The following is a 144,179-nucleotide window of genomic DNA, read 5'->3' as shown; positions in this document are numbered from 1 at the left end:
CAAAACCTGTGAATGCTCCTAAGGCAAATACTCATAAATGGCAATGTGGTCCCAGTGAGGAAAGAAGTTAGATCGAGGATGCACTTAAGGCAGGTTGTAAACTCTGAGTTAAGTGCAGGCCAAGTCCCTTATGCTTCCATAACATATCAACGCTCTTCAGGCAAAAACTCATAAATGGCAAAGTTTTCGCAGTGAGGAATGAAGTTAGAACAAGGAGAGACGCTAGGCCGGTTGAATACTCTGAGATAAGTGGAAGACTACGCCCTTATGCTTCCTAAACTGAAAAACTCTACTAAGGCGAATCCTCATAAATGGCAAAGTTTTCCTATTTCAGAAAATAATTGAGAAGAAGGACGGACTCTAGGCTGCTTGGACAGAGGCTATGCAGGTTGAATACTCTGAGATAACTGCACGCCTAGGCACTTATGCTTCCAAAACGTAAAACGCTATTAAGTTGAATACTCATAATAGGCAATGTTTTCCCAGTTCAGAAAAGATGGGAGAAGAAGGACGTACTCTAGACTGCTTGGATACTCTGAGTTAAGTGCATGCCAAGTCCCTTGTGCTTCCAAAACCTATAAACGCGACTAAGGCAAATACTCATAAATGGCAATGCTGTCCCAGTTGAGGAAAGAAGTTAGAACGAGGACGGACGTAAGGCAGGTTGGATACTCTGAGTTACAGGCAGGCCAAGTCCCTTCTACTTCCAAAACGTATAAACGCTCTTCAGGCAAACACTCATAAATGACACTGTGATCCCAGGGAGGAAAGAAATTAGAACTCGGACAGAGGCTAGGCAGGTTGAATAATCTGAGATAACTGCACGCCTAGGCACTTATGGCTCCAAAACGTAAAACGCTATTAAGTTGAATACTCATAGTAGGCAATGTTTTCCCAGTTCAGAAAAGAAGTGAAAAGAAGGACGTACTCTAGGCTGCTTGGATACTCTGAGTTAAGGGCAACCCAGTCCCTTATGCTTCCAAAACTTATAAACGCGACTAAGGCAAATACTCACAAATGGCAATGCTGTCCCAGTGGAGGAAAGAAGTTAGAACGAGGACGGACTTAAGGCACGTTGGATACTCTGAGTTACAGGCAAGCCAAGGCCCTTCTGCTTCCAAAACGTATAAACGCTCTTCAGGCAAACACTCATACATGGCACTGTTTTCCCAGAGTGGAAAGAAGATAGAACTAGGAGAGACGCGAGGCAGGTTGAAGACTCTGAGATAACTCTACACCTAGGTCCTTATGCTTCCAAAACGTAAAACGCTACTAAGGCGAATACTCATAAATGGCCCTGTTTTCCCAGTTCAGAAAAGAAGTGAGAAGAAGGACGAACTCTAGGCTGCTTGGATACTCTGAGTTATGTGTATGCCAAGTCCCATATGCTTCCAAAACCTGGGAACGCTACTAAGGCGAATACTCATAAATAGCAATGTTGTCCCAGTGGAGGAAAGAAGTTAGATCGAGGACACACTTAAGGTAGGTTGGAGACTCTGAGTTAAGTGAAGGCCAAGTCGCTTATGCTTCCAAAACATATCAACGCTCTTCAGGCAAACACTCATAAATGGCATTGTTTTCGCAGTGAGGAATGAAGTTAGATAAAGGAGAGACGCTAGGCCGGTTGAATACTCTCAGATATGTGGAAACCTAGGCCCTTATGCTTCCTAAACTGAAAAACGCTACTAAGGCGAATCCTCATAAGTGGGAGAGTTTTCCTATTTCAGAAAAAAATTGAGAAGAAGGACGGACTCTAGGCTGCTTGGACACTCTGAGTTAAGTGCCCGTCAAGTCCCTTATGCTTCCCAAACGTATAAACGCTACTAAGGCCAATACTCATAAATGGCAGTGTTGTCCCAGTGGAGGAAAGAAGTTAGAACCAGGACGGACGTAAGGCAGGTTGGATACTCTGAGTTACAGGCAGGCCAAGTCCCTTCTACTTCCAAAACGTATAAACGCTCTTCAGGCAAACACTCATAAATGACACTGTGATCCCAGGGAGGAAAGAAATTAGAACTCGGACAGAGGCTAGGCAGGTTGAATACTCTGAGATGACTGCACGCCTAGGCACTTATGCTTCCAAAACGTAAAACGCTATTAAGTTGAATACTCATAATAGGCAATGTTTTCCCAGTTCAGAAAGATGGGAGAAGAAGGACGTACTCTAGACTGCTTGGATACTCTGAGTTAAGTGCATGCCAAGTCCCTTGTGCTTCCAAAACCTATAAACGCGACTAAGGCAAATACTCATAAATGGCAATGCTGTCCCAGTTGAGGAAAGAAGTTAGAACGAGGACGGACGTAAGGCAGGTTGGATACTCTGAGTTACAGGCAGGCCAAGTCCCTTCTACTTCCAAAACGTATAAACGCTCTTCAGGCAAACACTCATAAATGACACTGTGATCCCAGGGAGGAAAGAAATTAGAACTCGGACAGAGGCTAGGCAGGTTGAATAATCTGAGATAACTTCACGCCAAGCACTTATGGCTCCAAAACGTAAAACGCTATTAAGTTGAATACTCATAGTAGGCAATGTTTTCCCAGTTCAGAAAAGAAGTGAAAAGAAGGACGTACTCTAGGCTGCTTGGATACTCTGAGTTAAGAGCAACCCAGTCCCTTATGCTTCCAAAACTTATAAACGCGACTAAGGCAAATACTCATAAATGGCAATGCTGTCCCAGTGGAGGAAAGAAGTTAGAATGAGGACGGACTTAAGGCACGTTGGATACTCTGAGTTACACGCAAGCCAATGCCCTTCTGCTTCCAAAACGTATAAACACTCTTCAGGCAAACACTCATCCATGGCACTGTTTTCCCAGAGTGGAAAGAAGATAGAACTAGGACAGACGCGAGGCAAGTTGAAGACTCTGAGATAACTCTACACCTAGGTCCTTATGCTTCCAAAACGTAAAACGCTACTAAGGCGAATACTCATAAATGGCCCTGTTTTCCCAGTTCAGAAAAGAAGTGAGAAGAAGGACGAACTCTAGGCTGCTTGGATACTCTGAGTTATGTGTATGCCAAGTCCCATATGCTTCCAAAACCTGGGAACGCTTCTAAGGCGAATACTCATAAATAGCAATGTTGTCCCAGTGGAGGAAAGAAGTTAGATCGAGGACACACTTAAGGTAAGTTGGAGACTCTGAGTTAAGTGCAGGCCAAGTCCCTTATGCTTCCAAAACATATCAACGCTCTTCAGGCAAACACTCATAAATGGCATTGTTTTCGCAGTGAGGAATGAAGTTAGAACAAGGAGAGACGCTAGGCCGGTTGAATACTCTCAGATATGTGGAAGCCTAGGTCCTTAGGCTTCCTAAACTGAAAAACGCTACTAAGGCGAATCCTCATAAGAGGGAGAGTTTTCCTATTTCAGAAAATAATTGAGAAGCAGAACGGACTCTAGGCTGCTTGGACACTCTGAGTTAAGTGCACGTCAGTCCCTTATACTTCCCAAACGTATAAACGCTTCTAAGGCCAATACTCATAAATGGCCATGTTGTCTCAGTTGAGGAAAGAAGTTAGAACTAGGACGGACTTAAGGAAGGTTGGATACTCTGAGTTACAGGCAGGCCAAGTCCCTTATGCTTCCAAAACCTGTGAATGCTCCTAAGGCAAATACTCATAAATGGCAATGTGGTCCCAGTGAGGAAAGAAGTTAGATCGAGGATGCACTTAAGGCAGGTTGTAAACTCTGAGTTAAGTGCAGGCCAAGTCCCTTATGCTTCCATAACATATCAACGCTCTTCAGGCAAAAACTCATAAATGGCAAAGTTTTCGCAGTGAGGAATGAAGTTAGAACAAGGAGAGACGCTAGGCCGGTTGAATACTCTGAGATAAGTGGAAGACTACGCCCTTATGCTTCCTAAACTGAAAAACTCTACTAAGGCGAATCCTCATAAATGGCAAAGTTTTCCTATTTCAGAAAATAATTGAGAAGAAGGACGGACTCTAGGCTGCTTGGACAGAGGCTATGCAGGTTGAATACTCTGAGATAACTGCACGCCTAGGCACTTATGCTTCCAAAACGTAAAACGCTATTAAGTTGAATACTCATAATAGGCAATGTTTTCCCAGTTCAGAAAAGATGGGAGAAGAAGGACGTACTCTAGACTGCTTGGATACTCTGAGTTAAGTGCATGCCAAGTCCCTTGTGCTTCCAAAACCTATAAACGCGACTAAGGCAAATACTCATAAATGGCAATGCTGTCCCAGTTGAGGAAAGAAGTTAGAACGAGGACGGACGTAAGGCAGGTTGGATACTCTGAGTTACAGGCAGGCCAAGTCCCTTCTACTTCCAAAACGTATAAACGCTCTTCAGGCAAACACTCATAAATGACACTGTGATCCCAGGGAGGAAAGAAATTAGAACTCGGACAGAGGCTAGGCAGGTTGAATAATCTGAGATAACTGCACGCCTAGGCACTTATGGCTCCAAAACGTAAAACGCTATTAAGTTGAATACTCATAGTAGGCAATGTTTTCCCAGTTCAGAAAAGAAGTGAAAAGAAGGACGTACTCTAGGCTGCTTGGATACTCTGAGTTAAGGGCAACCCAGTCCCTTATGCTTCCAAAACTTATAAACGCGACTAAGGCAAATACTCACAAATGGCAATGCTGTCCCAGTGGAGGAAAGAAGTTAGAACGAGGACGGACTTAAGGCACGTTGGATACTCTGAGTTACAGGCAAGCCAAGGCCCTTCTGCTTCCAAAACGTATAAACGCTCTTCAGGCAAACACTCATCCATGGCACTGTTTTCCCAGAGTGGAAAGAAGATAGAACTAGGACAGACGCGAGGCAAGTTGAAGACTCTGAGATAACTCTACACCTAGGTCCTTATGCTTCCAAAACGTAAAACGCTACTAAGGCGAATACTCATAAATGGCCCTGTTTTCCCAGTTCAGAAAAGAAGTGAGAAGAAGGACGAACTCTAGGCTGCTTGGATACTCTGAGTTATGTGTATGCCAAGTCCCATATGCTTCCAAAACCTGGGAACGCTACTAAGGCGAATACTCATAAAGAGCAATGTTGTCCCAGTGGAGGAAAGAAGTTAGATCGAGGACACACTTAAGGTAGGTTGGAGACTCTGAGTTAAGTGCAGGCCAAGTCCCTTATGCTTCCAAAACGTGTAAATGCGACTAAGGCAAATACTCATAAAGGGCAATGTTGTCCCATTGGAGGAAAGAAGTTAGAACGAGGACGGACTTAAGGCAGGTTGGATTCTCTGAGTTACAGGCAAGCCAAGGCCCTTCTGCTTCCAAAACGTGTAAACGCTCTTCAGGCAAACACTCATCCATGGCACTGTTTTCCCAGAGTGGAAAGAAGATAGAACTAGGACAGACGCGAGGCAAGTTGAAGACTCTGAGATAACTCTACATCTAGGTCCTTATGCTTCCAAAACGTAAAACGCTACTAAGGCGAATACTCATAAATGGCCCTGTTTTCCCAGTTCAGAAAAGAAGGGAGAAGAAGGATGAACTCTAGGCTGCTTGGATACTCTGAGTTATGTGTATGCCAAGTCCCATATGCTTCCAAAACCTGGGAACGCTACTAAGGCGAATACTCATAAATAGCAATGTTGTCCCAGTGGAGGAAAGAAGTTAGATCGAGGATGCACTTAAGGCAGGTTGGAGACTCTGAGTTAAGTGCAGGCCGAGTCCCTTATGCTTCCAAAACATATCAACGCTCTTCAGGCAAACACTCATAAATGGCATTGTTTTCGCAGTGAGGAATGAAGTTAGAACAAGGAAAGACACTAGGCCGGTTGAATACTCTCAGATATGTGGAAGCCTAGGCCCGTATGCTTCCTAAACTGAAAAACGCTACTAAGGCGAATCCTCATAAGAGGGAGAGTTTTCCTATTTCAGAAAATAATTGAGAAGAAGAACGGACTCTAGGCTGCTTGGACACTCTGAGTTAAGTGCACGTCAGTCCCTTATGCTTCCCAAACGTATAAACGCTACTATGGCCAAAACTCATAAATGGCCATGTTGTCTCAGTGGAGGAAAGAACTTAGAACGAGGACGGACTTAAGGAAGGTTGGATACTCTGAGTTACAGGCAGGCCAAACCCTTCTACTTCCAAAACGTATAAACGCTCTTCAGGCAAACACTCATAAATGACACTGTGATCCCAGGGAGGAAAGAAATTAGAACTCGGACAGAGGCTAGGCAGGTTGAATACTCTGAGATAACTGCACGCCTAGGCACTTATGCTTCCAAAACGTAAAACGCTATTAAGTTGAATACTCATAATAGGCAATGTTTTCCCAGTTCAGAAAAGATGGGAGGAGAAGGACGTACTCTAGACTGCTTGGATACTCTGAGTTAAGTGCATGCCAAGTCCCTTGTGCTTCCAAAACCTATAAACGCGACTAAGGCAAATACTCATAAATGGCAATGCTGTCCCAGTTGAGGAAAGAAGTTAGAACGAGGACGGACGTAAGGCAGGTTGGATACTCTGAGTTACAGGCAGGCCAAGTCCCTTCTACTTCCAAAACGTATAAACGCTCTTCAGGCAAACACTCATAAATGACACTGTGATCCCAGGGAGGAAAGAAATTAGAACTCGGACAGAGGCTAGGCAGGTTGAATAATCTGAGATAACTGCACGCCTAGGCACTTATGGCTCCAAAACGTAAAACGCTATTAAGTTGAATACTCATAGTAGGCAATGTTTTCCCAGTTCAGAAAAGAAGTGAAAAGAAGGACGTACTCTAGGCTGCTTGGATACTCTGAGTTAAGAGCAACCCAGTCCCTTATGCTTCCAAAACTTATAAACGCGACTAAGGCAAATACTCATAAATGGCAATGCTGTCCCAGTGGAGGAAAGAAGTTAGAATGAGGACGGACTTAAGGCACGTTGGATACTCTGAGTTACACGCAAGCCAATGCCCTTCTGCTTCCAAAACGTATAAACACTCTTCAGGCAAACACTCATCCATGGCACTGTTTTCCCAGAGTGGAAAGAAGATAGAACTAGGAGAGACGCGAGGCAAGTTGAAGACTCTGAGATAACTCTACACCTAGGTCCTTATGCTTCCAAAACGTAAAACGCTACTAAGGCGAATACTCATAAATGGCCCTGTTTTCCCAGTTCAGAAAAGAAGTGAGAAGAAGGACGAACTCTAGGCTGCTTGGATACTCTGAGATATGTGTATGCCAAGTCCCATATGCTTCCAAAACCTGGGAACGCTTCTAAGGCGAATACTCATAAATAGCAATGTTGTCCCAGTGGAGGAAAGAAGTTAGATCGAGGACACACTTAAGGTAAGTTGGAGACTCTGAGTTAAGTGCAGGCCAAGTCCCTTATGCTTCCAAAACATATCAACGCTCTTCAGGCAAACACTCATAAATGGCATTGTTTTCGCAGTGAGGAATGAAGTTAGAACAAGGAGAGACGCTAGGCCGGTTGAATACTCTCAGATATGTGGAAGCCTAGGTCCTTAGGCTTCCTAAACTGAAAAACGCTACTAAGGCGAATCCTCATAAGAGGGAGAGTTTTCCTATTTCAGAAAATAATTGAGAAGCAGAACGGACTCTAGGCTGCTTGGACACTCTGAGTTAAGTGCACGTCAGTCCCTTATACTTCCCAAACGTATAAACGCTTCTAAGGCCAATACACATAAATGGCCATGTTGTCTCAGTTGAGGAAAGAAGTTAGAACTAGGACGGACTTAAGGAAGGTTGGATACTCTGAGTTACAGGCAGGCCAAGTCCCTTATGCTTCCAAAACCTGTGAATGCTCCTAAGGCAAATACTCATAAATGGCAATGTGGTCCCAGTGGAGGAAAGAAGTTAGATCGAGGATGCACTTAAGGCAGGTTGTAAACTCTGAGTTAAGTGCAGGCCAAGTCCCTTATGCTTCCATAACATATCAACGCTCTTCAGGCAAAAACTCATAAATGGCAAAGTTTTCGCAGTGAGGAATGAAGTTAGAACAAGGAGAGACGCTAGGCCGGTTGAATACTCTGAGATAAGTGGAAGACTACGCCCTTATGCTTCCTAAACTGAAAAACTCTACTAAGGCGAATCCTCATAAATGGCAAAGTTTTCCTATTTCAGAAAATAATTGAGAAGAAGGACGGACTCTAGGCTGCTTGGACAGAGGCTATGCAGGTTGAATACTCTGAGATAACTGCACGCCTAGGCACTTATGCTTCCAAAACGTAAAACGCTATTAAGTTGAATACTCATAATAGGCAATGTTTTCCCAGTTCAGAAAAGATGGGAGAAGAAGGACGTACTCTAGACTGCTTGGATACTCTGAGTTAAGTGCATGCCAAGTCCCTTGTGCTTCCAAAACCTATAAACGCGACTAAGGCAAATACTCATAAATGGCAATGCTGTCCCAGTTGAGGAAAGAAGTTAGAACGAGGACGGACGTAAGGCAGGTTGGATACTCTGAGTTACAGGCAGGCCAAGTCCCTTCTACTTCCAAAACGTATAAACGCTCTTCAGGCAAACACTCATAAATGACACTGTGATCCCAGGGAGGAAAGAAATTAGAACTCGGACAGAGGCTAGGCAGGTTGAATAATCTGAGATAACTGCACGCCTAGGCACTTATGGCTCCAAAACGTAAAACGCTATTAAGTTGAATACTCATAGTAGGCAATGTTTTCCCAGTTCAGAAAAGAAGTGAAAAGAAGGACGTACTCTAGGCTGCTTGGATACTCTGAGTTAAGGGCAACCCAGTCCCTTATGCTTCCAAAACTTATAAACGCGACTAAGGCAAATACTCACAAATGGCAATGCTGTCCCAGTGGAGGAAAGAAGTTAGAACGAGGACGGACTTAAGGCAGGTTGAATACTCTGAGTTACAGGCAAGCCAAGGCCCTTCTACTTCCAAAACGTATAAACGCTCTTCAGGCAAGCACTCATCCATGGCACTGTTTTCCCAGAGTGGAAAGAAGAGAGAACTAGGACAGACGCGAGGCAGGTTGAAGACTCTGAGATAACTCTACACCTAGGTCCTTATGCTTCCAAAACGTAAAACGCTACTAAGGCGAATACTCATAAATGGCCCTGTTTTCCCAGTTCAGAAAAGAAGTGAGAAGAAGGACGAACTCTAGGCTGCTTGGTTACTCTGAGTTATGTGTATGCCAAGTCCCATATGCTTCCAAAACCTGGGAACGCTACTAAGGCGAATACTCATAAATACCAATGTTGTCCCAGTGGAGGAAAGAAGTTAGATCGAGGACACACTTAAGGTAGGTTGGAGACTCTGAGTTAAGTGCAGGCCAAGTCCCTTATGCTTCCAAAACGTGTAAATGCGACTAAGGCAAATACTCATAAAGGGCAATGTTGTCCCATTGGAGGAAAGAAGTTACAACGAGGACGGACTTAAGGCAGGTTGGATACTCTGAGTTACAGGCAAGCCAAGGCCCTTCAGCTTCCAAAATGTATAAACGCTCTTCAGGCAAACACTCATCCATGGCACTGTTTTCCCAGAGTGGAAAGAAGATAGAACTAGGACCGACGCGAGGCAAGTTGAAGACTCTGAGATAACTCTACACCTAGGTCCTTATGCTTCCAAAACGTAAAACGCTACTAAGGCGAATACTCATAAATGGCCCTGTTTTCCCAGTTCAGAAAAGAAGTGAGAAGAAGGACGAACTCTAGGCTGCTTGGATACTCTGAGTTATGTGTATGCCAAGTCCCATATGCTTCCAAAACCTGGGAACGCTACTAAGGCGAATACTCATAAATAGCAATGTTGTCCCAGTGGAGGAAAGAAGTTAGATCGAGGACACACTTAAGGTAGGTTGGAGACTCTGAGTTAAGTGCAGGCCAAGTCCCTTATGCTTCCAAAACATATCAACGCTCTTCAGGCAAACACTCATAAATGGCATTGTTTTCGCACTGAGGAATGAAGTTAGAACAAGGAGAGACGCTAGGCCGGTTGAATACTCTCAGATATGTGGAAGCCTAGGCCCTTATGCTTCCTAAACTGAAAAACGCTACTAAGGCGAATTCTCATAAGTGGGAGAGTTTTCCTATTTCAGAAAATGGTTGAGAAGAAGGACGGACTCTAGGCTGCTTGGACACTCTGAGTTAAGTGCACGTCAGTCCCTTATGCTTCCCAAACGTATAAACGCTTCTAAGGCCAATACTCATAAATGGCCATGTTGTCTCAGTTGAGGAAAGAAGTTAGAACGAGGACGGACTTAAGGATTGTTGCATACTCTGAGTTACAGGCAGGCCAAGTCCCTTATGCTTCCAAAACCTGTGAATGCTCCTAAGGCAAATACTCATAAATGGCAATGTGGTCCCAGTGGAGGAAAGAAGTTAGATCGAGGATGCACTTAAGGCAGGTTGTAAACTCTGAGTTAAGTGCAGGCCAAGTCCCTTATGCTTCCAAAACATATCAACGCTCTTCAGGCAAACACTCATAAATGGCAAAGTTTTCGCAGTGAGGAATGAAGTTAGAACAAGGAGAGACGCTAGGCCGGTTGAATACTCTGAGATAAGTGGAAGACTACGCCCTTATGCTTCCTAAACTGAAAAACTCTACTAAGGCGAATCCTCATAAATGGCAAAGTTTTCCTATTTCAGAAAATAATTGAGAAGAAGGACGGACTCTAGGCTGCTTGGACACTCTGAGTTAAGTGCCCGTCAAGTCCCTTATGCTTCCCAAACGTATAAACGCTACTAAGGCCAATACTCATAAATGGCAGTGTTGTCCCAGTGGAGGAAAGAAGTTAGAACGAGGACGGACGTAAGGCAGGTTGGATAGTCTGAGTTACAGGCAGGCCAAGTCCCTTCTACTTCCAAAACGTATAAACGCTCTTCAGGCAAACACTCATAAATGACACTGTGATCCCAGGGAGGAAAGAAATTAGAACTCGGACAGAGGCTAGGCAGGTTGAATACTCTGAGATAACTGCACGCCTAGGCACTTATGCTTCCAAAACGTAAAACGCTATTAAGTTGAATACTCATAATAGGCAATGTTTTCCCAGTTCAGAAAAGATGGGAGAAGAAGGACGTACTCTAGACTGCTTGGATACTCTGAGTTAAGTGCATGCCAAGTCCCTTGTGCTTCCAAAACCTATAAACGCGACTAAGGCAAATACTCATAAATGGCAATGCTGTCCCAGTTGAGGAAAGAAGTTAGAACGAGGACGGACGTAAGGCAGGTTGGATACTCTGAGTTACAGGCAGGCCAAGTCCCTTCTACTTCCAAAACGTATAAACGCTCTTCAGGCAAACACTCATAAATGACACTGTGATCCCAGGGAGGAAAGAAATTAGAACTCGGACAGAGGCTAGGCAGGTTGAATAATCTGAGATAACTGCACGCCTAGGCACTTATGGCTCCAAAACGTAAAACGCTATTAAGTTGAATACTCATAGTAGGCAATGTTTTCCCAGTTCAGAAAAGAAGTGAAAAGAAGGACGTACTCTAGGCTGCTTGGATACTCTGAGTTAAGAGCAACCCAGTCCCTTATGCTTCCAAAACTTATAAACGCGACTAAGGCAAATACTCATAAATGGCAATGCTGTCCCAGTGGAGGAAAGAAGTTAGAATGAGGACGGACTTAAGGCACGTTGGATACTCTGAGTTACAGGCAAGCCAAGGCCCTTCTGCTTCCAAAACGTATAAACGCTCTTCAGGCAAGCACTCATCCATGGCACTGTTTTCCCAGAGTGGAAAGAAGAGAGAACTAGGACAGACGCGAGGCAGGTTGAAGACTCTGAGATAACTCTACACCTAGGTCCTTATGCTTCCAAAACGTAAAACGCTACTAAGGCGAATACTCATAAATGGCCCTGTTTTCCCAGTTCAGAAAAGAAGTGAGAAGAAGGACGAACTCTAGGCTGCTTGGTTACTCTGAGTTATGTGTATGCCAAGTCCCATATGCTTCCAAAACCTGGGAACGCTACTAAGGCGAATACTCATAAATACCAATGTTGTCCCAGTGGAGGAAAGAAGTTAGATCGAGGACACACTTAAGGTAGGTTGGAGACTCTGAGTTAAGTGCAGGCCAAGTCCCTTATGCTTCCAAAACGTGTAAATGCGACTAAGGCAAATACTCATAAAGGGCAATGTTGTCCCATTGGAGGAAAGAAGTTACAACGAGGACGGACTTAAGGCAGGTTGGATACTCTGAGTTACAGGCAAGCCAAGGCCCTTCAGCTTCCAAAATGTATAAACGCTCTTCAGGCAAACACTCATCCATGGCACTGTTTTCCCAGAGTGGAAAGAAGATAGAACTAGGACCGACGCGAGGCAAGTTGAAGACTCTGAGATAACTCTACACCTAGGTCCTTATGCTTCCAAAACGTAAAACGCTACTAAGGCGAATACTCATAAATGGCCCTGTTTTCCCAGTTCAGAAAAGAAGTGAGAAGAAGGACGAACTCTAGGCTGCTTGGATACTCTGAGTTATGTGTATGCCAAGTCCCATATGCTTCCAAAACCTGGGAACGCTACTAAGGCGAATACTCATAAATAGCAATGTTGTCCCAGTGGAGGAAAGAAGTTAGATCGAGGACACACTTAAGGTAGGTTGGAGACTCTGAGTTAAGTGCAGGCCAAGTCCCTTATGCTTCCAAAACATATCAACGCTCTTCAGGCAAACACTCATAAATGGCATTGTTTTCGCACTGAGGAATGAAGTTAGAACAAGGAGAGACGCTAGGCCGGTTGAATACTCTCAGATATGTGGAAGCCTAGGCCCTTATGCTTCCTAAACTGAAAAACGCTACTAAGGCGAATTCTCATAAGTGGGAGAGTTTTCCTATTTCAGAAAATGGTTGAGAAGAAGGACGGACTCTAGGCTGCTTGGACACTCTGAGTTAAGTGCACGTCAGTCCCTTATGCTTCCCAAACGTATAAACGCTTCTAAGGCCAATACTCATAAATGGCCATGTTGTCTCAGTTGAGGAAAGAAGTTAGAACGAGGACGGACTTAAGGATTGTTGCATACTCTGAGTTACAGGCAGGCCAAGTCCCTTATGCTTCCAAAACCTGTGAATGCTCCTAAGGCAAATACTCATAAATGGCAATGTGGTCCCAGTGGAGGAAAGAAGTTAGATCGAGGATGCACTTAAGGCAGGTTGTAAACTCTGAGTTAAGTGCAGGCCAAGTCCCTTATGCTTCCAAAACATATCAACGCTCTTCAGGCAAACACTCATAAATGGCAAAGTTTTCGCAGTGAGGAATGAAGTTAGAACAAGGAGAGACGCTAGGCCGGTTGAATACTCTGAGATAAGTGGAAGACTACGCCCTTATGCTTCCTAAACTGAAAAACTCTACTAAGGCGAATCCTCATAAATGGCAAAGTTTTCCTATTTCAGAAAATAATTGAGAAGAAGGACGGACTCTAGGCTGCTTGGACACTCTGAGTTAAGTGCCCGTCAAGTCCCTTATGCTTCCCAAACGTATAAACGCTACTAAGGCCAATACTCATAAATGGCAGTGTTGTCCCAGTGGAGGAAAGAAGTTAGAACGAGGACGGACGTAAGGCAGGTTGGATAGTCTGAGTTACAGGCAGGCCAAGTCCCTTCTACTTCCAAAACGTATAAACGCTCTTCAGGCAAACACTCATAAATGACACTGTGATCCCAGGGAGGAAAGAAATTAGAACTCGGACAGAGGCTAGGCAGGTTGAATACTCTGAGATAACTGCACGCCTAGGCACTTATGCTTCCAAAACGTAAAACGCTATTAAGTTGAATACTCATAATAGGCAATGTTTTCCCAGTTCAGAAAAGATGGGAGAAGAAGGACGTACTCTAGACTGCTTGGATACTCTGAGTTAAGTGCATGCCAAGTCCCTTGTGCTTCCAAAACCTATAAACGCGACTAAGGCAAATACTCATAAATGGCAATGCTGTCCCAGTTGAGGAAAGAAGTTAGAACGAGGACGGACGTAAGGCAGGTTGGATACTCTGAGTTACAGGCAGGCCAAGTCCCTTCTACTTCCAAAACGTATAAACGCTCTTCAGGCAAACACTCATAAATGACACTGTGATCCCAGGGAGGAAAGAAATTAGAACTCGGACAGAGGCTAGGCAGGTTGAATAATCTGAGATAACTGCACGCCTAGGCACTTATGGCTCCAAAACGTAAAACGCTATTAAGTTGAATACTCATAGTAGGCAATGTTTTCCCAGTTCAGAAAAGAAGTGAAAAGAAGGACGTACTCTAGGCTGCTTGGATACTCTGAGTTAAGGGCAACCCAGTCCCTTATGCTTCCAAAACTTATAAACGCGACTAAGGCAAATACTCACAAATGGCAATGCTGTCCCAGTGGAGGAAAGAAGTTAGAACGAGGACGGACTTAAGGCAGGTTGAATACTCTGAGTTACAGGCAAGCCAAGGCCCTTCTACTTCCAAAACGTATAAACGCTCTTCAGGCAAGCACTCATCCATGGCACTGTTTTCCCAGAGTGGAAAGAAGAGAGAACTAGGACAGACGCGAGGCAGGTTGAAGACTCTGAGATAACTCTACACCTAGGTCCTTATGCTTCCAAAACGTAAAACGCTACTAAGGCGAATACTCATAAATGGCCCTGTTTTCCCAGTTCAGAAAAGAAGTGAGAAGAAGGACGAACTCTAGGCTGCTTGGTTACTCTGAGTTATGTGTATGCCAAGTCCCATATGCTTCCAAAACCTGGGAACGCTACTAAGGCGAATACTCATAAATACCAATGTTGTCCCAGTGGAGGAAAGAAGTTAGATCGAGGACACACTTAAGGTAGGTTGGAGACTCTGAGTTAAGTGCAGGCCAAGTCCCTTATGCTTCCAAAACGTGTAAATGCGACTAAGGCAAATACTCATAAAGGGCAATGTTGTCCCATTGGAGGAAAGAAGTTACAACGAGGACGGACTTAAGGCAGGTTGGATACTCTGAGTTACAGGCAAGCCAAGGCCCTTCAGCTTCCAAAATGTATAAACGCTCTTCAGGCAAACACTCATCCATGGCACTGTTTTCCCAGAGTGGAAAGAAGATAGAACTAGGACAGACGCGAGGCAAGTTGAAGACTCTGAGATAACTCTACACCTAGGTCCTTATGCTTCCAAAACGTAAAACGCTACTAAGGCGAATACTCATAAATGGCCCTGTTTTCCCAGTTCAGAAAAGAAGTGAGAAGAAGGACGAACTCTAGGCTGCTTGGATACTCTGAGTTATGTGTATGCCAAGTCCCATATGCTTCCAAAACCTGGGAACGCTACTAAGGCGAATACTCATAAATAGCAATGTTGTCCCAGTGGAGGAAAGAAGTTAGATCGAGGACACACTTAAGGTAGGTTGGAGACTCTGAGTTAAGTGCAGGCCAAGTCCCTTATGCTTCCAAAACATATCAACGCTCTTCAGGCAAACACTCATAAATGGCATTGTTTTCGCACTGAGGAATGAAGTTAGAACAAGGAGAGACGCTAGGCCGGTTGAATACTCTCAGATATGTGGAAGCCTAGGCCCTTATGCTTCCTAAACTGAAAAACGCTACTAAGGCGAATTCTCATAAGTGGGAGAGTTTTCCTATTTCAGAAAATGGTTGAGAAGAAGGACGGACTCTAGGCTGCTTGGACACTCTGAGTTAAGTGCACGTCAGTCCCTTATGCTTCCCAAACGTATAAACGCTTCTAAGGCCAATACTCATAAATGGCCATGTTGTCTCAGTTGAGGAAAGAAGTTAGAACGAGGACGGACTTAAGGATTGTTGCATACTCTAAGTTACAGGCAGGCCAAGTCCCTTATGCTTCCAAAACCTGTGAATGCTCCTAAGGCAAATACTCATAAATGGCAATGTGGTCCCAGTGGAGGAAAGAAGTTAGATCGAGGATGCACTTAAGGCAGGTTGTAAACTCTGAGTTAAGTGCAGGCCAAGTCCCTTATGCTTCCAAAACATATCAACGCTCTTCAGGCAAACACTCATAAATGGCAAAGTTTTCGCAGTGAGGAATGAAGTTAGAACAAGGAGAGACGCTAGGCCGGTTGAATACTCTGAGATAAGTGGAAGACTACGCCCTTATGCTTCCTAAACTGAAAAACTCTACTAAGGCGAATCCTCATAAATGGCAAAGTTTTCCTATTTCAGAAAATAATTGAGAAGAAGGACGGACTCTAGGCTGCTTGGACACTCTGAGTTAAGTGCCCGTCAAGTCCCTTATGCTTCCCAAACGTATAAACGCTACTAAGGCCAATACTCATAAATGGCAGTGTTGTCCCAGTGGAGGAAAGAAGTTAGAACGAGGACGGACGTAAGGCAGGTTGGATAGTCTGAGTTACAGGCAGGCCAAGTCCCTTCTACTTCCAAAACGTATAAACGCTCTTCAGGCAAACACTCATAAATGACACTGTGATCCCAGGGAGGAAAGAAATTAGAACTCGGACAGAGGCTAGGCAGGTTGAATACTCTGAGATAACTGCACGCCTAGGCACTTATGGCTCCAAAACGTAAAACGCTATTAAGTTGAATACTCATAATAGGCAATGTTTTCCCAGTTCAGAAAAGAAGTGAAAAGAAGGACGTACTCTAGGCTGCTTGGATACTCTGAGTTAAGGGCAACCCAGTCCCTTATGCTTCCAAAACTTATAAACGCGACTAAGGCAAATACTCATAAATGGCAATGCTGTCCCAGTGGAGGAAAGAAGTTAGAACGAGGACGGACTTAAGGCAGGTTGGATACTCTGAGTTACAGGCAAGCCAAGGCCCTTCTACTTCCAAAACGTATAAACGCTCTTCAGGCAAGCACTCATCCATGGCACTGTTTTCCCAGAGTGGAAAGAAGAGAGAACTAGGACAGACGCGAGGCAGGTTGAAGACTCTGAGATAACTCTACACCTAGGTCCTTATGCTTCCAAAACGTAAAACGCTACTAAGGCGAATACTCATAAATGGCCCTGTTTTCCCAGTTCAGAAAAGAAGTGAGAAGAAGGACGAACTCTAGGCTGCTTGGTTACTCTGAGTTATGTGTATGCCAAGTCCCATATGCTTCCAAAACCTGGGAACGCTACTAAGGCGAATACTCATAAATAGCAATGTTGTCCCAGTGGAGGAAAGAAGTTAGATCGAGGACACACTTAAGGTAGGTTGGAGACTCTGAGTTAAGTGCAGGCCAAGTCGCTTATGCTTCCAAAACATATCAACGCTCTTCAGGCAAACACTCATAAATGGCATTGTTTTCGCAGTGAGGAATGAAGTTAGATAAAGGAGAGACGCTAGGCCGGTTGAATACTCTCAGATATGTGGAAACCTAGGCCCTTATGCTTCTTAAACTGAAAAACGCTACTAAGGCGAATCCTCATAAGTGGGAGAGTTTTCCTATTTCAGAAAAAAATTGAGAAGAAGGACGGACTCTAGGCTGCTTGGACACTCTGAGTTAAGTGCCCGTCAAGTCCCTTATGCTTCCCAAACGTATAAACGCTACTAAGGCCAATACTCATAAATGGCAGTGTTGTCCCAGTGGAGGAAAGAAGTTAGAACCAGGACGGACGTAAGGCAGGTTGGATACTCTGAGTTACAGGCAGGCCAAGGCCCTTCTACTTCCAAAACGTATAAACGCTCTTCAGGCAAACACTCATAAATGACACTGTGATCCCAGGGAGGAAAGAAATTAGAACTCGGACAGAGGCTAGGCCGGTTGAATACTCTGAGATGACTGCACGCCTAGGCACTTATGCTTCCAAAACGTAAAACGCTATTAAGTTGAATACTCATAATAGGCAATGTTTTCCCAGTTCAGAAAAGATGGGAGAAGAAGGACGTACTCTAGACTGCTTGGATACTCTGAGTTAAGTGCATGCCAAGTCCCTTGTGCTTCCAAAACCTATAAACGCGACTAAGGCAAATACTCATAAATGGCAATGCTGTCCCAGTTGAGGAAAGAAGTTAGAACGAGGACGGACGTAAGGCAGGTTGGATACTCTGAGTTACAGGCAGGCCAAGTCCCTTCTACTTCCAAAACGTATAAACGCTCTTCAGGCAAACACTCATAAATGACACTGTGATCCCAGGGAGGAAAGAAATTAGAACTCGGACAGAGGCTAGGCAGGTTGAATAATCTGAGATAACTGCACGCCGAGGCACTTATGGCTCCAAAACGTAAAACGCTATTAAGTTGAATACTCATAGTAGGCAATGTTTTCCCAGTTCAGAAAAGAAGTGAAAAGAAGGACGTACTCTAGGCTGCTTGGATACTCTGAGTTAAGGGCAACCCAGTCCCTTATGCTTCCAAAACTTATAAACGCGACTAAGGCAAATACTCATAAGTGGCAATGCTGTCCCAGTGGAGGAAAGAAGTTAGAACGAGGACGGACTTAAGGCAGGTTAGATACTCTGAGTTACAGGCAAGCCAAGGCCCTTCTGCTTCCAAAACGTATAAACGCTCTTCAGGCAAACACTCATACATGGCACTGTTTTCCCAGAGTGGAAAGAAGATAGAACTAGGACAGACGCGAGGCAGGTTGAAGACTCTGAGATAACTATACACCTAGGTCCTTATGCTTCCAAAACGTAAAACGCTACTAAGGCGAATACTCATAAATGGCCCTGTTTTCCCAGTTCAGAAAAGAAGTGAGAAGAAGGACGAATTCTAGGCTGCTTGGATACTCTGAGTTATGTGTATGCCAAGTCCCATATGCTTCCAAAACCTGGGAACGCTACTAAGGCGAATACTCATAAATAGCAATGTTGTCCCAGTGGAGGAAAGAAGTTAGATCGAGGAAACACTTAAGGTAGGTTGGAGACTGTGAGTTAAGTGCAGGCCAAGTCCCTTAGGCTTCCAAAACATATCAACGCTCTACAGGCAAACACTCATAAATGGCATTGTTTTCGCAGTGAGGAATGAAGTTAGAACAAGGAGAGATGCTAGGCCGGTTGAATACTCTGAGATAAGTGGAAGCCTAGGCCCTTATGCTTCCAAAACGTAAAAATGCTACTAAGGCGTATACTCATAAATGGCAATGTTGTCCCAGTGGAGGAAAGAAGTTAGATCAACGATGCACTTAAGGTAGGTGGAAACTCTGAGTTAAGTGCAGGCCAAGTCCCTTATGCTTCCAAAACGTGTAAATGCGCCTAAGGCAAATACTCATAAAGGGCAATGTTGTCCCATTGGAGGAAAGAAGTTAGAACGAGGACGGACTTAAGGCAGGTTGGATACTCTGAGTTACAGGCAAGCCAAGGCCCTTCTGCTTCCAAAACGTATAAACGCTCTTCAGGCAAACACTCATCCATGGCACTGTTTTCCCAGAGTGGAAAGAAGATAGAACTAGGACAGACGCGAGGCAAGTTGAAGACTCTGAGATAACTCTACACCTAGGTCCTTATGCTTCCAAAACGTAAAAGGCTACTAAGGCGAATACTCATAAATGGCCCTGTTTTCCCAGTTCAGAAAAGAAGTGAGAAGAAGGACGAACTCTAGGCTGCTTGGATACTCTGAGTTATGTGTATTTCAAGTCCCATATGCTTCCAAAACCTGGGAACGCTACTAAGGCGAATACTCATAAATAGCAATGTTGTCCCAGTGGAGGAAAGAAGTTAGATCGAGGACACACTTAAGGTAGGTTGGAGACTCTGAGTTAAGTGCAGGCCAAGTCCCTTATGCTTCCAAAACATATCAACGCTCTTCAGGCAAACACTCATAAATGGCATTGTTTTCGCAGTGAGGAATGAAGTTAGAACAAGGAGAGACGCTAGGCCGGTTGAATACTCTCAGATATGTGGAAGCCTAGGCCCTTATGCTTCCTAAACTGAAAAACGCTACTAAGGCGAATCCTCATATGTGGGAGAGTTTTCCTATTTCAGAAAATGTTTGAGAAGAAGGACGGACTCTAGGCTGCTTGGACACTCTGAGTTAAGTGCACGTCAGTCCCTTATGCTTCCCAAACGTATAAACGCTTCTAAGGCAAATACTCATAAATGGCCATGTTGTCTCAGTTGAGGAAAGAAGTTAGAACGAGGACGGACTTAAGGATTGTTGGATACTCTGAGTTACAGGCAGGCCAAGTCCCTTATGCTTCCAAAACCTGTGAATGCTCCTAAGGCAAATACTCATAAATGGCAATGTGGTCCCAGTGGAGGAAAGAAGTTAGATCGAGGATGCACTTAAGGCAGGTTGTAAACTCTGAGTTAAGTGCAGGCCAAGTCCCTTATGCTTCCAAAACATATCAACGCTCTTCAGGCAAACACTCATAAATGGCAAAGTTTTCGCTGTGAGGAATGAAGTTAGAACAAGGAGAGACGCTAGGCCGGTTGAATACTCTGAGATAAGTGGAAGGCTACGCCCTTATGCTTCCTAAACTGAAAAACGCTACTAAGGCGAATCCTCATAAATGGCAAAGTTTTCCTATTTCAGAAAATAATTGAGAAGAAGGACGGACTCTAGGCTGCTTGGACACTCTGAGTTAAGTGCCCGTCAAGTCCCTTATGCTTCCCAAACGTATAAACGCTACTAAGGCCAATACTCATAAATGGCAGTGTTGTCCCAATGGAGGAAAGAAGTTAGAACGAGGACGGACGTAAGGCAGGTTGGATAGTCTGAGTTACAGGGAGGCCAAGTCCCTTCTACTTCCAAAACGTATAAACGCTCTTCAGGCAAACACTCATAAATGACACTGTGATCCCAGGGAGGAAAGAAATTAGAACTCGGACAGAGGCTAGGCAGGTTGAATACTCTGAGATAACTGCACGCCTAGGCACTTATGCTTCCAAAACGTAAAACGCTATTAAGTTGAATACTCATAATAGGCAATGTTTTCCCAGTTCAGAAAAGATGGGAGGAGAAGGACGTACTCTAGACTGCTTGGATACTCTGAGTGAAGTGCATGCCAAGTCCCTTGTGCTTCCAAAACCTATAAACGCGACTAAGGCAAATACTCATAAATGGCAATGCTGTCCCAGTTGAGGAAAGAAGTTAGAACGAGGACGGACGTAAGGCAGGTTGGATACTCTGAGTTACAGGCAGGCCAAGTCCCTTCTACTTCCAAAACGTATAAACGCTCTTCAGGCAAACACTCATAAATGACACTGTGATCCCAGGGAGGAAAGAAATTAGAACTCGGACAGAGGCTAGGCAGGTTGAATAATCTGAGATAACTGCACGCCTAGGCACTTATGGCTCCAAAACGTAAAACGCTATTAAGTTGAATACTCATAGTAGGCAATGTTTTCCCAGTTCAGAAAAGAAGTGAAAAGAAGGACGTACTCTAGGCTGCTTGGATACTCTGAGTTAAGGGCAACCCAGTCCCTTATGCTTTCAAAACTTATAAACGCGACTAAGGCAAATACTCATAAATGGCAATGCTGTCCCAGTGGAGGAAAGAAGTTAGAATGAGGACGGACTTAAGGCAGGTTGGATACTCTGAGTTACAGGCAAGCCAAGGCCCTTCTGCTTCCAAAACGTATAAACGCTCTTCAGGCAAACACTCATCCATGGCACTGTTTTCCCAGAGTGGAAAGAAGATAGAACTAGGACAGACGCGAGGCAAGTTGAAGACTCTGAGATAACTCCACACCTAGGTCCTTATGCTTCCAAAACGTAAAACGCTACTAAGGCGAATACTCATAAATGTCCCTGTTTTCCCAGTTCAGAAAAGAAGAGAGAAGAAGGACGAACTCTAGGCTGCTTGGATACTCTGAGTTATGTGTATGCCAAGTCCCATATGCTTCCAAAACCTGGGAACGCTTCTAAGGCGAATACTCATAAATAGCAATGTTGTCCCAGTGGAGGAAAGAAGTTAGATCGAGGACACACTTAAGGTAGGTTGGAGACTCTGAGTTAAGTGCAGGCCAAGTCCCTTATGCTTCCATAACATATCAACGCTCTACAGGCAAACACTCATAAATGGCATTGTTTTCGCAGTGAGGAATGAAGTTAGAACAAGGAGAGACGCTAGGCCGGTTGAATACTCTGAGATAAGTGGAAGACTACTCCCTTATGCTTCCTAAACTGAAAAACGCTACTAAGGCGAATCCTCATAAATGGCAAAGTTTTCCTATTTCAGAAAATAATTGAGAAGGACGGACTCTAGGCTGCTTGGACACTCTGAGTTAAGTGCCCGTCCAGTCCCTTATGCTTCCCAAACGTATAAACGCTACTAAGGCCAATACTCATAAATGGCAGTGTTGTCCCAGTGGAGGAAAGAAGTTAGAACGAGGACGGACGTAAGGCAGGTTGGATACTCTGAGTTACAGGCAGGCCAAGTCCCTTCTACTTCCAAAACGTATAAACGCTCTTCAGGCAAACACTCATAAATGACACTGTGATCCCAGGGAGGAAAGAAATTAGAACTCGGACAGAGCCTATGCAGGTTGAATACTCTGAGATAACTGCACGCCTAGGCACTTATGCTTCCAAAACGTAAAACGCTATTAAGTAGAATACTCATAATAGGCAATGTTTTCCCAGTTCAGAAAAGATGGGAGAAGAAGGACGTACTCAAGACTGCTTGGATACTCTGAGTTAAGTGCATGCCAAGTCCCTTGTGCTTCCAAAACCTATAAACGAGACGAAGGCAAATACTCATAAATGGCAATGCTGTCCCAGTTGAGGAAAGAAGTTAGAACGAGGACGGACGTAAGGCAGGTTGGATACTCTGAGTTACAGGCAGGCCAAGTCCCTTCTACTTCCAAAACGTATAAACGCTCTTCAGGCAAACACTCATAAATGACACTGTGATCCCAGGGAGGAAAGAAATTAGAACTCGGACAGAGGCTAGGCAGGTTGAATAATCTGAGATAACTGCACGCCTAGGCACTTATGGCTCCAAAACGTAAAACGCTATTAAGTTGAATACTCATAGTAGGCAATGTTTTCCCAGTTCAGAAAAGAAGTGAAAAGAAGGACGTACTCTAGGCTGCTTGGATACTCTGAGTTAAGGGCAACCCAGTCCCTTATGCTTCCAAAACTTATAAACGCGACTAAGGCAAATACTCATAAATGGCAATGCTGTCCCAGTGGAGGAAAGAAGTTAGAACGAGGACGGACTTATGGCAGGTTGGATACTCGAAGTTACAGGCAAGCTAAGGCCCTTCTGCTTCCAAAACGTATAAACGCTCTTCAGGCAAACACTCATACATGGCACTGTTTTCCCAGAGTGGAAAGAAGATAGAACTAGGACAGACGCGAGGCAGGTTGAAGACTCTGAGATAACTCTACACCTAGGTCCTTATGCTTCCAAAACGTAAAACGCTACTAAGGCGAATACTCATAAATGGCCCTGTTTTCCCAGTTCAGAAAAGAAGTGAGAAGAAGGACGAACTCTAGGCTGCTTGGATACTCTGAGTTATGTGTATGCCAAGTCCCATATGCTTCCAAAACCTGGGAACGCTACTAAGGCGAATACTCATAAATAGCAATGTTGTCCCAGTGGAGGAAAGAAGTTAGATCGAGGACACACTTAAGGTAGGTTGGAGACTGTGAGTTAAGTGCAGGCCAAGTCCCTTATGCTTCCAAAACATATCAACGCTCTTCAGGCAAACACTCATAAATGGCATTGTTTTCGCAGTGAGGAATGAAGTTAGAACAAGGAGAGACGCTAGGCCGGTTGTATACTCTGAGATAAGTGGAAGACTACGTCCTTATGCTTCCTAAACTGAAAAACTCTACTAAGGCGAATCCTCATAAATGGCAAAGTTTTCCTATTTCAGAAAATAATTGAGAAGAAGGACGGACTCTAGGCTGCTTGGATACTCTGAGTTAAGTGCCCGTCAAGTCCCTTATGCTTCCCAAACGTATAAACGCTACTAAGGCCAATACTCATAAATGGCAGTGTTGTCCCAGTGGAGGAAAGAAGTTAGAACGAGGACGGACGTAAGGCAGGTTGGATACTCTGAGTTACAGGCAGGCCAAGTCCCTTCTACTTCCAAAACGTATAAACGCTCTTCAGGCAAACACTCATAAATGACACTGTGATCCCAGGGAGGAAAGAAATTAGAACTCGGACAGAGGCTAGGCAGGTTGAATACTCTGAGATAACTGCACGCCTAGGCACTTATGCTTCCAAAACGTAAAACGCTATTAAGTTGAATACTCATAATAGGCAATGTTTTCCCAGTTCAGAAAAGATGGGAGAAGAAGGACGTACTCTAGACTGCTTGGATACTCTGAGTTAAGTGCATGCCAAGTCCCTTGTGCTTCCAAAACCTATAAACGCGACTAAGGCAAATACTCATAAATGGCAATGCTGTCCCAGTTGAGGAAAGAAGTTAGAACGAGGACGGACGTAAGGCAGGTTGGATACTCTGAGTTACAGGCAGGCCAAGTCCCTTCTACTTCCAAAACGTATAAACGCTCTTCAGGCAAACACTCATAAATGACACTGTGATCCCAGGGAGGAAAGAAATTAGAACTCGGACAGAGGCTAGGCAGGTTGAATAATCTGAGATAACTGCACGCCTAGGCACTTATGGCTCCAAAACGTAAAACGCTATTAAGTTGAATACTCATAGTAGGCAATGTTTTCCCAGTTCAGAAAAGAAGTGAAAAGAAGGACGTACTCTAGGCTGCTTGGATACTCTGAGTTAAGGGCAACCCAGTCCCTTATGCTTCCAAAACTTATAAACGCGACTAAGGCAAATACTCATAAATGGCAATGCTGTCCCAGTGGAGGAAAGAAGTTAGAATGAGGACGGACTTAAGGCAGGTTGGATACTCTGAGTTACAGGGAAGCCAAGGCCCTTCTGCTTCCAAAACGTATAAACGCTCTTCAGGCAAACACTCATCCATGGCACTGTTTTCCCAGAGTGGAAAGAAGATAGAACTAGGACAGACGCGAGGCAAGTTGAAGACTCTGAGATAACTCTACACCTAGGTCCTTATGCTTCCAAAACGTAAAACGCTACTAAGGCGAATACTCATAAATGGCCCTGTTTTCCCAGTTCAGAAAAGAAGTGAGAAGAAGGACGAACTCTAGGCTGCTTGGATACTCTGAGTTATGTGTATGCCAAGTCCCATATGCTTCCAAAACCTGGGAACGCTACTAAGGCGAATACTCATAAATAGCAATGTTGTCCCAGTGGAGGAAAGAAGTTAGATCGAGGACACACTTAAGGTAAGTTGGAGACTCTGAGTTAAGTGCAGGCCAAGTCCCTTATGTTTCCAAAACATATCAACGCTCTTCAGGCAAACACTCATAAATGGCATTGTTTTCGCAGTGAGGAATGAAGTTAGAACAAGGAGAGACGGTAGGCCAGTTGAATACTCTCAGATATGTGGAAGCCTAGGTCCTTAGGCTTCCCAAACTGAAAAACGCTACTAAGGCGAATCCTCATAAGAGGGAGAGTTTTCCTATTTCAGAAAATAATTGAGAAGAAGAACGGACTCTAGGCTGCTTGGACACTCTGAGTTAAGTGCACGTCAGTCCCTTATACTTCGCAAACGTATAAACGCTTCTAAGGCCAATACTCATAAATGGCCATGTTGTCTCAGTTGAGGAAAGAAGTTAGAACTAGGACGGACTTAAGGAAGGTTGGATACTCTGAGTTACAGGCAGGCCAAGTCCCTTATGCTTCCAAAACCTGTGAATGCTCCTAAGGCAAATACTCATAAATGGCAATGTGGTCCCAGTGGAGGAAAGAAGTTAGATCGAGGATGCACTTAAGGCAGGTTGTAAACTCTGAGTTAAGTGCAGGCCAAGTCCCTTATGCTTCCATAACATATCAACGCTCTTCAGGCAAAAACTCATAAATGGCAAAGTTTTCGCAGTGAGGAATGAAGTTAGAACAAGGAGAGACGCTAGGCCGGTTGAATACTCTGAGATAAGTGGAAGACTACGCCCTTATGCTTCCTAAACTGAAAAACGCTACTAAGGCGAATCCTCATAAATGGCAAAGTTTTCCTATTTCAGAAAATAATTGAGAAGAAGGACGGACTCCAGGTTGCTTGGACACTCTGAGTTAAGTGCCCCTCAAGTCCCTTATGCTTCCCAAACGTATAAACGCTACTAAGGCCAATACTCATAAATGGCAGTGTTGTCCCAGTGGAGGAAAGAAGTTAGAACGAGGACGGACGTAAGGCAGGTTGGATAGTCTGAGTTACAGGCAGGCCAAGTCCCTTCTACTTCCAAAACGTATAAACGCTCTTCAGGCAAACACTCATAAATGACACTGTTATCCCAAGGAGGAAAGAAATTTGAAGTCGGACAGAGGCTAGGCAGGTTGAATACTCTGAGATAACTGCACGCCTAGGCACTTATGCTTCCAAAACGTAAAACGCTATTAAGTTGAATACTCATAATAGGCAATGTTTTCCCAGTTCAGAAAAGATGGGAGGAGAAGGACGTACTCTAGACTGCTTGGATACTCTGAGTTAAGTGCATGCCAAGTCCCTTGTGCTTCCAAAACCTATAAACGCGACTAAGGCAAATACTCATAAATGGCAATGCTGTCCCAGTGGAGGAAAGAAGTTAGAACGAGGACAGACGTAAGGCAGGTTGGATACTCTGAGTTACAGGCAGGCCAAGTCCCTTCTACTTCCAAAACGTATAAACGCTCTTCAGGCAAACACTCATAAATGACACTGTGATCCCAGGGAGGAAAGAAATTAGGACTCGGACACAGCCTAGGCAGGTTAAATAATCTGAGATAACTGCACGCCTAGGCACTTATGCTTCCAAAACGTAAAACGCTATTAAGTTGAATAATCATAGTAGGCAATGTTTTCCCAGTTCAGAAAAGAAGGGAAAAGAAGGACGTACTCTAGGCTGCTTGGATACTCTGAGTTAAGGGCAACCCAGTCCCTTATGCTTCGAAAACTTATAAACGCGACTAAGGCAAATACTCATAAATGGCAATGCTGTCCCAGTGGAGGAAAGAAGTTAGAACGAGGACGGACTTAAGGCAGGTTGGATACTCTGAGTTACAGGCAAGCCAAGGCCCTTCTGCTTCCAAAACGTATAAACGCTCTTCAGGCAAACACTCATACATGGCACTGTTTTCCCAGAGTGGAAAGAAGATAGAACTAGGACAGACGCGAGGCAGGTTGAAGACTCTGAGATAACTCTACACCTAGGTCCTTATGCTTCCAAAACGTAAAACCCTACTAAGGCGAATACTCATAAATGGCCCTGTTTTCCCAGTTCAGAAAAGAAGTGAGAAGAAGGACGAACTCTAGGCTGCTTGGATACTCTGAGTTATGTGTATGCCAAGGCCCATATGCTTCCAAAACCTGGGAACGCTACTAAGGCGAATACTCATAAATAGCAATGTTGTCCCAGTGGAGGAAAGAAGTTAGATCGAGGACACACTTAAGGTAGGTTGGAGACTCTGAGTTAAGTGCAGGCCAAGTCCCTTATGCTTCCAAAACATATCAACGCTCTTCAGGCAAACACTCATAAATGGCATTGTTTTCGCAGTGAGGAATGAAGTTAGAACAAGGACAGACGCTAGGCCGGTTGAATACTCTCAGATATGTGGAAGCCTAGGCCCTTATGCTTCCTAAACTGAAAAACGCTACTAAGGCGAATCCTCATAAGAGGGAGAGTTTTCCTATTTCAGAAAATAATTGAGAAGAAGAACGGACTCTAGGCTGCTTGGACACTCTGAGTTAAGTGCACGTCAGTCCCTTATGCTTCCCAAACGTATAAACGCTTCTAAGGCCAATACTCATAAATGGCCATGTTGTCTCAGTTGAGGAAAGAACTTAGAACTAGGACGGACTTAAGGAAGGTTGGATACTCTGAGTTACAGGCAGGCCAAGTCCCTTATGCTTCCAAAACCTGTGAATGCTCCTAAGGCAAATACTCATAAATGGCAATGTGGTCCCAGTGGAGGAAAGAAGTTAGATCGAGGACGCACTTAAGGCAGGTTGTAAACTCTGAGTTAAGTGCAGGCCAAGTCCCTTATGCTTCCAAAACATATCAACGCTCTTCAGGCAAACACTCATAAATGGCAAAGTTTTCGCAGTGAGGAATGAAGTTAGAACAAGGAGAGACGCTAGGCCGGTTGAATACTCTGAGATAAGTGGAAGACTAGGCCCTTATGCTTCCAAAACGTAAAAACGCTACTAAGGCGATTACTCATAAATGGCAATGTTGTCCCAGTGGAGGAAAGAAGTTAGACCGAGGATGCACTTAAGGTAGGTGGAAACTCTGAGTTAAGTGCAGGCCAAGTCCCTTATGCTTCCAAAACGTATATACGCTCTTCAGGCAAACACTCATACATGGCACTGTTTTCCCAGAGTGGAAAGAAGATAGAACTAGGACAGACGCGAGGCAAGTTGAAGACTCTGAGATAACTCTACACCTAGGTCCTTACGCTTCCAAAACGTAAAACGCTACTAAGGCGAATACTCATAAATGGCCCTGTTTTCCCAGTTCAGAAAAGAAGTGAGAAGAAGGACGAACTCTAGGCTGCTTGGATACTCTGAGTTATGTGTATGCCAAGTCCCATATGCTTCCAAAACCTGGGAACGCTACTAAGGCGAATACTCATAAAGAGCAATGTTGTCCCAGTGGAGGAAAGAAGTTAGATCGAGGACACACTTAAGGTAGGTTGGAGACTCTGAGTTAAGTGCAGGCCAAGTCCCTTATGCTTCCAAAACATATCAACGCTCTTCAGGCAAACACTCATAAATGGCATTGTTTTCGAAGTGAGGAATGAAGTTAGAACAAGGAGAGATGCTAGGCCGGTTGAATACTCTCAGATATGTGGAAGCCTAGGCCCTTATGCTTCCTAAACTGAAAAACGCTACTAGGCGAATCCTCATAAGTGGGAGAGTTTTCCTATTTCAGAAAATAATTGAGAAGAAGGACGGACTCTAGGCTGCTTGGACACTCTGAGTTAAGTGCACGTCAGTCCCTTATGCTTCCCAAACGTATAAACGCTACTAAGGCCAATACTCATAAATGGCAGTGTTGTCCCAGTGGAGGAAAGAAGTTAGAACGAGGACGGACGTAAGGCAGGTTGGATACTCTGAGTTACAGGCAGGCCAAGTCCCTTCTACTTCCAAAACGTATAAACGCTCTTCAGGCAAACACTCATAAATGACACTGTTATCCCAGGGAGGAAAGAAATTAGAACTCGGACACAGCCTAGGCAGGTTGAATAATCTGAGATAACTGCACGCCTAGGCACTTATGGCTCCAAAACGTAAAACGCTATTAAGTTGAATACTCCTAGTAGGCAATGTTTTCCCAGTACAGAAAAGAAGTGAAAAGAAGGACGTACTCTAGGCTGCTTGGATACTCTGAGTTAAGGGCAACCCAGTCCCTTATGATTCGAAAACTTATAAACGCGACTAAGGCAAATACTCATAAATGGCAATGCTGTCCCAGTGGAGGAAAGAAGTTAGAACGAGGACGGACTTAAGGCAGGTTGGATACTCTGAGTTACAGGCAAGCCAAGGCCCTTCTGCTTCCAAAACTTATAAACGCTCTTCAGGCAAACACTCATCCATGGCACTGTTTTCCCAGAGTGGAAAGAAGACAGAACTAGGACAGAAGCGAGGCAGGTTGAAGACTCTGAGATAACTCTACACCTAGGTCCTTATGCTTCCAAAACGTAAAACGCTACTAAGGCGAATACTCATAAATGGCCCTGTTTTCCCAGTTCAGAAAAGAAGTGAGAAGAAGGACGAACTCTAGGCTGCTTGGATACTCTGAGTTATGTGTATGCCAAGTCCCATATGCTTCCAAAACCTGGGAACGCTACTAAGGCGAATACTCATAAATAGCAATGTTGTCCCAGTGGAGGAAAGAAGTTAGATCGAGGACACACTTAAGGTAGGTTGGAGACTCTGAGTTAAGTGCAGGCCAAGTCCCTTATGCTTCCAAAACCTGTAAATGCGACTAAGGCAAATACTCATAAAGGGCAATGTTGTCCCATTGGAGGAAAGAAGTTAGAACGAGGACGGACTTAAGGCAGGTTGGATACTCTGAGTTACAGGCAAGCCAAGGCCCTTCTGCTTCCAAAACGTATAAACGCTCTTCAGGCAAACACTCATCCATGGCACTGTTTTCCCAGAGTGGAAAGAAGATAGAACTAGGACAGACGCGAGGCAGGTTGAAGACTCTGAGATAACTCTACACCTAGGTCCTTATGCTTCCAAAACGTAAAACGCTACTAAGGCGAATACTCATAAATGGCCCTGTTTTCCCAGTTCAGAAAAGAAGTGAGAAGAAGGACGAACTCTAGGCTGCTTGGATACTCTGAGTTATGTGTATGCCAAGTCCCATATGCTTCCAAAACCTGGGAACGCTACTAAGGCGAATACTCATAAATAGCAATGTTGTCCCAGTGGAGGAAAGAAGTTAGATCGAGGACACACTTAAGGTAGGTTGGAGACTCTGAGTTAAGTGCAGGCCAAGTCCCTTATGCTTCCAAAACCTGTAAATGCGACTAAGGCAAATACTCATAAAGGGCAATGTTGTCCCATTGGAGGAAAGAAGTTAGAACGAGGACGGACTTAAGGCAGGTTGGATACTCTGAGTTACAGGCAAGCCAAGGCCCTTCTGCTTCCAAAACGTATAAACGCTCTTCAGGCAAACACTCATCCATGGCACTCTTTTCCCAGAGTGGAAAGAAGATAGAACTAGGACAGACGCGAGGCAGGTTGAAGACTCTGAGATAACTCTACACCTAGGTCCTTATGCTTCCAAAACGTAAAACGCTACTAAGGCGAATACTCATAAATGGTCCTGTTTTCCCAGTTCAGAAAAGAAGTGAGAAGAAGGACGAACTCTAGGCTGCTTGGGTACTCTGAGTTATGTGTATGCCAAGTCCCATATGCTTCCAAAACCTGGGAACGCTACTAAGGCGAATACTCATAAATAGCAATGTTGTCCCAGTGGAGGAAAGAAGTTAGATTGAGGACACACTTAAGGTAGGTTGGAGACTCTGAGTTAAGTGCAGGCCAAGTCCCTTAGGCTTCCAAAACATATCAACGCTCTTCAGGCAAACACTCATAAATGGCATTGTTTTCGCAGTGAGGAATGAAGTTAGAACAAGGAAAGACGCTAGGCCGGTTGAATATTCTCAGATATGTGGAAGCCTAGGCCCTTATGCTTCCTAAACTGAAAAACGCTACTAAGGCGAATCCTCATAAGAGGGAGAGTTTTCCTATTTCAGAAAATAATTGAGAAGAAGAACGGACTCTAGGCTGCTTGGACACTCTGAGTTAAGTGCACGTCAGTCCCTTATGCTTCCCAAACGTATAAACGCTTCTAAGGCCAATACTCATAAATGGCCATGTTGTCTCAGTTGAGGAAAGAACTTAGAACTAGGACGGACTTAAGGAAGGTTGGATACTCTGAGTTACAGGCAGGCCAAGTCCCTTATGCTTCCAAAACCTGTGAATGCTCCTAAGGCAAATACTCATAAATGGCAATGTGGTCCCAGTGGAGGAAAGAAGTTAGATCGAGGAGGCACTTAAGGCAGGTTGTAAACTCTGAGTTAAGTGCAGGCCAAGTCCCTTATGCTTCCAAAACATATCAACGCTCTTCAGGCAAACACTCATAAATGGCAAAGTTTTCGCAGTGAGGAATGAAGTTAGAACAAGGAGAGACGCTAGGCCGGTTGAATACTCTGAGATAAGTGGAAGACTAGGCCCTTATGCTTCCAAAACGTAAAAACGCTACTAAGGCGATTACTCATAAATGGCAATGTTGTCCCAGTGGAGGAAAGAAGTTAGACCGAGGATGCACTTAAGGTAGGTGGAAACTCTGAGTTAAGTGCAGGCCAAGTCCCTTATGCTTCCAAAACGTATATACGCTCTTCAGGCAAACACTCATACATGGCACTGTTTTCCCAGAGTGGAAAGAAGATAGAACTAGGACAGACGCGAGGCAAGTTGAAGACTCTGAGATAACTCTACACCTAGGTCCTTACGCTTCCAAAACGTAAAACGCTACTAAGGCGAATACTCATAAATGGCCCTGTTTTCCCAGTTCAGAAAAGAAGTGAGAAGAAGGACGAACTCTAGGCTGCTTGGATACTCTGAGTTATGTGTATGCCAAGTCCCATATGCTTCCAAAACCTGGGAACGCTACTAAGGCGAATACTCATAAAGAGCAATGTTGTCCCAGTGGAGGAAAGAAGTTAGATCGAGGACACAATTAAGGTAGGTTGGAGACTCTGAGTTAAGTGCAGGCCAAGTCCCTTATGCTTCCAAAACATATCAACGCTCTTCAGGCAAACACTCATAAATGGCATTGTTTTCGCAGTGAGGAATGAAGTTAGAACAAGGAAAGACGCTAGGCCGGTTGAATACTCTCAGATATGTGGAAGCCTAGGCCCGTATGCTTCCTAAACTGAAAAACGCTACTAAGGCCAATCCTCATAAGAGGGAGAGTTTTCCTATTTCAGAAAATAATTGAGAAGAAGAACGGACTCTAGGCTGCTTGGACACTCTGAGTTAAGTGCACGTCAGTCCCTTATGCTTCCCAAACGTATAAACGCTTCTAAGGCCAAAACTCATAAATGGCCATGTTGTCTCAGTTGAGGAAAGAACTTAGAACTAGGACGGACTTAAGGAAGGTTGGATACTCTGAGTTACAGGCAGGCCAAACCCTTCTACTTCCAAAACGTATAAACGCTCTTCAGGCAAACACTCATAAATGACACTGTGATCCCAGGGAGGAAAGAAATTAGAACTCGGACAGAGGCTAGGCAGGTTGAATACTCTGAGATAACTGCACGCCTAGGCACTTATGCTTCCAAAACGTAAAACGCTATTAAGTTGAATACTCATAATAGGCAATGTTTTCCCAGTTCAGAAAAGATGGGAGAAGAAGGACGTACTCTAGACTGCTTGGATACTCTGAGTTAAGTGCATGCCAAGTCCCTTGTGCTTCCAAAACCTATAAACGCGACTAAGGCAAATACTCATAAATGGCAATGCTGTCCCAGTTGAGGAAAGAAGTTAGAACGAGGACGGACGTAAGGCAGGTTGGATACTCTGAGTTACAGGCAGGCCAAGTCCCTTCTACTTCCAAAACGTATAAACGCTCTTCAGGCAAACACTCATAAATGACACTGTGATCCCAGGGAGGAAAGAAATTAGAACTCGGACACAGCCTAGGCAGGTTGAATAATCTGAGATAACTGCACGCCTAGGCACTTCTGGCTCCAAAACGTAAAACGCTATTAAGTTGAATACTCCTAGTAGGCAATGTTTTCCCAGTACAGAAAAGAAGGGAAAAGAAGGAAGTACTCTAGGCTGCTTGGATACTCTGAGTTAAGGGCAACCCAGTCCCTTATGCTTCGAAAACTTATAAACGCGACTAAGGCAAATACTCATAAATGGCAATGCTGTCCCAGTGGAGGAAAGAAGTTAGAACGAGGACGGACTTAAGGCAGGTTGGATACTCTGAGTTACAGGCAAGCCAAGGCCCTTCTGCTTCCAAAACTTATAAACGCTCTTCAGGCAAACACTCATCCATGGCACTGTTTTCCCAGAGTGGAAAGAAGACAGAACTAGGACAGAAGCGAGGCAGGTTGAAGACTCTGAGATAACTCTACACCTAGGTCCTTATGCTTCCAAAATGTAAAACGCTACTAAGGCGAATACTCATAAATGGCCCTGTTTTCCCAGTTCAGAAAAGAAGTGAGAAGAAGGACGAACTCTAGGCTGCTTGGATACTCTGAGTTATGTGTATGCCAAGTCCCATATGCTTCCAAAACCTGGGAACGCTACTAAGGCGAATACTCATAAATAGCAATGTTGTCCCAGGGGAGGAAAGAAGTTAGATCGAGGACACACTTAAGGTAGGTTGGAGACTCTGAGTTAAGTGCAGGCCAAGTCCCTTATGCTTCCAAAACCTGTAAATGCGACTAAGGCAAATACTCATAAAGGGCAATGTTGTCCCATTGGAGGAAAGAAGTTAGAACGAGGACGGACTTAAGGCAGGTTGGATACTCTGAGTTACAGGCAAGCCAAGGCCCTTCTGCTTCCAAAACGTATAAACGCTCTTCAGGCAAACACTCATACATGGCACTGTTTTCCCAGAGTGGAAAGAAGATAGAACTAGGACAGACGCGAGGCAGGTTGAAGACTCTGAGATAACTCTACACCTAGGTCCTTATGCTTCCAAAACGTAAAACGCTACTAAGGCGAATACTCATAAATGGCCCTGTTTTCCCAGTTCAGAAAAGAAGTGAGAAGAAGGACGAACTCTAGGCTGCTTGGGTACTCTGAGTTATGTGTATGCCAAGTCCCATATGCTTCCAAAACCTGGGAACGCTACTAAGGCGAATACTCATAAATAGCAATGTTGTCCCAGTGGAGGAAAGAAGTTAGATCGAGGACACACTTAAGGTAGGTTGGAGACTCTGAGTTAAGTGCAGGCCAAGTCCCTTAGGCTTCCAAAACATATCAACGCTCTTCAGGCAAACACTCATAAATGGCATTGTTTTCGCAGTGAGGAATGAAGTTAGGACAAGGAAAGACGCTAGGCCGGTTGAATACTCTCAGATATGTGGAAGCCTAGGCCCTTATGCTTCCTAAACTGAAAAACGCTACTAAGGCGAATCCTCATAAGAGGGAGAGTTTTCCTATTTCAGAAAATAATTGAGAAGAAGAATGGACTCTAGGCTGCTTGGACACTCTGAGTTAAGTGCACGTCAGTCCCTTATGCTTCCCAAACGTATAAACGCTTCTAAGGCCAATACTCATAAATGGCCATGTTGTCTCAGTTGAGGAAAGAACTTAGAACTAGGACGGACTTAAGGAAGGTTGGATACTCTGAGTTACAGGCAGGCCAAGTCCCTTATGCTTCCAAAACCTGTGAATGCTCCTAAGGCAAATACTCATAAATGGCAATGTGGTCCCAGTGGAGGAAAGAAGTTAGATCGAGGACGCACTTAAGGCAGGTTGTAAACTCTGAGTTAAGTGCAGGCCAAGTCCCTTATGCTTCCAAAACATATCAACGCTCTTCAGGCAAACACTCATAAATGGCAAAGTTTTCGCAGTGAGGAATGAAGTTAGAACAAGGAGAGACGCTAGGCCGGTTGAATACTCTGAGATAAGTGGAAGACTAGGCCCTTATGCTTCCAAAACGTAAAAACGCTACTAAGGCGATTACTCATAAATGGCAATGTTGTCCCAGTGGAGGAAAGAAGTTAGACCGAGGATGCACTTAAGGTAGGTGGAAACTCTGAGTTAAGTGCAGGCCAAGTCCCTTATGCTTCCAAAACGTATATACGCTCTTCAGGCAAACACTCATACATGGCACTGTTTTCCCAGAGTGGAAAGAAGATAGAACTAGGACAGACGCGAGGCAAGTTGAAGACTCTGAGATAACTCTACACCTAGGTCCTTACGCTTCCAAAACGTAAAACGCTACTAAGGCGAATACTCATAAATGGCCCTGTTTTCCCAGTTCAGAAAAGAAGTGAGAAGAAGGACGAACTCTAGGCTGCTTGGATACTCTGAGTTATGTGTATGCCAAGTCCCATATGCTTCCAAAACCTGGGAACGCTACTAAGGCGAATACTCATAAAGAGCAAAGCTGTCCCAGTGGAGGAAAGAAGTTAGATCGAGGACACACTTAAGGTAGGTTGGAGACTCTGAGTTAAGTGCAGGCCAAGTCCCTTATGCTTCCAAAACATATCAACGCTCTTCAGGCAAACACTCATAAATGGCATTGTTTTCGAAGTGAGGAATGAAGTTAGAACAAGGAGAGATGCTAGGCCGGTTGAATACTCTCAGATATGTGGAAGCCTAGGCCCTTATGCTTCCTAAACTGAAAAACGCTACTAGGCGAATCCTCATAAGTGGGAGAGTTTTCCTATTTCAGAAAATAATTGAGAAGAAGGACGGACTCTAGGCTGCTTGGACACTCTGAGTTAAGTGCACGTCAGTCCCTTATGCTTCCCAAACGTATAAACGCTACTAAGGCCAATACTCATAAATGGCAGTGTTGTCCCAGTGGAGGAAAGAAGTTAGAACGAGGACGGACGTAAGGCAGGTTGGATACTCTGAGTTACAGGCAGGCCAAGTCCCTTCTACTTCCAAAACGTATAAACGCTCTTCAGGCAAACACTCATAAATGACACTGTGATCCCAGGGAGGAAAGAAATTAGAACTCGGACACAGCCTAGGCAGGTTGAATAATCTGAGATAACTGCACGCCTAGGCACTTCTGGCTCCAAAACGTAAAACGCTATTAAGTTGAATACTCCTAGTAGGCAATGTTTTCCCAGTACAGAAAAGAAGGGAAAAGAAGGAAGTACTCTAGGCTGCTTGGATACTCTGAGTTAAGGGCAACCCAGTCCCTTATGCTTCGAAAACTTATAAACGCGACTAAGGCAAATACTCATAAATGGCAATGCTGTCCCAGTGGAGGAAAGAAGTTAGAACGAGGACGGACTTAAGGCAGGTTGGATACTCTGAGTTACAGGCAAGCCAAGGCCCTTCTGCTTCCAAAACTTATAAACGCTCTTCAGGCAAACACTCATCCATGGCACTGTTTTCCCAGAGTGGAAAGAAGACAGAACTAGGACAGAAGCGAGGCAGGTTGAAGACTCTGAGATAACTCTACACCTAGGTCCTTATGCTTCCAAAATGTAAAACGCTACTAAGGCGAATACTCATAAATGGCCCTGTTTTCCCAGTTCAGAAAAGAAGTGAGAAGAAGGACGAACTCTAGGCTGCTTGGATACTCTGAGTTATGTGTATGCCAAGTCCCATATGCTTCCAAAACCTGGGAACGCTACTAAGGCGAATACTCATAAATAGCAATGTTGTCCCAGGGGAGGAAAGAAGTTAGATCGAGGACACACTTAAGGTAGGTTGGAGACTCTGAGTTAAGTGCAGGCCAAGTCCCTTATGCTTCCAAAACCTGTAAATGCGACTAAGGCAAATACTCATAAAGGGCAATGTTGTCCCATTGGAGGAAAGAAGTTAGAACGAGGACGGACTTAAGGCAGGTTGGATACTCTGAGTTACAGGCAAGCCAAGGCCCTTCTGCTTCCAAAACGTATAAACGCTCTTCAGGCAAACACTCATACATGGCACTGTTTTCCCAGAGTGGAAAGAAGATAGAACTAGGACAGACGCGAGGCAGGTTGAAGACTCTGAGATAACTCTACACCTAGGTCCTTATGCTTCCAAAACGTAAAACGCTACTAAGGCGAATACTCATAAATGGCCCTGTTTTCCCAGTTCAGAAAAGAAGTGAGAAGAAGGACGAACTCTAGGCTGCTTGGGTACTCTGAGTTATGTGTATGCCAAGTCCCATATGCTTCCAAAACCTGGGAACGCTACTAAGGCGAATACTCATAAATAGCAATGTTGTCCCAGTGGAGGAAAGAAGTTAGATCGAGGACACACTTAAGGTAGGTTGGAGACTCTGAGTTAAGTGCAGGCCAAGTCCCTTAGGCTTCCAAAACATATCAACGCTCTTCAGGCAAACACTCATAAATGGCATTGTTTTCGCAGTGAGGAATGAAGTTAGGACAAGGAAAGACGCTAGGCCGGTTGAATACTCTCAGATATGTGGAAGCCTAGGCCCTTATGCTTCCTAAACTGAAAAACGCTACTAAGGCGAATCCTCATAAGAGGGAGAGTTTTCCTATTTCAGAAAATAATTGAGAAGAAGAATGGACTCTAGGCTGCTTGGACACTCTGAGTTAAGTGCACGTCAGTCCCTTATGCTTCCCAAACGTATAAACGCTTCTAAGGCCAATACTCATAAATGGCCATGTTGTCTCAGTTGAGGAAAGAACTTAGAACTAGGACGGACTTAAGGAAGGTTGGATACTCTGAGTTACAGGCAGGCCAAGTCCCTTATGCTTCCAAAACCTGTGAATGCTCCTAAGGCAAATACTCATAAATGGCAATGTGGTCCCAGTGGAGGAAAGAAGTTAGATCGAGGAGGCACTTAAGGCAGGTTGTAAACTCTGAGTTAAGTGCAGGCCAAGTCCCTTATGCTTCCAAAACATATCAACGCTCTTCAGGCAAACACTCATAAATGGCAAAGTTTTCGCAGTGAGGAATGAAGTTAGAACAAGGAGAGACGCTAGGCCGGTTGAATACTCTGAGATAAGTGGAAGACTAGGCCCTTATGCTTCCAAAACGTAAAAACGCTACTAAGGCGATTACTCATAAATGGCAATGTTGTCCCAGTGGAGGAAAGAAGTTAGACCGAGGATGCACTTAAGGTAGGTGGAAACTCTGAGTTAAGTGCAGGCCAAGTCCCTTATGCTTCCAAAACGTATATACGCTCTTCAGGCAAACACTCATACATGGCACTGTTTTCCCAGAGTGGAAAGAAGATAGAACTAGGACAGACGCGAGGCAAGTTGAAGACTCTGAGATAACTCTACACCTAGGTCCTTATGCTTCCAAAACGTAAAACGCTACTAAGGCGAATACTCATAAATGGCCCTGTTTTCCCAGTTCAGAAAAGAAGTGAGAAGAAGGACGAACTCTAGGCTGCTTGGATACTCTGAGTTATGTGTATGCCAAGTCCCATATGCTTCCAAAACCTGGGAACGCTACTAAGGCGAATACTCATAAAGAGCAATGTTGTCCCAGTGGAGGAAAGAAGTTAGATCGAGGACACAATTAAGGTAGGTTGGAGACTCTGAGTTAAGTGCAGGCCAAGTCCCTTATGCTTCCAAAACATATCAACGCTCTTCAGGCAAACACTCATAAATGGCATTGTTTTCGCAGTGAGGAATGAAGTTAGAACAAGGAAAGACGCTAGGCCGGTTGAATACTCTCAGATATGTGGAAGCCTAGGCCCGTATGCTTCCTAAACTGAAAAACGCTACTAAGGCCAATCCTCATAAGAGGGAGAGTTTTCCTATTTCAGAAAATAATTGAGAAGAAGAACGGACTCTAGGCTGCTTGGACACTCTGAGTTAAGTGCACGTCAGTCCCTTATGCTTCCCAAACGTATAAACGCTTCTAAGGCCAAAACTCATAAATGGCCATGTTGTCTCAGTTGAGGAAAGAACTTAGAACTAGGACGGACTTAAGGAAGGTTGGATACTCTGAGTTACAGGCAGGCCAAACCCTTCTACTTCCAAAACGTATAAACGCTCTTCAGGCAAACACTCATAAATGACACTGTGATCCCAGGGAGGAAAGAAATTAGAACTCGGACAGAGGCTAGGCAGGTTGAATACTCTGAGATAACTGCACGCCTAGGCACTTATGCTTCCAAAACGTAAAACGCTATTAAGTTGAATACTCATAATAGGCAATGTTTTCCCAGTTCAGAAAAGATGGGAGAAGAAGGACGTACTCTAGACTGCTTGGATACTCGGAGTTAAGTGCATGCCAAGTCCCTTGTGCTTCCAAAACCTATAAACGCGACTAAGGCAAATACTCATAAATGGCAATGCTGTCCCAGTTGAGGAAAGAAGTTAGAACGAGGACGGACGTAAGGCAGGTTGGACACTCTGAGTTACAGGCAGGCCAAGTCCCTTCTACTTCCAAAACGTATAAACGCTCTTCAGGCAAACACTCATAAATGACACTGTTATCCCAGGGAGGAAAGAAATTAGAACTCGGACACAGCCTAGGCAGGTTGAATAATCTGAGATAACTGCACGCCAAGGCACTTATGGCTCCAAAACGTAAAACGCTATTAAGTTGAATACTCATAGTAGGCTATGTTTTCCCAGTTCAGAAAAGAAGTGAAAACAAGGACGTACTCTAGGCTGCTTGGATACTCTGAGTTAAGGGCAACCCAGTCCCTTATGCTTCGAAAACTTATAAACGCGACTAAGGCAAATACTCATAAATGGCAATGCTGTCCCAGTGGAGGAAAGAAGTTAGAATGAGGACGGACTTAAGGCAGGTTGGATACTCTGAGTTACAGGCAAACCAAGGCCCTTCTGCTTCCAAAACGTATAAACGCTCTTCAGGCAAACACTCATCCATGGCACTGTTTTCCCAGAGTGGAAAGAAGACAGAACTAGGACAGACGCGAGGCAGGTTGAAGACTCTGAGATAACTCTACACCTAGGTCCTTATGCTTCCAAAACGTAAAACGCTACTAAGGCGAATACTCATAAATGGCCCTGTTTTCCCAGTTCAGAAAAGAAGTGAGAAGAAGGACGAACTCTAGGCTGCTTGGATACTCTGAGTTATGTGAATGCCAAGTCCCATATGTTTCCAAAACCTGGGAACGCTACTAAGGCGAATACTCATAAATAGCAATGTTGTCCCAGTGGAGGAAAGAAGTTAGATCGAGGACACACTTAAGGTAGGTTGGAGACTCTGAGTTAAGTGCAGGCCAAGTCCCTTAGGCTTCCAAAACATATCAACGCTCTTCAGGCAAACACTCATAAATGGCATTGTTTTCGCCGTGAGGAATGAAGTTAGAACAAGGAAAGACGCTAGGCCGGTTGAATACTCTCAGATATGTGGTAGCCTAGGCCCTTATGCTTCCTAAACTGAAAAACGCTACTGAGGCGAATCCTCATAAGAGGGAGAGTTTTCCTATTTCAGAAAATAATTGAGAAGAAGAACGGACTCTAGGCTGCTTGGACACTCTGAGTTAAGTGCACGTCAGTCCCTTATGCTTCCCAAACGTATAAACGCTTCTAAGGCCAATACTCATTAATGGCCATGTTGTCTCAGTTGAGGAAAGAACTTAGAACTAGGACGGACTTAAGGAAGGTTGGATACTCTGAGTTACAGGCAGGCCAAGTCCCTTATGCTTCCAAAACCTGTGAATGCTCCTAAGGCAAATACTCATAAATGGCAATGTGGTCCCAGTGGAGGAAAGAAGTTAGATCGAGGAGGCACTTAAGGCAGGTTGTAAACTCTGAGTTAAGTGCAGGCCAAGTCCCTTATGCTTCCAAAACATATCAACGCTCTTCAGGCAAACACTCATAAATGGCAAAGTTTTCGCAGTGAGGAATGAAGTTAGAACAAGGAGAGACGCTAGGCCGGTTGAATACTCTGAGATAAGTGGAAGACTAGGCCCTTATGCTTCCAAAACGTAAAAACGCTACTAAGGCGATTACTCATAAATGGCAATGTTGTCCCAGTGGAGGAAAGAAGTTAGACCGAGGATGCACTTAAGGTAGGTGGAAACTCTGAGTTAAGTGCAGGCCAAGTCCCTTATGCTTCCAAAACGTATATACGCTCTTCAGGCAAACACTCATACATGGCACTGTTTTCCCAGAGTGGAAAGAAGATAGAACTAGGACAGACGCGAGGCAAGTTGAAGACTCTGAGATAACTCTACACCTAGGTCCTTACGCTTCCAAAACGTAAAACGCTACTAAGGCGAATACTCATAAATGGCCCTGTTTTCCCAGTTCAGAAAAGAAGTGAGAAGAAGGACGAACTCTAGGCTGCTTGGATACTCTGAGTTATGTGTATGCCAAGTCCCATATGCTTCCAAAACCTGGGAACGCTACTAAGGCGAATACTCATAAAGAGCAATGTTGTCCCAGTGGAGGAAAGAAGTTAGATCGAGGACACACTTAAGGTAGGTTGGAGACTCTGAGTTAAGTGCAGGCCAAGTCCCTTATGCTTCCAAAACATATCAACGCTCTTCAGGCAAACACTCATAAATGGCATTGTTTTCGAAGTGAGGAATGAAGTTAGAACAAGGAGAGATGCTAGGCCGGTTGAATACTCTCAGATATGTGGAAGCCTAGGCCCTTATGCTTCCTAAACTGAAAAACGCTACTAGGCGAATCCTCATAAGTGGGAGAGTTTTCCTATTTCAGAAAATAATTGAGAAGAAGGACGGACTCTAGGCTGCTTGGACACTCTGAGTTAAGTGCACGTCAGTCCCTTATGCTTCCCAAACGTATAAACGCTACTAAGGCCAATACTCATAAATGGCAGTGTTGTCCCAGTGGAGGAAAGAAGTTAGAACGAGGACGGACGTAAGGCAGGTTGGATACTCTGAGTTACATGCAGGCCAAGTCCCTTCTACTTCCAAAACGTATAAACGCTCTTCAGGCAAACACTCATAAATGACACTGTGATCCCAGGGAGGAAAGAAATTAGAACTCGGACACAGCCTAGGCAGGTTGAATAATCTGAGATAACTGCACGCCTAGGCACTTCTGGCTCCAAAACGTAAAACGCTATTAAGTTGAATACTCCTAGTAGGCAATGTTTTCCCAGTACAGAAAAGAAGGGAAAAGAAGGAAGTACTCTAGGCTGCTTGGATACTCTGAGTTAAGGGCAACCCAGTCCCTTATGCTTCGAAAACTTATAAACGCGACTAAGGCAAATACTCATAAATGGCAATGCTGTCCCAGTGGAGGAAAGAAGTTAGAACGAGGACGGACTTAAGGCAGGTTGGATACTCTGAGTTACAGGCAAGCCAAGGCCCTTCTGCTTCCAAAACTTATAAACGCTCTTCAGGCAAACACTCATCCATGGCACTGTTTTCCCAGAGTGGAAAGAAGACAGAACTAGGACAGAAGCGAGGCAGGTTGAAGACTCTGAGATAACTCTACACCTAGGTCCTTATGCTTCCAAAATGTAAAACGCTACTAAGGCGAATACTCATAAATGGCCCTGTTTTCCCAGTTCAGAAAAGAAGTGAGAAGAAGGACGAACTCTAGGCTGCTTGGATACTCTGAGTTATGTGTATGCCAAGTCCCATATGCTTCCAAAACCTGGGAACGCTACTAAGGCGAATACTCATAAATAGCAATGTTGTCCCAGGGGAGGAAAGAAGTTAGATCGAGGACACACTTAAGGTAGGTTGGAGACTCTGAGTTAAGTGCAGGCCAAGTCCCTTATGCTTCCAAAACCTGTAAATGCGACTAAGGCAAATACTCATAAAGGGCAATGTTGTCCCATTGGAGGAAAGAAGTTAGAACGAGGACGGACTTAAGGCAGGTTGGATACTCTGAGTTACAGGCAAGCCAAGGCCCTTCTGCTTCCAAAACGTATAAACGCTCTTCAGGCAAACACTCATACATGGCACTGTTTTCCCAGAGTGGAAAGAAGATAGAACTAGGACAGACGCGAGGCAGGTTGAAGACTCTGAGATAACTCTACACCTAGGTCCTTATGCTTCCAAAACGTAAAACGCTACTAAGGCGAATACTCATAAATGGCCCTGTTTTCCCAGTTCAGAAAAGAAGTGAGAAGAAGGACGAACTCTAGGCTGCTTGGGTACTCTGAGTTATGTGTATGCCAAGTCCCATATGCTTCCAAAACCTGGGAACGCTACTAAGGCGAATACTCATAAATAGCAATGTTGTCCCAGTGGAGGAAAGAAGTTAGATCGAGGACACACTTAAGGTAGGTTGGAGACTCTGAGTTAAGTGCAGGCCAAGTCCCTTAGGCTTCCAAAACATATCAACGCTCTTCAGGCAAACACTCATAAATGGCATTGTTTTCGCAGTGAGGAATGAAGTTAGGACAAGGAAAGACGCTAGGCCGGTTGAATACTCTCAGATATGTGGAAGCCTAGGCCCTTATGCTTCCTAAACTGAAAAACGCTACTAAGGCGAATCCTCATAAGAGGGAGAGTTTTCCTATTTCAGAAAATAATTGAGAAGAAGAATGGACTCTAGGCTGCTTGGACACTCTGAGTTAAGTGCACGTCAGTCCCTTATGCTTCCCAAACGTATAAACGCTTCTAAGGCCAATACTCATAAATGGCCATGTTGTCTCAGTTGAGGAAAGAACTTAGAACTAGGACGGACTTAAGGAAGGTTGGATACTCTGAGTTACAGGCAGGCCAAGTCCCTTATGCTTCCAAAACCTGTGAATGCTCCTAAGGCAAATACTCATAAATGGCAATGTGGTCCCAGTGGAGGAAAGAAGTTAGATCGAGGAGGCACTTAAGGCAGGTTGTAAACTCTGAGTTAAGTGCAGGCCAAGTCCCTTATGCTTCCAAAACATATCAACGCTCTTCAGGCAAACACTCATAAATGGCAAAGTTTTCGCAGTGAGGAATGAAGTTAGAACAAGGAGAGACGCTAGGCCGGTTGAATACTCTGAGATAAGTGGAAGACTAGGCCCTTATGCTTCCAAAACGTAAAAACGCTACTAAGGCGATTACTCATAAATGGCAATGTTGTCCCAGTGGAGGAAAGAAGTTAGACCGAGGATGCACTTAAGGTAGGTGGAAACTCTGAGTTAAGTGCAGGCCAAGTCCCTTATGCTTCCAAAACGTATATACGCTCTTCAGGCAAACACTCATACATGGCACTGTTTTCCCAGAGTGGAAAGAAGATAGAACTAGGACAGACGCGAGGCAAGTTGAAGACTCTGAGATAACTCTACACCTAGGTCCTTATGCTTCCAAAACGTAAAACGCTACTAAGGCGAATACTCATAAATGGCCCTGTTTTCCCAGTTCAGAAAAGAAGTGAGAAGAAGGACGAACTCTAGGCTGCTTGGATACTCTGAGTTATGTGTATGCCAAGTCCCATATGCTTCCAAAACCTGGGAACGCTACTAAGGCGAATACTCATAAAGAGCAATGTTGTCCCAGTGGAGGAAAGAAGTTAGATCGAGGACACAATTAAGGTAGGTTGGAGACTCTGAGTTAAGTGCAGGCCAAGTCCCTTATGCTTCCAAAACATATCAACGCTCTTCAGGCAAACACTCATAAATGGCATTGTTTTCGCAGTGAGGAATGAAGTTAGAACAAGGAAAGACGCTAGGCCGGTTGAATACTCTCAGATATGTGGAAGCCTAGGCCCGTATGCTTCCTAAACTGAAAAACGCTACTAAGGCCAATCCTCATAAGAGGGAGAGTTTTCCTATTTCAGAAAATAATTGAGAAGAAGAACGGACTCTAGGCTGCTTGGACACTCTGAGTTAAGTGCACGTCAGTCCCTTATGCTTCCCAAACGTATAAACGCTTCTAAGGCCAAAACTCATAAATGGCCATGTTGTCTCAGTTGAGGAAAGAACTTAGAACTAGGACGGACTTAAGGAAGGTTGGATACTCTGAGTTACAGGCAGGCCAAACCCTTCTACTTCCAAAACGTATAAACGCTCTTCAGGCAAACACTCATAAATGACACTGTGATCCCAGGGAGGAAAGAAATTAGAACTCGGACAGAGGCTAGGCAGGTTGAATACTCTGAGATAACTGCACGCCTAGGCACTTATGCTTCCAAAACGTAAAACGCTATTAAGTTGAATACTCATAATAGGCAATGTTTTCCCAGTTCAGAAAAGATGGGAGAAGAAGGACGTACTCTAGACTGCTTGGATACTCGGAGTTAAGTGCATGCCAAGTCCCTTGTGCTTCCAAAACCTATAAACGCGACTAAGGCAAATACTCATAAATGGCAATGCTGTCCCAGTTGAGGAAAGAAGTTAGAACGAGGACGGACGTAAGGCAGGTTGGACACTCTGAGTTACAGGCAGGCCAAGTCCCTTCTACTTCCAAAACGTATAAACGCTCTTCAGGCAAACACTCATAAATGACACTGTTATCCCAGGGAGGAAAGAAATTAGAACTCGGACACAGCCTAGGCAGGTTGAATAATCTGAGATAACTGCACGCCAAGGCACTTATGGCTCCAAAACGTAAAACGCTATTAAGTTGAATACTCATAGTAGGCTATGTTTTCCCAGTTCAGAAAAGAAGTGAAAACAAGGACGTACTCTAGGCTGCTTGGATACTCTGAGTTAAGGGCAACCCAGTCCCTTATGCTTCGAAAACTTATAAACGCGACTAAGGCAAATACTCATAAATGGCAATGCTGTCCCAGTGGAGGAAAGAAGTTAGAATGAGGACGGACTTAAGGCAGGTTGGATACTCTGAGTTACAGGCAAACCAAGGCCCTTCTGCTTCCAAAACGTATAAACGCTCTTCAGGCAAACACTCATCCATGGCACTGTTTTCCCAGAGTGGAAAGAAGACAGAACTAGGACAGACGCGAGGCAGGTTGAAGACTCTGAGATAACTCTACACCTAGGTCCTTATGCTTCCAAAACGTAAAACGCTACTAAGGCGAATACTCATAAATGGCCCTGTTTTCCCAGTTCAGAAAAGAAGTGAGAAGAAGGACGAACTCTAGGCTGCTTGGATACTCTGAGTTATGTGAATGCCAAGTCCCATATGTTTCCAAAACCTGGGAACGCTACTAAGGCGAATACTCATAAATAGCAATGTTGTCCCAGTGGAGGAAAGAAGTTAGATCGAGGACACACTTAAGGTAGGTTGGAGACTCTGAGTTAAGTGCAGGCCAAGTCCCTTAGGCTTCCAAAACATATCAACGCTCTTCAGGCAAACACTCATAAATGGCATTGTTTTCGCCGTGAGGAATGAAGTTAGAACAAGGAAAGACGCTAGGCCGGTTGAATACTCTCAGATATGTGGTAGCCTAGGCCCTTATGCTTCCTAAACTGAAAAACGCTACTGAGGCGAATCCTCATAAGAGGGAGAGTTTTCCTATTTCAGAAAATAATTGAGAAGAAGAACGGACTCTAGGCTGCTTGGACACTCTGAGTTAAGTGCACGTCAGTCCCTTATGCTTCCCAAACGTATAAACGCTTCTAAGGCCAATACTCATTAATGGCCATGTTGTCTCAGTTGAGGAAAGAACTTAGAACTAGGACGGACTTAAGGAAGGTTGGATACTCTGAGTTACAGGCAGGCCAAGTCCCTTATGCTTCCAAAACCTGTGAATGCTCCTAAGGCAAATACTCATAAATGGCAATGTGGTCCCAGTGGAGGAAAGAAGTTAGATCGAGGAGGCACTTAAGGCAGGTTGTAAACTCTGAGTTAAGTGCAGGCCAAGTCCCTTATGCTTCCAAAACATATCAACGCTCTTCAGGCAAACACTCATAAATGGCAAAGTTTTCGCAGTGAGGAATGAAGTTAGAACAAGGAGAGACGCTAGGCCGGTTGAATACTCTGAGATAAGTGGAAGACTAGGCCCTTATGCTTCCAAAACGTAAAAACGCTACTAAGGCGATTACTCATAAATGGCAATGTTGTCCCAGTGGAGGAAAGAAGTTAGACCGAGGATGCACTTAAGGTAGGTGGAAACTCTGAGTTAAGTGCAGGCCAAGTCCCTTATGCTTCCAAAACGTATATACGCTCTTCAGGCAAACACTCATACATGGCACTGTTTTCCCAGAGTGGAAAGAAGATAGAACTAGGACAGACGCGAGGCAAGTTGAAGACTCTGAGATAACTCTACACCTAGGTCCTTACGCTTCCAAAACGTAAAACGCTACTAAGGCGAATACTCATAAATGGCCCTGTTTTCCCAGTTCAGAAAAGAAGTGAGAAGAAGGACGAACTCTAGGCTGCTTGGATACTCTGAGTTATGTGTATGCCAAGTCCCATATGCTTCCAAAACCTGGGAACGCTACTAAGGCGAATACTCATAAAGAGCAATGTTGTCCCAGTGGAGGAAAGAAGTTAGATCGAGGACACACTTAAGGTAGGTTGGAGACTCTGAGTTAAGTGCAGGCCAAGTCCCTTATGCTTCCAAAACATATCAACGCTCTTCAGGCAAACACTCATAAATGGCATTGTTTTCGAAGTGAGGAATGAAGTTAGAACAAGGAGAGATGCTAGGCCGGTTGAATACTCTCAGATATGTGGAAGCCTAGGCCCTTATGCTTCCTAAACTGAAAAACGCTACTAGGCGAATCCTCATAAGTGGGAGAGTTTTCCTATTTCAGAAAATAATTGAGAAGAAGGACGGACTCTAGGCTGCTTGGACACTCTGAGTTAAGTGCACGTCAGTCCCTTATGCTTCCCAAACGTATAAACGCTACTAAGGCCAATACTCATAAATGGCAGTGTTGTCCCAGTGGAGGAAAGAAGTTAGAACGAGGACGGACGTAAGGCAGGTTGGATACTCTGAGTTACATGCAGGCCAAGTCCCTTCTACTTCCAAAACGTATAAACGCTCTTCAGGCAAACACTCATAAATGACACTGTGATCCCAGGGAGGAAAGAAATTAGAACTCGGACACAGCCTAGGCAGGTTGAATAATCTGAGATAACTGCACGCCTAGGCACTTCTGGCTGCAAAACGTAAAACGCTATTAAGTTGAATACTCCTAGTAGGCAATGTTTTCCCAGTACAGAAAAGAAGGGAAAAGAAGGAAGTACTCTAGGCTGCTTGGATACTCTGAGTTAAGGGCAACCCAGTCCCTTATGCTTCGAAAACTTATAAACGCGACTAAGGCAAATACTCATAAATGGCAATGCTGTCCCAGTGGAGGAAAGAAGTTAGAACGAGGACGGACTTAAGGCAGGTTGGATACTCTGAGTTACAGGCAAGCCAAGGCCCTTCTGCTTCCAAAACTTATAAACGCTCTTCAGGCAAACACTCATCCATGGCACTGTTTTCCCAGAGTGGAAAGAAGACAGAACTAGGACAGACGCGAGGCAGGTTAAAGACTCTGAGATAACTCTACACCTAGGTCCTTATGCTTCCAAAACGTAAAACGCTACTAAGGCGAATACTCATAAATGGCCCTGTTTTCCCAGTTCAGAAAAGAAGTGAGAAGAAGGACGAACTCTAGGCTGCTTGGATACTCTGAGTTATGTGTATGCCAAGTCCCATATGCTTCCAAAACCTGGGAACGCTACTAAGGCGAATACTCATAAATAGCAATGTTGTCCCAGGGGAGGAAAGAAGTTAGATCGAGGACACACTTAAGGTAGGTTGGAGACTCTGAGTTAAGTGCAGGCCAAGTCCCTTATGCTTCCAAAACGTGTAAATGCGACTAAGGCAAATACTCATAAAGGGCAATGTTGTCCCATTGGAGGAAAGAAGTTAGAACGAGGACGGACTTAAGGCAGGTTGGATAATCTGAGTTACAGGCAAGCCAAGGCCCTTCTGCTTCCAAAACGTGTAAACGCTCTTCAGGCAAACACTCATCCATGGCACTGTTTTCCCAGAGTGGAAAGAAGATAGAACTAGGACAGACGCGAGGCAGGTTGAAGACTCTGAGATAACTCTACACCTAGGTCCTTATGCTTCCAAAACGTAAAACGCTACTAAGGCGAATACTCATAAATGGCCCTGTTTTCCCAGTTCAGAAAAGAAGTGAGAAGAAGGACGAACTCTAGGCTGCTTGGGTACTCTGAGTTATGTGTATGCCAAGTCCCATATGCTTCCAAAACCTGGGAACGCTACTAAGGCGAATACTCATAAATAGCAATGTTGTCCCAGTGGAGGAAAGAAGTTAGATCGAGGACACACTTAAGGTAGGTTGGAGACTCTGAGTTAAGTGCAGGCCAAGTCCCTTAGGCTTCCAAAACATATCAACGCTCTTCAGGCAAACACTCATAAATGGCATTGTTTTCGCAGTGAGGAATGAAGTTAGAACAAGGAAAGACGCTAGGCCGGTTGAATACTCTCAGATATGTGGAAGCCTAGGCCCTTATGCTTCCTAAACTGAAAAACGCTACTAAGGCGAATCCTCATAAGAGGGAGAGTTTTCCTATTTCAGAAAATAATTGAGAAGAAGAACGGACTCTAGGCTGCTTGGACACTCTGAGTTAAGTGCACGTCAGTCCCTTATGCTTCCCAAACGTATAAACGCTTCTAAGGCCAATACTCATAAATGGCCATGTTGTCTCAGTTGAGGAAAGATCTTAGAACTAGGACGGACTTAAGGAAGGTTGGATACTCTGAGTTACAGGCAGGCCAAGTCCCTTATGCTTCCAAAACCTGTGAATGCTCCTAAGGCAAATACTCATAAATGGCAATGTGGTCCCAGTGGAGGAAAGAAGTTAGATCGAGGAGGCACTTAAGGCAGGTTGTAAACTCTGAGTTAAGTGCAGGCCAAGTCCCTTATGCTTCCAAAACATATCAACGCTCTTCAGGCAAACACTCATAAATGGCAAAGTTTTCGCAGTGAGGAATGAAGTTAGAACAAGGAGAGACGCTAGGCCGGTTGAATACTCTGAGATAAGTGGAAGACTAGGCCCTTATGCTTCCAAAACGTAAAAACGCTACTAAGGCGATTACTCATAAATGGCAATGTTGTCCCAGTGGAGGAAAGAAGTTAGACCGAGGATGCACTTAAGGTAGGTGGAAACTCTGAGTTAAGTGCAGGCCAAGTCCCTTATGCTTCCAAAACGTATATACGCTCTTCAGGCAAACACTCATACATGGCACTGTTTTCCCAGAGTGGAAAGAAGATAGAACTAGGACAGACGCGAGGCAAGTTGAAGACTCTGAGATAACTCTACACCTAGGTCCTTACGCTTCCAAAACGTAAAACGCTACTAAGGCGAATACTCATAAATGGCCCTGTTTTCCCAGTTCAGAAAAGAAGTGAGAAGAAGGACGAACTCTAGGCTGCTTGGATACTCTGAGTTATGTGTATGCCAAGTCCCATATGCTTCCAAAACCTGGGAACGCTACTAAGGCGAATACTCATAAAGAGCAATGTTGTCCCAGTGGAGGAAAGAAGTTAGATCGAGGACACAATTAAGGTAGGTTGGAGACTCTGAGTTAAGTGCAGGCCAAGTCCCTTATGCTTCCAAAACATATCAACGCTCTTCAGGCAAACACTCATAAATGGCATTGTTTTCGCAGTGAGGAATGAAGTTAGAACAAGGAAAGACGCTAGGCCGGTTGAATACTCTCAGATATGTGGAAGCCTAGGCCCGTATGCTTCCTAAACTGAAAAACGCTACTAAGGCCAATCCTCATAAGAGGGAGAGTTTTCCTATTTCAGAAAATAATTGAGAAGAAGAACGGACTCTAGGCTGCTTGGACACTCTGAGTTAAGTGCACGTCAGTCCCTTATGCTTCCCAAACGTATAAACGCTTCTAAGGCCAAAACTCATAAATGGCCATGTTGTCTCAGTTGAGGAAAGAACTTAGAACTAGGACGGACTTAAGGAAGGTTGGATACTCTGAGTTACAGGCAGGCCAAACCCTTCTACTTCCAAAACGTATAAACGCTCTTCAGGCAAACACTCATAAATGACACTGTGATCCCAGGGAGGAAAGAAATTAGAACTCGGACAGAGGCTAGGCAGGTTGAATACTCTGAGATAACTGCACGCCTAGGCACTTATGCTTCCAAAACGTAAAACGCTATTAAGTTGAATACTCATAATAGGCAATGTTTTCCCAGTTCAGAAAAGATGGGAGAAGAAGGACGTACTCTAGACTGCTTGGATACTCGGAGTTAAGTGCATGCCAAGTCCCTTGTGCTTCCAAAACCTATAAACGCGACTAAGGCAAATACTCATAAATGGCAATGCTGTCCCAGTTGAGGAAAGAAGTTAGAACGAGGACGGACGTAAGGCAGGTTGGACACTCTGAGTTACAGGCAGGCCAAGTCCCTTCTACTTCCAAAACGTATAAACGCTCTTCAGGCAAACACTCATAAATGACACTGTTATCCCAGGGAGGAAAGAAATTAGAACTCGGACACAGCCTAGGCAGGTTGAATAATCTGAGATAACTGCACGCCAAGGCACTTATGGCTCCAAAACGTAAAACGCTATTAAGTTGAATACTCATAGTAGGCTATGTTTTCCCAGTTCAGAAAAGAAGTGAAAACAAGGACGTACTCTAGGCTGCTTGGATACTCTGAGTTAAGGGCAACCCAGTCCCTTATGCTTCGAAAACTTATAAACGCGACTAAGGCAAATACTCATAAATGGCAATGCTGTCCCAGTGGAGGAAAGGAGTTAGAATGAGGACGGACTTAAGGCAGGTTGGATACTCTGAGTTACAGGCAAGCCAAGGCCCTTCTGCTTCCAAAACGTATAAACGCTCTTCAGGCAAACACTCATCCATGGCACTGTTTTCCCAGAGTGGAAAGAAGACAGAACTAGGACAGACGCGAGGCAGGTTGAAGACTCTGAGATAACTCTACACCTAGGTCCTTACGCTTCCAAAACGTAAAACGCTACTAAGGCGAATACTCATAAATGGCCCTGTTTTCCCAGTTCAGAAAAGAAGTGAGAAGAAGGACGAACTCTAGGCTGCTTGGATACTCTGAGTTATGTGTATGCCAAGTCCCATATGCTTCCAAAACCTGGGAACGCTGCTAAGGCGAATACTCATAAATAGCAATGTTGTCCCAGTGGAGGAAAGAAGTTAGATCGAGGACACACTTAAGGTAGGTTGGAGACTCTGAGTTAAGTGCAGGCCAAGTCCCTTAGGCTTCCAAAACATATCAACGCTCTTCAGGCAAACACTCATAAATGGCATTGTTTTCGCCGTGAGGAATGAAGTTAGAACAAGGAAAGACGCTAGGCCGGTTGAATACTCTCAGATATGTGGAAGCCTAGGCCCTTATGCTTCCTAAACTGAAAAACGCTACTAAGGCGAATCCTCATAAGAGGGAGAGTTTTCCTATTTCAGAAAATAATTGAGAAGAAGAACGGACTCTAGGCTGCTTGGACACTCTGAGTTAATTGCACGTCAGTCCCTTATGCTTCCCAAACTTATAAACGCTTCTAAGGCCAATACTCATTAATGGCCATGTTGTCTCAGTTGAGGAAAGAACTTAGAACTAGGACGGACTTAAGGAAGGTTGGATACTCTGAGTTACAGGCAGGCCAAGTCCCTTATGCTTCCAAAACCTGTGAATGCTCCTAAGGCAAATACTCATAAATGGCAATGTGGTCCCAGTGGAGGAAAGAAGTTAGATCGAGGACGCACTTAAGGCAGGTTGTAAACTCTGAGTTAAGTGCAGGCCAAGTCCCTTATGCTTCCAAAACATATCAACGCTCTTCAGGCAAACACTCATAAATGGCAAAGTTTTCGCAGTGAGGAATGAAGTTAGAACAAGGAGAGACGCTAGGCCGGTTGAATACTCTGAGATAAGTGGAAGACTAGGCCCTTATGCTTCCAAAACGTAAAAACGCTACTACGGCGATTACACATAAATGGCAATGTTGTCCCAGTGGAGGAAAGAAGTTAGATCGAGGATGCACTTAAGGTAAGTGGAATCTCTGAGTTAAGTGCAGGCCAAGTCCCTTATGCTTCCAAAACGTATAAACGCTCTTCAGGCAAACACTCATACATGGCACTGTTTTCCCAGAGTGGAAAGAAGATAGAACTAGGACAGAAGCGAGGCAAGTTGAAGACTCTGAGATATCTCTACACCTAGGTCCTTACACTTCCAAAACGTAAAACGCTACTAAGGCGAATACTCATAAATGGCCCTGTTTTCCCAGTTCAGAAAAGAAGTGAGAAGAAGGACGAACTCTAGGCTGCTTGGATACTCTGAGTTATGTGTATGCCAAGTCCCATATGCTTCCAAAACCTGGGAACGCTACTAAGGCGAATACTCATAAACAGCAATGTTGTCCCAGTTGAGGAAAGAAGTTAGATCGAGGACACACTTAAGGTAGGTTGGAGACTCTGAGTTAAGTGCAGGCCAAGTCCCTTATGCTTCCAAAACATATCAACGCTCTTCAGGCAAACACTCATAAATGGCATTATTTTCGCAGTGAGGAATGAAGTTAGAACAAGGAGAGATGCTAGGCCGGTTGAATACACTGAGATAAGTGGAAGCGTAGGCCCTTATGCTTCCAAAACGTAAAAACGCTACTAAGGCGATTACTCATAAATGGCAATGTTGTCCCAGTGGAGGAAAGAAGTTAGACCGAGGATGCACTTAAGGTAGGTGGAAACTCTGAGTTAAGTGCAGGCCAAGTCCCTTATGCTTCCAAAACGTATATACGCTCTTCAGGCAAACACTCATACATGGCACTGTTTTCCCAGAGTGGAAAGAAGATAGAACTAGGACAGACGCGAGGCAAGTTGAAGACTCTGAGATAACTCTACACCTAGGTCCTTACGCTTCCAAAACGTAAAACGCTACTAAGGCGAATACTCATAAATGGCCCTGTTTTCCCAGTTCAGAAAAGAAGTGAGAAGAAGGACGAACTCTAGGCTGCTTGGATACTCTGAGTTATGTGTATGCCTAGTCCCATATGCTTCCAAAACCTGGGAACGCTACTAAGGCGAATACTCATAAAGAGCAATGTTGTCCCAGTGGAGGAAAGAAGTTAGATCGAGGACACACTTAAGGTAGGTTGGAGACTCTGAGTTAAGTGCAGGCCAAGTCCCTTATTCTTCCAAAACATATCAACGCTCTTCAGGCAAACACTCATAAATGGCATTGTTTTCGAAGTGAGGAATGAAGTTAGAACAAGGAGAGATGCTAGGCCGGTTGAATACTCTCAGATATGTGGAAGCCTAGGCCCTTATGCTTCCTAAACTGAAAAACGCTACTAGGCGAATCCTCATAAGTGGGAGAGTTTTCCTATTTCAGAAAATAATTGAGAAGAAGGACGGACTCTAGGCTGCTTGGACACTCTGAGTTAAGTGCACGTCAGTCCCTTATGCTTCCCAAACGTATAAACGCTACTAAGGCCAATACTCATAAATGGCAGTGTTGTCCCAGTGGAGGAAAGAAGTTAGAACGAGGACGGACGTAAGGCAGGTTGGATACTCTGAGTTACAGGCAGGCCAAGTCCCTTCTACTTCCAAAACGTATAAACGCTCTTCAGGCAAACACTCATAAATGACACTGTTATCCCAGGGAGGAAAGAAATTAGAACTCGGACACAGGCTAGGCAAGTTGAATAATCTGAGATAACTGCACGCCTAGGCACTTATGGCTCCAAAACGTAAAACGCTATTAAGTTGAATACTCATAGTAGGCTATGTTTTCCCAGTTCAGAAAAGAAGTGAAAACAAGGACGTACTCTAGGCTGCTTGGATACTCTGAGTTAAGGGCAACCCAGTCCCTTATGCTTCGAAAACTTATAAACGCGACTAAGGCAAATACTCATAAATGGCAATGCTGTCCCAGTGGAGGAAAGAAGTTAGAATGAGGACGGACTTAAGGCAGGTTGGATACTCTGAGTTACAGGCAAGCCAAGGCCCTTCTGCTTCCAAAACGTATAAACGCTCTTCAGGCAAACACTCATCCATGGCACTGTTTTCCCAGAGTGGAAAGAAGACAGAACTAGGACAGACGCGAGGCAGGTTGAAGACTCTGAGATAACTCTACACCTAGGTCCTTATGCTTCCAAAACGTAAAACGCTACTAAGGCGAATACTCATAAATGGCCCTGTTTTCCCAGTTCAGAAAAGAAGTGAGAAGAAGGACGAACTCTAGGCTGCTTGGATACTCTGAGTTATGTGTATGCCAAGTCCCATATGCTTCCAAAACCTGGGAACGCTGCTAAGGCGAATACTCATAAATAGCAATGTTGTCCCAGTGGAGGAAAGAAGTTAGATCGAGGACACACTTAAGGTAGGTTGGAGACTCTGAGTTAAGTGCAGGCCAAGTCCCTTAGGCTTCCAAAACATATCAACGCTCTTCAGGCAAACACTCATAAATGGCATTGTTTTCGCCGTGAGGAATGAAGTTAGAACAAGGAAAGACGCTAGGCCGGTTGAATACTCTCAGATATGTGGAAGCCTAGGCCCTTATGCTTCCTAAACTGAAAAACGCTACTAAGGCGAATCCTCATAAGAGGGAGAGTTTTCCTATTTCAGAAAATAATTGAGAAGAAGAACGGACTCTAGGCTGCTTGGACACTCTGAGTTAAGTGCACGTCAGTCCCTTATGCTTCCCAAACGTATAAACGCTTCTAAGGCCAATACTCATTAATGGCCATGTTGTCTCAGTTGAGGAAAGAACTTAGAACTAGGACGGACTTAAGGAAGGTTGGATACTCTGAGTTACAGGCAGGCCAAGTCCCTTATGCTTCCAAAACCTGTGAATGCTCCTAAGGCAAATACTCATAAATGGCAATGTGGTCCCAGTGGAGGAAAGAAGTTAGATCGAGGACGCACTTAAGGCAGGTTGTAAACTCTGAGTTAAGTGCAGGCCAAGTCCCTTATGCTTCCAAAACATATCAACGCTCTTCAGGCAAACACTCATAAATGGCAAAGTTTTCGCAGTGAGGAATGAAGTTAGAACAAGGAGAGACGCTAGGCCGGTTGAATACTCTGAGATAAGTGGAAGACTAGGCCCTTATGCTTCCAAAACGTAAAAACGCTACTACGGCGATTACACATAAATGGCAATGTTGTCCCAGTGGAGGAAAGAAGTTAGATCGAGGATGCACTTAAGGTAAGTGGAATCTCTGAGTTAAGTGCAGGCCAAGTCCCTTATGCTTCCAAAACGTATAAACGCTCTTCAGGCAAACACTCATACATGGCACTGTTTTCCCAGAGTGGAAAGAAGATAGAACTAGGACAGAAGCGAGGCAAGTTGAAGACTCTGAGATATCTCTACACCTAGGTCCTTACACTTCCAAAACGTAAAACGCTACTAAGGCGAATACTCATAAATGGCCCTGTTTTCCCAGTTCAGAAAAGAAGTGAGAAGAAGGACGAACTCTAGGCTGCTTGGATACTCTGAGTTATGTGTATGCCAAGTCCCATATGCTTCCAAAACCTGGGAACGCTACTAAGGCGAATACTCATAAACAGCAATGTTGTCCCAGTTGAGGAAAGAAGTTAGATCGAGGACACACTTAAGGTAGGTTGGAGACTCTGAGTTAAGTGCAGGCTAAGTCCCTTATGCTTCCAAAACATATCAACGCTCTTCAGGCAAACACTCATAAATGGCATTGTTTTCGCAGTGAGGAATGAAGTTAGAACAAGGAGAGATGCTAGGCCGGTTGAATACACTGAGATAAGTGGAAGCGTAGGCCCTTATGCTTCCAAAACGTAAAAACGCTACTAAGGCGATTACTCATAAATGGCAATGTTGTCCCAGTGGAGGAAAGAAGTTAGACCGAGGATGCACTTAAGGTAGGTGGAAACTCTGAGTTAAGTGCAGGCCAAGTCCCTTATGCTTCCAAAACGTATAAACGCTCTTCAGGCAAACACTCATACATGGCACTGTTTTCCCAGAGTGGAAAGAAGATAGAACTAGGACAGACGCGAGGCAAGTTGAAGACTCTGAGATAACTCTACACCTAGGTCCTTACGCTTCCAAAACGTAAAACGCTACTAAGGCGAATACTCATAAATGGCCCTGTTTTCCCAGTTCAGAAAAGAAGTGAGAAGAAGGACGAACTCTAGGCTGCTTGGATACTCTGAGTTATGTGTATGCCAAGTCCCATATGCTTCCAAAACCTGGGAACGCTACTAAGGCGAATACTCATAAAGAGCAATGTTGTCCCAGTGGAGGAAAGAAGTTAGATCGAGGACACACTTAAGGTAGGTTGGAGACTCTGAGTTAAGTGCAGGCCAAGTCCCTTATGCTTCCAAAACATATCAACGCTCTTCAGGCAAACACTCATAAATGGCATTGTTTTCGCAGTGAGGAATGAAGTTAGAACAAGGAGAGATGCTAGGCCGGTTGAATACACTGAGATAAGTGGAAGCGTAGGCCCTTATGCTTCCAAAACGTAAAAACGCTACTAAGGCGATTACTCATAAATGGCAATGTTGTCCCAGTGGAGGAAAGAAGTTAGACCGAGGATGCACATAAGGTAGGTGGAAACTCTGAGTTAAGTGCAGGCCAAGTCCCTTATGCTTCCAAAACGTATATACGCTCTTCAGGCAAACACTCATACATGGCACTGTTTTCCCAGAGTGGAAAGAAGATAGAACTAGGACAGACGCGAGGCAAGTTGAAGACTCTGAGATAACTCTACACCTAGGTCCTTACGCTTCCAAAACGTAAAACGCTACTAAGGCGAATACTCATAAATGGCCCTGTTTTCCCAGTTCAGAAAAGAAGTGAGAAGAAGGACGAACTCTAGGCTGCTTGGATACTCTGAGTTATGTGTATGCCTAGTCCCATATGCTTCCAAAACCTGGGAACGCTACTAAGGCGAATACTCATAAAGAGCAATGTTGTCCCAGTGGAGGAAAGAAGTTAGATCGAGGACACACTTAAGGTAGGTTGGAGACTCTGAGTTAAGTGCAGGCCAAGTCCCTTATTCTTCCAAAACATATCAACGCTCTTCAGGCAAACACTCATAAATGGCATTGTTTTCGAAGTGAGGAATGAAGTTAGAACAAGGAGAGATGCTAGGCCGGTTGAATACTCTCAGATATGTGGAAGCCTAGGCCCTTATGCTTCCTAAACTGAAAAACGCTACTAGGCGAATCCTCATAAGTGGGAGAGTTTTCCTATTTCAGAAAATAATTGAGAAGAAGGACGGACTCTAGGCTGCTTGGACACTCTGAGTTAAGTGCACGTCAGTCCCTTATGCTTCCCAAACGTATAAACGCTACTAAGGCCAATACTCATAAATGGCAGTGTTGTCCCAGTGGAGGAAAGAAGTTAGAACGAGGACGGACGTAAGGCAGGTTGGATACTCTGAGTTACAGGCAGGCCAAGTCCCTTCTACTTCCAAAACGTATAAACGCTCTTCAGGCAAACACTCATAAATGACACTGTGATCCCAGGGAGGAAAGAAATTAGAACTCGGACACAGGCTAGGCAGGTTGAATAATCTGAGATAACTGCACGCCTAGGCACTTATGGCTCCAAAACGTAAAACGCTATTAAGTTGAATACTCATAGTAGGCTATGTTTTCCCAGTTCAGAAAAGAAGTGAAAACAAGGACGTACTCTAGGCTGCTTGGATACTCTGAGTTAAGGGCAACCCAGTCCCTTATGCTTCGAAAACTTATAAACGCGACTAAGGCAAATACTCATAAATGGCAATGCTGTCCCAGTGGAGGAAAGAAGTTAGAATGAGGACGGACTTAAGGCAGGTTGGATACTCTGAGTTACAGGCAAGCCAAGGCCCTTCTGCTTCCAAAACGTATAAACGCTCTTCAGGCAAACACTCATCCATGGCACTGTTTTCCCAGAGTGGAAAGAAGACAGAACTAGGACAGACGCGAGGCAGGTTGAAGACTCTGAGATAACTCTACACCTAGGTCCTTATGCTTCCAAAACGTAAAACGCTACTAAGGCGAATACTCATAAATGGCCCTGTTTTCCCAGTTCAGAAAAGAAGTGAGAAGAAGGACGAACTCTAGGCTGCTTGGATACTCTGAGTTATGTGTATGCCAAGTCCCATATGCTTCCAAAACCTGGGAACGCTGCTAAGGCGAATACTCATAAATAGCAATGTTGTCCCAGTGGAGGAAAGAAGTTAGATCGAGGACACACTTAAGGTAGGTTGGAGACTCTGAGTTAAGTGCAGGCCAAGTCCCTTAGGCTTCCAAAACATATCAACGCTCTTCAGGCAAACACTCATAAATGGCATTGTTTTCGCCGTGAGGAATGAAGTTAGAACAAGGAAAGACGCTAGGCCGGTTGAATACTCTCAGATATGTGGAAGCCTAGGCCCTTATGCTTCCTAAACTGAAAAACGCTACTAAGGCGAATCCTCATAAGAGGGAGAGTTTTCCTATTTCAGAAAATAATTGAGAAGAAGAACGGACTCTAGGCTGCTTGGACACTCTGAGTTAAGTGCACGTCAGTCCCTTATGCTTCCCAAACGTATAAACGCTTCTAAGGCCAATACTCATTAATGGCCATGTTGTCTCAGTTGAGGAAAGAACTTAGAACTAGGACGGACTTAAGGAAGGTTGGATACTCTGAGTTACAGGCAGGCCAAGTCCCTTATGCTTCCAAAACCTGTGAATGCTCCTAAGGCAAATACTCATAAATGGCAATGTGGTCCCAGTGGAGGAAAGAAGTTAGATCGAGGACGCACTTAAGGCAGGTTGTAAACTCTGAGTTAAGTGCAGGCCAAGTCCCTTATGCTTCCAAAACATATCAACGCTCTTCAGGCAAACACTCATAAATGGCAAAGTTTTCGCAGTGAGGAATGAAGTTAGAACAAGGAGAGACGCTAGGCCGGTTGAATACTCTGAGATAAGTGGAAGACTAGGCCCTTATGCTTCCAAAACGTAAAAACGCTACTACGGCGATTACACATAAATGGCAATGTTGTCCCAGTGGAGGAAAGAAGTTAGATCGAGGATGCACTTAAGGTAAGTGGAATCTCTGAGTTAAGTGCAGGCCAAGTCCCTTATGCTTCCAAAACGTATAAACGCTCTTCAGGCAAACACTCATACATGGCACTGTTTTCCCAGAGTGGAAAGAAGATAGAACTAGGACAGAAGCGAGGCAAGTTGAAGACTCTGAGATATCTCTACACCTAGGTCCTTACACTTCCAAAACGTAAAACGCTACTAAGGCAAATACTCATAAATGGCCCTGTTTTCCCAGTTCAGAAAAGAAGTGAGAAGAAGGACGAACTCTAGGCTGCTTGGATACTCTGAGTTATGTGTATGCCAAGTCCCATATGCTTCCAAAACCTGGGAACGCTACTAAGGCGAATACTCATAAACAGCAATGTTGTCCCAGTTGAGGAAAGAAGTTAGATCGAGGACACACTTAAGGTAGGTTGGAGACTCTGAGTTAAGTGCAGGCCAAGTCCCTTATGCTTCCAAAACATATCAACGCTCTTCAGGCAAACACTCATAAATGGCATTATTTTCGCAGTGAGGAATGAAGTTAGAACAAGGAGTGATGCTAGGCCGGTTGAATACACTGAGATAAGTGGAAGCGTAGGCCCTTATGCTTCCAAAACGTAAAAACGCTACTAAGGCGATTACTCATAAATGGCAATGTTGTCCCAGTGGAGGAAAGAAGTTAGACCGAGGATGCACTTAAGGTAAGTGGAAACTCTGAGTTAAGTGCAGGCCAAGTCCCTTATGCTTCCAAAACGTATATACGCTCTTCAGGCAAACACTCATACATGGCACTGTTTTCCCAGAGTGGAAAGAAGATAGAACTAGGACAGACGCGAGGCAAGTTGAAGACTCTGAGATAACTCTACACCTAGGTCCTTACGCTTCCAAAACGTAAAACGCTACTAAGGCGAATACTCATAAATGGCCCTGTTTTCCCAGTTCAGAAAAGAAGTGAGAAGAAGGACGAACTCTAGACTGCTTGGATACTCTGAGTTATGTGTATGCCTAGTCCCATATGCTTCCAAAACCTGGGAACGCTACTAAGGCGAATACTCATAAAGAGCAATGTTGTCCCAGTGGAGGAAAGAAGTTAGATCGAGGACACACTTAAGGTAGGTTGGAGACTCTGAGTTAAGTGCAGGCCAAGTCCCTTATGCTTCCAAAACATATCAACGCTCTTCAGGCAAACACTCATAAATGGCATTGTTTTCGAAGTGAGGAATGAAGTTAGAACAAGGAGAGATGCTAGGCCGGTTGAATACTCTCAGATATGTGGAAGCCTAGGCCCTTATGCTTCCTAAACTGAAAAACGCTACTAGGCGAATCCTCATAAGTGGGAGAGTTTTCCTATTTCAGAAAATAATTGAGAAGAAGGACGGACTCTAGGCTGCTTGGACACTCTGAGTTAAGTGCACGTCAGTCCCTTATGCTTCCCAAACGTATAAACGCTACTAAGGCCAATACTCATAAATGGCAGTGTTGTCCCAGTGGAGGAAAGAAGTTAGAACGAGGACGGACGTAAGGCAGGTTGGATACTCTGAGTTACAGGCAGGCCAAGTCCCTTCTACTTCCAAAACGTATAAACGCTCTTCAGGCAAACACTCATAAATGACACTGTTATCCCAGGGAGGAAAGAAATTAGAACTCGGACACAGGCTAGGCAGGTTGAATAATCTGAGATAACTGCACGCCTAGGCACTTATGGCTCCAAAACGTAAAACGCTATTAAGTTGAATACTCATAGTAGGCTATGTTTTCCCAGTTCAGAAAAGAAGTGAAAACAAGGACGTACTCTAGGCTGCTTGGATACTCTGAGTTAAGGGCAACCCAGTCCCTTATGCTTCGAAAACTTATAAACGCGACTAAGGCAAATACTCATAAATGGCAATGCTGTCCCAGTGGAGGAAAGAAGTTAGAATGAGGACGGACTTAAGGCAGGTTGGATACTCTGAGTTACAGGCAAGCCAAGGCCCTTCTGCTTCCAAAACGTATAAACGCTCTTCAGGCAAACACTCATCCATGGCACTGTTTTCCCAGAGTGGAAAGAAGACAGAACTAGGACAGACGCGAGGCAGGTTGAAGACTCTGAGATAACTCTACACCTAGGTCCTTATGCTTCCAAAACGTAAAACGCTACTAAGGCGAATACTCATAAATGGCCCTGTTTTCCCAGTTCAGAAAAGAAGTGAGAAGAAGGACGAACTCTAGGCTGCTTGGATACTCTGAGTTATGTGTATGCCAAGTCCCATATGCTTCCAAAACCTGGGAACGCTGCTAAGGCGAATACTCATAAATAGCAATGTTGTCCCAGTGGAGGAAAGAAGTTAGATCGAGGACACACTTAAGGTAGGTTGGAGACTCTGAGTTAAGTGCAGGCCAAGTCCCTTAGGCTTCCAAAACATATCAACGCTCTTCAGGCAAACACTCATAAATGGCATTGTTTTCGCCGTGAGGAATGAAGTTAGAACAAGGAAAGACGCTAGGCCGGTTGAATACTCTCAGATATGTGGAAGCCTAGGCCCTTATGCTTCCTAAACTGAAAAACGCTACTAAGGCGAATCCTCATAAGAGGGAGAGTTTTCCTATTTCAGAAAATAATTGAGAAGAAGAACGGACTCTAGGCTGCTTGGACACTCTGAGTTAATTGCACGTCAGTCCCTTATGCTTCCCAAACGTATAAACGCTTCTAAGGCCAATACTCATTAATGGCCATGTTGTCTCAGTTGAGGAAAGAACTTAGAACTAGGACGGACTTAAGGAAGGTTGGATACTCTGAGTTACAGGCAGGCCAAGTCCCTTATGCTTCCAAAACCTGTGAATGCTCCTAAGGCAAATACTCATAAATGGCAATGTGGTCCCAGTGGAGGAAAGAAGTTAGATCGAGGACGCACTTAAGGCAGGTTGTAAACTCTGAGTTAAGTGCAGGCCAAGTCCCTTATGCTTCCAAAACATATCAACGCTCTTCAGGCAAACACTCATAAATGGCAAAGTTTTCGCAGTGAGGAATGAAGTTAGAACAAGGAGAGACGCTAGGCCGGTTGAATACTCTGAGATAAGTGGAAGACTAGGCCCTTATGCTTCCAAAACGTAAAAACGCTACGACGGCGATTACACATAAATGGCAATGTTGTCCCAGTGGAGGAAAGAAGTTAGATCGAGGATGCACTTAAGGTAAGTGGAAACTCTGAGTTAAGTGCAGGCCAAGTCCCTTATGCTTCCAAAACGTATAAACGCTCTTCAGGCAAACACTCATACATGGCACTGTTTTCCCAGAGTGGAAAGAAGATAGAACTAGGACAGAAGCGAGGCAAGTTGAAGACTCTGAGATATCTCTACACCTAGGTCCTTACGCTTCCAAAACGTAAAACGCTACTAAGGCGAATACTCATAAATGGCCCTGTTTTCCCAGTTCAGAAAAGAAGTGAGAAGAAGGACGAACTCTAGGCTGCTTGGATACTCTGAGTTATGTGTATGCCAAGTCCCATATGCTTCCAGAACCTGGGAACGCTACTAAGGCGAATACTCATATATAGCAATGTTGTCCCAGTTGAGGAAAGAAGTTAGATCGAGGACACACTTAAGGTAGGTTGGAGACTCTGAGTTAAGTGCAGGCCAAGTCCCTTATGCTTCCAAAACATATCAACGCTCTTCAGGCAAACACTCATAAATGGCATTATTTTCGCAGTGAGGAATGAAGTTAGAACAAGGAGAGATGCTAGGCCGGTTGAATACACTGAGATAAGTGGAAGCGTAGGCCCTTATGCTTCCAAAACGTAAAAACGCTACTAAGGCGATTACTCATAAATGGCAATGTTGTCCCAGTGGAGGAAAGAAGTTAGACCGAGGATGCACTTAAGGTAGGTGGAAACTCTGAGTTAAGTGCAGGCCAAGTCCCTTATGCTTCCAAAACGTATATACGCTCTTCAGGCAAACACTCATACATGGCACTGTTTTCCCAGAGTGGAAAGAAGATAGAACTAGGACAGACGCGAGGCAAGTTGAAGACTCTGAGATAACTCTACACCTAGGTCCTTACGCTTCCAAAACGTAAAACGCTACTAAGGCGAATACTCATAAATGGCCCTGTTTTCCCAGTTCAGAAAAGAAGTGAGAAGAAGGACGAACTCTAGGCTGCTTGGATACTCTGAGTTATGTGTATGCCAAGTCCCATATGCTTCCAAAACCTGGGAACGCTACTAAGGCGAATACTCATAAAGAGCAATGTTGTCCCAGTGGAGGAAAGAAGTTAGATCGAGGACACACTTAAGGTAGGTTGGAGACTCTGAGTTAAGTGCAGGCCAAGTCCCTTATGCTTCCAAAACATATCAACGCTCTTCAGGCAAACACTCATAAATGGCATTGTTTTCGAAGTGAGGAATGATGTTAGAACAAGGAGAGATGCTAGGCCGGTTGAATACACTGAGATAAGTGGAAGCGTAGGCCCTTATGCTTCCAAAACGTAAAAACGCTACTAAGGCGATTACTCATAAATGGCAATGTTGTCCCAGTGGAGGAAAGAAGTTAGACCGAGGATGCACTTAAGGTAGGTGGAAACTCTGAGTTAAGTGCAGGCCAAGTCCCTTATGCTTCCAAAACGTATATACGCTCTTCAGGCAAACACTCATACATGGCACTGTTTTCCCAGAGTGGAAAGAAGATAGAACTAGGACAGACGCGAGGCAAGTTGAAGACTCTGAGATAACTCTACACCTAGGTCCTTACGCTTCCAAAACGTAAAACGCTACTAAGGCGAATACTCATAAATGGCCCTGTTTTCCCAGTTCAGAAAAGAAGTGAGAAGAAGGACGAACTCTAGGCTGCTTGGATACTCTGAGTTATGTGTATGCCTAGTCCCATATGCTTCCAAAACCTGGGAACGCTACTAAGGCGAATACTCATAAAGAGCAATGTTGTCCCAGTGGAGGAAAGAAGTTAGATCGAGGACACACTTAAGGTAGGTTGGAGACTCTGAGTTAAGTGCAGGCCAAGTCCCTTATTCTTCCAAAACATATCAACGCTCTTCAGGCAAACACTCATAAATGGCATTGTTTTCGAAGTGAGGAATGAAGTTAGAACAAGGAGAGATGCTAGGCCGGTTGAATACTCTCAGATATGTGGAAGCCTAGGCCCTTATGCTTCCTAAACTGAAAAACGCTACTAGGCGAATCCTCATAAGTGGGAGAGTTTTCCTATTTCAGAAAATAATTGAGAAGAAGGACGGACTCTAGGCTGCTTGGACACTCTGAGTTAAGTGCACGTCAGTCCCTTATGCTTCCCAAACGTATAAACGCTACTAAGGCCAATACTCATAAATGGCAGTGTTGTCCCAGTGGAGGAAAGAAGTTAGAACGAGGACGGACGTAAGGCAGGTTGGATACTCTGAGTTACAGGCAGGCCAAGTCCCTTCTACTTCCAAAACGTATAAACGCTCTTCAGGCAAACACTCATAAATGACACTGTTATCCCAGGGAGGAAAGAAATTAGAACTCGGACACAGGCTAGGCAGGTTGAATAATCTGAGATAACTGCACGCCTAGGCACTTATGGCTCCAAAACGTAAAACGCTATTAAGTTGAATACTCATAGTAGGCTATGTTTTCCCAGTTCAGAAAAGAAGTGAAAACAAGGACGTACTCTAGGCTGCTTGGATACTCTGAGTTAAGGGCAACCCAGTCCCTTATGCTTCGAAAACTTATAAACGCGACTAAGGCAAATACTCATAAATGGCAATGCTGTCCCAGTGGAGGAAAGAAGTTAGAATGAGGACGGACTTAAGGCAGGTTGGATACTCTGAGTTACAGGCAAGCCAAGGCCCTTCTGCTTCCAAAACGTATAAACGCTCTTCAGGCAAACACTCATCCATGGCACTGTTTTCCCAGAGTGGAAAGAAGACAGAACTAGGACAGACGCGAGGCAGGTTGAAGACTCTGAGATAACTCTACACCTAGGTCCTTATGCTTCCAAAACGTAAAACGCTACTAAGGCGAATACTCATAAATGGCCCTGTTTTCCCAGTTCAGAAAAGAAGTGAGAAGAAGGACGAACTCTAGGCTGCTTGGATACTCTGAGTTATGTGTATGCCAAGTCCCATATGCTTCCAAAACCTGGGAACGCTGCTAAGGCGAATACTCATAAATAGCAATGTTGTCCCAGTGGAGGAAAGAAGTTAGATCGAGGACACACTTAAGGTAGGTTGGAGACTCTGAGTTAAGTGCAGGCCAAGTCCCTTAGGCTTCCAAAACATATCAACGCTCTTCAGGCAAACACTCATAAATGGCATTGTTTTCGCCGTGAGGAATGAAGTTAGAACAAGGAAAGACGCTAGGCCGGTTGAATACTCTCAGATATGTGGAAGCCTAGGCCCTTATGCTTCCTAAACTGAAAAACGCTACTAAGGCGAATCCTCATAAGAGGGAGAGTTTTCCTATTTCAGAAAATAATTGAGAAGAAGAACGGACTCTAGGCTGCTTGGACACTCTGAGTTAAGTGCACGTCAGTCCCTTATGCTTCCCAAACGTATAAACGCTTCTAAGGCCAATACTCATTAATGGCCATGTTGTCTCAGTTGAGGAAAGAACTTAGAACTAGGACGGACTTAAGGAAGGTTGGATACTCTGAGTTACAGGCAGGCCAAGTCCCTTATGCTTCCAAAACCTGTGAATGCTCCTAAGGCAAATACTCATAAATGGCAATGTGGTCCCAGTGGAGGAAAGAAGTTAGATCGAGGACGCACTTAAGGCAGGTTGTAAACTCTGAGTTAAGTGCAGGCCAAGTCCCTTATGCTTCCAAAACATATCAACGCTCTTCAGGCAAACACTCATAAATGGCAAAGTTTTCGCAGTGAGGAATGAAGTTAGAACAAGGAGAGACGCTAGGCCGGTTGAATACTCTGAGATAAGTGGAAGACTAGGCCCTTATGCTTCCAAAACGTAAAAACGCTACTACGGCGATTACACATAAATGGCAATGTTGTCCCAGTGGAGGAAAGAAGTTAGACCGAGGATGCACTTAAAGTAGGTGGAAACTCTGAGTTAAGTGCAGGCCAAGTCCCTTATGCTTCCAAAACGTATATACGCTCTTCAGGCAAACACTCATACATGGCACTGTTTTCCCAGAGTGGAAAGAAGATAGAACTAGGACAGACGCGAGGCAAGTTGAAGACTCTGAGATAACTCTACACCTAGGTCCTTACGCTTCCAAAACGTAAAACGCTACTAAGGCGAATACTCATAAATGGCCCTGTTTTCCCAGTTCAGAAAAGAAGTGAGAAGAAGGACGAACTCTAGGCTGCTTGGATACTCTGAGTTATGTGTATGCCAAGTCCCATATGCTTCCAAAACCTGGGAACGCTACTAAGGCGAATACTCATAAAGAGCAATGTTGTCCCAGTGGAGGAAAGAAGTTAGATCGAGGACACACTTAAGGTAGGTTGGAGACTCTGAGTTAAGTGCAGGCCAAGTCCCTTATGCTTCCAAAACATATCAACGCTCTTCAGGCAAACACTCATAAATGGCATTGTTTTCGCAGTGAGGAATGAAGTTAGAACAAGGAGAGATGCTAGGCCGGTTGAATACACTGAGATAAGTGGAAGCGTAGGCCCTTATGCTTCCAAAACGTAAAAACGCTACTAAGGCGATTACTCATAAATGGCAATGTTGTCCCAGTGGAGGAAAGAAGTTAGACCGAGGATGCACTTAAGGTAGGTGGAAACTCTGAGTTAAGTGCAGGCCAAGTCCCTTATGCTTCCAAAACGTATATACGCTCTTCAGGCAAACACTCATACATGGCACTGTTTTCCCAGAGTGGAAAGAAGATAGAACTAGGACAGACACGAGGCAAGTTGAAGACTCTGAGATAACTCTACACCTAGGTCCTTACGCTTCCAAAACGTAAAACGCTACTAAGGCGAATACTCATAAATGGCCCTGTTTTCCCAGTTCAGAAAAGAAGTGAGAAGAAGGACGAACTCTAGACTGCTTGGATACTCTGAGTTATGTGTATGCCTAGTCCCATATGCTTCCAAAACCTGGGAACGCTACTAAGGCGAATACTCATAAAGAGCAATGTTGTCCCAGTGGAGGAAAGAAGTTAGATCGAGGACACACTTAAGGTAGGTTGGAGACTCTGAGTTAAGTGCAGGCCAAGTCCCTTATGCTTCCAAAACATATCAACGCTCTTCAGGCAAACACTCATAAATGGCATTGTTTTCGAAGTGAGGAATGAAGTTAGAACAAGGAGAGATGCTAGGCCGGTTGAATACTCTCAGATATGTGGAAGCCTAGGCCCTTATGCTTCCTAAACTGAAAAACGCTACTAGGCGAATCCTCATAAGTGGGAGAGTTTTCCTATTTCAGAAAATAATTGAGAAGAAGGACGGACTCTAGGCTGCTTGGACACTCTGAGTTAAGTGCACGTCAGTCCCTTATGCTTCCCAAACGTATAAACGCTACTAAGGCCAATACTCATAAATGGCAGTGTTGTCCCAGTGGAGGAAAGAAGTTAGAACGAGGACGGACGTAAGGCAGGTTGGATACTCTGAGTTACAGGCAGGCCAAGTCCCTTCTACTTCCAAAACGTATAAACGCTCTTCAGGCAAACACTCATAAATGACACTGTTATCCCAGGGAGGAAAGAAATTAGAACTCGGACACAGGCTAGGCAGGTTGAATAATCTGAGATAACTGCACGCCTAGGCACTTATGGCTCCAAAACGTAAAACGCTATTAAGTTGAATACTCATAGTAGGCTATGTTTTCCCAGTTCAGAAAAGAAGTGAAAACAAGGACGTACTCTAGGCTGCTTGGATACTCTGAGTTAAGGGCAACCCAGTCCCTTATGCTTCGAAAACTTATAAACGCGACTAAGGCAAATACTCATAAATGGCAATGCTGTCCCAGTGGAGGAAAGAAGTTAGAATGAGGACGGACTTAAGGCAGGTTGGATACTCTGAGTTACAGGCAAGCCAAGGCCCTTCTGCTTCCAAAACGTATAAACGCTCTTCAGGCAAACACTCATCCATGGCACTGTTTTCCCAGAGTGGAAAGAAGACAGAACTAGGACAGACGCGAGGCAGGTTGAAGACTCTGAGATAACTCTACACCTAGGTCCTTATGCTTCCAAGACGTAAAACGCTACTAAGGCGAATACTCATAAATGGCCCTGTTTTCCCAGTTCAGAAAAGAAGTGAGAAGAAGGACGAACTCTAGGCTGCTTGGATACTCTGAGTTATGTGTATGCCAAGTCCCATATGCTTCCAAAACCTGGGAACGCTGCTAAGGCGAATACTCATAAATAGCAATGTTGTCCCAGTGGAGGAAAGAAGTTAGATCGAGGACACACTTAAGGTAGGTTGGAGACTCTGAGTTAAGTGCAGGCCAAGTCCCTTAGGCTTCCAAAACATATCAACGCTCTTCAGGCAAACACTCATAAATGGCATTGTTTTCGCCGTGAGGAATGAAGTTAGAACAAGGAAAGACGCTAGGCCGGTTGAATACTCTCAGATATGTGGAAGCCTAGGCCCTTATGCTTCCTAAACTGAAAAACGCTACTAAGGCGAATCCTCATAAGAGGGAGAGTTTTCCTATTTCAGAAAATAATTGAGAAGAAGAACGGACTCTAGGCTGCTTGGACACTCTGAGTTAAGTGCACGTCAGTCCCTTATGCTTCCCAAACGTATAAACGCTTCTAAGGCCAATACTCATTAATGGCCATGTTGTCTCAGTTGAGGAAAGAACTTAGAACTAGGACGGACTTAAGGAAGGTTGGATACTCTGAGTTACAGGCAGGCCAAGTCCCTTATGCTTCCAAAACCTGTGAATGCTCCTAAGGCAAATACTCATAAATGGCAATGTGGTCCCAGTGGAGGAAAGAAGTTAGATCGAGGACGCACTTAAGGCAGGTTGTAAACTCTGAGTTAAGTGCAGGCCAAGTCCCTTATGCTTCCAAAACATATCAACGCTCTTCAGGCAAACACTCATAAATGGCAAAGTTTTCGCAGTGAGGAATGAAGTTAGAACAAGGAGAGACGCTAGGCCGGTTGAATACTCTGAGATAAGTGGAAGACTAGGCCCTTATGCTTCCAAAACGTAAAAACGCTACTACGGCGATTACACATAAATGGCAATGTTGTCCCAGTGGAGGAAAGAAGTTAGATCGAGGATGCACTTAAGGTAAGTGGAAACTCTGAGTTAAGTGCAGGCCAAGTCCCTTATGCTTCCAAAACGTATAAACGCTCTTCAGGCAAACACTCATACATGGCACTGTTTTCCCAGAGTGGAAAGAAGATAGAACTAGGACAGAAGCGAGGCAAGTTGAAGACTCTGAGATATCTCTACAGCTAGGTCCTTACGCTTCCAAAACGTAAAACGCTACTAAGGCGAATACTCATAAATGGCCCTGTTTTCCCAGTTCAGAAAAGAAGTGAGAAGAAGGACGAACTCTAGGCTGCTTGGATACTCTGAGTTATGTGTATGCCAAGTCCCATATGCTTCCAAAACCTGGGAACGCTACTAAGGCGAATACTCATAAATAGCAATGTTGTCCCAGTGGAGGAAAGAAGTTAGATCGAGGACACACTTAAGGTAGGTTGGAGACTCTGAGTTAAGTGCAGGCCAAGTCCCTTAGGCTTCCAAAACATATCAACGCTCTTCAGGCAAACACTCATAAATGGCATTGTTTTCGCCGTGAGGAATGAAGTTAGAACAAGGAAAGACGCTAGGCCGGTTGAATACTCTCAGATATGTGGAAGCCTAGGCCCTTATGCTTCCTAAACTGAAAAACGCTACTAAGGCGAATCCTCATAAGAGGGAGAGTTTTCCTATTTCAGAAAATAATTGAGAAGAAGAACGGACTCTAGGCTGCTTGGACACTCTGAGTTAAGTGCACGTCAGTCCCTTATGCTTCCCAAACGTATAAACGCTTCTAAGGCCAATACTCATTAATGGCCATGTTGTCTCAGTTGAGGAAAGAACTTAGAACTAGGACGGACTTAAGGAAGGTTGGATACTCTGAGTTACAGGCAGGCCAAGTCCCTTATGCTTCCAAAACCTGTGAATGCTCCTAAGGCAAATACTCATAAATGGCAATGTGGTCCCAGTGGAGGAAAGAAGTTAGATCGAGGACGCACTTAAGGCAGGTTGTAAACTCTGAGTTAAGTGCAGGCCAAGTCCCTTATGCTTCCAAAACATATCAACGCTCTTCAGGCAAACACTCATAAATGGCAAAGTTTTCGCAGTGAGGAATGAAGTTAGAACAAGGAGAGACGCTAGGCCGGTTGAATACTCTGAGATAAGTGGAAGACTAGGCCCTTATGCTTCCAAAACGTAAAAACGCTACTACGGCGATTACACATAAATGGCAATGTTGTCCCAGTGGAGGAAAGAAGTTAGATCGAGGATGCACTTAAGGTAAGTGGAATCTCTGAGTTTAGTGCAGGCCAAGTCCCTTATGCTTCCAAAACGTATAAACGCTCTTCAGGCAAACACTCATACATGGCACTGTTTTCCCAGAGTGGAAAGAAGATAGAACTAGGACAGAAGCGAGGCAAGTTGAAGACTCTGAGATATCTCTACACCTAGGTCCTTACGCTTCCAAAACGTAAAACGCTACTAAGGCGAATACTCATAAATGGCCCTGTTTTCCCAGTTCAGAAAAGAAGTGAGAAGAAGGACGAACTCTAGGCTGCTTGGATACTCTGAGTTATGTGTATGCCAAGGCCCATATGCTTCCAAAACCTGGGAACGCTACTAAGGCGAATACTCATAAATAGCAATGTTGTCCCAGGGGAGGAAAGAAGTTAGATCGAGGACACACTTAAGGTAGGTTGGAGACTCTGAGTTAAGTGCAGGCCAAGTCCCTTATGCTTCCAAAACGTGTAAATGCGACTAAGGCAAATACTCATAAAGGGCAATGTTGTCCCATTGGAGGAAAGAAGTTAGAACGAGGACGGACTTAAGGCAGGTTGGATAATCTGAGTTACAGGCAAGCCAAGGCCCTTCTGCTTCCAAAACGTGTAAACGCTCTTCAGGCAAACACTCATCCATGGCACTGTTTTCCCAGAGTGGAAAGAAGATAGAACTAGGACAGACGCGAGGCAGGTTGAAGACTCTGAGATAACTCTACACCTAGGTCCTTATGCTTCCAAAACGTAAAACGCTACTAAGGCGAATACTCATAAATGGCCCTGTTTTCCCAGTTCAGAAAAGAAGTGAGAAGAAGGACGAACTCTAGGCTGCTTGGGTACTCTGAGTTATGTGTATGCCAAGTCCCATATGCTTCCAAAACCTGGGAACGCTACTAAGGCGAATACTCATAAATAGCAATGTTGTCCCAGTGGAGGAAAGAAGTTAGATCGAGGACACACTTAAGGTAGGTTGGAGACTCTGAGTTAAGTGCAGGCCAAGTCCCTTAGGCTTCCAAAACATATCAACGCTCTTCAGGCAAACACTCATAAATGGCATTGTTTTCGCAGTGAGGAATGAAGTTAGAACAAGGAAAGACGCTAGGCCGGTTGAATACTCTCAGATATGTGGAAGCCTAGGCCCTTATGCTTCCTAAACTGAAAAACGCTACTAAGGCGAATCCTCATAAGAGGGAGAGTTTTCCTATTTCAGAAAATAATTGAGAAGAAGAACGGACTCTAGGCTGCTTGGACACTCTGAGTTAAGTGCACGTCAGTCCCTTATGCTTCCCAAACGTATAAACGCTTCTAAGGCCAATACTCATAAATGGCCATGTTGTCTCAGTTGAGGAAAGAACTTAGAACTAGGACGGACTTAAGGAAGGTTGGATACTCTGAGTTACAGGCAGGCCAAGTCCCTTATGCTTCCAAAACCTGTGAATGCTCCTAAGGCAAATACTCATAAATGGCAATGTGGTCCCAGTGGAGGAAAGAAGTTAGATCGAGGAGGCACTTAAGGCAGGTTGTAAACTCTGAGTTAAGTGCAGGCCAAGTCCCTTATGCTTCCAAAACATATCAACGCTCTTCAGGCAAACACTCATAAATGGCAAAGTTTTCGCAGTGAGGAATGAAGTTAGAACAAGGAGAGACGCTAGGCCGGTTGAATACTCTGAGATAAGTGGAAGACTAGGCCCTTATGCTTCCAAAACGTAAAAACGCTACTAAGGCGATTACTCATAAATGGCAATGTTGTCCCAGTGGAGGAAAGAAGTTAGACCGAGGATGCACTTAAGGTAGGTGGAAACTCTGAGTTAAGTGCAGGCCAAGTCCCTTATGCTTCCAAAACGTATATACGCTCTTCAGGCAAACACTCATACATGGCACTGTTTTCCCAGAGTGGAAAGAAGATAGAACTAGGACAGAAGCGAGGCAAGTTGAAGACTCTGAGATAACTCTACACCTAGGTCCTTACGCTTCCAAAACGTAAAACGCTACTAAGGCGAATACTCATAAATGGCCCTGTTTTCCCAGTTCAGAAAAGAAGTGAGAAGAAGGACGAACTCTAGGCTGCTTGGATACTCTGAGTTATGTGTATGCCAAGTCCCATATGCTTCCAAAACCTGGGAACGCTACTAAGGCGAATACTCATAAAGAGCAATGTTGTCCCAGTGGAGGAAAGAAGTTAGATCGAGGACACAATTAAGGTAGGTTGGAGACTCTGAGTTAAGTGCAGGCCAAGTCCCTTATGCTTCCAAAACATATCAACGCTCTTCAGGCAAACACTCATAAATGGCATTGTTTTCGCAGTGAGGAATGAAGTTAGAACAAGGAAAGACGCTAGGCCGGTTGAATACTCTCAGATATGTGGAAGCCTAGGCCCGTATGCTTCCTAAACTGAAAAACGCTACTAAGGCCAATCCTCATAAGAGGGAGAGTTTTCCTATTTCAGAAAATAATTGAGAAGAAGAACGGACTCTAGGCTGCTTGGACACTCTGAGTTAAGTGCACGTCAGTCCCTTATGCTTCCCAAACGTATAAACGCTTCTAAGGCCAAAACTCATAAATGGCCATGTTGTCTCAGTTGAGGAAAGAACTTAGAACTAGGACGGACTTAAGGAAGGTTGGATACTCTGAGTTACAGGCAGGCCAAACCCTTCTACTTCCAAAACGTATAAACGCTCTTCAGGCAAACACTCATAAATGACACTGTGATCCCAGGGAGGAAAGAAATTAGAACTCGGACAGAGGCTAGGCCGGTTGAATACTCTGAGATAACTGCACGCCTAGGCACTTATGCTTCCAAAACGTAAAACGCTATTAAGTTGAATACTCATAATAGGCAATGTTTTCCAAGTTCAGAAAAGATGGGAGAAGAAGGACGTACTCTAGACTGCTTGGATACTCGGAGTTAAGTGCATGCCAAGTCCCTTGTGCTTCCAAAACCTATAAACGCGACTAAGGCAAATACTCATAAATGGCAATGCTGTCCCAGTTGAGGAAAGAAGTTAGAACGAGGACGGACGTAAGGCAGGTTGGACACTCTGAGTTACAGGCAGGCCAAGTCCCTTCTACTTCCAAAACGTATAAACGCTCTTCAGGCAAACACTCATAAATGACACTGTTATCCCAGGGAGGAAAGAAATTAGAACTCGGACACAGCCTAGGCAGGTTGAATAATCTGAGATAACTGCACGCCAAGGCACTTATGGCTCCAAAACGTAAAACGCTATTAAGTTGAATACTCATAGTAGGCTATGTTTTCCCAGTTCAGAAAAGAAGTGAAAACAAGGACGTACTCTAGGCTGCTTGGATACTCTGAGTTAAGGGCAACCCAGTCCCTTATGCTTCGAAAACTTATAAACGCGACTAAGGCAAATACTCATAAATGGCAATGCTGTCCCAGTGGAGGAAAGAAGTTAGAATGAGGACGGACTTAAGGCAGGTTGGATACTCTGAGTTACAGGCAAGCCAAGGCCCTTCTGCTTCCAAAACGTATAAACGCTCTTCAGGCAAACACTCATCCATGGCACTGTTTTCCCAGAGTGGAAAGAAGACAGAACTAGGACAGACGCGAGGCAGGTTGAAGACTCTGAGATAACTCTACACCTAGGTCCTTACGCTTCCAAAACGTAAAACGCTACTAAGGCGAATACTCATAAATGGCCCTGTTTTCCCAGTTCAGAAAAGAAGTGAGAAGAAGGACGAACTCTAGGCTGCTTGGATACTCTGAGTTATGTGTATGCCAAGTCCCATATGCTTCCAAAACCTGGGAACGCTGCTAAGGCGAATACTCATAAATAGCAATGTTGTCCCAGTGGAGGAAAGAAGTTAGATCGAGGACACACTTAAGGTAGGTTGGAGACTCTGAGTTAAGTGCAGGCCAAGTCCCTTAGGCTTCCAAAACATATCAACGCTCTTCAGGCAAACACTCATAAATGGCATTGTTTTCGCCGTGAGGAATGAAGTTAGAACAAGGAAAGACGCTAGGCCGGTTGAATACTCTCAGATATGTGGAAGCCTAGGCCCTTATGCTTCCTAAACTGAAAAACGCTACTAAGGCGAATCCTCATAAGAGGGAGAGTTTTCCTATTTCAGAAAATAATTGAGAAGAAGAACGGACTCTAGGCTGCTTGGACACTCTGAGTTAATTGCACGTCAGTCCCTTATGCTTCCCAAACGTATAAACGCTTCTAAGGCCAATACTCATTAATGGCCATGTTGTCTCAGTTGAGGAAAGAACTTAGAACTAGGACGGACTTAAGGAAGGTTGGATACTCTGAGTTACAGGCAGGCCAAGTCCCTTATGCTTCCAAAACCTGTGAATGCTCCTAAGGCAAATACTCATAAATGGCAATGTGGTCCCAGTGGAGGAAAGAAGTTAGATCGAGGACGCACTTAAGGCAGGTTGTAAACTCTGAGTTAAGTGCAGGCCAAGTCCCTTATGCTTCCAAAACATATCAACGCTCTTCAGGCAAACACTCATAAATGGCAAAGTTTTCGCAGTGAGGAATGAAGTTAGAACAAGGAGAGACGCTAGGCCGGTTGAATACTCTGAGATAAGTGGAAGACTAGGCCCTTATGCTTCCAAAACGTAAAAACGCTACTACGGCGATTACACATAAATGGCAATGTTGTCCCAGTGGAGGAAAGAAGTTAGATCGAGGATGCACTTAAGGTAAGTGGAATCTCTGAGTTAAGCGCAGGCCAAGTCCCTTATGCTTCCAAAACGTATAAACGCTCTTCAGGCAAACACTCATCCATGGCACTGTTTACCCAGAGTGGAAAGAAGACAGAACTAGGACAGACGCGAGGCAGGTAGAAGACTCTGAGATAACTCTACACCTAGGTCCTTATGCTTCCAAAACGTAAAACGCTACTAAGGCGAATACTCATAAATGGCCCTGTTTTCCCAGTTCAGAAAAGAAGTGAGAAGAAGGACGAACTCTAGGCTGCTTGGATACTCTGAGTTATGTGTATGCCAAGTCCCATATGCTTCCAAAACCTGGGAACGCTGCTAAGGCGAATACTCATAAATAGCAATGTTGTCCCAGTGGAGGAAAGAAGTTAGATCGAGGACACACTTAAGGTAGGTTGGAGACTCTGAGTTAAGTGCAGGCCAAGTCCCTTAGGCTTCCAAAACATATCAACGCTCTTCAGGCAAACACTCATAAATGGCATTGTTTTCGCCGTGAGGAATGAAGTTAGAACAAGGAAAGACGCTAGGCCGGTTGAATACTCTCAGATATGTGGAAGCCTAGGCCCTTATGCTTCCTAAACTGAAAAACGCTACTAAGGCGAATCCTCATAAGAGGGAGAGTTTTCCTATTTCAGAAAATAATTGAGAAGAAGAACGGACTCTAGGCTGCTTGGACACTCTGAGTTAATTGCACGTCAGTCCCTTATGCTTCCCAAACTTATAAACGCTTCTAAGGCCAATACTCATTAATGGCCATGTTGTCTCAGTTGAGGAAAGAACTTAGAACTAGGACGGACTTAAGGAAGGTTGGATACTCTGAGTTACAGGCAGGCCAAGTCCCTTATGCTTCCAAAACCTGTGAATGCTCCTAAGGCAAATACTCATAAATGGCAATGTGGTCCCAGTGGAGGAAAGAAGTTAGATCGAGGACGCACTTAAGGCAGGTTGTAAACTCTGAGTTAAGTGCAGGCCAAGTCCCTTATGCTTCCAAAACATATCAACGCTCTTCAGGCAAACACTCATAAATGGCAAAGTTTTCGCAGTGAGGAATGAAGTTAGAACAAGGAGAGACGCTAGGCCGGTTGAATACTCTGAGATAAGTGGAAGACTAGGCCCTTATGCTTCCAAAACGTAAAAACGCTACTACGGCGATTACACATAAATGGCAATGTTGTCCCAGTGGAGGAAAGAAGTTAGATCGAGGATGCACTTAAGGTAAGTGGAATCTCTGAGTTAAGTGCAGGCCAAGTCCCTTATGCTTCCAAAACGTATAAACGCTCTTCAGGCAAACACTCATACATGGCACTGTTTTCCCAGAGTGGAAAGAAGATAGAACTAGGACAGAAGCGAGGCAAGTTGAAGACTCTGAGATATCTCTACACCTAGGTCCTTACACTTCCAAAACGTAAAACGCTACTAAGGCGAATACTCATAAATGGCCCTGTTTTCCCAGTTCAGAAAAGAAGTGAGAAGAAGGACGAACTCTAGGCTGCTTGGATACTCTGAGTTATGTGTATGCCAAGTCCCATATGCTTCCAAAACCTGGGAACGCTACTAAGGCGAATACTCATAAACAGCAATGTTGTCCCAGTTGAGGAAAGAAGTTAGATCGAGGACACACTTAAGGTAGGTTGGAGACTCTGAGTTAAGTGCAGGCCAAGTCCCTTATGCTTCCAAAACATATCAACGCTCTTCAGGCAAACACTCATAAATGGCATTATTTTCGCAGTGAGGAATGAAGTTAGAACAAGGAGAGATGCTAGGCCGGTTGAATACACTGAGATAAGTGGAAGCGTAGGCCCTTATGCTTCCAAAACGTAAAAACGCTACTAAGGCGATTACTCATAAATGGCAATGTTGTCCCAGTGGAGGAAAGAAGTTAGACCGAGGATGCACTTAAGGTAGGTGGAAACTCTGAGTTAAGTGCAGGCCAAGTCCCTTATGCTTCCAAAACGTATATACGCTCTTCAGGCAAACACTCATACATGGCACTGTTTTCCCAGAGTGGAAAGAAGACAGAACTAGGACAGACGCGAGGCAGGTTGAAGACTCTGAGATAACTCTACACCTAGGTCCTTATGCTTCCAAGACGTAAAACGCTACTAAGGCGAATACTCATAAATGGCCCTGTTTTCCCAGTTCAGAAAAGAAGTGAGAAGAAGGACGAACTCTAGGCTGCTTGGATACTCTGAGTTATGTGTATGCCAAGTCCCATATGCTTCCAAAACCTGGGAACGCTGCTAAGGCGAATACTCATAAATAGCAATGTTGTCCCAGTGGAGGAAAGAAGTTAGATCGAGGACACACTTAAGGTAGGTTGGAGACTCTGAGTTAAGTGCAGGCCAAGTCCCTTAGGCTTCCAAAACATATCAACGCTCTTCAGGCAAACACTCATAAATGGCATTGTTTTCGCCGTGAGGAATGAAGTTAGAACAAGGAAAGACGCTAGGCCGGTTGAATACTCTCAGATATGTGGAAGCCTAGGCCCTTATGCTTCCTAAACTGAAAAACGCTACTAAGGCGAATCCTCATAAGAGGGAGAGTTTTCCTATTTCAGAAAATAATTGAGAAGAAGAACGGACTCTAGACTGCTTGGACACTCTGAGTTAAGTGCACGTCAGTCCCTTATGCTTCCCAAACGTATAAACGCTTCTAAGGCCAATACTCATTAATGGCCATGTTGTCTCAGTTGAGGAAAGAACTTAGAACTAGGACGGACTTAAGGAAGGTTGGATACTCTGAGTTACAGGCAGGCCAAGTCCCTTATGCTTCCAAAACCTGTGAATGCTCCTAAGGCAAATACTCATAAATGGCAATGTGGTCCCAGTGGAGGAAAGAAGTTAGATCGAGGACGCACTTAAGGCAGGTTGTAAACTCTGAGTTAAGTGCAGGCCAAGTCCCTTATGCTTCCAAAACATATCAACGCTCTTCAGGCAAACACTCATAAATGGCAAAGTTTTCGCAGTGAGGAATGAAGTTAGAACAAGGAGAGACGCTAGGCCGGTTGAATACTCTGAGATAAGTGGAAGACTAGGCCCTTATGCTTCCAAAACGTAAAAACGCTACTACGGCGATTACACATAAATGGCAATGTTGTCCCAGTGGAGGAAAGAAGTTAGATCGAGGATGCACTTAAGGTAAGTGGAAACTCTGAGTTAAGTGCAGGCCAAGTCCCTTATGCTTCCAAAACGTATAAACGCTCTTCAGGCAAACACTCATCCATGGCACTGTTTTCCCAGAGTGGAAAGAAGATAGAACTAGGACAGAAGCGAGGCAAGTTGAAGACTCTGAGATATCTCTACAGCTAGGTCCTTACGCTTCCAAAACATAAAACGCTACTAAGGCGAATACTCATAAATGGCCCTGTTTTCCCAGTTCAGAAAAGAAGTGAGAAGAAGGACGAACTCTAGGCTGCTTGGATACTCTGAGTTATGTGTATGCCAAGTCCCATATGCTTCCAAAACCTGGGAACGCTACTAAGGCGAATACTCATAAATAGCAATGTTGTCCCAGTGGAGGAAAGAAGTTAGATCGAGGACACACTTAAGGTAGGTTGGAGACTCTGAGTTAAGTGCAGGCCAAGTCCCTTAGGCTTCCAAAACATATCAACGCTCTTCAGGCAAACACTCATAAATGGCATTGTTTTCGCCGTGAGGAATGAAGTTAGAACAAGGAAAGACGCTAGGCCGGTTGAATACTCTCAGATATGTGGAAGCCTAGGCCCTTATGCTTCCTAAACTGAAAAACGCTACTAAGGCGAATCCTCATAAGAGGGAGAGTTTTCCTATTTCAGAAAATAATTGAGAAGAAGAACGGACTCTAGGCTGCTTGGACACTCTGAGTTAAGTGCACGTCAGTCCCTTATGCTTCCCAAACGTATAAACGCTTCTAAGGCCAATACTCATTAATGGCCATGTTGTCTCAGTTGAGGAAAGAACTTAGAACTAGGACGGACTTAAGGAAGGTTGGATACTCTGAGTTACAGGCAGGCCAAGTCCCTTATGCTTCCAAAACCTGTGAATGCTCCTAAGGCAAATACTCATAAATGGCAATGTGGTCCCAGTGGAGGAAAGAAGTTAGATCGAGGACGCACTTAAGGCAGGTTGTAAACTCTGAGTTAAGTGCAGGCCAAGTCCCTTATGCTTCCAAAACATATCAACGCTCTTCAGGCAAACACTCATAAATGGCAAAGTTTTCGCAGTGAGGAATGAAGTTAGAACAAGGAGAGACGCTAGGCCGGTTGAATACTCTGAGATAAGTGGAAGACTAGGCCCTTATGCTTCCAAAACGTAAAAACGCTACTACGGCGATTACACATAAATGGCAATGTTGTCCCAGTGGAGGAAAGAAGTTAGATCGAGGATGCACTTAAGGTAAGTGGAATCTCTGAGTTTAGTGCAGGCCAAGTCCCTTATGCTTCCAAAACGTATAAACGCTCCTCAGGCAAACACTCATACATGGCACTGTTTTCCCAGAGTGGAAAGAAGATAGAACTAGGACAGAAGCGAGGCAAGTTGAAGACTCTGAGATATCTCTACACCTAGGTCCTTACGCTTCCAAAACGTAAAACGCTACTAAGGCGAATACTCATAAATGGCCCTGTTTTCCCAGTTCAGAAAAGAAGTGAGAAGAAGGACGAACTCTAGGCTGCTTGGATACTCTGAGTTATGTGTATGCCAAGGCCCATATGCTTCCAAAACCTGGGAACGCTACTAAGGCGAATACTCATAAATAGCAATGTTGTCCCAGGGGAGGAAAGAAGTTAGATCGAGGACACACTTAAGGTAGGTTGGAGACTCTGAGTTAAGTGCAGGCCAAGTCCCTTATGCTTCCAAAACGTGTAAATGCGACTAAGGCAAATACTCATAAAGGGCAATGTTGTCCCATTGGAGGAAAGAAGTTAGAACGAGGACGGACTTAAGGCAGGTTGGATAATCTGAGTTACAGGCAAGCCAAGGCCCTTCTGCTTCCAAAACGTGTAAACGCTCTTCAGGCAAACACTCATCCATGGCACTGTTTTCCCAGAGTGGAAAGAAGATAGAACTAGGACAGACGCGAGGCAGGTTGAAGACTCTGAGATAACTCTACACCTAGGTCCTTATGCTTCCAAAACGTAAAACGCTACTAAGGCGAATACTCATAAATGGCCCTGTTTTCCCAGTTCAGAAAAGAAGTGAGAAGAAGGACGAACTCTAGGCTGCTTGGGTACTCTGAGTTATGTGTATGCCAAGTCCCATATGCTTCCAAAACCTGGGAACGCTACTAAGGCGAATACTCATAAATAGCAATGTTGTCCCAGTGGAGGAAAGAAGTTAGATCGAGGACACACTTAAGGTAGGTTGGAGACTCTGAGTTAAGTGCAGGCCAAGTCCCTTAGGCTTCCAAAACATATCAACGCTCTTCAGGCAAACACTCATAAATGGCATTGTTTTCGCAGTGAGGAATGAAGTTAGAACAAGGAAAGACGCTAGGCCGGTTGAATACTCTCAGATATGTGGAAGCCTAGGCCCTTATGCTTCCTAAACTGAAAAACGCTACTAAGGCGAATCCTCATAAGAGGGAGAGTTTTCCTATTTCAGAAAATAATTGAGAAGAAGAACGGACTCTAGGCTGCTTGGACACTCTGAGTTAAGTGCACGTCAGTCCCTTATGCTTCCCAAACGTATAAACGCTTCTAAGGCCAATACTCATAAATGGCCATGTTGTCTCAGTTGAGGAAAGAACTTAGAACTAGGACGGACTTAAGGAAGGTTGGATACTCTGAGTTACAGGCAGGCCAAGTCCCTTATGCTTCCAAAACCTGTGAATGCTCCTAAGGCAAATACTCATAAATGGCAATGTGGTCCCAGTGGAGGAAAGAAGTTAGATCGAGGAGGCACTTAAGGCAGGTTGTAAACTCTGAGTTAAGTGCAGGCCAAGTCCCTTATGCTTCCAAAACATATCAACGCTCTTCAGGCAAACACTCATAAATGGCAAAGTTTTCGCAGTGAGGAATGAAGTTAGAACAAGGAGAGACGCTAGGCCGGTTGAATACTCTGAGATAAGTGGAAGACTAGGCCCTTATGCTTCCAAAACGTAAAAACGCTACTAAGGCGATTACTCATAAATGGCAATGTTGTCCCAGTGGAGGAAAGAAGTTAGACCGAGGATGCACTTAAGGTAGGTGGAAACTCTGAGTTAAGTGCAGGCCAAGTCCCTTATGCTTCCAAAACGTATATACGCTCTTCAGGCAAACACTCATACATGGCACTGTTTTCCCAGAGTGGAAAGAAGATAGAACTAGGACAGACGCGAGGCAAGTTGAAGACTCTGAGATAACTCTACACCTAGGTCCTTATGCTTCCAAAACGTAAAACGCTACTAAGGCGAATACTCATAAATGGCCCTGTTTTCCCAGTTCAGAAAAGAAGTGAGAAGAAGGACGAACTCTAGGCTGCTTGGATACTCTGAGTTATGTGTATGCCAAGTCCCATATGCTTCCAAAACCTGGGAACGCTACTAAGGCGAATACTCATAAAGAGCAATGTTGTCCCAGTGGAGGAAAGAAGTTAGATCGAGGACACAATTAAGGTAGGTTGGAGACTCTGAGTTAAGTGCAGGCCAAGTCCCTTATGCTTCCAAAACATATCAACGCTCTTCAGGCAAACACTCATAAATGGCATTGTTTTCGCAGTGAGGAATGAAGTTAGAACAAGGAAAGACGCTAGGCCGGTTGAATACTCTCAGATATGTGGAAGCCTAGGCCCGTATGCTTCCTAAACTGAAAAACGCTACTAAGGCCAATCCTCATAAGAGGGAGAGTTTTCCTATTTCAGAAAATAATTGAGAAGAAGAACGGACTCTAGGCTGCTTGGACACTCTGAGTTAAGTGCACGTCAGTCCCTTATGCTTCCCAAACGTATAAACGCTTCTAAGGCCAAAACTCATAAATGGCCATGTTGTCTCAGTTGAGGAAAGAACTTAGAACTAGGACGGACTTAAGGAAGGTTGGATACTCTGAGTTACAGGCAGGCCAAACCCTTCTACTTCCAAAACGTATAAACGCTCTTCAGGCAAGCACTCATAAATGACACTGTGATCCCAGGGAGGAAAGAAATTAGAACTCGGACAGAGGCTAGGCAGGTTGAATACTCTGAGATAACTGCACGCCTAGGCACTTATGCTTCCAAAACGTAAAACGCTATTAAGTTGAATACTCATAATAGGCAATGTTTTCCAAGTTCAGAAAAGATGGGAGAAGAAGGACGTACTCTAGACTGCTTGGATACTCGGAGTTAAGTGCATGCCAAGTCCCTTGTGCTTCCAAAACCTATAAACGCGACTAAGGCAAATACTCATAAATGGCAATGCTGTCCCAGTTGAGGAAAGAAGTTAGAACGAGGACGGACGTAAGGCAGGTTGGACACTCTGAGTTACAGGCAGGCCAAGTCCCTTCTACTTCCAAAACGTATAAACGCTCTTCAGGCAAACACTCATAAATGACACTGTTATCCCAGGGAGGAAAGAAATTAGAACTCGGACACAGCCTAGGCAGGTTGAATAATCTGAGATAACTGCACGCCAAGGCACTTATGGCTCCAAAACGTAAAACGCTATTAAGTTGAATACTCATAGTAGGCTATGTTTTCCCAGTTCAGAAAAGAAGTGAAAACAAGGACGTACTCTAGGCTGCTTGGATACTCTGAGTTAAGGGCAACCCAGTCCCTTATGCTTCGAAAACTTATAAACGCGACTAAGGCAAATACTCATAAATGGCAATGCTGTCCCAGTGGAGGAAAGAAGTTAGAATGAGGACGGACTTAAGGCAGGTTGGATACTCTGAGTTACAGGCAAGCCAAGGCCCTTCTGCTTCCAAAACGTATAAACGCTCTTCAGGCAAACACTCATCCATGGCACTGTTTTCCCAGAGTGGAAAGAAGACAGAACTAGGACAGACGCGAGGCAGGTTGAAGACTCTGAGATAACTCTACACCTAGGTCCTTACGCTTCCAAAACTTAAAACGCTACTAAGGCGAATACTCATAAATGGCCCTGTTTTCCCAGTTCAGAAAAGAAGTGAGAAGAAGGACGAACTCTAGGCTGCTTGGATACTCTGAGTTATGTGTATGCCAAGTCCCATATGCTTCCAAAACCTGGGAACGCTGCTAAGGCGAATACTCATAAATAGCAATGTTGTCCCAGGGGAGGAAAGAAGTTAGATCGAGGACACACTTAAGGTAGGTTGGAGACTCTGAGTTAAGTGCAGGCCAAGTCCCTTAGGCTTCCAAAACATATCAACGCTCTTCAGGCAAACACTCATAAATGGCATTGTTTTCGCCGTGAGGAATGAAGTTAGAACAAGGAAAGACGCTAGGCCGGTTGAATACTCTCAGATATGTGGAAGCCTAGGCCCTTATGCTTCCTAAACTGAAAAACGCTACTAAGGCGAATCCTCATAAGAGGGAGAGTTTTCCTATTTCAGAAAATAATTGAGAAGAAGAACGGACTCTAGGCTGCTTGGACACTCTGAGTTAATTGCACGTCAGTCCCTTATGCTTCCCAAACGTATAAACGCTTCTAAGGCCAATACTCATTAATGGCCATGTTGTCTCAGTTGAGGAAAGAACTTAGAACTAGGACGGACTTAAGGAAGGTTGGATACTCTGAGTTACAGGCAGGCCAAGTCCCTTATGCTTCCAAAACCTGTGAATGCTCCTAAGGCAAATACTCATAAATGGCAATGTGGTCCCAGTGGAGGAAAGAAGTTAGATCGAGGACGCACTTAAGGCAGGTTGTAAACTCTGAGTTAAGTGCAGGCCAAGTCCCTTATGCTTCCAAAACATATCAACGCTCTTCAGGCAAACACTCATAAATGGCAAAGTTTTCGCAGTGAGGAATGAAGTTAGAACAAGGAGAGACGCTAGGCCGGTTGAATACTCTGAGATAAGTGGAAGACTAGGCCCTTATGCTTCCAAAACGTAAAAACGCTACTACGGCGATTACACATAAATGGCAATGTTGTCCCAGTGGAGGAAAGAAGTTAGATCGAGGATGCACTTAAGGTAAGTGGAATCTCTGAGTTAAGCGCAGGCCAAGTCCCTTATGCTTCCAAAACGTATAAACGCTCTTCAGGCAAACACTCATCCATGGCACTGTTTTCCCAGAGTGGAAAGAAGACAGAACTAGGACAGACGCGAGGCAGGTAGAAGACTCTGAGATAACTCTACACCTAGGTCCTTATGCTTCCAAAACGTAAAACGCTACTAAGGCGAATACTCATAAATGGCCCTGTTTTCCCAGTTCAGAAAAGAAGTGAGAAGAAGGACGAACTCTAGGCTGCTTGGATACTCTGAGTTATGTGTATGCCAAGTCCCATATGCTTCCAAAACCTGGGAACGCTGCTAAGGCGAATCCTCATAAATAGCAATGTTGTCCCAGTGGAGGAAAGAAGTTAGATCGAGGACACACTTAAGGTAGGTTGGAGACTCTGAGTTAAGTGCAGGCCAAGTCCCTTAGGCTTCCAAAACATATCAACGCTCTTCAGGCAAACACTCATAAATGGCATTGTTTTCGCCGTGAGGAATGAAGTTAGAACAAGGAAAGACGCTAGGCCGGTTGAATACTCTCAGATATGTGGAAGCCTAGGCCCTTATGCTTCCTAAACTGAAAAACGCTACTAAGGCGAATCCTCATAAGAGGGAGAGTTTTCCTATTTCAGAAAATAATTGAGAAGAAGAACGGACTCTAGGCTGCTTGGACACTCTGAGTTAATTGCACGTCAGTCCCTTATGCTTCCCAAACTTATAAACGCTTCTAAGGCCAATACTCATTAATGGCCATGTTGTCTCAGTTGAGGAAAGAACTTAGAACTAGGACGGACTTAAGGAAGGTTGGATACTCTGAGTTACAGGCAGGCCAAGTCCCTTATGCTTCCAAAACCTGTGAATGCTCCTAAGGCAAATACTCATAAATGGCAATGTGGTCCCAGTGGAGGAAAGAAGTTAGATCGAGGACGCACTTAAGGCAGGTTGTAAACTCTGAGTTAAGTGCAGGCCAAGTCCCTTATGCTTCCAAAACATATCAACGCTCTTCAGGCAAACACTCATAAATGGCAAAGTTTTCGCAGTGAGGAATGAAGTTAGAACAAGGAGAGACGCTAGGCCGGTTGAATACTCTGAGATAAGTGGAAGACTAGGCCCTTATGCTTCCAAAACGTAAAAACGCTACTACGGCGATTACACATAAATGGCAATGTTGTCCCAGTGGAGGAAAGAAGTTAGATCGAGGATGCACTTAAGGTAAGTGGAATCTCTGAGTTAAGTGCAGGCCAAGTCCCTTATGCTTCCAAAACGTATAAACGCTCTTCAGGCAAACACTCATACATGGCACTGTTTTCCCAGAGTGGAAAGAAGATAGAACTAGGACAGAAGCGAGGCAAGTTGAAGACTCTGAGATATCTCTACACCTAGGTCCTTACACTTCCAAAACGTAAAACGCTACTAAGGCGAATACTCATAAATGGCCCTGTTTTCCCAGTTCAGAAAAGAAGTGAGAAGAAGGACGAACTCTAGGCTGCTTGGATACTCTGAGTTATGTGTATGCCAAGTCCCATATGCTTCCAAAACCTGGGAACGCTACTAAGGCGAATACTCATAAACAGCAATGTTGTCCCAGTTGAGGAAAGAAGTTAGATCGAGGACACACTTAAGGTAGGTTGGAGACTCTGAGTTAAGTGCAGGCCAAGTCCCTTATGCTTCCAAAACATATCAACGCTCTTCAGGCAAACACTCATAAATGGCATTATTTTCGCAGTGAGGAATGAAGTTAGAACAAGGAGAGATGCTAGGCCGGTTGAATACACTGAGATAAGTGGAAGCGTAGGCCCTTATGCTTCCAAAACGTAAAAACGCTACTAAGGCGATTACTCATAAATGGCAATGTTGTCCCAGTGGAGGAAAGAAGTTAGACCGAGGATGCACTTAAGGTAGGTGGAAACTCTGAGTTAAGTGCAGGCCAAGTCCCTTATGCTTCCAAAACGTATATACGCTCTTCAGGCAAACACTCATACATGGCACTGTTTTCCCAGAGTGGAAAGAAGATAGAACTAGGACAGACGCGAGGCAAGTTGAAGACTCTGAGATAACTCTACACCTAGGTCCTTACGCTTCCAAAACGTAAAACGCTACTAAGGCGAATACTCATAAATGGCCCTGTTTTCCCAGTTCAGAAAAGAAGTGAGAAGAAGGACGAACTCTAGGCTGCTTGGATACTCTGAGTTATGTGTATGCCAAGTCCCATATGCTTCCAAAACCTGGGAACGCTACTAAGGCGAATACTCATAAAGAGCAATGTTGTCCCAGTGGAGGAAAGAAGTTAGATCGAGGACACACTTAAGGTAGGTTGGAGACTCTGAGTTAAGTGCAGGCCAAGTCCCTTATGCTTCCAAAACATATCAACGCTCTTCAGGCAAACACTCATAAATGGCATTGTTTTCGCAGTGAGGAATGAAGTTAGAACAAGGAGAGATGCTAGGCCGGTTGAATACACTGAGATAAGTGGAAGCGTAGGCCCTTATGCTTCCAAAACGTAAAAACGCTACTAAGGCGATTACTCATAAATGGCAATGTTGTCCCAGTGGAGGAAAGAAGTTAGACCGAGGATGCACATAAGGTAGGTGGAAACTCTGAGTTAAGTGCAGGCCAAGTCCCTTATGCTTCCAAAACGTATATACGCTCTTCAGGCAAACACTCATACATGGCACTGTTTTCCCAGAGTGGAAAGAAGATAGAACTAGGACAGACGCGAGGCAAGTTGAAGACTCTGAGATAACTCTACACCTAGGTCCTTACGCTTCCAAAACGTAAAACGCTACTAAGGCGAATACTCATAAATGGCCCTGTTTTCCCAGTTCAGAAAAGAAGTGAGAAGAAGGACGAACTCTAGGCTGCTTGGATACTCTGAGTTATGTGTATGCCTAGTCCCATATGCTTCCAAAACCTGGGAACGCTACTAAGGCGAATACTCATAAAGAGCAATGTTGTCCCAGTGGAGGAAAGAAGTTAGATCGAGGACACACTTAAGGTAGGTTGGAGACTCTGAGTTAAGTGCAGGCCAAGTCCCTTATTCTTCCAAAACATATCAACGCTCTTCAGGCAAACACTCATAAATGGCATTGTTTTCGAAGTGAGGAATGAAGTTAGAACAAGGAGAGATGCTAGGCCGGTTGAATACTCTCAGATATGTGGAAGCCTAGGCCCTTATGCTTCCTAAACTGAAAAACGCTACTAGGCGAATCCTCATAAGTGGGAGAGTTTTCCTATTTCAGAAAATAATTGAGAAGAAGGACGGACTCTAGGCTGCTTGGACACTCTGAGTTAAGTGCACGTCAGTCCCTTATGCTTCCCAAACGTATAAACGCTACTAAGGCCAATACTCATAAATGGCAGTGTTGTCCCAGTGGAGGAAAGAAGTTAGAACGAGGACGGACGTAAGGCAGGTTGGATACTCTGAGTTACAGGCAGGCCAAGTCCCTTCTACTTCCAAAACGTATAAACGCTCTTCAGGCAAACACTCATAAATGACACTGTTATCCCAGGGAGGAAAGAAATTAGAACTCGGACACAGGCTAGGCAAGTTGAATAATCTGAGATAACTGCACGCCTAGGCACTTATGGCTCCAAAACGTAAAACGCTATTAAGTTGAATACTCATAGTAGGCTATGTTTTCCCAGTTCAGAAAAGAAGTGAAAACAAGGACGTACTCTAGGCTGCTTGGATACTCTGAGTTAAGGGCAACCCAGTCCCTTATGCTTCGAAAACTTATAAACGCGACTAAGGCAAATACTCATAAATGGCAATGCTGTCCCAGTGGAGGAAAGAAGTTAGAATGAGGACGGACTTAAGGCAGGTTGGATACTCTGAGTTACAGGCAAGCCAAGGCCCTTCTGCTTCCAAAACGTATAAACGCTCTTCAGGCAAACACTCATCCATGGCACTGTTTTCCCAGAGTGGAAAGAAGACAGAACTAGGACAGACGCGAGGCAGGTTGAAGACTCTGAGATAACTCTACACCTAGGTCCTTATGCTTCCAAAACGTAAAACGCTACTAAGGCGAATACTCATAAATGGCCCTGTTTTCCCAGTTCAGAAAAGAAGTGAGAAGAAGGACGAACTCTAGGCTGCTTGGATACTCTGAGTTATGTGTATGCCAAGTCCCATATGCTTCCAAAACCTGGGAACGCTGCTAAGGCGAATACTCATAAATAGCAATGTTGTCCCAGTGGAGGAAAGAAGTTAGATCGAGGACACACTTAAGGTAGGTTGGAGACTCTGAGTTAAGTGCAGGCCAAGTCCCTTAGGCTTCCAAAACATATCAACGCTCTTCAGGCAAACACTCATAAATGGCATTGTTTTCGCCGTGAGGAATGAAGTTAGAACAAGGAAAGACGCTAGGCCGGTTGAATACTCTCAGATATGTGGAAGCCTAGGCCCTTATGCTTCCTAAACTGAAAAACGCTACTAAGGCGAATCCTCATAAGAGGGAGAGTTTTCCTATTTCAGAAAATAATTGAGAAGAAGAACGGACTCTAGGCTGCTTGGACACTCTGAGTTAATTGCACGTCAGTCCCTTATGCTTCCCAAACTTATAAACGCTTCTAAGGCCAATACTCATTAATGGCCATGTTGTCTCAGTTGAGGAAAGAACTTAGAACTAGGACGGACTTAAGGAAGGTTGGATACTCTGAGTTACAGGCAGGCCAAGTCCCTTATGCTTCCAAAACCTGTGAATGCTCCTAAGGCAAATACTCATAAATGGCAATGTGGTCCCAGTGGAGGAAAGAAGTTAGATCGAGGACGCACTTAAGGCAGGTTGTAAACTCTGAGTTAAGTGCAGGCCAAGTCCCTTATGCTTCCAAAACATATCAACGCTCTTCAGGCAAACACTCATAAATGGCAAAGTTTTCGCAGTGAGGAATGAAGTTAGAACAAGGAGAGACGCTAGGCCGGTTGAATACTCTGAGATAAGTGGAAGACTAGGCCCTTATGCTTCCAAAACGTAAAAACGCTACTACGGCGATTACACATAAATGGCAATGTTGTCCCAGTGGAGGAAAGAAGTTAGATCGAGGATGCACTTAAGGTAAGTGGAATCTCTGAGTTAAGTGCAGGCCAAGTCCCTTATGCTTCCAAAACGTATAAACGCTCTTCAGGCAAACACTCATACATGGCACTGTTTTCCCAGAGTGGAAAGAAGATAGAACTAGGACAGAAGCGAGGCAGGTTGAAGACTCTGAGATAACTCTACACCTAGGTCCTTACGCTTCCAAAACGTAAAACGCTACTAAGGCGAATACTCATAAATGGCCCTGTTTTCCCAGTTCAGAAAAGAAGTGAGAAGAAGGACGAACTCTAGGCTGCTTGGATACTCTGAGTTATGTGTATGCCAAGTCCCATATGCTTCCAAAACCTGGGAACGCTACTAAGGCGAATACTCATAAACAGCAATGTTGTCCCAGTTGAGGAAAGAAGTTAGATCGAGGACACACTTAAGGTAGGTTGGAGACTCTGAGTTAAGTGCAGGCCAAGTCCCTTATGCTTCCAAAACATATCAACGCTCTTCAGGCAAACACTCATAAATGGCATTATTTTCGCAGTGAGGAATGAAGTTAGAACAAGGAGAGATGCTAGGCCGGTTGAATACACTGAGATAAGTGGAAGCGTAGGCCCTTATGCTTCCAAAACGTAAAAACGCTACTAAGGCGATTACTCATAAATGGCAATGTTGTCCCAGTGGAGGAAAGAAGTTAGACCGAGGATGCACTTAAGGTAGGTGGAAACTCTGAGTTAAGTGCAGGCCAAGTCCCTTATGCTTCCAAAACGTATATACGCTCTTCAGGCAAACACTCATACATGGCACTGTTTTCCCAGAGTGGAAAGAAGATAGAACTAGGACAGACGCGAGGCAAGTTGAAGACTCTGAGATAACTCTACACCTAGGTCCTTACGCTTCCAAAACGTAAAACGCTACTAAGGCGAATACTCATAAATGGCCCTGTTTTCCCAGTTCAGAAAAGAAGTGAGAAGAAGGACGAACTCTAGGCTGCTTGGATACTCTGAGTTATGTGTATGCCAAGTCCCATATGCTTCCAAAACCTGGGAACGCTACTAAGGCGAATACTCATAAAGAGCAATGTTGTCCCAGTGGAGGAAAGAAGTTAGATCGAGGACACACTTAAGGTAGGTTGGAGACTCTGAGTTAAGTGCAGGCCAAGTCCCTTATGCTTCCAAAACATATCAACGCTCTTCAGGCAAACACTCATAAATGGCATTGTTTTCGCAGTGAGGAATGAAGTTAGAACAAGGAGAGATGCTAGGCCGGTTGAATACACTGAGATAAGTGGAAGCGTAGGCCCTTATGCTTCCAAAACGTAAAAACGCTACTAAGGCGATTACTCATAAATGGCAATGTTGTCCCAGTGGAGGAAAGAAGTTAGACCGAGGATGCACATAAGGTAGGTGGAAACTCTGAGTTAAGTGCAGGCCAAGTCCCTTATGCTTCCAAAACGTATATACGCTCTTCAGGCAAACACTCATACATGGCACTGTTTTCCCAGAGTGGAAAGAAGATAGAACTAGGACAGACGCGAGGCAAGTTGAAGACTCTGAGATAACTCTACACCTAGGTCCTTACGCTTCCAAAACGTAAAACGCTACTAAGGCGAATACTCATAAATGGCCCTGTTTTCCCAGTTCAGAAAAGAAGTGAGAAGAAGGACGAACTCTAGGCTGCTTGGATACTCTGAGTTATGTGTATGCCTAGTCCCATATGCTTCCAAAACCTGGGAACGCTACTAAGGCGAATACTCATAAAGAGCAATGTTGTCCCAGTGGAGGAAAGAAGTTAGATCGAAGACACACTTAAGGTAGGTTGGAGACTCTGAGTTAAGTGCAGGCCAAGTCCCTTATTCTTCCAAAACATATCAACGCTCTTCAGGCAAACACTCATAAATGGCATTGTTTTCGAAGTGAGGAATGAAGTTAGAACAAGGAGAGATGCTAGGCCGGTTGAATACTCTCAGATATGTGGAAGCCTAGGCCCTTATGCTTCCTAAACTGAAAAACGCTACTAGGCGAATCCTCATAAGTGGGAGAGTTTTCCTATTTCAGAAAATAATTGAGAAGAAGGACGGACTCTAGGCTGCTTGGACACTCTGAGTTAAGTGCACGTCAGTCCCTTATGCTTCCCAAACGTATAAACGCTACTAAGGCCAATACTCATAAATGGCAGTGTTGTCCCAGTGGAGGAAAGAAGTTAGAACGAGGACGGACGTAAGGCAGGTTGGATACTCTGAGTTACAGGCAGGCCAAGTCCCTTCTACTTCCAAAACGTATAAACGCTCTTCAGGCAAACACTCATAAATGACACTGTGATCCCAGGGAGGAAAGAAATTAGAACTCGGACACAGGCTAGGCAGGTTGAATAATCTGAGATAACTGCACGCCTAGGCACTTATGGCTCCAAAACGTAAAACGCTATTAAGTTGAATACTCATAGTAGGCTATGTTTTCCCAGTTCAGAAAAGAAGTGAAAACAAGGACGTACTCTAGGCTGCTTGGATACTCTGAGTTAAGGGCAACCCAGTCCCTTATGCTTCGAAAACTTATAAACGCGACTAAGGCAAATACTCATAAATGGCAATGCTGTCCCAGTGGAGGAAAGAAGTTAGAATGAGGACGGACTTAAGGCAGGTTGGATACTCTGAGTTACAGGCAAGCCAAGGCCCTTCTGCTTCCAAAACGTATAAACGCTCTTCAGGCAAACACTCATCCATGGCACTGTTTTCCCAGAGTGGAAAGAAGACAGAACTAGGACAGACGCGAGGCAGGTTGAAGACTCTGAGATAACTCTACACCTAGGTCCTTATGCTTCCAAAACGTAAAACGCTACTAAGGCGAATACTCATAAATGGCCCTGTTTTCCCAGTTCAGAAAAGAAGTGAGAAGAAGGACGAACTCTAGGCTGCTTGGATACTCTGAGTTATGTGTATGCCAAGTCCCATATGCTTCCAAAACCTGGGAACGCTGCTAAGGCGAATACTCATAAATAGCAATGTTGTCCCAGTGGAGGAAAGAAGTTAGATCGAGGACACACTTAAGGTAGGTTGGAGACTCTGAGTTAAGTGCAGGCCAAGTCCCTTAGGCTTCCAAAACATATCAACGCTCTTCAGGCAAACACTCATAAATGGCATTGTTTTCGCCGTGAGGAATGAAGTTAGAACAAGGAAAGACGCTAGGCCGGTTGAATACTCTCAGATATGTGGAAGCCTAGGCCCTTATGCTTCCTAAACTGAAAAACGCTACTAAGGCGAATCCTCATAAGAGGGAGAGTTTTCCTATTTCAGAAAATAATTGAGAAGAAGAACGGACTCTAGGCTGCTTGGACACTCTGAGTTAAGTGCACGTCAGTCCCTTATGCTTCCCAAACGTATAAACGCTTCTAAGGCCAATACTCATTAATGGCCATGTTGTCTCAGTTGAGGAAAGAACTTAGAACTAGGACGGACTTAAGGAAGGTTGGATACTCTGAGTTACAGGCAGGCCAAGTCCCTTATGCTTCCAAAACCTGTGAATGCTCCTAAGGCAAATACTCATAAATGGCAATGTGGTCCCAGTGGAGGAAAGAAGTTAGATCGAGGACGCACTTAAGGCAGGTTGTAAACTCTGAGTTAAGTGCAGGCCAAGTCCCTTATGCTTCCAAAACATATCAACGCTCTTCAGGCAAACACTCATAAATGGCAAAGTTTTCGCAGTGAGGAATGAAGTTAGAACAAGGAGAGACGCTAGGCCGGTTGAATACTCTGAGATAAGTGGAAGACTAGGCCCTTATGCTTCCAAAACGTGAAAACGCTACTACGGCGATTACACATAAATGGCAATGTTGTCCCAGTGGAGGAAAGAAGTTAGATCGAGGATGCACTTAAGGTAAGTGGAATCTCTGAGTTAAGTGCAGGCCAAGTCCCTTATGCTTCCAAAACGTATAAACGCTCTTCAGGCAAACACTCATACATGGCACTGTTTTCCCAGAGTGGAAAGAAGATAGAACTAGGACAGAAGCGAGGCAAGTTGAAGACTCTGAGATATCTCTACACCTAGGTCCTTACACTTCCAAAACGTAAAACGCTACTAAGGCGAATACTCATAAATGGCCCTGTTTTCCCAGTTCAGAAAAGAAGTGAGAAGAAGGACGAACTCTAGGCTGCTTGGATACTCTGAGTTATGTGTATGCCAAGTCCCATATGCTTCCAAAACCTGGGAACGCTACTAAGGCGAATACTCATAAACAGCAATGTTGTCCCAGTTGAGGAAAGAAGTTAGATCGAGGACACACTTAAGGTAGGTTGGAGACTCTGAGTTAAGTGCAGGCCAAGTCCCTTATGCTTCCAAAACATATCAACGCTCTTCAGGCAAACACTCATAAATGGCATTATTTTCGCAGTGAGGAATGAAGTTAGAACAAGGAGTGATGCTAGGCCGGTTGAATACACTGAGATAAGTGGAAGCGTAGGCCCTTATGCTTCCAAAACGTAAAAACGCTACTAAGGCGATTACTCATAAATGGCAATGTTGTCCCAGTGGAGGAAAGAAGTTAGACCGAGGATGCACTTAAGGTAGGTGGAAACTCTGAGTTAAGTGCAGGCCAAGTCCCTTATGCTTCCAAAACGTATATACGCTCTTCAGGCAAACACTCATACATGGCACTGTTTTCCCAGAGTGGAAAGAAGATAGAACTAGGACAGACGCGAGGCAAGTTGAAGACTCTGAGATAACTCTACACCTAGGTCCTTACGCTTCCAAAACGTAAAACGCTACTAAGGCGAATACTCATAAATGGCCCTGTTTTCCCAGTTCAGAAAAGAAGTGAGAAGAAGGACGAACTCTAGACTGCTTGGATACTCTGAGTTATGTGTATGCCTAGTCCCATATGCTTCCAAAACCTGGGAACGCTACTAAGGCGAATACTCATAAAGAGCAATGTTGTCCCAGTGGAGGAAAGAAGTTAGATCGAGGACACACTTAAGGTAGGTTGGAGACTCTGAGTTAAGTGCAGGCCAAGTCCCTTATGCTTCCAAAACATATCAACGCTCTTCAGGCAAACACTCATAAATGGCATTGTTTTCGAAGTGAGGAATGAAGTTAGAACAAGGAGAGATGCTAGGCCGGTTGAATACTCTCAGATATGTGGAAGCCTAGGCCCTTATGCTTCCTAAACTGAAAAACGCTACTAGGCGAATCCTCATAAGTGGGAGAGTTTTCCTATTTCAGAAAATAATTGAGAAGAAGGACGGACTCTAGGCTGCTTGGACACTCTGAGTTAAGTGCACGTCAGTCCCTTATGCTTCCCAAACGTATAAACGCTACTAAGGCCAATACTCATAAATGGCAGTGTTGTCCCAGTGGAGGAAAGAAGTTAGAACGAGGACGGACGTAAGGCAGGTTGGATACTCTGAGTTACAGGCAGGCCAAGTCCCTTCTACTTCCAAAACGTATAAACGCTCTTCAGGCAAACACTCATAAATGACACTGTTATCCCAGGGAGGAAAGAAATTAGAACTCGGACACAGGCTAGGCAGGTTGAATAATCTGAGATAACTGCACGCCTAGGCACTTATGGCTCCAAAACGTAAAACGCTATTAAGTTGAATACTCATAGTAGGCTATGTTTTCCCAGTTCAGAAAAGAAGTGAAAACAAGGACGTACTCTAGGCTGCTTGGATACTCTGAGTTAAGGGCAACCCAGTCCCTTATGCTTCGAAAACTTATAAACGCGACTAAGGCAAATACTCATAAATGGCAATGCTGTCCCAGTGGAGGAAAGAAGTTAGAATGAGGACGGACTTAAGGCAGGTTGGATACTCTGAGTTACAGGCAAGCCAAGGCCCTTCTGCTTCCAAAACGTATAAACGCTCTTCAGGCAAACACTCATCCATGGCACTGTTTTCCCAGAGTGGAAAGAAGACAGAACTAGGACAGACGCGAGGCAGGTTGAAGACTCTGAGATAACTCTACACCTAGGTCCTTATGCTTCCAAAACGTAAAACGCTACTAAGGCGAATACTCATAAATGGCCCTGTTTTCCCAGTTCAGAAAAGAAGTGAGAAGAAGGACGAACTCTAGGCTGCTTGGATACTCTGAGTTATGTGTATGCCAAGTCCCATATGCTTCCAAAACCTGGGAACGCTGCTAAGGCGAATACTCATAAATAGCAATGTTGTCCCAGTGGAGGAAAGAAGTTAGATCGAGGACACACTTAAGGTAGGTTGGAGACTCTGATTTAAGTGCAGGCCAAGTCCCTTAGGCTTCCAAAACATATCAACGCTCTTCAGGCAAACACTCATAAATGGCATTGTTTTCGCCGTGAGGAATGAAGTTAGAACAAGGAAAGACGCTAGGCCGGTTGAATACTCTCAGATATGTGGAAGCCTAGGCCCTTATGCTTCCTAAACTGAAAAACGCTACTAAGGCGAATCCTCATAAGAGGGAGAGTTTTCCTATTTCAGAAAATAATTGAGAAGAAGAACGGACTCTAGGCTGCTTGGACACTCTGAGTTCATTGCACGTCAGTCCCTTATGCTTCCCAAACGTATAAACGCTTCTAAGGCCAATACTCATTAATGGCCATGTTGTCTCAGTTGAGGAAAGAACTTAGAACTAGGACGGACTTAAGGAAGGTTGGATACTCTGAGTTACAGGCAGGCCAAGTCCCTTATGCTTCCAAAACCTGTGAATGCTCCTAAGGCAAATACTCATAAATGGCAATGTGGTCCCAGTGGAGGAAAGAAGTTAGATCGAGGACGCACTTAAGGCAGGTTGTAAACTCTGAGTTAAGTGCAGGCCAAGTCCCTTATGCTTCCAAAACATATCAACGCTCTTCAGGCAAACACTCATAAATGGCAAAGTTTTCGCAGTGAGGAATGAAGTTAGAACAAGGAGAGACGCTAGGCCGGTTGAATACTCTGAGATAAGTGGAAGACTAGGCCCTTATGCTTCCAAAACGTAAAAACGCTACTACGGCGATTACACATAAATGGCAATGTTGTCCCAGTGGAGGAAAGAAGTTAGATCGAGGATGCACTTAAGGTAAGTGGAAATTCTGAGTTAAGTGCAGGCCAAGTCCCTTATGCTTCCAAAACGTATAAACGCTCTTCAGGCAAACACTCATACATGGCACTGTTTTCCCAGAGTGGAAAGAAGATAGAACTAGGACAGAAGCGAGGCAGGTTGAAGACTCTGAGATAACTCTACACCTAGGTCCTTACGCTTCCAAAACGTAAAACGCTACTAAGGCGAATACTCATAAATGGCCCTGTTTTCCCAGTTCAGAAAAGAAGTGAGAAGAAGGACGAACTCTAGGCTGCTTGGATACTCTGAGTTATGTGTATGCCAAGTCCCATATGCTTCCAGAACCTGGGAACGCTACTAAGGCGAATACTCATATATAGCAATGTTGTCCCAGTTGAGGAAAGAAGTTAGATCGAGGACACACTTAAGGTAGGTTGGAGACTCTGAGTTAAGTGCAGGCCAAGTCCCTTATGCTTCCAAAACATATCAACGCTCTTCAGGCAAACACTCATAAATGGCATTATTTTCGCAGTGAGGAATGAAGTTAGAACAAGGAGTGATGCTAGGCCGGTTGAATACACTGAGATAAGTGGAAGCGTAGGCCCTTATGCTTCCAAAACGTAAAAACGCTACTAAGGCGATTACTCATAAATGGCAATGTTGTCCCAGTGGAGGAAAGAAGTTAGACCGAGGATGCACTTAAGGTAGGTGGAAACTCTGAGTTAAGTGCAGGCCAAGTCCCTTATGCTTCCAAAACGTATATACGCTCTTCAGGCAAACACTCATACATGGCACTGTTTTCCCAGAGTGGAAAGAAGATAGAACTAGGACAGACGCGAGGCAAGTTGAAGACTCTGAGATAACTCTACACCTAGGTCCTTACGCTTCCAAAACGTAAAACGCTACTAAGGCGAATACTCATAAATGGCCCTGTTTTCCCAGTTCAGAAAAGAAGTGAGAAGAAGGACGAACTCTAGGCTGCTTGGATACTCTGAGTTATGTGTATGCCAAGTCCCATATGCTTCCAAAACCTGGGAACGCTACTAAGGCGAATACTCATAAAGAGCAATGTTGTCCCAGTGGAGGAAAGAAGTTAGATCGAGGACACACTTAAGGTAGGTTGGAGACTCTGAGTTAAGTGCAGGCCAAGTCCCTTATGCTTCCAAAACATATCAACGCTCTTCAGGCAAACACTCATAAATGGCATTGTTTTCGCAGTGAGGAATGAAGTTAGAACAAGGAGAGATGCTAGGCCAGTTGAATACACTGAGATAAGTGGAAGCGTAGGCCCTTATGCTTCCAAAACGTAAAAACGCTACTAAGGCGATTACTCATAAATGGCAATGTTGTCCCAGTGGAGGAAAGAAGTTAGACCGAGGATGCACTTAAGGTAGGTGGAAACTCTGAGTTAAGTGCAGGCCAAGTCCCTTATGCTTCCAAAACGTATATACGCTCTTCAGGCAAACACTCATACATGGCACTGTTTTCCCAGAGTGGAAAGAAGATAGAACTAGGACAGACGCGAGGCAAGTTGAAGACTCTGAGATAACTCTACACCTAGGTCCTTACGCTTCCAAAACGTAAAACGCTACTAAGGCGAATACTCATAAATGGCCCTGTTTTCCCAGTTCAGAAAAGAAGTGAGAAGAAGGACGAACTCTAGGCTGCTTGGATACTCTGAGTTATGTGTATGCCTAGTCCCATATGCTTCCAAAACCTGGGAACGCTACTAAGGCGAATACTCATAAAGAGCAATGTTGTCCCAGTGGAGGAAAGAAGTTAGATCGAGGACACACTTAAGGTAGGTTGGAGACTCTGAGTTAAGTGCAGGCCAAGTCCCTTATGCTTCCAAAACATATCAACGCTCTTCAGGCAAACACTCATAAATGGCATTGTTTTCGAAGTGAGGAATGAAGTTAGAACAAGGAGAGATGCTAGGCCGGTTGAATACTCTCAGATATGTGGAAGCCTAGGCCCTTATGCTTCCTAAACTGAAAAACGCTACTAGGCGAATCCTCATAAGTGGGAGAGTTTTCCTATTTCAGAAAATAATTGAGAAGAAGGACGGACTCTAGGCTGCTTGGACACTCTGAGTTAAGTGCACGTCAGTCCCTTATGCTACCCAAACGTATAAACGCTACTAAGGCCAATACTCATAAATGGCAGTGTTGTCCCAGTGGAGGAAAGAAGTTAGAACGAGGACGGACGTAAGGCAGGTTGGATACTCTGAGTTACAGGCAGGCCAAGTCCCTTCTACTTCCAAAACGTATAAACGCTCTTCAGGCAAACACTCATAAATGACACTGTTATCCCAGGGAGGAAAGAAATTAGAACTCGGACACAGGCTAGGCAGGTTGAATAATCTGAGATAACTGCACGCCTAGGCACTTATGGCTCCAAAACGTAAAACGCTATTAAGTTGAATACTCATAGTAGGCTATGTTTTCCCAGTTCAGAAAAGAAGTGAAAACAAGGACGTACTCTAGGCTGCTTGGATACTCTGAGTTAAGGGCAACCCAGTCCCTTATGCTTCGAAAACTTATAAACGCGACTAAGGCAAATACTCATAAATGGCAATGCTGTCCCAGTGGAGGAAAGAAGTTAGAATGAGGACGGACTTAAGGCAGGTTGGATACTCTGAGTTACAGGCAAGCCAAGGCCCTTCTGCTTCCAAAACGTATAAACGCTCTTCAGGCAAACACTCATCCATGGCACTGTTTTCCCAGAGTGGAAAGAAGACAGAACTAGGACAGACGCGAGGCAGGTTGAAGACTCTGAGATAACTCTACACCTAGGTCCTTATGCTTCCAAAACGTAAAACGCTACTAAGGCGAATACTCATAAATGGCCCTGTTTTCCCAGTTCAGAAAAGAAGTGAGAAGAAGGACGAACTCTAGGCTGCTTGGATACTCTGAGTTATGTGTATGCCAAGTCCCATATGCTTCCAAAACCTGGGAACGCTGCTAAGGCGAATACTCATAAATAGCAATGTTGTCCCAGTGGAGGAAAGAAGTTAGATCGAGGACACACTTAAGGTAGGTTGGAGACTCTGAGTTAAGTGCAGGCCAAGTCCCTTAGGCTTCCAAAACATATCAACGCTCTTCAGGCAAACACTCATAAATGGCATTGTTTTCGCCGTGAGGAATGAAGTTAGAACAAGGAAAGACGCTAGGCCGGTTGAATACTCTCAGATATGTGGAAGCCTAGGCCCTTATGCTTCCTAAACTGAAAAACGCTACTAAGGCGAATCCTCATAAGAGGGAGAGTTTTCCTATTTCAGAAAATAATTGAGAAGAAGAACGGACTCTAGGCTGCTTGGACACTCTGAGTTAAGTGCACGTCAGTCCCTTATGCTTCCCAAACGTATAAACGCTTCTAAGGCCAATACTCATTAATGGCCATGTTGTCTCAGTTGAGGAAAGAACTTAGAACTAGGACGGACTTAAGGAAGGTTGGATACTCTGAGTTACAGGCAGGCCAAGTCCCTTATGCTTCCAAAACCTGTGAATGCTCCTAAGGCAAATACTCATAAATGGCAATGTGGTCCCAGTGGAGGAAAGAAGTTAGATCGAGGACGCACTTAAGGCAGGTTGTAAACTCTGAGTTAAGTGCAGGCCAAGTCCCTTATGCTTCCAAAACATATCAACGCTCTTCAGGCAAACACTCATAAATGGCAAAGTTTTCGCAGTGAGGAATGAAGTTAGAACAAGGAGAGACGCTAGGCCGGTTGAATACTCTGAGATAAGTGGAAGACTAGGCCCTTATGCTTCCAAAACGTAAAAACGCTACTACGGCGATTACACATAAATGGCAATGTTGTCCCAGTGGAGGAAAGAAGTTAGACCGAGGATGCACTTAAAGTAGGTGGAAACTCTGAGTTAAGTGCAGGCCAAGTCCCTTATGCTTCCAAAACGTATATACGCTCTTCAGGCAAACACTCATACATGGCACTGTTTTCCCAGAGTGGAAAGAAGATAGAACTAGGACAGACGCGAGGCAAGTTGAAGACTCTGAGATAACTCTACACCTAGGTCCTTACGCTTCCAAAACGTAAAACGCTACTAAGGCGAATACTCATAAATGGCCCTGTTTTCCCAGTTCAGAAAAGAAGTGAGAAGAAGGACGAACTCTAGGCTGCTTGGATACTCTGAGTTATGTGTATGCCAAGTCCCATATGCTTCCAAAACCTGGGAACGCTACTAAGGCGAATACTCATAAAGAGCAATGTTGTCCCAGTGGAGGAAAGAAGTTAGATCGAGGACACACTTAAGGTAGGTTGGAGACTCTGAGTTAAGTGCAGGCCAAGTCCCTTATGCTTCCAAAACATATCAACGCTCTTCAGGCAAACACTCATAAATGGCATTGTTTTCGCAGTGAGGAATGAAGTTAGAACAAGGAGAGATGCTAGGCCGGTTGAATACACTGAGATAAGTGGAAGCGTAGGCCCTTATGCTTCCAAAACGTAAAAACGCTACTAAGGCGATTACTCATAAATGGCAATGTTGTCCCAGTGGAGGAAAGAAGTTAGACCGAGGATGCACTTAAGGTAGGTGGAAACTCTGAGTTAAGTGCAGGCCAAGTCCCTTATGCTTCCAAAACGTATATACGCTCTTCAGGCAAACACTCATACATGGCACTGTTTTCCCAGAGTGGAAAGAAGATAGAACTAGGACAGACGCGAGGCAAGTTGAAGACTCTGAGATAACTCTACACCTAGGTCCTTACGCTTCCAAAACGTAAAACGCTACTAAGGCGAATACTCATAAATGGCCCCGTTTTCCCAGTTCAGAAAAGAAGTGAGAAGAAGGACGAACTCTAGACTGCTTGGATACTCTGAGTTATGTGTATGCCTAGTCCCATATGCTTCCAAAACCTGGGAACGCTACTAAGGCGAATACTCATAAAGAGCAATGTTGTCCCAGTGGAGGAAAGAAGTTAGATCGAGGACACACTTAAGGTAGGTTGGAGACTCTGAGTTAAGTGCAGGCCAAGTCCCTTATGCTTCCAAAACATATCAACGCTCTTCAGGCAAACACTCATAAATGGCATTGTTTTCGCAGTGAGGAATGAAGTTAGAACAAGGAGAGATGCTAGGCCAGTTGAATACACTGAGATAAGTGGAAGCGTAGGCCCTTATGCTTCCAAAACGTAAAAACGCTACTAAGGCGATTACTCATAAATGGCAATGTTGTCCCAGTGGAGGAAAGAAGTTAGACCGAGGATGCACTTAAGGTAGGTGGAAACTCTGAGTTAAGTGCAGGCCAAGTCCCTTATGCTTCCAAAACGTATATACGCTCTTCAGGCAAACACTCATACATGGCACTGTTTTCCCAGAGTGGAAAGAAGATAGAACTAGGACAGACGCGAGGCAAGTTGAAGACTCTGAGATAACTCTACACCTAGGTCCTTACGCTTCCAAAACGTAAAACGCTACTAAGGCGAATACTCATAAATGGCCCTGTTTTCCCAGTTCAGAAAAGAAGTGAGAAGAAGGACGAACTCTAGGCTGCTTGGATACTCTGAGTTATGTGTATGCCTAGTCCCATATGCTTCCAAAACCTGGGAACGCTACTAAGGCGAATACTCATAAAGAGCAATGTTGTCCCAGTGGAGGAAAGAAGTTAGATCGAGGACACACTTAAGGTAGGTTGGAGACTCTGAGTTAAGTGCAGGCCAAGTCCCTTATGCTTCCAAAACATATCAACGCTCTTCAGGCAAACACTCATAAATGGCATTGTTTTCGAAGTGAGGAATGAAGTTAGAACAAGGAGAGATGCTAGGCCGGTTGAATACTCTCAGATATGTGGAAGCCTAGGCCCTTATGCTTCCTAAACTGAAAAACGCTACTAGGCGAATCCTCATAAGTGGGAGAGTTTTCCTATTTCAGAAAATAATTGAGAAGAAGGACGGACTCTAGGCTGCTTGGACACTCTGAGTTAAGTGCACGTCAGTCCCTTATGCTTCCCAAACGTATAAACGCTACTAAGGCCAATACTCATAAATGGCAGTGTTGTCCCAGTGGAGGAAAGAAGTTAGAACGAGGACGGACGTAAGGCAGGTTGGATACTCTGAGTTACAGGCAGGCCAAGTCCCTTCTACTTCCAAAACGTATAAACGCTCTTCAGGCAAACACTCATAAATGACACTGTTATCCCAGGGAGGAAAGAAATTAGAACTCGGACACAGGCTAGGCAGGTTGAATAATCTGAGATAACTGCACGCCTAGGCACTTATGGCTCCAAAACGTAAAACGCTATTAAGTTGAATACTCATAGTAGGCTATGTTTTCCCAGTTCAGAAAAGAAGTGAAAACAAGGACGTACTCTAGGCTGCTTGGATACTCTGAGTTAAGGGCAACCCAGTCCCTTATGCTTCGAAAACTTATAAACGCGACTAAGGCAAATACTCATAAATGGCAATGCTGTCCCAGTGGAGGAAAGAAGTTAGAATGAGGACGGACTTAAGGCAGGTTGGATACTCTGAGTTACAGGCAAGCCAAGGCCCTTCTGCTTCCAAAACGTATAAACGCTCTTCAGGCAAACACTCATCCATGGCACTGTTTTCCCAGAGTGGAAAGAAGACAGAACTAGGACAGACGCGAGGCAGGTTGAAGACTCTGAGATAACTCTACACCTAGGTCCTTATGCTTCCAAAACGTAAAACGCTACTAAGGCGAATACTCATAAATGGCCCTGTTTTCCCAGTTCAGAAAAGAAGTGAGAAGAAGGACGAACTCTAGGCTGCTTGGATACTCTGAGTTATGTGTATGCCAAGTCCCATATGCTTCCAAAACCTGGGAACGCTGCTAAGGCGAATACTCATAAATAGCAATGTTGTCCCAGTGGAGGAAAGAAGTTAGATCGAGGACACACTTAAGGTAGGTTGGAGACTCTGAGTTAAGTGCAGGCCAAGTCCCTTAGGCTTCCAAAACATATCAACGCTCTTCAGGCAAACACTCATAAATGGCATTGTTTTCGCCGTGAGGAATGAAGTTAGAACAAGGAAAGACGCTAGGCCGGTTGAATACTCTCAGATATGTGGAAGCCTAGGCCCTTATGCTTCCTAAACTGAAAAACGCTACTAAGGCGAATCCTCATAAGAGGGAGAGTTTTCCTATTTCAGAAAATAATTGAGAAGAAGAACGGACTCTAGGCTGCTTGGACACTCTGAGTTAAGTGCACGTCAGTCCCTTATGCTTCCCAAACGTATAAACGCTTCTAAGGCCAATACTCATTAATGGCCATGTTGTCTCAGTTGAGGAAAGAACTTAGAACTAGGACGGACTTAAGGAAGGTTGGATACTCTGAGTTACAGGCAGGCCAAGTCCCTTATGCTTCCAAAACCTGTGAATGCTCCTAAGGCAAATACTCATAAATGGCAATGTGGTCCCAGTGGAGGAAAGAAGTTAGATCGAGGACGCACTTAAGGCAGGTTGTAAACTCTGAGTTAAGTGCAGGCCAAGTCCCTTATGCTTCCAAAACATATCAACGCTCTTCAGGCAAACACTCATAAATGGCAAAGTTTTCGCAGTGAGGAATGAAGTTAGAACAAGGAGAGACGCTAGGCCGGTTGAATACTCTGAGATAAGTGGAAGACTAGGCCCTTATGCTTCCAAAACGTAAAAACGCTACTACGGCGATTACACATAAATGGCAATGTTGTCCCAGTGGAGGAAAGAAGTTAGACCGAGGATGCACTTAAAGTAGGTGGAAACTCTGAGTTAAGTGCAGGCCAAGTCCCTTATGCTTCCAAAACGTATATACGCTCTTCAGGCAAACACTCATACATGGCACTGTTTTCCCAGAGTGGAAAGAAGATAGAACTAGGACAGACGCGAGGCAAGTTGAAGACTCTGAGATAACTCTACACCTAGGTCCTTACGCTTCCAAAACGTAAAACGCTACTAAGGCGAATACTCATAAATGGCCCTGTTTTCCCAGTTCAGAAAAGAAGTGAGAAGAAGGACGAACTCTAGGCTGCTTGGATACTCTGAGTTATGTGTATGCCAAGTCCCATATGCTTCCAAAACCTGGGAACGCTACTAAGGCGAATACTCATAAAGAGCAATGTTGTCCCAGTGGAGGAAAGAAGTTAGATCGAGGACACACTTAAGGTAGGTTGGAGACTCTGAGTTAAGTGCAGGCCAAGTCCCTTATGCTTCCAAAACATATCAACGCTCTTCAGGCAAACACTCATAAATGGCATTGTTTTCGCAGTGAGGAATGAAGTTAGAACAAGGAGAGATGCTAGGCCGGTTGAATACACTGAGATAAGTGGAAGCGTAGGCCCTTATGCTTCCAAAACGTAAAAACGCTACTAAGGCGATTACTCATAAATGGCAATGTTGTCCCAGTGGAGGAAAGAAGTTAGACCGAGGATGCACTTAAGGTAGGTGGAAACTCTGAGTTAAGTGCAGGCCAAGTCCCTTATGCTTCCAAAACGTATATACGCTCTTCAGGCAAACACTCATACATGGCACTGTTTTCCCAGAGTGGAAAGAAGATAGAACTAGGACAGACGCGAGGCAAGTTGAAGACTCTGAGATAACTCTACACCTAGGTCCTTACGCTTCCAAAACGTAAAACGCTACTAAGGCGAATACTCATAAATGGCCCTGTTTTCCCAGTTCAGAAAAGAAGTGAGAAGAAGGACGAACTCTAGGCTGCTTGGATACTCTGAGTTATGTGTATGCCTAGTCCCATATGCTTCCAAAACCTGGGAACGCTACTAAGGCGAATACTCATAAAGAGCAATGTTGTCCCAGTGGAGGAAAGAAGTTAGATCGAGGACACACTTAAGGTAGGTTGGAGACTCTGAGTTAAGTGCAGGCCAAGTCCCTTATGCTTCCAAAACATATCAACGCTCTTCAGGCAAACACTCATAAATGGCATTGTTTTCGAAGTGAGGAATGAAGTTAGAACAAGGAGAGATGCTAGGCCGGTTGAATACTCTCAGATATGTGGAAGCCTAGGCCCTTATGCTTCCTAAACTGAAAAACGCTACTAGGCGAATCCTCATAAGTGGGAGAGTTTTCCTATTTCAGAAAATAATTGAGAAGAAGGACGGACTCTAGGCTGCTTGGACACTCTGAGTTAAGTGCACGTCAGTCCCTTATGCTTCCCAAACGTATAAACGCTACTAAGGCCAATACTCATAAATGGCAGTGTTGTCCCAGTGGAGGAAAGAAGTTAGAACGAGGACGGACGTAAGGCAGGTTGGATACTCTGAGTTACAGGCAGGCCAAGTCCCTTCTACTTCCAAAACGTATAAACGCTCTTCAGGCAAACACTCATAAATGACACTGTTATCCCAGGGAGGAAAGAAATTAGAACTCGGACACAGGCTAGGCAGGTTGAATAATCTGAGATAACTGCACGCCTAGGCACTTATGGCTCCAAAACGTAAAACGCTATTAAGTTGAATACTCATAGTAGGCTATGTTTTCCCAGTTCAGAAAAGAAGTGAAAACAAGGACGTACTCTAGGCTGCTTGGATACTCTGAGTTAAGGGCAACCCAGTCCCTTATGCTTCGAAAACTTATAAACGCGACTAAGGCAAATACTCATAAATGGCAATGCTGTCCCAGTGGAGGAAAGAAGTTAGAATGAGGACGGACTTAAGGCAGGTTGGATACTCTGAGTTACAGGCAAGCCAAGGCCCTTCTGCTTCCAAAACGTATAAACGCTCTTCAGGCAAACACTCATCCATGGCACTGTTTTCCCAGAGTGGAAAGAAGACAGAACTAGGACAGACGCGAGGCAGGTTGAAGACTCTGAGATAACTCTACACCTAGGTCCTTATGCTTCCAAGACGTAAAACGCTACTAAGGCGAATACTCATAAATGGCCCTGTTTTCCCAGTTCAGAAAAGAAGTGAGAAGAAGGACGAACTCTAGGCTGCTTGGATACTCTGAGTTATGTGTATGCCAAGTCCCATATGCTTCCAAAACCTGGGAACGCTGCTAAGGCGAATACTCATAAATAGCAATGTTGTCCCAGTGGAGGAAAGAAGTTAGATCGAGGACACACTTAAGGTAGGTTGGAGACTCTGAGTTAAGTGCAGGCCAAGTCCCTTAGGCTTCCAAAACATATCAACGCTCTTCAGGCAAACACTCATAAATGGCATTGTTTTCGCCGTGAGGAATGAAGTTAGAACAAGGAAAGACGCTAGGCCGGTTGAATACTCTCAGATATGTGGAAGCCTAGGCCCTTATGCTTCCTAAACTGAAAAACGCTACTAAGGCGAATCCTCATAAGAGGGAGAGTTTTCCTATTTCAGAAAATAATTGAGAAGAAGAACGGACTCTAGGCTGCTTGGACACTCTGAGTTAAGTGCACGTCAGTCCCTTATGCTTCCCAAACGTATAAACGCTTCTAAGGCCAATACTCATTAATGGCCATGTTGTCTCAGTTGAGGAAAGAACTTAGAACTAGGACGGACTTAAGGAAGGTTGGATACTCTGAGTTACAGGCAGGCCAAGTCCCTTATGCTTCCAAAACCTGTGAATGCTCCTAAGGCAAATACTCATAAATGGCAATGTGGTCCCAGTGGAGGAAAGAAGTTAGATCGAGGACGCACTTAAGGCAGGTTGTAAACTCTGAGTTAAGTGCAGGCCAAGTCCCTTATGCTTCCAAAACATATCAACGCTCTTCAGGCAAACACTCATATATGGCAAAGTTTTCGCAGTGAGGAATGAAGTTAGAACAAGGAGAGACGCTAGGCCGGTTGAATACTCTGAGATAAGTGGAAGACTAGGCCCTTATGCTTCCAAAACGTAAAAACGCTACTACGGCGATTACACATAAATGGCAATGTTGTCCCAGTGGAGGAAAGAAGTTAGATCGAGGATGCACTTAAGGTAAGTGGAAACTCTGAGTTAAGTGCAGGCCAAGTCCCTTATGCTTCCAAAACGTATAAACGCTCTTCAGGCAAACACTCATCCATGGCACTGTTTTCCCAGAGTGGAAAGAAGATAGAACTAGGACAGAAGCGAGGCAAGTTGAAGACTCTGAGATATCTCTACAGCTAGGTCCTTACGCTTCCAAAACATAAAACGCTACTAAGGCGAATACTCATAAATGGCCCTGTTTTCCCAGTTCAGAAAAGAAGTGAGAAGAAGGACGAACTCTAGGCTGCTTGGATACTCTGAGTTATGTGTATGCCAAGTCCCATATGCTTCCAAAACCTGGGAACGCTACTAAGGCGAATACTCATAAATAGCAATGTTGTCCCAGTGGAGGAAAGAAGTTAGATCGAGGACACACTTAAGGTAGGTTGGAGACTCTGAGTTAAGTGCAGGCCAAGTCCCTTAGGCTTCCAAAACATATCAACGCTCTTCAGGCAAACACTCATAAATGGCATTGTTTTCGCCGTGAGGAATGAAGTTAGAACAAGGAAAGACGCTAGGCCGGTTGAATACTCTCAGATATGTGGAAGCCTAGGCCCTTATGCTTCCTAAACTGAAAAACGCTACTAAGGCGAATCCTCATAAGAGGGAGAGTTTTCCTATTTCAGAAAATAATTGAGAAGAAGAACGGACTCTAGGCTGCTTGGACACTCTGAGTTAAGTGCACGTCAGTCCCTTATGCTTCCCAAACGTATAAACGCTTCTAAGGCCAATACTCATTAATGGCCATGTTGTCTCAGTTGAGGAAAGAACTTAGAACTAGGACGGACTTAAGGAAGGTTGGATACTCTGAGTTACAGGCAGGCCAAGTCCCTTATGCTTCCAAAACCTGTGAATGCTCCTAAGGCAAATACTCATAAATGGCAATGTGGTCCCAGTGGAGGAAAGAAGTTAGATCGAGGACGCACTTAAGGCAGGTTGTAAACTCTGAGTTAAGTGCAGGCCAAGTCCCTTATGCTTCCAAAACATATCAACGCTCTTCAGGCAAACACTCATAAATGGCAAAGTTTTCGCAGTGAGGAATGAAGTTAGAACAAGGAGAGACGCTAGGCCGGTTGAATACTCTGAGATAAGTGGAAGACTAGGCCCTTATGCTTCCAAAACGTAAAAACGCTACTACGGCGATTACACATAAATGGCAATGTTGTCCCAGTGGAGGAAAGAAGTTAGATCGAGGATGCACTTAAGGTAAGTGGAATCTCTGAGTTTAGTGCAGGCCAAGTCCCTTATGCTTCCAAAACGTATAAACGCTCTTCAGGCAAACACTCATACATGGCACTGTTTTCCCAGAGTGGAAAGAAGATAGAACTAGGACAGAAGCGAGGCAAGTTGAAGACTCTGAGATATCTCTACACCTAGGTCCTTACGCTTCCAAAACGTAAAACGCTACTAAGGCGAATACTCATAAATGGCCCTGTTTTCCCAGTTCACAAAAGAAGTGAGAAGAAGGACGAACTCTAGGCTGCTTGGATACTCTGAGTTATGTGTATGCCAAGGCCCATATGCTTCCAAAACCTGGGAACGCTACTAAGGCGAATACTCATAAATAGCAATGTTGTCCCAGGGGAGGAAAGAAGTTAGATCGAGGACACACTTAAGGTAGGTTGGAGACTCTGAGTTAAGTGCAGGCCAAGTCCCTTATGCTTCCAAAACGTGTAAATGCGACTAAGGCAAATACTCATAAAGGGCAATGTTGTCCCATTGGAGGAAAGAAGTTAGAACGAGGACGGACTTAAGGCAGGTTGGATAATCTGAGTTACAGGCAAGCCAAGGCCCTTCTGCTTCCAAAACGTGTAAACGCTCTTCAGGCAAACACTCATCCATGGCACTGTTTTCCCAGAGTGGAAAGAAGATAGAACTAGGACAGACGCGAGGCAGGTTGAAGACTCTGAGATAACTCTACACCTAGGTCCTTATGCTTCCAAAACGTAAAACGCTACTAAGGCGAATACTCATAAATGGCCCTGTTTTCCCAGTTCAGAAAAGAAGTGAGAAGAAGGACGAACTCTAGGCTGCTTGGGTACTCTGAGTTATGTGTATGCCAAGTCCCATATGCTTCCAAAACCTGGGAACGCTACTAAGGCGAATACTCATAAATAGCAATGTTGTCCCAGTGGAGGAAAGAAGTTAGATCGAGGACACACTTAAGGTAGGTTGGAGACTCTGAGTTAAGTGCAGGCCAAGTCCCTTAGGCTTCCAAAACATATCAACGCTCTTCAGGCAAACACTCATAAATGGCATTGTTTTCGCAGTGAGGAATGAAGTTAGAACAAGGAAAGACGCTAGGCCGGTTGAATACTCTCAGATATGTGGAAGCCTAGGCCCTTATGCTTCCTAAACTGAAAAACGCTACTAAGGCGAATCCTCATAAGAGGGAGAGTTTTCCTATTTCAGAAAATAATTGAGAAGAAGAACGGACTCTAGGCTGCTTGGACACTCTGAGTTAAGTGCACGTCAGTCCCTTATGCTTCCCAAACGTATAAACGCTTCTAAGGCCAATACTCATAAATGGCCATGTTGTCTCAGTTGAGGAAAGAACTTAGAACTAGGACGGACTTAAGGAAGGTTGGATACTCTGAGTTACAGGCAGGCCAAGTCCCTTATGCTTCCAAAACCTGTGAATGCTCCTAAGGCAAATACTCATAAATGGCAATGTGGTCCCAGTGGAGGAAAGAAGTTAGATCGAGGAGGCACTTAAGGCAGGTTGTAAACTCTGAGTTAAGTGCAGGCCAAGTCCCTTATGCTTCCAAAACATATCAACGCTCTTCAGGCAAACACTCATAAATGGCAAAGTTTTCGCAGTGAGGAATGAAGTTAGAACAAGGAGAGACGCTAGGCCGGTTGAATACTCTGAGATAAGTGGAAGACTAGGCCCTTATGCTTCCAAAACGTAAAAACGCTACTAAGGCGATTACTCATAAATGGCAATGTTGTCCCAGTGGAGGAAAGAAGTTAGACCGAGGATGCACTTAAGGTAGGTGGAAACTCTGAGTTAAGTGCAGGCCAAGTCCCTTATGCTTCCAAAACGTATATACGCTCTTCAGGCAAACACTCATACATGGCACTGTTTTCCCAGAGTGGAAAGAAGATAGAACTAGGACAGACGCGAGGCAAGTTGAAGACTCTGAGATAACTCTACACCTAGGTCCTTACGCTTCCAAAACGTAAAACGCTACTAAGGCGAATACTCATAAATGGCCCTGTTTTCCCAGTTCAGAAAAGAAGTGAGAAGAAGGACGAACTCTAGGCTGCTTGGATACTCTGAGTTATGTGTATGCCAAGTCCCATATGCTTCCAAAACCTGGGAACGCTACTAAGGCGAATACTCATAAAGAGCAATGTTGTCCCAGTGGAGGAAAGAAGTTAGATCGAGGACACAATTAAGGTAGGTTGGAGACTCTGAGTTAAGTGCAGGCCAAGTCCCTTATGCTTCCAAAACATATCAACGCTCTTCAGGCAAACACTCATAAATGGCATTGTTTTCGCAGTGAGGAATGAAGTTAGAACAAGGAAAGACGCTAGGCCGGTTGAATACTCTCAGATATGTGGAAGCCTAGGCCCGTATGCTTCCTAAACTGAAAAACGCTACTAAGGCCAATCCTCATAAGAGGGAGAGTTTTCCTATTTCAGAAAATAATTGAGAAGAAGAACGGACTCTAGGCTGCTTGGACACTCTGAGTTAAGTGCACGTCAGTCCCTTATGCTTCCCAAACGTATAAACGCTTCTAAGGCCAAAACTCATAAATGGCCATGTTGTCTCAGTTGAGGAAAGAACTTAGAACTAGGACGGACTTAAGGAAGGTTGGATACTCTGAGTTACAGGCAGGCCAAACCCTTCTACTTCCAAAACGTATAAACGCTCTTCAGGCAAACACTCATAAATGACACTGTGATCCCAGGGAGGAAAGAAATTAGAACTCGGACAGAGGCTAGGCAGGTTGAATACTCTGAGATAACTGCACGCCTAGGCACTTATGCTTCCAAAACGTAAAACGCTATTAAGTTGAATACTCATAATAGGCAATGTTTTCCAAGTTCAGAAAAGATGGGAGAAGAAGGACGTACTCTAGACTGCTTGGATACTCGGAGTTAAGTGCATGCCAAGTCCCTTGTGCTTCCAAAACCTATAAACGCGACTAAGGCAAATACTCATAAATGGCAATGCTGTCCCAGTTGAGGAAAGAAGTTAGAACGAGGACGGACTTAAGGCAGGTTGGACACTCTGAGTTACAGGCAGGCCAAGTCCCTTCTACTTCCAAAACGTATAAACGCTCTTCAGGCAAACACTCATAAATGACACTGTTATCCCAGGGAGGAAAGAAATTAGAACTCGGACACAGCCTAGGCAGGTTGAATAATCTGAGATAACTGCACGCCAAGGCACTTATGGCTCCAAAACGTAAAACGCTATTAAGTTGAATACTCATAGTAGGCTATGTTTTCCCAGTTCAGAAAAGAAGTGAAAACAAGGACGTACTCTAGGCTGCTTGGATACTCTGAGTTAAGGGCAACCCAGTCCCTTATGCTTCGAAAACTTATAAACGCGACTAAGGCAAATACTCATAAATGGCAATGCTGTCCCAGTGGAGGAAAGAAGTTAGAATGAGGACGGACTTAAGGCAGGTTGGATACTCTGAGTTACAGGCAAGCCAAGGCCCTTCTGCTTCCAAAACGTATAAACGCTCTTCAGGCAAACACTCATCCATGGCACTGTTTTCCCAGAGTGGAAAGAAGACAGAACTAGGACAGACGCGAGGCAGGTTGAAGACTCTGAGATAACTCTACACCTAGGTCCTTACGCTTCCAAAACTTAAAACGCTACTAAGGCGAATACTCATAAATGGCCCTGTTTTCCCAGTTCAGAAAAGAAGTGAGAAGAAGGACGAACTCTAGGCTGCTTGGATACTCTGAGTTATGTGTATGCCAAGTCCCATATGCTTCCAAAACCTGGGAACGCTGCTAAGGCGAATACTCATAAATAGCAATGTTGTCCCAGTGGAGGAAAGAAGTTAGATCGAGGACACACTTAAGGTAGGTTGGAGACTCTGAGTTAAGTGCAGGCCAAGTCCCTTAGGCTTCCAAAACATATCAACGCTCTTCAGGCAAACACTCATAAATGGCATTGTTTTCGCCGTGAGGAATGAAGTTAGAACAAGGAAAGACGCTAGGCCGGTTGAATACTCTCAGATATGTGGAAGCCTAGGCCCTTATGCTTCCTAAACTGAAAAACGCTACTAAGGCGAATCCTCATAAGAGGGAGAGTTTTCCTATTTCAGAAAATAATTGAGAAGAAGAACGGACTCTAGGCTGCTTGGACACTCTGAGTTAATTGCACGTCAGTCCCTTATGCTTCCCAAACGTATAAACGCTTCTAAGGCCAATACTCATTAATGGCCATGTTGTCTCAGTTGAGGAAAGAACTTAGAACTAGGACGGACTTAAGGAAGGTTGGATACTCTGAGTTACAGGCAGGCCAAGTCCCTTATGCTTCCAAAACCTGTGAATGCTCCTAAGGCAAATACTCATAAATGGCAATGTGGTCCCAGTGGAGGAAAGAAGTTAGATCGAGGACGCACTTAAGGCAGGTTGTAAACTCTGAGTTAAGTGCAGGCCAAGTCCCTTATGCTTCCAAAACATATCAACGCTCTTCAGGCAAACACTCATAAATGGCAAAGTTTTAGCAGTGAGGAATGAAGTTAGAACAAGGAGAGACGCTAGGCCGGTTGAATACTCTGAGATAAGTGGAAGACTAGGCCCTTATGCTTCCAAAACGTAAAAACGCTACTACGGCGATTACACATAAATGGCAATGTTGTCCCAGTGGAGGAAAGAAGTTAGATCGAGGATGCACTTAAGGTAAGTGGAATCTCTGAGTTAAGCGCAGGCCAAGTCCCTTATGCTTCCAAAACGTATAAACGCTCTTCAGGCAAACACTCATCCATGGCACTGTTTTCCCAGAGTGGAAAGAAGACAGAACTAGGACAGACGCGAGGCAGGTAGAAGACTCTGAGATAACTCTACACCTAGGTCCTTATGCTTCCAAAACGTAAAACGCTACTAAGGCGAATACTCATAAATGGCCCTGTTTTCCCAGTTCAGAAAAGAAGTGAGAAGAAGGACGAACTCTAGGCTGCTTGGATACTCTGAGTTATGTGTATGCCAAGTCCCATATGCTTCCAAAACCTGGGAACGCTGCTAAGGCGAATACTCATAAATAGCAATGTTGTCCCAGTGGAGGAAAGAAGTTAGATCGAGGACACACTTAAGGTAGGTTGGAGACTCTGAGTTAAGTGCAGGCCAAGTCCCTTAGGCTTCCAAAACATATCAACGCTCTTCAGGCAAACACTCATAAATGGCATTGTTTTCGCCGTGAGGAATGAAGTTAGAACAAGGAAAGACGCTAGGCCGGTTGAATACTCTCAGATATGTGGAAGCCTAGGCCCTTATGCTTCCTAAACTGAAAAACGCTACTAAGGCGAATCCTCATAAGAGGGAGAGTTTTCCTATTTCAGAAAATAATTGAGAAGAAGAACGGACTCTAGGCTGCTTGGACACTCTGAGTTAATTGCACGTCAGTCCCTTATGCTTCCCAAACTTATAAACGCTTCTAAGGCCAATACTCATTAATGGCCATGTTGTCTCAGTTGAGGAAAGAACTTAGAACTAGGACGGACTTAAGGAAGGTTGGATACTCTGAGTTACAGGCAGGCCAAGTCCCTTATGCTTCCAAAACCTGTGAATGCTCCTAAGGCAAATACTCATAAATGGCAATGTGGTCCCAGTGGAGGAAAGAAGTTAGATCGAGGACGCACTTAAGGCAGGTTGTAAACTCTGAGTTAAGTGCAGGCCAAGTCCCTTATGCTTCCAAAACATATCAACGCTCTTCAGGCAAACACTCATAAATGGCAAAGTTTTCGCAGTGAGGAATGAAGTTAGAACAAGGAGAGACGCTAGGCCTGTTGAATACTCTGAGATAAGTGGAAGACTAGGCCCTTATGCTTCCAAAACGTAAAAACGCTACTACGGCGATTACACATAAATGGCAATGTTGTCCCAGTGGAGGAAAGAAGTTAGATCGAGGATGCACTTAAGGTAAGTGGAATCTCTGAGTTAAGTGCAGGCCAAGTCCCTTATGCTTCCAAAACGTATAAACGCTCTTCAGGCAAACACTCATACATGGCACTGTTTTCCCAGAGTGGAAAGAAGATAGAACTAGGACAGAAGCGAGGCAAGTTGAAGACTCTGAGATATCTCTACACCTAGGTCCTTACACTTCCAAAACGTAAAACGCTACTAAGGCGAATACTCATAAATGGCCCTGTTTTCCCAGTTCAGAAAAGAAGTGAGAAGAAGGACGAACTCTAGGCTGCTTGGATACTCTGAGTTATGTGTATGCCAAGTCCCATATGCTTCCAAAACCTGGGAACGCTACTAAGGCGAATACTCATAAACAGCAATGTTGTCCCAGTTGAGGAAAGAAGTTAGATCGAGGACACACTTAAGGTAGGTTGGAGACTCTGAGTTAAGTGCAGGCCAAGTCCCTTATGCTTCCAAAACATATCAACGCTCTTCAGGCAAACACTCATAAATGGCATTATTTTCGCAGTGAGGAATGAAGTTAGAACAAGGAGAGATGCTAGGCCGGTTGAATACACTGAGATAAGTGGAAGCGTAGGCCCTTATGCTTCCAAAACGTAAAAACGCTACTAAGGCGATTACTCATAAATGGCAATGTTGTCCCAGTGGAGGAAAGAAGTTAGACCGAGGATGCACTTAAGGTAGGTGGAAACTCTGAGTTAAGTGCAGGCCAAGTCCCTTATGCTTCCAAAACGTATATACGCTCTTCAGGCAAACACTCATACATGGCACTGTTTTCCCAGAGTGGAAAGAAGATAGAACTAGGACAGACGCGAGGCAAGTTGAAGACTCTGAGATAACTCTACACCTAGGTCCTTACGCTTCCAAAACGTAAAACGCTACTAAGGCGAATACTCATAAATGGCCCTGTTTTCCCAGTTCAGAAAAGAAGTGAGAAGAAGGACGAACTCTAGGCTGCTTGGATACTCTGAGTTATGTGTATGCCAAGTCCCATATGCTTCCAAAACCTGGGAACGCTACTAAGGCGAATACTCATAAAGAGCAATGTTGTCCCAGTGGAGGAAAGAAGTTAGATCGAGGACACACTTAAGGTAGGTTGGAGACTCTGAGTTAAGTGCAGGCCAAGTCCCTTATGCTTCCAAAACATATCAACGCTCTTCAGGCAAACACTCATAAATGGCATTGTTTTCGCAGTGAGGAATGAAGTTAGAACAAGGAGAGATGCTAGGCCGGTTGAATACACTGAGATAAGTGGAAGCGTAGGCCCTTATGCTTCCAAAACGTAAAAACGCTACTAAGGCGATTACTCATAAATGGCAATGTTGTCCCAGTGGAGGAAAGAAGTTAGACCGAGGATGCATATAAGGTAGGTGGAAACTCTGAGTTAAGTGCAGGCCAAGTCCCTTATGCTTCCAAAACGTATATACGCTCTTCAGGCAAACACTCATACATGGCACTGTTTTCCCAGAGTGGAAAGAAGATAGAACTAGGACAGACGCGAGGCAAGTTGAAGACTCTGAGATAACTCTACACCTAGGTCCTTACGCTTCCAAAACGTAAAACGCTACTAAGGCGAATACTCATAAATGGCCCTGTTTTCCCAGTTCAGAAAAGAAGTGAGAAGAAGGACGAACTCTAGGCTGCTTGGATACTCTGAGTTATGTGTATGCCTAGTCCCATATGCTTCCAAAACCTGGGAACGCTACTAAGGCGAATACTCATAAAGAGCAATGTTGTCCCAGTGGAGGAAAGAAGTTAGATCGAGGACACACTTAAGGTAGGTTGGAGACTCTGAGTTAAGTGCAGGCCAAGTCCCTTATTCTTCCAAAACATATCAACGCTCTTCAGGCAAACACTCATAAATGGCATTGTTTTCGAAGTGAGGAATGAAGTTAGAACAAGGAGAGATGCTAGGCCGGTTGAATACTCTCAGATATGTGGAAGCCTAGGCCCTTATGCTTCCTAAACTGAAAAACGCTACTAGGCGAATCCTCATAAGTGGGAGAGTTTTCCTATTTCAGAAAATAATTGAGAAGAAGGACGGACTCTAGGCTGCTTGGACACTCTGAGTTAAGTGCACGTCAGTCCCTTATGCTTCCCAAACGTATAAACGCTACTAAGGCCAATACTCATAAATGGCAGTGTTGTCCCAGTGGAGGAAAGAAGTTAGAACGAGGACGGACGTAAGGCAGGTTGGATACTCTGAGTTACAGGCAGGCCAAGTCCCTTCTACTTCCAAAACGTATAAACGCTCTTCAGGCAAACACTCATAAATGACACTGTTATCCCAGGGAGGAAAGAAATTAGAACTCGGACACAGGCTAGGCAAGTTGAATAATCTGAGATAACTGCACGCCTAGGCACTTATGGCTCCAAAACGTAAAACGCTATTAAGTTGAATACTCATAGTAGGCTATGTTTTCCCAGTTCAGAAAAGAAGTGAAAACAAGGACGTACTCTAGGCTGCTTGGATACTCTGAGTTAAGGGCAACCCAGTCCCTTATGCTTCGAAAACTTATAAACGCGACTAAGGCAAATACTCATAAATGGCAATGCTGTCCCAGTGGAGGAAAGAAGTTAGAATGAGGACGGACTTAAGGCAGGTTGGATACTCTGAGTTACAGGCAAGCCAAGGCCCTTCTGCTTCCAAAACGTATAAACGCTCTTCAGGCAAACACTCATCCATGGCACTGTTTTCCCAGAGTGGAAAGAAGACAGAACTAGGACAGACGCGAGGCAGGTTGAAGACTCTGAGATAACTCTACACCTAGGTCCTTATGCTTCCAAAACGTAAAACGCTACTAAGGCGAATACTCATAAATGGCCCTGTTTTCCCAGTTCAGAAAAGAAGTGAGAAGAAGGACGAACTCTAGGCTGCTTGGATACTCTGAGTTATGTGTATGCCAAGTCCCATATGCTTCCAAAACCTGGGAACGCTGCTAAGGCGAATACTCATAAATAGCAATGTTGTCCCAGTGGAGGAAAGAAGTTAGATCGAGGACACACTTAAGGTAGGTTGGAGACTCTGAGTTAAGTGCAGGCCAAGTCCCTTAGGCTTCCAAAACATATCAACGCTCTTCAGGCAAACACTCATAAATGGCATTGTTTTCGCCGTGAGGAATGAAGTTAGAACAAGGAAAGACGCTAGGCCGGTTGAATACTCTCAGATATGTGGAAGCCTAGGCCCTTATGCTTCCTAAACTGAAAAACGCTACTAAGGCGAATCCTCATAAGAGGGAGAGTTTTCCTATTTCAGAAAATAATTGAGAAGAAGAACGGACTCTAGGCTGCTTGGACACTCTGAGTTAAGTGCACGTCAGTCCCTTATGCTTCCCAAACGTATAAACGCTTCTAAGGCCAATACTCATTAATGGCCATGTTGTCTCAGTTGAGGAAAGAACTTAGAACTAGGACGGACTTAAGGAAGGTTGGATACTCTGAGTTACAGGCAGGCCAAGTCCCTTATGCTTCCAAAACCTGTGAATGCTCCTAAGGCAAATACTCATAAATGGCAATGTGGTCCCAGTGGAGGAAAGAAGTTAGATCGAGGACGCACTTAAGGCAGGTTGTAAACTCTGAGTTAAGTGCAGGCCAAGTCCCTTATGCTTCCAAAACATATCAACGCTCTTCAGGCAAACACTCATAAATGGCAAAGTTTTCGCAGTGAGGAATGAAGTTAGAACAAGGAGAGACGCTAGGCCGGTTGAATACTCTGAGATAAGTGGAAGACTAGGCCCTTATGCTTCCAAAACGTAAAAACGCTACTACGGCGATTACACATAAATGGCAATGTTGTCCCAGTGGAGGAAAGAAGTTAGATCGAGGATGCACTTAAGGTAAGTGGAATCTCTGAGTTAAGTGCAGGCCAAGTCCCTTATGCTTCCAAAACGTATAAACGCTCTTCAGGCAAACACTCATACATGGCACTGTTTTCCCAGAGTGGAAAGAAGATAGAACTAGGACAGAAGCGAGGCAGGTTGAAGACTCTGAGATAACTCTACACCTTGGTCCTTATGCTTCCAAAACGTAAAACGCTACTAAGGCGAATACTCATAAATGGCCCTGTTTTCCCAGTTCAGAAAAGAAGTGAGAAGAAGGACGAACTCTAGGCTGCTTGGATACTCTGAGTTATGTGTATGCCAAGTCCCATATGCTTCCAAAACCTGGGAACGCTACTAAGGCGAATACTCATAAACAGCAATGTTGTCCCAGTTGAGGAAAGAAGTTAGATCGAGGACACACTTAAGGTAGGTTGGAGACTCTGAGTTAAGTGCAGGCCAAGTCCCTTATGCTTCCAAAACATATCAACGCTCTTCAGGCAAACACTCATAAATGGCATTATTTTCGCAGTGAGGAATGAAGTTAGAACAAGGAGAGATGCTAGGCCGGTTGAATACACTGAGATAAGTGGAAGCGTAGGCCCTTATGCTTCCAAAACGTAAAAACGCTACTAAGGCGATTACTCATAAATGGCAATGTTGTCCCAGTGGAGGAAAGAAGTTAGACCGAGGATGCACTTAAGGTAGGTGGAAACTCTGAGTTAAGTGCAGGCCAAGTCCCTTATGCTTCCAAAACGTATATACGCTCTTCAGGCAAACACTCATACATGGCACTGTTTTCCCAGAGTGGAAAGAAGATAGAACTAGGACAGACGCGAGGCAAGTTGAAGACTCTGAGATAACTCTACACCTAGGTCCTTACGCTTCCAAAACGTAAAACGCTACTAAGGCGAATACTCATAAATGGCCCTGTTTTCCCAGTTCAGAAAAGAAGTGAGAAGAAGGACGAACTCTAGGCTGCTTGGATACTCTGAGTTATGTGTATGCCAAGTCCCATATGCTTCCAAAACCTGGGAACGCTACTAAGGCGAATACTCATAAAGAGCAATGTTGTCCCAGTGGAGGAAAGAAGTTAGATCGAGGACACACTTAAGGTAGGTTGGAGACTCTGAGTTAAGTGCAGGCCAAGTCCCTTATGCTTCCAAAACATATCAACGCTCTTCAGGCAAACACTCATAAATGGCATTGTTTTCGCAGTGAGGAATGAAGTTAGAACAAGGAGAGATGCTAGGCCGGTTGAATACACTGAGATAAGTGGAAGCGTAGGCCCTTATGCTTCCAAAACGTAAAAACGCTACTAAGGCGATTACTCATAAATGGCAATGTTGTCCCAGTGGAGGAAAGAAGTTAGACCGAGGATGCACATAAGGTAGGTGGAAACTCTGAGTTAAGTGCAGGCCAAGTCCCTTATGCTTCCAAAACGTATATACGCTCTTCAGGCAAACACTCATACATGGCACTGTTTTCCCAGAGTGGAAAGAAGATAGAACTAGGACAGACGCGAGGCAAGTTGAAGACTCTGAGATAACTCTACACCTAGGTCCTTACGCTTCCAAAACGTAAAACGCTACTAAGGCGAATACTCATAAATGGCCCTGTTTTCCCAGTTCAGAAAAGAAGTGAGAAGAAGGACGAACTCTAGGCTGCTTGGATACTCTGAGTTATGTGTATGCCTAGTCCCATATGCTTCCAAAACCTGGGAACGCTACTAAGGCGAATACTCATAAAGAGCAATGTTGTCCCAGTGGAGGAAAGAAGTTAGATCGAGGACACACTTAAGGTAGGTTGGAGACTCTGAGTTAAGTGCAGGCCAAGTCCCTTATTCTTCCAAAACATATCAACGCTCTTCAGGCAAACACTCATAAATGGCATTGTTTTCGAAGTGAGGAATGAAGTTAGAACAAGGAGAGATGCTAGGCCGGTTGAATACTCTCAGATATGTGGAAGCCTAGGCCCTTATGCTTCCTAAACTGAAAAACGCTACTAGGCGAATCCTCATAAGTGGGAGAGTTTTCCTATTTCAGAAAATAATTGAGAAGAAGGACGGACTCTAGGCTGCTTGGACACTCTGAGTTAAGTGCACGTCAGTCCCTTATGCTTCCCAAACGTATAAACGCTACTAAGGCCAATACTCATAAATGGCAGTGTTGTCCCAGTGGAGGAAAGAAGTTAGAACGAGGACGGACGTAAGGCAGGTTGGATACTCTGAGTTACAGGCAGGCCAAGTCCCTTCTACTTCCAAAACGTATAAACGCTCTTCAGGCAAACACTCATAAATGACACTGTGATCCCAGGGAGGAAAGAAATTAGAACTCGGACACAGGCTAGGCAGGTTGAATAATCTGAGATAACTGCACGCCTAGGCACTTATGGCTCCAAAACGTAAAACGCTATTAAGTTGAATACTCATAGTAGGCTATGTTTTCCCAGTTCAGAAAAGAAGTGAAAACAAGGACGTACTCTAGGCTGCTTGGATACTCTGAGTTAAGGGCAACCCAGTCCCTTATGCTTCGAAAACTTATAAACGCGACTAAGGCAAATACTCATAAATGGCAATGCTGTCCCAGTGGAGGAAAGAAGTTAGAATGAGGACGGACTTAAGGCAGGTTGGATACTCTGAGTTACAGGCAAGCCAAGGCCCTTCTGCTTCCAAAACGTATAAACGCTCTTCAGGCAAACACTCATCCATGGCACTGTTTTCCCAGAGTGGAAAGAAGACAGAACTAGGACAGACGCGAGGCAGGTTGAAGACTCTGAGATAACTCTACACCTAGGTCCTTATGCTTCCAAAACGTAAAACGCTACTAAGGCGAATACTCATAAATGGCCCTGTTTTCCCAGTTCAGAAAAGAAGTGAGAAGAAGGACGAACTCTAGGCTGCTTGGATACTCTGAGTTATGTGTATGCCAAGTCCCATATGCTTCCAAAACCTGGGAACGCTGCTAAGGCGAATACTCATAAATAGCAATGTTGTCCCAGTGGAGGAAAGAAGTTAGATCGAGGACACACTTAAGGTAGGTTGGAGACTCTGAGTTAAGTGCAGGCCAAGTCCCTTAGGCTTCCAAAACATATCAACGCTCTTCAGGCAAACACTCATAAATGGCATTGTTTTCGCCGTGAGGAATGAAGTTAGAACAAGGAAAGACGCTAGGCCGGTTGAATACTCTCAGATATGTGGAAGCCTAGGCCCTTATGCTTCCTAAACTGAAAAACGCTACTAAGGCGAATCCTCATAAGAGGGAGAGTTTTCCTATTTCAGAAAATAATTGAGAAGAAGAACGGACTCTAGGCTGCTTGGACACTCTGAGTTAAGTGCACGTCAGTCCCTTATGCTTCCCAAACGTATAAACGCTTCTAAGGCCAATACTCATTAATGGCCATGTTGTCTCAGTTGAGGAAAGAACTTAGAACTAGGACGGACTTAAGGAAGGTTGGATACTCTGAGTTACAGGCAGGCCAAGTCCCTTATGCTTCCAAAACCTGTGAATGCTCCTAAGGCAAATACTCATAAATGGCAATGTGGTCCCAGTGGAGGAAAGAAGTTAGATCGAGGACGCACTTAAGGCAGGTTGTAAACTCTGAGTTAAGTGCAGGCCAAGTCCCTTATGCTTCCAAAACATATCAACGCTCTTCAGGCAAACACTCATAAATGGCAAAGTTTTCGCAGTGAGGAATGAAGTTAGAACAAGGAGAGACGCTAGGCCGGTTGAATACTCTGAGATAAGTGGAAGACTAGGCCCTTATGCTTCCAAAACGTAAAAACGCTACTACGGCGATTACACATAAATGGCAATGTTGTCCCAGTGGAGGAAAGAAGTTAGATCGAGGATGCACTTAAGGTAAGTGGAATCTCTGAGTTAAGTGCAGGCCAAGTCCCTTATGCTTCCAAAACGTATAAACGCTCTTCAGGCAAACACTCATACATGGCACTGTTTTCCCAGAGTGGAAAGAAGATAGAACTAGGACAGAAGCGAGGCAAGTTGAAGACTCTGAGATATCTCTACACCTAGGTCCTTACACTTCCAAAACGTAAAACGCTACTAAGGCGAATACTCATAAATGGCCCTGTTTTCCCAGTTCAGAAAAGAAGTGAGAAGAAGGACGAACTCTAGGCTGCTTGGATACTCTGAGTTATGTGTATGCCAAGTCCCATATGCTTCCAAAACCTGGGAACGCTACTAAGGCGAATACTCATAAACAGCAATGTTGTCCCAGTTGAGGAAAGAAGTTAGATCGAGGACACACTTAAGGTAGGTTGGAGACTCTGAGTTAAGTGCAGGCCAAGTCCCTTATGCTTCCAAAACATATCAACGCTCTTCAGGCAAACACTCATAAATGGCATTATTTTCGCAGTGAGGAATGAAGTTAGAACAAGGAGTGATGCTAGGCCGGTTGAATACACTGAGATAAGTGGAAGCGTAGGCCCTTATGCTTCCAAAACGTAAAAACGCTACTAAGGCGATTACTCATAAATGGCAATGTTGTCCCAGTGGAGGAAAGAAGTTAGACCGAGGATGCACTTAAGGTAGGTGGAAACTCTGAGTTAAGTGCAGGCCAAGTCCCTTATGCTTCCAAAACGTATATACGCTCTTCAGGCAAACACTCATACATGGCACTGTTTTCCCAGAGTGGAAAGAAGATAGAACTAGGACAGACGCGAGGCAAGTTGAAGACTCTGAGATAACTCTACACCTAGGTCCTTACGCTTCCAAAACGTAAAACGCTACTAAGGCGAATACTCATAAATGGCCCTGTTTTCCCAGTTCAGAAAAGAAGTGAGAAGAAGGACGAACTCTAGACTGCTTGGATACTCTGAGTTATGTGTATGCCTAGTCCCATATGCTTCCAAAACCTGGGAACGCTACTAAGGCGAATACTCATAAAGAGCAATGTTGTCCCAGTGGAGGAAAGAAGTTAGATCGAGGACACACTTAAGGTAGGTTGGAGACTCTGAGTTAAGTGCAGGCCAAGTCCCTTATGCTTCCAAAACATATCAACGCTCTTCAGGCAAACACTCATAAATGGCATTGTTTTCGAAGTGAGGAATGAAGTTAGAACAAGGAGAGATGCTAGGCCGGTTGAATACTCTCAGATATGTGGAAGCCTAGGCCCTTATGCTTCCTAAACTGAAAAACGCTACTAGGCGAATCCTCATAAGTGGGAGAGTTTTCCTATTTCAGAAAATAATTGAGAAGAAGGACGGACTCTAGGCTGCTTGGACACTCTGAGTTAAGTGCACGTCAGTCCCTTATGCTTCCCAAACGTATAAACGCTACTAAGGCCAATACTCATAAATGGCAGTGTTGTCCCAGTGGAGGAAAGAAGTTAGAACGAGGACGGACGTAAGGCAGGTTGGATACTCTGAGTTACAGGCAGGCCAAGTCCCTTCTACTTCCAAAACGTATAAACGCTCTTCAGGCAAACACTCATAAATGACACTGTGATCCCAGGGAGGAAAGAAATTAGAACTCGGACACAGGCTAGGCAGGTTGAATAATCTGAGATAACTGCACGCCTAGGCACTTATGGCTCCAAAACGTAAAACGCTATTAAGTTGAATACTCATAGTAGGCTATGTTTTCCCAGTTCAGAAAAGAAGTGAAAACAAGGACGTACTCTAGGCTGCTTGGATACTCTGAGTTAAGGGCAACCCAGTCCCTTATGCTTCGAAAACTTATAAACGCGACTAAGGCAAATACTCATAAATGGCAATGCTGTCCCAGTGGAGGAAAGAAGTTAGAATGAGGACGGACTTAAGGCAGGTTGGATACTCTGAGTTACAGGCAAGCCAAGGCCCTTCTGCTTCCAAAACGTATAAACGCTCTTCAGGCAAACACTCATCCATGGCACTGTTTTCCCAGAGTGGAAAGAAGACAGAACTAGGACAGACGCGAGGCAGGTTGAAGACTCTGAGATAACGCTACACCTAGGTCCTTATGCTTCCAAAACGTAAAACGCTACTAAGGCGAATACTCATAAATGGCCCTGTTTTCCCAGTTCAGAAAAGAAGTGAGAAGAAGGACGAACTCTAGGCTGCTTGGATACTCTGAGTTATGTGTATGCCAAGTCCCATATGCTTCCAAAACCTGGGAACGCTGCTAAGGCGAATACTCATAAATAGCAATGTTGTCCCAGTGGAGGAAAGAAGTTAGATCGAGGACACACTTAAGGTAGGTTGGAGACTCTGAGTTAAGTGCAGGCCAAGTCCCTTAGGCTTCCAAAACATATCAACGCTCTTCAGGCAAACACTCATAAATGGCATTGTTTTCGCCGTGAGGAATGAAGTTAGAACAAGGAAAGACGCTAGGCCGGTTGAATACTCTCAGATATGTGGAAGCCTAGGCCCTTATGCTTCCTAAACTGAAAAACGCTACTAAGGCGAATCCTCATAAGAGGGAGAGTTTTCCTATTTCAGAAAATAATTGAGAAGAAGAACGGACTCTAGGCTGCTTGGACACTCTGAGTTAAGTGCACGTCAGTCCCTTATGCTTCCCAAACGTATAAACGCTTCTAAGGCCAATACTCATTAATGGCCATGTTGTCTCAGTTGAGGAAAGAACTTAGAACTAGGACGGACTTAAGGAAGGTTGGATACTCTGAGTTACAGGCAGGCCAAGTCCCTTATGCTTCCAAAACCTGTGAATGCTCCTAAGGCAAATACTCATAAATGGCAATGTGGTCCCAGTGGAGGAAAGAAGTTAGATCGAGGACGCACTTAAGGCAGGTTGTAAACTCTGAGTTAAGTGCAGGCCAAGTCCCTTATGCTTCCAAAACATATCAACGCTCTTCAGGCAAACACTCATAAATGGCAAAGTTTTCGCAGTGAGGAATGAAGTTAGAACAAGGAGAGACGCTAGGCCGGTTGAATACTCTGAGATAAGTGGAAGACTAGGCCCTTATGCTTCCAAAACGTAAAAACGCTACTACGGCGATTACACATAAATGGCAATGTTGTCCCAGTGGAGGAAAGAAGTTAGATCGAGGATGCACTTAAGGTAAGTGGAAACTCTGAGTTAAGTGCAGGCCAAGTCCCTTATGCTTCCAAAACGTATAAACGCTCTTCAGGCAAACACTCATACATGGCACTGTTTTCCCAGAGTGGAAAGAAGATAGAACTAGGACAGAAGCGAGGCAAGTTGAAGACTCTGAGATATCTCTACACCTAGGTCCTTACGCTTCCAAAACGTAAAACGCTACTAAGGCGAATACTCATAAATGGCCCTGTTTTCCCAGTTCAGAAAAGAAGTGAGAAGAAGGACGAACTCTAGGCTGCTTGGATACTCTGAGTTATGTGTATGCCAAGTCCCATATGCTTCCAAAACCTGGGAACGCTACTAAGGCGAATACTCATAAAGAGCAATGTTGTCCCAGTGGAGGAAAGAAGTTAGATCGAGGACACACTTAAGGTAGGTTGGAGACTCTGAGTTAAGTGCAGGCCAAGTCCCTTATGCTTCCAAAACATATCAACGCTCTTCAGGCAAACACTCATAAATGGCATTGTTTTCGCAGTGAGGAATGAAGTTAGAACAAGGAGAGATGCTAGGCCGGTTGAATACACTGAGATAAGTGGAAGCGTAGGCCCTTATGCTTCCAAAACGTAAAAACGCTACTAAGGCGATTACTCATAAATGGCAATGTTGTCCCAGTGGAGGAAAGAAGTTAGACCGAGGATGCACTTAAGGTAGGTGGAAACTCTGAGTTAAGTGCAGGCCAAGTCCCTTATGCTTCCAAAACGTATATACGCTCTTCAGGCAAACACTCATACATGGCACTGTTTTCCCAGAGTGGAAAGAAGATAGAACTAGGACAGACGCGAGGCAAGTTGAAGACTCTGAGATAACTCTACACCTAGGTCCTTACGCTTCCAAAACGTAAAACGCTACTAAGGCGAATACTCATAAATGGCCCTGTTTTCCCAGTTCAGAAAAGAAGTGAGAAGAAGGACGAACTCTAGGCTGCTTGGATACTCTGAGTTATGTGTATGCCTAGTCCCATATGCTTCCAAAACCTGGGAACGCTACTAAGGCGAATACTCATAAAGAGCAATGTTGTCCCAGTGGAGGAAAGAAGTTAGATCGAGGACACACTTAAGGTAGGTTGGAGACTCTGAGTTAAGTGCAGGCCAAGTCCCTTATTCTTCCAAAACATATCAACGCTCTTCAGGCAAACACTCATAAATGGCATTGTTTTCGAAGTGAGGAATGAAGTTAGAACAAGGAGAGATGCTAGGCCGGTTGAATACTCTCAGATATGTGGAAGCCTAGGCCCTTATGCTTCCTAAACTGAAAAACGCTACTAGGCGAATCCTCATAAGTGGGAGAGTTTTCCTATTTCAGAAAATAATTGAGAAGAAGGACGGACTCTAGGCTGCTTGGACACTCTGAGTTAAGTGCACGTCAGTCCCTTATGCTTCCCAAACGTATAAACGCTACTAAGGCCAATACTCATAAATGGCAGTGTTGTCCCAGTGGAGGAAAGAAGTTAGAACGAGGACGGACGTAAGGCAGGTTGGATACTCTGAGTTACAGGCAGGCCAAGTCCCTTCTACTTCCAAAACGTATAAACGCTCTTCAGGCAAACACTCATAAATGACACTGTTATCCCAGGGAGGAAAGAAATTAGAACTCGGACACAGGCTAGGCAGGTTGAATAATCTGAGATAACTGCACGCCTAGGCACTTATGGCTCCAAAACGTAAAACGCTATTAAGTTGAATACTCATAGTAGGCTATGTTTTCCCAGTTCAGAAAAGAAGTGAAAACAAGGACGTACTCTAGGCTGCTTGGATACTCTGAGTTAAGGGCAACCCAGTCCCTTATGCTTCGAAAACTTATAAACGCGACTAAGGCAAATACTCATAAATGGCAATGCTGTCCCAGTGGAGGAAAGAAGTTAGAATGAGGACGGACTTAAGGCAGGTTGGATACTCTGAGTTACAGGCAAGCCAAGGCCCTTCTGCTTCCAAAACGTATAAACGCTCTTCAGGCAAACACTCATCCATGGCACTGTTTTCCCAGAGTGGAAAGAAGACAGAACTAGGACAGACGCGAGGCAGGTTGAAGACTCTGAGATAACTCTACACCTAGGTCCTTACGCTTCCAAAACGTAAAACGCTACTAAGGCGAATACTCATAAATGGCCCTGTTTTCCCAGTTCAGAAAAGAAGTGAGAAGAAGGACGAACTCTAGGCTGCTTGGATACTCTGAGTTATGTGTATGCCAAGTCCCATATGCTTCCAAAACCTGGGAACGCTACTAAGGCGAATACTCATAAAGAGCAATGTTGTCCCAGTGGAGGAAAGAAGTTAGATCGAGGACACACTTAAGGTAGGTTGGAGACTCTGAGTTAAGTGCAGGCCAAGTCCCTTATGCTTCCAAAACATATCAACGCTCTTCAGGCAAACACTCATAAATGGCATTGTTTTCGCAGTGAGGAATGAAGTTAGAACAAGGAGAGATGCTAGGCCGGTTGAATACACTGAGATTAGTGGAAGCGTAGGCCCTTATGCTTCCAAAACGTAAAAACGCTACTAAGGCGATTACTCATAAATGGCAATGTTGTCCCAGTGGAGGAAAGAATTTAGACCGAGGATGCACTTAAGGTAGGTGGAAACTCTGAGTTAAGTGCAGGCCAAGTCCCTTATGCTTCCAAAACGTATATACGCTCTTCAGGCAAACACTCATACATGGCACTGTTTTCCCAGAGTGGAAAGAAGATAGAACTAGGACAGACGCGAGGCAAGTTGAAGACTCTGAGATAACTCTACACCTAGGTCCTTACGCTTCCAAAACGTAAAACGCTACTAAGGCGAATACTCATAAATGGCCCTGTTTTCCCAGTTCAGAAAAGAAGTGAGAAGAAGGACGAACTCTAGGCTGCTTGGATACTCTGAGTTATGTGTATGCCTAGTCCCATATGCTTCCAAAACCTGGGAACGCTACTAAGGCGAATACTCATAAAGAGCAATGTTGTCCCAGTGGAGGAAAGAAGTTAGATCGAGGACACACTTAAGGTAGGTTGGAGACTCTGAGTTAAGTGCAGGCCAAGTCCCTTATTCTTCCAAAACATATCAACGCTCTTCAGGCAAACACTCATAAATGGCATTGTTTTCGAAGTGAGGAATGAAGTTAGAACAAGGAGAGATGCTAGGCCGGTTGAATACTCTCAGATATGTGGAAGCCTAGGCCCTTATGCTTCCTAAACTGAAAAACGCTACTAGGCGAATCCTCATAAGTGGGAGAGTTTTCCTATTTCAGAAAATAATTGAGAAGAAGGACGGACTCTAGGCTGCTTGGACACTCTGAGTTAAGTGCACGTCAGTCCCTTATGCTTCCCAAACGTATAAACGCTACTAAGGCCAATACTCATAAATGGCAGTGTTGTCCCAGTGGAGGAAAGAAGTTAGAACGAGGACGGACGTAAGGCAGGTTGGATACTCTGAGTTACAGGCAGGCCAAGTCCCTTCTACTTCCAAAACGTATAAACGCTCTTCAGGCAAACACTCATAAATGACACTGTGATCCCAGGGAGGAAAGAAATTAGAACTCGGACACAGGCTAGGCAGGTTGAATAATCTGAGATAACTGCACGCCTAGGCACTTATGGCTCCAAAACGTAAAACGCTATTAAGTTGAATACTCATAGTAGGCTATGTTTTCCCAGTTCAGAAAAGAAGTGAAAACAAGGACGTACTCTAGGCTGCTTGGATACTCTGAGTTAAGGGCAACCCAGTCCCTTATGCTTCAAAAACTTATAAACGCGACTAAGGCAAATACTCATAAATGGCAATGCTGTCCCAGTGGAGGAAAGAAGTTAGAATGAGGACGGACTTAAGGCAGGTTGGATACTCTGAGTTACAGGCAAGCCAAGGCCCTTCTGCTTCCAAAACGTATAAACGCTCTTCAGGCAAACACTCATCCATGGCACTGTTTTCCCAGAGTGGAAAGAAGACAGAACTAGGACAGACGCGAGGCAGGTTGAAGACTCTGAGATAACTCTACACCTAGGTCCTTATGCTTCCAAAACGTAAAACGCTACTAAGGCGAATACTCATAAATGGCCCTGTTTTCCCAGTTCAGAAAAGAAGTGAGAAGAAGGACGAACTCTAGGCTGCTTGGATACTCTGAGTTATGTGTATGCCAAGTCCCATATGCTTCCAAAACCTGGGAACGCTGCTAAGGCGAATACTCATAAATAGCAATGTTGTCCCAGTGGAGGAAAGAAGTTAGATCGAGGACACACTTAAGGTAGGTTGGAGACTCTGAGTTAAGTGCAGGCCAAGTCCCTTAGGCTTCCAAAACATATCAACGCTCTTCAGGCAAACACTCATAAATGGCATTGTTTTCGCCGTGAGGAATGAAGTTAGAACAAGGAAAGACGCTAGGCCGGTTGAATACTCTCAGATATGTGGAAGCCTAGGCCCTTATGCTTCCTAAACTGAAAAACGCTACTAAGGCGAATCCTCATAAGAGGGAGAGTTTTCCTATTTCAGAAAATAATTGAGAAGAAGAACGGACTCTAGGCTGCTTGGACACTCTGAGTTAAGTGCACGTCAGTCCCTTATGCTTCCCAAACGTATAAACGCTTCTAAGGCCAATACTCATTAATGGCCATGTTGTCTCAGTTGAGGAAAGAACTTAGAACTAGGACGGACTTAAGGAAGGTTGGATACTCTGAGTTACAGGCAGGCCAAGTCCCTTATGCTTCCAAAACCTGTGAATGCTCCTAAGGCAAATACTCATAAATGGCAATGTGGTCCCAGTGGAGGAAAGAAGTTAGATCGAGGACGCACTTAAGGCAGGTTGTAAACTCTGAGTTAAGTGCAGGCCAAGTCCCTTATGCTTCCAAAACATATCAACGCTCTTCAGGCAAACACTCATAAATGGCAAAGTTTTCGCAGTGAGGAATGAAGTTAGAACAAGGAGAGACGCTAGGCCGGTTGAATACTCTGAGATAAGTGGAAGACTAGGCCCTTATGCTTCCAAAACGTAAAAACGCTACTACGGCGATTACACATAAATGGCAATGTTGTCGCAGTGGAGGAAAGAAGTTAGACCGAGGATGCACTTAAAGTAGGTGGAAACTCTGAGTTAAGTGCAGGCCAAGTCCCTTATGCTTCCAAAACGTATATACGCTCTTCAGGCAAACACTCATACATGGCACTGTTTTCCCAGAGTGGAAAGAAGATAGAACTAGGACAGACGCGAGGCAAGTTGAAGACTCTGAGATAACTCTACACCTAGGTCCTTACGCTTCCAAAACGTAAAACGCTACTAAGGCGAATACTCATAAATGGCCCTGTTTTCCCAGTTCAGAAAAGAAGTGAGAAGAAGGACGAACTCTAGGCTGCTTGGATACTCTGAGTTATGTGTATGCCAAGTCCCATATGCTTCCAAAACCTGGGAACGCTACTAAGGCGAATACTCATAAAGAGCAATGTTGTCCCAGTGGAGGAAAGAAGTTAGATCGAGGACACACTTAAGGTAGGTTGGAGACTCTGAGTTAAGTGCAGGCCAAGTCCCTTATGCTTCCAAAACATATCAACGCTCTTCAGGCAAACACTCATAAATGGCATTGTTTTCGCAGTGAGGAATGAAGTTAGAACAAGGAGAGATGCTAGGCCGGTTGAATACACTGAGATAAGTGGAAGCGTAGGCCCTTATGCTTCCAAAACGTAAAAACGCTACTAAGGCGATTACTCATAAATGGCAATGTTGTCCCAGTGGAGGAAAGAAGTTAGACCGAGGATGCACTTAAGGTAGGTGGAAACTCTGAGTTAAGTGCAGGCCAAGTCCCTTATGCTTCCAAAACGTATATACGCTCTTCAGGCAAACACTCATACATGGCACTGTTTTCCCAGAGTGGAAAGAAGATAGAACTAGGACAGACGCGAGGCAAGTTGAAGACTCTGAGATAACTCTACACCTAGGTCCTTACGCTTCCAAAACGTAAAACGCTACTAAGGCGAATACTCATAAATGGCCCTGTTTTCCCAGTTCAGAAAAGAAGTGAGAAGAAGGACGAACTCTAGACTGCTTGGATACTCTGAGTTATGTGTATGCCTAGTCCCATATGCTTCCAAAACCTGGGAACGCTACTAAGGCGAATACTCATAAAGAGCAATGTTGTCCCAGTGGAGGAAAGAAGTTAGATCGAGGACACACTTAAGGTAGGTTGGAGACTCTGAGTTAAGTGCAGGCCAAGTCCCTTATGCTTCCAAAACATATCAACGCTCTTCAGGCAAACACTCATAAATGGCATTGTTTTCGAAGTGAGGAATGAAGTTAGAACAAGGAGAGATGCTAGGCCGGTTGAATACTCTCAGATATGTGGAAGCCTAGGCCCTTATGCTTCCTAAACTGAAAAACGCTACTAGGCGAATCCTCATAAGTGGGAGAGTTTTCCTATTTCAGAAAATAATTGAGAAGAAGGACGGACTCTAGGCTGCTTGGACACTCTGAGTTAAGTGCACGTCAGTCCCTTATGCTTCCCAAACGTATAAACGCTACTAAGGCCAATACTCATAAATGGCAGTGTTGTCCCAGTGGAGGAAAGAAGTTAGAACGAGGACGGACGTAAGGCAGGTTGGATACTCTGAGTTACAGGCAGGCCAAGTCCCTTCTACTTCCAAAACGTATAAACGCTCTTCAGGCAAACACTCATAAATGACACTGTGATCCCAGGGAGGAAAGAAATTAGAACTCGGACACAGGCTAGGCAGGTTGAATAATCTGAGATAACTGCACGCCTAGGCACTTATGGCTCCAAAACGTAAAACGCTATTAAGTTGAATACTCATAGTAGGCTATGTTTTCCCAGTTCAGAAAAGAAGTGAAAACAAGGACGTACTCTAGGCTGCTTGGATACTCTGAGTTAAGGGCAACCCAGTCCCTTATGCTTCGAAAACTTATAAACGCGACTAAGGCAAATACTCATAAATGGCAATGCTGTCCCAGTGGAGGAAAGAAGTTAGAATGAGGACGGACTTAAGGCAGGTTGGATACTCTGAGTTACAGGCAAGCCAAGGCCCTTCTGCTTCCAAAACGTATAAACGCTCTTCAGGCAAACACTCATCCATGGCACTGTTTTCCCAGAGTGGAAAGAAGACAGAACTAGGACAGACGCGAGGCAGGTTGAAGACTCTGAGATAACTCTACACCTAGGTCCTTATGCTTCCAAGACGTAAAACGCTACTAAGGCGAATACTCATAAATGGCCCTGTTTTCCCAGTTCAGAAAAGAAGTGAGAAGAAGGACGAACTCTAGGCTGCTTGGATACTCTGAGTTATGTGTATGCCAAGTCCCATATGCTTCCAAAACCTGGGAACGCTGCTAAGGCGAATACTCATAAATAGCAATGTTGTCCCAGTGGAGGAAAGAAGTTAGATCGAGGACACACTTAAGGTAGGTTGGAGACTCTGAGTTAAGTGCAGGCCAAGTCCCTTAGGCTTCCAAAACATATCAACGCTCTTCAGGCAAACACTCATAAATGGCATTGTTTTCGCCGTGAGGAATGAAGTTAGAACAAGGAAAGACGCTAGGCCGGTTGAATACTCTCAGATATGTGGAAGCCTAGGCCCTTATGCTTCCTAAACTGAAAAACGCTACTAAGGCGAATCCTCATAAGAGGGAGAGTTTTCCTATTTCAGAAAATAATTGAGAAGAAGAACGGACTCTAGGCTGCTTGGACACTCTGAGTTAAGTGCACGTCAGTCCCTTATGCTTCCCAAACGTATAAACGCTTCTAAGGCCAATACTCATTAATGGCCATGTTGTCTCAGTTGAGGAAAGAACTTAGAACTAGGACGGACTTAAGGAAGGTTGGATACTCTGAGTTACAGGCAGGCCAAGTCCCTTATGCTTCCAAAACCTGTGAATGCTCCTAAGGCAAATACTCATAAATGGCAATGTGGTCCCAGTGGAGGAAAGAAGTTAGATCGAGGACGCACTTAAGGCAGGTTGTAAACTCTGAGTTAAGTGCAGGCCAAGTCCCTTATGCTTCCAAAACATATCAACGCTCTTCAGGCAAACACTCATAAATGGCAAAGTTTTCGCAGTGAGGAATGAAGTTAGAACAAGGAGAGACGCTAGGCCGGTTGAATACTCTGAGATAAGTGGAAGACTAGGCCCTTATGCTTCCAAAACGTAAAAACGCTACTACGGCGATTACACATAAATGGCAATGTTGTCCCAGTGGAGGAAAGAAGTTAGATCGAGGATGCACTTAAGGTAAGTGGAAACTCTGAGTTAAGTGCAGGCCAAGTCCCTTATGCTTCCAAAACGTATAAACGCTCTTCAGGCAAACACTCATCCATGGCACTGTTTTCCCAGAGTGGAAAGAAGATAGAACTAGGACAGAAGCGAGGCAAGTTGAAGACTCTGAGATATCTCTACAGCTAGGTCCTTACGCTTCCAAAACATAAAACGCTACTAAGGCGAATACTCATAAATGGCCCTGTTTTCCCAGTTCAGAAAAGAAGTGAGAAGAAGGACGAACTCTAGGCTGCTTGGATACTCTGAGTTATGTGTATGCCAAGTCCCATATGCTTCCAAAACCTGGGAACGCTACTAAGGCGAATACTCATAAATAGCAATGTTGTCCCAGTGGAGGAAAGAAGTTAGATCGAGGACACACTTAAGGTAGGTTGGAGACTCTGAGTTAAGTGCAGGCCAAGTCCCTTAGGCTTCCAAAACATATCAACGCTCTTCAGGCAAACACTCATAAATGGCATTGTTTTCGCCGTGAGGAATGAAGTTAGAACAAGGAAAGACGCTAGGCCGGTTGAATACTCTCAGATATGTGGAAGCCTAGGCCCTTATGCTTCCTAAACTGAAAAACGCTACTAAGGCGAATCCTCATAAGAGGGAGAGTTTTCCTATTTCAGAAAATAATTGAGAAGAAGAACGGACTCTAGGCTGCTTGGACACTCTGAGTTAAGTGCACGTCAGTCCCTTATGCTTCCCAAACGTATAAACGCTTCTAAGGCCAATACTCATTAATGGCCATGTTGTCTCAGTTGAGGAAAGAACTTAGAACTAGGACGGACTTAAGGAAGGTTGGATACTCTGAGTTACAGGCAGGCCAAGTCCCTTATGCTTCCAAAACCTGTGAATGCTCCTAAGGCAAATACTCATAAATGGCAATGTGGTCCCAGTGGAGGAAAGAAGTTAGATCGAGGACGCACTTAAGGCAGGTTGTAAACTCTGAGTTAAGTGCAGGCCAAGTCCCTTATGCTTCCAAAACATATCAACGCTCTTCAGGCAAACACTCATAAATGGCAAAGTTTTCGCAGTGAGGAATGAAGTTAGAACAAGGAGAGACGCTAGGCCGGTTGAATACTCTGAGATAAGTGGAAGACTAGGCCCTTATGCTTCCAAAACGTAAAAACGCTACTACGGCGATTACACATAAATGGCAATGTTGTCCCAGTGGAGGAAAGAAGTTAGATCGAGGATGCACTTAAGGTAAGTGGAATCTCTGAGTTAAGTGCAGGCCAAGTCCCTTATGCTTCCAAAACGTATAAACGCTCTTCAGGCAAACACTCATACATGGCACTGTTTTCCCAGAGTGGAAAGAAGATAGAACTAGGACAGAAGCGAGGCAAGTTGAAGACTCTGAGATATCTCTACACCTAGGTCCTTACACTTCCAAAACGTAAAACGCTACTAAGGCGAATACTCATAAATGGCCCTGTTTTCCCAGTTCAGAAAAGAAGTGAGAAGAAGGACGAACTCTAGGCTGCTTGGATACTCTGAGTTATGTGTATGCCAAGTCCCATATGCTTCCAAAACCTGGGAACGCTACTAAGGCGAATACTCATAAACAGCAATGTTGTCCCAGTTGAGGAAAGAAGTTAGATCGAGGACACACTTAAGGTAGGTTGGAGACTCTGAGTTAAGTGCAGGCCAAGTCCCTTATGCTTCCAAAACATATCAACGCTCTTCAGGCAAACACTCATAAATGGCATTATTTTCGCAGTGAGGAATGAAGTTAGAACAAGGAGAGATGCTAGGCCGGTTGAATACACTGAGATAAGTGGAAGCGTAGGCCCTTATGCTTCCAAAACGTAAAAACGCTACTAAGGCGATTACTCATAAATGGCAATGTTGTCCCAGTGGAGGAAAGAAGTTAGACCGAGGATGCACTTAAGGTAGGTGGAAACTCTGAGTTAAGTGCAGGCCAAGTCCCTTATGCTTCCAAAACGTATATACGCTCTTCAGGCAAACACTCATACATGGCACTGTTTTCCCAGAGTGGAAAGAAGATAGAACTAGGACAGACGCGAGGCAAGTTGAAGACTCTGAGATAACTCTACACCTAGGTCCTTACGCTTCCAAAACGTAAAACGCTACTAAGGCGAATACTCATAAATGGCCCTGTTTTCCCAGTTCAGAAAAGAAGTGAGAAGAAGGACGAACTCTAGGCTGCTTGGATACTCTGAGTTATGTGTATGCCAAGTCCCATATGCTTCCAAAACCTGGGAACGCTACTAAGGCGAATACTCATAAAGAGCAATGTTGTCCCAGTGGAGGAAAGAAGTTAGATCGAGGACACACTTAAGGTAGGTTGGAGACTCTGAGTTAAGTGCAGGCCAAGTCCCTTATGCTTCCAAAACATATCAACGCTCTTCAGGCAAACACTCATAAATGGCATTGTTTTCGCAGTGAGGAATGAAGTTAGAACAAGGAGAGATGCTAGGCCGGTTGAATACACTGAGATAAGTGGAAGCGTAGGCCCTTATGCTTCCAAAACGTAAAAACGCTACTAAGGCGATTACTCATAAATGGCAATGTTGTCCCAGTGGAGGAAAGAAGTTAGACCGAGGATGCACATAAGGTAGGTGGAAACTCTGAGTTAAGTGCAGGCCAAGTCCCTTATGCTTCCAAAACGTATATACGCTCTTCAGGCAAACACTCATACATGGCACTGTTTTCCCAGAGTGGAAAGAAGATAGAACTAGGACAGACGCGAGGCAAGTTGAAGACTCTGAGATAACTCTACACCTAGGTCCTTACGCTTCCAAAACGTAAAACGCTACTAAGGCGAATACTCATAAATGGCCCTGTTTTCCCAGTTCAGAAAAGAAGTGAGAAGAAGGACGAACTCTAGGCTGCTTGGATACTCTGAGTTATGTGTATGCCTAGTCCCATATGCTTCCAAAACCTGGGAACGCTACTAAGGCGAATACTCATAAAGAGCAATGTTGTCCCAGTGGAGGAAAGAAGTTAGATCGAGGACACACTTAAGGTAGGTTGGAGACTCTGAGTTAAGTGCAGGCCAAGTCCCTTATTCTTCCAAAACATATCAACGCTCTTCAGGCAAACACTCATAAATGGCATTGTTTTCGAAGTGAGGAATGAAGTTAGAACAAGGAGAGATGCTAGGCCGGTTGAATACTCTCAGATATGTGGAAGCCTAGGCCCTTATGCTTCCTAAACTGAAAAACGCTACTAGGCGAATCCTCATAAGTGGGAGAGTTTTCCTATTTCAGAAAATAATTGAGAAGAAGGACGGACTCTAGGCTGCTTGGACACTCTGAGTTAAGTGCACGTCAGTCCCTTATGCTTCCCAAACGTATAAACGCTACTAAGGCCAATACTCATAAATGGCAGTGTTGTCCCAGTGGAGGAAAGAAGTTAGAACGAGGACGGACGTAAGGCAGGTTGGATACTCTGAGTTACAGGCAGGCCAAGTCCCTTCTACTTCCAAAACGTATAAACGCTCTTCAGGCAAACACTCATAAATGACACTGTTATCCCAGGGAGGAAAGAAATTAGAACTCGGACACAGGCTAGGCAAGTTGAATAATCTGAGATAACTGCACGCCTAGGCACTTATGGCTCCAAAACGTAAAACGCTATTAAGTTGAATACTCATAGTAGGCTATGTTTTCCCAGTTCAGAAAAGAAGTGAAAACAAGGACGTACTCTAGGCTGCTTGGATACTCTGAGTTAAGGGCAACCCAGTCCCTTATGCTTCGAAAACTTATAAACGCGACTAAGGCAAATACTCATAAATGGCAATGCTGTCCCAGTGGAGGAAAGAAGTTAGAATGAGGACGGACTTAAGGCAGGTTGGATACTCTGAGTTACAGGCAAGCCAAGGCCCTTCTGCTTCCAAAACGTATAAACGCTCTTCAGGCAAACACTCATCCATGGCACTGTTTTCCCAGAGTGGAAAGAAGACAGAACTAGGACAGACGCGAGGCAGGTTGAAGACTCTGAGATAACTCTACACCTAGGTCCTTATGCTTCCAAAACGTAAAACGCTACTAAGGCGAATACTCATAAATGGCCCTGTTTTCCCAGTTCAGAAAAGAAGTGAGAAGAAGGACGAACTCTAGGCTGCTTGGATACTCTGAGTTATGTGTATGCCAAGTCCCATATGCTTCCAAAACCTGGGAACGCTGCTAAGGCGAATACTCATAAATAGCAATGTTGTCCCAGTGGAGGAAAGAAGTTAGATCGAGGACACACTTAAGGTAGGTTGGAGACTCTGAGTTAAGTGCAGGCCAAGTCCCTTAGGCTTCCAAAACATATCAACGCTCTTCAGGCAAACACTCATAAATGGCATTGTTTTCGCCGTGAGGAATGAAGTTAGAACAAGGAAAGACGCTAGGCCGGTTGAATACTCTCAGATATGTGGAAGCCTAGGCCCTTATGCTTCCTAAACTGAAAAACGCTACTAAGGCGAATCCTCATAAGAGGGAGAGTTTTCCTATTTCAGAAAATAATTGAGAAGAAGAACGGACTCTAGGCTGCTTGGACACTCTGAGTTAAGTGCACGTCAGTCCCTTATGCTTCCCAAACGTATAAACGCTTCTAAGGCCAATACTCATTAATGGCCATGTTGTCTCAGTTGAGGAAAGAACTTAGAACTAGGACGGACTTAAGGAAGGTTGGATACTCTGAGTTACAGGCAGGCCAAGTCCCTTATGCTTCCAAAACCTGTGAATGCTCCTAAGGCAAATACTCATAAATGGCAATGTGGTCCCAGTGGAGGAAAGAAGTTAGATCGAGGACGCACTTAAGGCAGGTTGTAAACTCTGAGTTAAGTGCAGGCCAAGTCCCTTATGCTTCCAAAACATATCAACGCTCTTCAGGCAAACACTCATAAATGGCAAAGTTTTCGCAGTGAGGAATGAAGTTAGAACAAGGAGAGACGCTAGGCCGGTTGAATACTCTGAGATAAGTGGAAGACTAGGCCCTTATGCTTCCAAAACGTAAAAACGCTACTACGGCGATTACACATAAATGGCAATGTTGTCCCAGTGGAGGAAAGAAGTTAGATCGAGGATGCACTTAAGGTAAGTGGAATCTCTGAGTTAAGTGCAGGCCAAGTCCCTTATGCTTCCAAAACGTATAAACGCTCTTCAGGCAAACACTCATACATGGCACTGTTTTCCCAGAGTGGAAAGAAGATAGAACTAGGACAGAAGCGAGGCAGGTTGAAGACTCTGAGATAACTCTACACCTAGGTCCTTACGCTTCCAAAACGTAAAACGCTACTAAGGCGAATACTCATAAATGGCCCTGTTTTCCCAGTTCAGAAAAGAAGTGAGAAGAAGGACGAACTCTAGGCTGCTTGGATACTCTGAGTTATGTGTATGCCAAGTCCCATATGCTTCCAAAACCTGGGAACGCTACTAAGGCGAATACTCATAAACAGCAATGTTGTCCCAGTTGAGGAAAGAAGTTAGATCGAGGACACACTTAAGGTAGGTTGGAGACTCTGAGTTAAGTGCAGGCCAAGTCCCTTATGCTTCCAAAACATATCAACGCTCTTCAGGCAAACACTCATAAATGGCATTATTTTCGCAGTGAGGAATGAAGTTAGAACAAGGAGAGATGCTAGGCCGGTTGAATACACTGAGATAAGTGGAAGCGTAGGCCCTTATGCTTCCAAAACGTAAAAACGCTACTAAGGCGATTACTCATAAATGGCAATGTTGTCCCAGTGGAGGAAAGAAGTTAGACCGAGGATGCACTTAAGGTAGGTGGAAACTCTGAGTTAAGTGCAGGCCAAGTCCCTTATGCTTCCAAAACGTATATACGCTCTTCAGGCAAACACTCATACATGGCACTGTTTTCCCAGAGTGGAAAGAAGATAGAACTAGGACAGACGCGAGGCAAGTTGAAGACTCTGAGATAACTCTACACCTAGGTCCTTACGCTTCCAAAACGTAAAACGCTACTAAGGCGAATACTCATAAATGGCCCTGTTTTCCCAGTTCAGAAAAGAAGTGAGAAGAAGGACGAACTCTAGGCTGCTTGGATACTCTGAGTTATGTGTATGCCAAGTCCCATATGCTTCCAAAACCTGGGAACGCTACTAAGGCGAATACTCATAAAGAGCAATGTTGTCCCAGTGGAGGAAAGAAGTTAGATCGAGGACACACTTAAGGTAGGTTGGAGACTCTGAGTTAAGTGCAGGCCAAGTCCCTTATGCTTCCAAAACATATCAACGCTCTTCAGGCAAACACTCATAAATGGCATTGTTTTCGCAGTGAGGAATGAAGTTAGAACAAGGAGAGATGCTAGGCCGGTTGAATACACTGAGATAAGTGGAAGCGTAGGCCCTTATGCTTCCAAAACGTAAAAACGCTACTAAGGCGATTACTCATAAATGGCAATGTTGTCCCAGTGGAGGAAAGAAGTTAGACCGAGGATGCACTTAAGGTAGGTGGAAACTCTGAGTTAAGTGCAGGCCAAGTCCCTTATGCTTCCAAAACGTATATACGCTCTTCAGGCAAACACTCATACATGGCACTGTTTTCCCAGAGTGGAAAGAAGATAGAACTAGGACAGACGCGAGGCAAGTTGAAGACTCTGAGATAACTCTACACCTAGGTCCTTACGCTTCCAAAACGTAAAACGCTACTAAGGCGAATACTCATAAATGGCCCTGTTTTCCCAGTTCAGAAAAGAAGTGAGAAGAAGGACGAACTCTAGGCTGCTTGGATACTCTGAGTTATGTGTATGCCTAGTCCCATATGCTTCCAAAACCTGGGAACGCTACTAAGGCGAATACTCATAAAGAGCAATGTTGTCCCAGTGGAGGAAAGAAGTTAGATCGAGGACACACTTAAGGTAGGTTGGAGACTCTGAGTTAAGTGCAGGCCAAGTCTCTTATTCTTCCAAAACATATCAACGCTCTTCAGGCAAACACTCATAAATGGCATTGTTTTCGAAGTGAGGAATGAAGTTAGAACAAGGAGAGATGCTAGGCCGGTTGAATACTCTCAGATATGTGGAAGCCTAGGCCCTTATGCTTCCTAAACTGAAAAACGCTACTAGGCGAATCCTCATAAGTGGGAGAGTTTTCCTATTTCAGAAAATAATTGAGAAGAAGGACGGACTCTAGGCTGCTTGGACACTCTGAGTTAAGTGCACGTCAGTCCCTTATGCTTCCCAAACGTATAAACGCTACTAAGGCCAATACTCATAAATGGCAGTGTTGTCCCAGTGGAGGAAAGAAGTTAGAACGAGGACGGACGTAAGGCAGGTTGGATACTCTGAGTTACAGGCAGGCCAAGTCCCTTCTACTTCCAAAACGTATAAACGCTCTTCAGGCAAACACTCATAAATGACACTGTGATCCCAGGGAGGAAAGAAATTAGAACTCGGACACAGGCTAGGCAGGTTGAATAATCTGAGATAACTGCACGCCTAGGCACTTATGGCTCCAAAACGTAAAACGCTATTAAGTTGAATACTCATAGTAGGCTATGTTTTCCCAGTTCAGAAAAGAAGTGAAAAGAAGGACGTACTCTAGGCTGCTTGGATACTCTGAGTTAAGGGCAACCCAGTCCCTTATGCTTCGAAAACTTATAAACGCGACTAAGGCAAATACTCATAAATGGCAATGCTGTCCCAGTGGAGGAAAGAAGTTAGAATGAGGACGGACTTAAGGCAGGTTGGATACTCTGAGTTACAGGCAAGCCAAGGCCCTTCTGCTTCCAAAACGTATAAACGCTCTTCAGGCAAACACTCATCCATGGCACTGTTTTCCCAGAGTGGAAAGAAGACAGAACTAGGACAGACGCGAGGCAGGTTGAAGACTCTGAGATAACTCTACACCTAGGTCCTTATGCTTCCAAAACGTAAAACGCTACTAAGGCGAATACTCATAAATGGCCCTGTTTTCCCAGTTCAGAAAAGAAGTGAGAAGAAGGACGAACTCTAGGCTGCTTGGATACTCTGAGTTATGTGTATGCCAAGTCCCATATGCTTCCAAAACCTGGGAACGCTGCTAAGGCGAATACTCATAAATAGCAATGTTGTCCCAGTGGAGGAAAGAAGTTAGATCGAGGACACACTTAAGGTAGGTTGGAGACTCTGAGTTAAGTGCAGGCCAAGTCCCTTAGGCTTCCAAAACATATCAACGCTCTTCAGGCAAACACTCATAAATGGCATTGTTTTCGCCGTGAGGAATGAAGTTAGAACAAGGAAAGACGCTAGGCCGGTTGAATACTCTCAGATATGTGGAAGCCTAGGCCCTTATGCTTCCTAAACTGAAAAACGCTACTAAGGCGAATCCTCATAAGAGGGAGAGTTTTCCTATTTCAGAAAATAATTGAGAAGAAGAACGGACTCTAGGCTGCTTGGACACTCTGAGTTAAGTGCACGTCAGTCCCTTATGCTTCCCAAACGTATAAACGCTTCTAAGGCCAATACTCATTAATGGCCATGTTGTCTCAGTTGAGGAAAGAACTTAGAACTAGGACGGACTTAAGGAAGGTTGGATACTCTGAGTTACAGGCAGGCCAAGTCCCTTATGCTTCCAAAACCTGTGAATGCTCCTAAGGCAAATACTCATAAATGGCAATGTGGTCCCAGTGGAGGAAAGAAGTTAGATCGAGGACGCACTTAAGGCAGGTTGTAAACTCTGAGTTAAGTGCAGGCCAAGTCCCTTATGCTTCCAAAACATATCAACGCTCTTCAGGCAAACACTCATAAATGGCAAAGTTTTCGCAGTGAGGAATGAAGTTAGAACAAGGAGAGACGCTAGGCCGGTTGAATACTCTGAGATAAGTGGAAGACTAGGCCCTTATGCTTCCAAAACGTAAAAACGCTACTACGGCGATTACACATAAATGGCAATGTTGTCCCAGTGGAGGAAAGAAGTTAGATCGAGGATGCACTTAAGGTAAGTGGAATCTCTGAGTTAAGTGCAGGCCAAGTCCCTTATGCTTCCAAAACGTATAAACGCTCTTCAGGCAAACACTCATACATGGCACTGTTTTCCCAGAGTGGAAAGAAGATAGAACTAGGACAGAAGCGAGGCAAGTTGAAGACTCTGAGATATCTCTACACCTAGGTCCTTACACTTCCAAAACGTAAAACGCTACTAAGGCGAATACTCATAAATGGCCCTGTTTTCCCAGTTCAGAAAAGAAGTGAGAAGAAGGACGAACTCTAGGCTGCTTGGATACTCTGAGTTATGTGTATGCCAAGTCCCATATGCTTCCAAAACCTGGGAACGCTACTAAGGCGAATACTCATAAACAGCAATGTTGTCCCAGTTGAGGAAAGAAGTTAGATCGAGGACACACTTAAGGTAGGTTGGAGACTCTGAGTTAAGTGCAGGCCAAGTCCCTTATGCTTCCAAAACATATCAACGCTCTTCAGGCAAACACTCATAAATGGCATTATTTTCGCAGTGAGGAATGAAGTTAGAACAAGGAGTGATGCTAGGCCGGTTGAATACACTGAGATAAGTGGAAGCGTAGGCCCTTATGCTTCCAAAACGTAAAAACGCTACTAAGGCGATTACTCATAAATGGCAATGTTGTCCCAGTGGAGGAAAGAAGTTAGACCGAGGATGCACTTAAGGTAGGTGGAAACTCTGAGTTAAGTGCAGGCCAAGTCCCTTATGCTTCCAAAACGTATATACGCTCTTCAGGCAAACACTCATACATGGCACTGTTTTCCCAGAGTGGAAAGAAGATAGAACTAGGACAGACGCGAGGCAAGTTGAAGACTCTGAGATAACTCTACACCTAGGTCCTTACGCTTCCAAAACGTAAAACGCTACTAAGGCGAATACTCATAAATGGCCCTGTTTTCCCAGTTCAGAAAAGAAGTGAGAAGAAGGACGAACTCTAGGCTGCTTGGATACTCTGAGTTATGTGTATGCCAAGTCCCATATGCTTCCAAAACCTGGGAACGCTGCTAAGGCGAATACTCATAAATAGCAATGTTGTCCCAGTGGAGGAAAGAAGTTAGATCGAGGACACACTTAAGGTAGGTTGGAGACTCTGAGTTAAGTGCAGGCCAAGTCCCTTAGGCTTCCAAAACATATCAACGCTCTTCAGGCAAACACTCATAAATGGCATTGTTTTCGCCGTGAGGAATGAAGTTAGAACAAGGAAAGACGCTAGGCCGGTTGAATACTCTCAGATATGTGGAAGCCTAGGCCCTTATG

The sequence above is a fragment of the Meles meles genome, chromosome 7 (genome assembly GCF_922984935.1).
Source record: "Meles meles chromosome 7, mMelMel3.1 paternal haplotype, whole genome shotgun sequence".
Taxonomy (NCBI): domain Eukaryota; kingdom Metazoa; phylum Chordata; class Mammalia; order Carnivora; family Mustelidae; genus Meles; species Meles meles.
Note: the sequence above shows the minus strand (reverse complement) of the source record.